This window comes from Adiantum capillus-veneris, chromosome 3, assembly GCF_014529385.1.
Source record: "Adiantum capillus-veneris isolate H3 chromosome 3, ASM1452938v2, whole genome shotgun sequence".
NCBI lineage: Eukaryota > Viridiplantae > Streptophyta > Polypodiopsida > Polypodiales > Pteridaceae > Adiantum > Adiantum capillus-veneris.
This window is the reverse complement of record NC_140933.1, coordinates 145,128,698-145,272,876: the sequence shown is the minus strand read 5'-3', so window position 1 is coordinate 145,272,876 and position 144,179 is coordinate 145,128,698. Positions and strand designations below refer to the sequence as shown.

The 144,179-nt window shown below is 44.0% G+C and overlaps 1 protein-coding gene across 1 annotated transcript; it reads left to right on the top strand.

Annotated features, from left to right (window-relative positions):
• The first annotated feature begins 45,842 nt into the window (after positions 1-45,842).
• On the top strand, positions 45,843-114,594 carry LOC147461861 (uncharacterized). The gene is made up of 11 exons (XM_086509330.1): positions 45,843-46,149; positions 46,449-46,668; positions 108,435-108,682; positions 108,811-108,960; positions 109,045-109,406; positions 109,485-109,674; positions 109,803-109,916; positions 110,193-110,405; positions 111,146-111,379; positions 111,536-111,753; positions 114,077-114,594. Exons 1-11 carry the CDS (start codon positions 45,934-45,936, stop codon positions 114,306-114,308), a joined length of 2,397 nt encoding a protein of 798 aa, XP_086365456.1. The 5' UTR covers positions 45,843-45,933; the 3' UTR covers positions 114,309-114,594.
• The last annotated feature ends 29,585 nt before the right edge of the window (positions 114,595-144,179 follow it).

Below are 144,179 nucleotides of genomic sequence, written 5' to 3'. Positions count from 1 at the left end.
GTTTCACTCATTTATCTTTTACTTACTTAGAAAGCCAAGTTATGAGTATAAGTTGCACCTCCCATTCTACTAGCTATTTAGAATGGCCGAATGGTGAATCTTGGATGCACATTGCTTTGGAAAACGTGTTTCAAATCATTACAAGAAGCACCTTGCCTTCCAAAACTTTTTAAGAATGGCCAACCGGTGGATCTAGGATGCACAAAGGCTTTTGGAATATATTGTTTGGAATGGATTTCTCTACTAGTATTCCTAATGGGTTCAAAAAAAATAAAAGGTGCTTGTAATTCAAAGATTCCTTTCAAAAACAAGAAAAACAATGCGTAAATCTATAGCACATAATGACACGCATGACAAAGCAAATAGATTTGCAACAATATTACCTAAGAAAGATGAATACAACAATGTGTGTGTGTGTGTATGTGAGAGAGAGGGAGAGAGAGAAAGAGAGGAAAATGCTAAAGAGAACTTAGAAGAAAACGCTAAAGGAAAAATGAAAGAGCAGAGCAACACCTATTTATATGGACACAAAAGATCTTTTGACTTTCCATTTTCATTTTTCTCTTAACTTTCCACCTTCATCTATCTTTTCATTTCCTAAACTCACCCCTCACTTATGCACTTAATATGTTTTGAAAGATTTATTTTTTTTCTAAAATTGGGGAGACTTAATAGTATGGATACATTTCCTTGGCCTATCTTTATACCACGACAAGTGAAATCTTCATTGGTTTTACACACACAACCAACAAAAACAATTTCATTGTGCACTTTCTCCCCAAACTGAAAGTCCATGTTAAAAATGAAAGAAGGTTAGAAAAGTTAAAGCTTAAAACCACAATTTATAAGTGGTAGAGATTGAGACCAAAGAATCCATGGTACTTCAGGTTGGACAAATGGTGGAAAAGTGGTGGATCTCGAGACCAAATAGTCCATGATACCTGTGGTTGGGCATATAGTGGAGCTTGGGAGCAATGAATCATTGATATTAGAGATGATATGTTGGAGATAAGATGGAAGCTTGTGGCCATGCAACGTGTCTATCTCTATTTATATGCTTCAGTGGAGCTTAACTTAGACAAGATATTGGAGATATGATGGAAGCTTTTGTCCATGCAATGTGTCTATCTCTATTTCTATGTTTCAATGGAGCTTAACTTTGACAAGTGGTGGATGTTATGACCCTCTATGCTTCAATGGACCTTATGGCTCTCTATGCTCCAATGAATTATAGCTTGTACAAGTAGTGGATGTTATGAAACCCTATGCTTCAATGGACCTTAGCTTAGACAAGTGGTGAACCTTGTGGCTCTCTATATTTGAATGGATCTTAGCTTGGATAAGTGTGGACCTTGTGGCTCTTTATACTTGAATGGGACATAGCATGGACAAGTGGTGGACCTTATGGATATCTATGCTTCAATAGATCATAGATCATAGTCCCCTATTCTTGAATGGAGTATAGCTTGGAGAATTGGTGGACCTTATGGCTATCTATGCTTCAATAGACCATAGATTGGACAAGTGGTGGACCCTAAGCTTCAATAGAGCATAGATTGGACAAGTGGTGAACCATATGAATGGAGCATAGCTTGGACACATGGTGGAAATTATGGCTCTCTATGTTTTAATAGAGATTATATTTGTGGATCTTGTGGCTCTCTATGCTTGAATAGAGCATATCTTGGACAAGTGGTGGATCTCATGACTCCCTATGCTTCAATAAATCATAGATTGGACAAGTAGTGGGGATGTTATGGTGCTCTATGCTTGATCATAGCTTGGAAAAGTGATAGAACTTATTATTGAATGGTCCTCTATGCTTGAATGGAGCATAGCTTGGACAAGTGGTAAACCTTATGGCTCTCTATGTTTTAATAGAGCATAGATTGGACATTTACCTTGTGGATCCCTACGCTAGAATGGCATTTAGCTTAGACCTTGTGGCTATCTATGGTGGAATGCAACATAGCATGGACAAGTATTGGACTTAATGGATCTTTATGCTTCAATAGAGTAAAAATTGAATAAGTGGTGGACCTTATTATTCTCTATACTTTAATGGAGCATAGCTTAGACAAATGGTGGAACTTATGGTCCTCTATACTTTAATGGAGCATAGATTAGACAAGTGGTGGACCTTATGGCTCTCTATCCTTCAAAACAACATAGATTGGTGGTGGAACTTGTGTCTATCTACGATTGAATGGATCTTAGCTTGGAAAAATGGTGGATCTTGTGGCTCTCTATGCTTGAATGGAGCATAGCCTCAACAAATGGTGGACCTCATGGCTCTCTATGCTTGAATAGAGCATATATTTGACAAGTGGTGGATCTTACAATTCTCTAATGGAACATAGCTTGGACAAATGGTGAACCTTATGGATCTCTATGTTTCAATATGGCATAGATTGGACAAGTGGTGTCTATAATTCAATAGAGCCTAGCTTGAACAAGTGGAATCGAGAGGTATTGAATCTAGGATGCATCTTTCCTTTTACACCACCATGTTTAGAATGGTCTCGTGGTAGATCTTGGATGCACCAAACCTTCCTAAATTTGTTTCAAAATTGCAAGTACTAAATACAATATGCACTTTTTCTTCCCACATCTTGCTTAAAGTGGCTTGGTGGTGGATTGAAAATTCCCTTACTCTTCAATAAGAACTTGAACTTAAAATCTCCAAGTGATGCATTTAAGCAGCAATGTGTGATCCAAAACTTGTTAGAATGATCAAGTGATGGATCTAAAATGCATCAAAGCTTCTACACGTTGTTTAAAATGGCCATTTATGGTGGATCAAGGATGTGATAATTGGTCAAAAACGTTTTTGGTGGATCTAGAATGCACTCACTCTAAGAGAAACCATTTAGATTGGCCAAGTGGTGGACCTTGGATGGATGCACACGTCTACAACTATGACTAAATCTTTGATTGAGGTAGAATCCACTCTTCTATGATTCTAAATTGGCCAATTGGTGGATCTAAGATGTATACTAGTCTTCCAATTTGTTTTAATTTGAAATGTAAGATGCACACCACTCAAAACTTCATTAGAATGACTTTGATTCTATTTAGGATGCATTCTTCCTTGAAATAACTATATAGAATGGGAAGGCGGTGGATTTAGGATACATTCTCCCTTCTCCACTATGTTTAGAATGGCGGCTGCACCAAGCCTTCTTTAATATTCTTAGAAAACACAAGCGCAAAGTATAGGATGATATACTTTACCTTCCAAACCTTGCTTAAGGTGGCTTGGATGTGGATTAAAAATTCTCTTGCTCTCCTCCAAGAATTTGTTTAGATTGGCCAAGTGGTGAATCTAGATGCACCCATCCTTACAAAACTTACTTAATATTATCAATTTAATGGATAGTGTCACAAATATCTAGGACTATGAGGTTCTAGCTATAGTCTTTCATGTCCTTGATATGTAAGTGAAAAAGTTAAATACTCAGGTTCTGGATAGAGTTACTCTCTTAAATATTTTTTCTTGCCATATAGACATGGAGAAGTAATGTTTGAGAAATTATGGTTATGTGGATGCCAATAATCATGTCAAAAAATCTTGCTTAATAATATGTTATCCTGTAGGACGCTATGTGTAATATTTCATAGTTTTTTGCTTAGATATAGGGTTTGAGGGTGTGATAGATAAGGAATGCTTCAATCCAACAACAACTAATGAGAGCCTCCCACCTGTATCCACAAAGGTCTCACTTGAAGAATTGAATAAATGCAAATACATGAGGCCTCTTTGCCGTATCTTCCACCAAAATAAGCCCATGAATGAAAGATTTTAACATGTAGAGGATGTGAAAAATAGTGGTGTTGATGCAACTAGTTTGATTTCATCAAATCCCAACAAATCCATATATTGGACTTGAATAGTCCACTATTGAAACAAAGTCCACAACCATCATCAATTCATGAATCTATTCAATATGTATGATTCATGAATGTATATTGTGTTAAGGCCATGGTGCATCCACTTTTTAAAGACCATATTGAAGAGATTCAATGTTGGGATTTGGTCAGCAGTTAGAGAATCCAGATGTTGAAAATGCTCCAAATCATTGCAGAGGAGATATTGCCATTTTTAGTAGTTTGGTCTCAAGAATCGTGTTACGTTCCCAAAGGCATGAAGTTATTTAGGCCAAAAAATCATCAAGTTCCTGCTCTATTTAAGCCAATGGCAAAAATATATGCATTGCTTTGAATGTGATCCACGAAGAATAATTTTTGTTGATGACTCTCCATACAAATGTTGTGTTTCACCTACAAATAATTGCATATTTCCTTTTGAATTTGATGAAGAAAATATGGTTGACAATGTGCTCATAGAAGAGTTGCTCCCATACTTGTTGACACTTGATGAGAACAAATATGTGTATGAGTTCATTGGCTCTAATTGTTATTGATAGCCCCCAATTTCCAGCGATAATGAATACAAATGTGTCATGGACTATTGGAAAGATCGAAAGCCAAGATGGTCTTAAAAGGAGATAACCACAAATAAACTACAAATTTTTGAGAAGCTAAGAGACCTTTTGACAAGTAGGAGGAGTCAACTAATCTAAGCAGGGAAAAGGATAAGAAGGAATCTAGAAATAGTGGCAAAAGAAAAACCCAAGGTTGATATGACAGTGAAGGAAGCACAACTAATCTCCTTAGCAAGGAAATTGGGTTGTGCCACACCATCATTGAAGTCTGTAATGGCCAAGGCGTTTGTGAAGAATATTCTCAAGCACTAAGGTACTACTCACTAGAAATCATATTGACTTTTCAATACATAATTTTGTAAATTATCTTTATATTTTGATTCAAAACACTTAGTCCATCATGGTTGCTTGCAGATTTAATCCAGATTATTTTTTGGAGGAGGATTTCATAGGGGGTTTGGACCATTTCATTCAGATGAAAGAAGAAGCCTCTAAGAACACCCATGAGTTACTTTACAAGTTTTTGTGCAATAAAAAACAAATCACACAAAGATTATTCTCTATGTTTGAGATTTTTTATATAATTCACCATTGGTTGTTAGGCCAATTGGACTAATTGTACTTCACCATTGGTTTTTAAACCAATTGTATCAATTGATTTGGAGATCTTCAAAATTTACGTTTGTATTGATAAATTTTCCTTCTCTCATAATCACAAGGCTTTTTTAGTATTGTGATGCCAGTTTAAGAATATTTTTGATGTCTATAGTGATCAAATGTTGAATGCTAAAATCATCAAAAAAAATTAAGGTTTAAGATTGAATATCAACTAAACTTCTCGTGTTTCTTTTCAGAGCTAAAATAAAGAAATATGTTGTTTTTAGAGTGAAATTATTCATTTGACAAAGAAAATTCTTCTATTCATCCTTTTCTAGGGCCTCATCAAAGCCATCAACCACCCCCTACTCAGTTATTACTTACCTTGAAATAACAAAGGAGGGTTCTTATCTTAGCTATAGAGGGTTTACTACTTCATTCAATTGTAATGCGACACGGTGATATTGTTCCATCATGGGCCAAGCACATGCAAATTGTCAATAACAAAGATGAAGTTTATCATGTGGTGCACCGTGATGCAAAAGCTTTCATAGACTTTTGTTTTGATTATTTTGAACCTTGGAGATGGAGTTTCTATAACCTAAACACAACTCAATATATAGTTGAGATGTGCGTTCCTAAGCATTATTCAAAGTTCAAGATATTTATGAGAAATAAGAACTATCAAAATACAATTATTATGATTGGCTATAAAAGAGTGTATCATAAGAATTTGACTTTGGTTTGGAGGATGTTTGAGGATCTACATGCTAGCAACACATTATTTGTTTATGATACTCCATATAGAGTGATGTGGAATATGTTAAATACTTCTCATATTTTTGAGACAAACTCCTGAATAGCTTCAAAGCTTCTTGGAAGGCACAATAAATCCATGATTAGTGGTATGGTTGTGTGCAAGAAACAAGAGGAGTTATACTTCCAATATGATTGTGAACAAAGTAGAGAATCCTGAGACAACTTGTCATGAATTTCTACTTGTCAAGAAGATAGTGGTGAGAGTCACATGTTGAAGTTTCTTGGCAAAGATATTAATTGTATACAAAGCCACATATCAATCACATTCAGACTTTGAACTTGTTCTTTGTAAGTTGTTATACAAGATGGAATAAAAACCGTACATTTCAACCATTTATCACTTTACTTTTTTCTACTTGAAGTGTACCCTATTGTAAGGGGATTTTTGTATCAATCTAATGTGTTTCACGTGGAGTGCACCTTATCATTTGGGGGATTCTTTATTAATGGAGTGCATCCTTCTTATGGGTGCTCTTTTTCTTGTTATTATGAGTAGGCGGTTATCCATATTGTGTTCATATCTTGTGTAAGTGAATTCACTATAAATATTTAGGCCTCGTTGCGTACCTTGGATTTTTCCATGAAGTGCACCCTCTCCCACTGCATATGCAATGTCTAGACGTGTGCTAACCATGGAAAACATAAGACTACCAATTGTTGAAGAATACGACACCTTTGTCATCTCTGCCTTTTCAGCATCCAATTTGGGACAATCATGCTTGCTAAGTTTTTCGCATGCAACCATAGGGGTACTCAATGCTTTTCCCCCTTGCATATGAAAACGTTGCAAGACCTTGTGAATATACTCTTCCCACCAAAGTTTAAGTATACCACATTTGAGATCTCGCTTGATACGCATACCACGAAAATGATGTGCATCACCCAAATCTTTCATAGAAAACTGCTTGCTTAAGGCATCCTTGAGAAGTGCAATCTCATCTCTTGACTTCCCGGCTATGAGCATATCATCCAGGTATAAAATTTAGAATGATGAAGGAACCATCGTTCAACCTCTTTGTGTACAAGCAATGATCCTCTTGGCTCCGTACGTAACCCTGGGACTGAATGTACTTATCAAACTTGATGTACCATTGCCTTGAGCCTTGCTTTAACCCATACAAAGCTTTCTTGGGTCTACACACCAGTTCCACCCGTGTTGGCTTCTTAGGCTTTATCGCAAAACCCTCTGGATGTTTCATGTAAATATCTTCTTCAAGATCCCCTTGAGAAATGTTGCCTTCACATCCATTTGGCCCAATTCCAAGACCTCGATGGCTACTAGACCAAGCACAAGATGCAATGTAGTCATCCTGACCACTGGAGAAAAGATTTCATTGAAATCCACGTCTTTCATTTGCTTAAACCCTACAACAACCAATCTTGCCTTATACTTAGGCTCGGGATCATATGTGATATACTTCTTCTTGTACACCCATTTTCATGGCAATGCCTGTTTATCCGCAAGTAACTCTATCAAATCCCAAGTTTCATTGGCTAAAATCGAGTTATACTCAGATTGCATAGCCTCCTCTCACTTCACACTATCATCCATTTTAATGGCCTCTTTGTAGCAAGTGGGTTCACCGCAATCAGTGACTAGTAAGTAGTCTAATCTTGGTTCAAACCGCTCAGGTGCACGAGATGTACGGGTAGATCTTGAAAGTGCCAAAATGCTGGATTCCACTCTCTCTCGAGCAACGTTTGTGTGTGTACTAGTGGAAGGTACATCACTAGCACGTCCAACATTCTGTGTAATTGGTGGTGAGGAAACATCCTCCAACCGTGCTCTCAATACTCAATGTATTTCACTGCCTTTTTATGCATCTTGGACTCGTTAAATATCACATGTGAGCTGCGTATAACATTCTTAGATTCTGGGTGTCAGAGACGATATCCCATCTCTCCGTCTACACGATATCCAATGAAGATGCACTTGTGTGATTTGGGATCCAACTTTTGTCTAAGTGGTTTTGGCACATGTGAGAATGCCTCACACCCAAATACACATAATCTGTCATAATTGGGCCCTTTTCTCGTCCACATCTCCTATAGAACTTTGCACTTTAGTGGTGTACTAGGTGACCAATTGATCAAGTAAGTAGCCATCATAACAGCTTCTCACCAAAATTCTTGAGGTAAGTTGGTCGTAAAACATAGAAGTGACCCATTCCTGAATGGTTCTAGTAATCCTCTCAGCCACACCGTTTTGGGTGGGGTGGGTGTGTAAGGCGTGGTAAACTGTCTTCTAATTCCTCTTTTACTACAAAACTCCTTGAACTTTGAGGAGATGTACTCACCTCCATTGTCACTATGCAAATCTTTAAGCTTTCTACACAATTGGTTCTCGGCCAATGCTAAGAACTTCTGAAAGACACTAAAGACGTCGCTCTTGTGCTTCAAGACATAACCCACACCTTTCTGCTAGAGTTGTCTATGAATTTTAGGAAGTATAACGCTCCCCCTAAAGACTTGACTGGCTAACTCCCTAACTTGAGATCTACAGGACTCCCTAACTCCTTGTCAAAGGTGATGATGTCAACCTAGTCTGTTTGCCATAGATACAATGTTCACATAAAGAGAAGTTTCTAACACAGGGATATAACCAGAATGCTACAAGACTTTTATTCCCTTTTGACTCATATTTCCTAGCCGGCTATGCCACAATTCTGTAGACGACAGCTCGACTACACAAATAGAATTCTCTTTCATAGAAGAGACATAAAGTGAGTATAATGACCCAAACTTCTGGCCTTTAAGCATGACCAGATTTTCCTTCTTCATAATCCAAGAACCATGAGCAAATATGATAGTGTAACCCAAATCATCTAGCTGTCCAATTGACATCAAACTCTTTGTCAATTTGGGTACATGCCTGACATTATGTAGCATAAATTCATCACTCCTTCTGAGGAGTCACATGAAAGCTAGCACCCGAGTCCACAATCCAATTCTGTGCATAACACTCATCATGAGCTAACAATGCATCACGACTCAAATCTAATGTGAAAATCAACACATCATTTGACACTTCAAAAAAATTTCAATGGCTAGAGACTCAACCACATTAAGCTCTTCAATTTTTGTACAACTTTTAGGTTTGTGAGACTTTGCTTTCTCTTTGCCCTTATCACACTGCATTGTGCGGCAATCTTTCTTCAAGTCTCCCTTTTTATGGTAGTAGTAACACTCTACATTTAGCAAGTCTTTGCCACGACTCTTGCTATGACCTTGCCTGCGATCCTGTGAATGACCGTAGCTATGACCACACTTCTTTTGCTTGTCACGATTGCCACTAGCCACATATGCATCGCCATGCCCACTCGCATAAAGAGATTGACGTCAGATCTGCTCAGTGAGCAATGCACCAACAACACTACTGAAATCTACCCTACCATTGGGTGCAGAATTGCTTATGGTTGTGTTGAAAGTATCCCATGACGATGGTAGCAAACATAACAAGAAAATAGCCTTCATTTCATCATCAAAATTGAGAGTTTTTGAAGTAAGTTGTGAAAACACGTTGCTGAAACATTACTTCCTTCATGCGCATCAATTTCTTCATCAAGAAAACCTTGTTCGAGGCTGTTGCCATTCCAAGCCTGACATAGAGCATCCCACAAATCTTTGACATTGGTCTCATTGATTATGGTAAAGTAAATGGATTCACCAAGGTGTAGGCGAATGGTAGCCATAGTACGCTCATTCAAGTCATCCCATTCATCATTAGTGTATGCATTCTCTCTTCTTGCACGCAAGGCTGCTATCAAGCCTTTGCTGATCAAAACATCTTGCATATGCTATCACCAAATGACAAAGTTTGAACCATCAAACTTTTTGATGTAGTACTCTTCTCTTTCAGAAGCACTACTCGAAGCCATGATTAATAGAATGTAGCCAAAAAACTTTATGACAAATTGCCTAGGACAATTTTAGCAAAGTTTCCCCCTAGAATAGGAGCAAAAACTCAAACAAAATATAGTACAATCATCTTGTAAGAACAACTAGAATCACCAAGAGCGCATAAAACGGACTCGCAAGAAAAATCCGGTAGAGTCTCCTTTGTATGAAGAGTCAAAACTAAACTAAAAAACGCATAAACTACTCATAAGAACAATCAGTGGGCATATATTGTGCAAAACCACTATTGTGTGACCGCCAACTCGACGTCAAAAGCACAAAAAACCACTACTTTTGACCGCCAACTTGGCATCAAAAGTACAAAAAATTATCTACATACATGTCCTATGGCGAGGGTACCATAAAGGGGGACTCTAGCTAGCGAAGGTATCTCAACATTTGAGAATACCCCAACTCAAAGAAAACCTCACTCTATCGACCCTCCAAAGGCTAATGCAGACACAAAAGGACTAGCCACAGTCTCAAAAAGGGCTCTTCCGGTGCAAGTCTCAAAAACGATCGAGAAAACTGCCAAAATAGCCAGAAAATGGCTCCACACGTAGTACAATGGACAATGTTCGCAGCTCAATATACATGAGTGACTGCACTCAAACAGGCGCCAAGAACTATGCCATGCAGTAAAAGTGATCCCTGTGGTGATATTTGCTCTCAAAAGAGCTCAGTAGAACTAGGTGTGCTCACACAAAAATGCATCATCTGTCCGCAAGGAAATTGCTATCAAAAAGACTGCTAAATTGCATGTGAAAGCGCTGTGTCTGGAAACCTTGAGATTCTGTGTGTAAACGGGCTGAAAAGCCCCCTATAACCTGCGTGTTGGTGTCGGTATGTGCCAATTTCCACTGCTGACCAAAAATGCACTAGTCGAATAGCCGCCAAAGGTGTCAGAGTCAAAAACCATACCATAGAGCACGATCGGTGTGCTCGATGCCGATGCCCGGTGTTACTCCTATCTTGTATAGGCACCTCACCTGTGCATGTGGCAAGCATGATCGTCCACGAAAAACACTCGATCACGGGAACGCTCAATGTCAAGGTCGGATGTTGAAAATCTACCTGTGTAAAGAGTGTTGCCAAAATCGGTGTCAAACGTAGTCGAATTGGTACAAGACTCTGAATTTGGTGTTGAAAATGGCAAATCTCCGATGTCGAAAGCCGCTTTTGCCAATGTCGAATGCCAATGCGGAGCGACGAGTCATCGATGTCGAAGAATCGATGTAGATGTCACCTTGCTAGATGGAAGCCTGTGCATGTGGCAAGCATGATCGTCCACGAAAAACACTCGATCACGGGAACGCTCAATGTCAAGGTCGGATGTTGAAAATCTACCTGTGTAAAGAGTGTTGCCAAAATCGGTGTCAAACGTAGTCGAATTGGTACAAGACTCTGAATTTGGTGTTGAAAATGGCAAATCTCCGATGTCGAAAGCCGCTTTTGCCAATATCGAATGCCAATGCGGAGCGACGAGTCATCGATGTCGAAGAATCGATGTAGATGTCACCTTGCTAGATGGAAGCCTCCATTACTGAGGTGATGAGGCCAAAAAATCCCTTCTCTCAATCTCTCTCTCTCTCTCTCTCTCTCTCTGTCTCTCTCTCTCTCTCTCTCTCTCTCTCTCTCTCTCATTCACTCGCTGTCTCTCGAGAAAAATCTCTCTGTCACTCACTCACTTTCAAATCTCTCTCTTTCACTCTCACTCTCAAGCTCTTTCAGATAAGCTCTCTATCTCTCAAGCTCGGGGTGTATGAGAGCAAGGTCAGAGAGTCATTACGATGTTGTTGAGGGATTTTGGCAGGATCAGGGCTTTACACACACTAAGTGTGTGATTGAAAATTAAGAAAAAACCTTTTTGTTTTACTGCATTCGGCCTGTAGTAGACTGACAAGTTCTGTCGTATGCCTTTTGACGAGCTTGGGTGTGTGAGCCATCGACTGCTCATCCATGAGCTGCTTCGGATTTGAAGCCTTTGCTGCCCGGCCACGAACACTACCAAGGCAACCCTCGATTTTCTCTGCTTGCTTCGGCTCCAATGCTTCAATTTGATTACTATTCGATTCTTGCTATGCCCGCTCCTACCTTGCTTGGATTCCAAGCTTGCCTTGTTTTGATTTGCTCAATTCCCAGGCCCTCGATTCACTTGCTAAATGAATGCATTTCAAGCCTTTGATTTGCTTTGGCCCTTGCTCTCCTGCTCAACTTTGAGCTCTTCTCTTTGTCGAGATGCTCTCATGCCCGAGCTTCTGCTCGATGTGCTCTCGAGAGGCTTTTAGGCCTTTGTATGCTTGATTCTCCGTATTTCTCACTACCTTGCAAGGTCTTCAAGGTCCTCTGTCTGTACAACGCTCTGCTCAATTCTGCAAAATCTTGCCAAGCTCCCCTTGCCTGATGTCCGTACACACGCAAATAGCGTAGAGGAGATGTCCGGGCTGCCTGTGCTCCGATACCAATTTGATGGGCACAGATGGAGAGTGCAAGAGAGGGAAGGAGATGCAGGAGACCTATTTGGTGGAGCTTGTGAGAGAATACCTTACACTCTCCTTATTTGCTATTATGCACAAATATTGACATGTGTGGTAGTGTATGTAGAAAACCACTCCTTGTGAGGAGTCACATGAAAGCTAGCACCTGAGTCCACAATTTAATTATGCGCATAACACTCGTCAGTAGCTAACAATACATCATGACTCAAATTCGATGTGAAAATCAACATACCATTTGGCACACCACAAACTGTTACAATGGCTTGATACTCAACCACATTAAGCTCTTCAATTTTCACGTTGCTTTTAGATTTGTCGGATTTTTCTTTCTCTTTGCCCTTATCACACTGCATTGTGCGGCAATCTTTTTTTAAGTGTCCCTTTTTATGGCAGTAGTAACACTCAACCTTTCCCATGTCTTTGTCACGACTCTTGCTACAACCTTGCTTGCAATCCTCTGAACAATCACGGCTACGACCATGTTGCCTTTGCTTGTCACGATTGCTACTAGCACATATGCATCACCATGTCCACTCGCATCAAGAGATTGAAGTTGAATCTCTTCAGTGAGCAATGCACCCAACAACACTGCTGAAATCTAGCTTGGCATTGGATGTAGAATTGCTTATGGCTATGTTGAAGGTATCCCATGATGATGGTAGCGAACATAGCATGAAAATGGCCTTCATTTCATCATCGAAATTGAGAACTTTTAAAATAAGCTGTGAATACAAGTTGTTGAACTTGTTCAAGTGAGAACTAACATTATTGCCTTCTTTCATGTTCAATTTCTTGATCAAGAAAACCTTGTTCAAGGCGTTGTTGCCATCCCAATCTTGACATAGATCATCCCACAAATCTTTGACATTGGTCTTATCCATTATGGTGAAGTAAATGGATTCACCAAGGTGTAGTCGAATGGTCACCATAACACGCTCATTCAAGTCATCCCACTCATCATTAGTGTATCCATTCTCTCTTCTTGCATGCAAGGGTACTATCAAGCCTTTGTTGATTAAAACATCTTGCATACACTGCCACCAAATGACAAAGTTTGAGCCATAATTTTTTTTTATGTAGTACTCTTCTCTTTTGGAAGTGCTACTCGCAGCCTTGATTAAGAGAATGTAGCAAAAAACTTTATGGCAAATTGCCTGGGATAATTTTGGTAGAGGTTCCCCTAGAATAGGAGCAAAAACTCAAACCAAAAGTAGTACAATCACTGTGTAAGAATAGCTAGAAGCGCCAAGAACACATAAAACGGACTCACGGGAAAAACTGATAGAGTCTTTTTTGTATGAGGAGTCAAAACTCAACTCAAAAAATGCATAAACTTCTCAAAAGAACCACTGGGCATCAACTATTCAAAACCACCATCGTGTGACCGCCAACTCGACGTCAAAAGCACAAAAAACCATCCAGATGCATGTCCTATGGCAAGGGTACCATAAGAGCGAAACTTCAGCTACCTTTATCACAGAAGGTATTTCAACATTTGAGAATACCCCAGCTCAAAAAAAACCTCACGCTATCAACCCTCCAAAGGCTAATGCAGACACAAAAGGACTAGCCACAGTCTCAAAACAGGAGTATGAGTTTCAAAACGTCCGAGAAGACTACCAAATAGCCAAAAAATGGCTCCACACGTAGTATAATAGGCATTGTCTGTAACTCAACATACATGAATGACTGCACTCAAACAGACACCAAGAACCGGTGCATGCAGTAAAAGTGATCCTTGCGGGGATATCTGCTCTCAAAAGAGCTCAATAGCACTATGGTGTGCTAAAACAAACATACATCTATCAATGCATCTATCCGTAGAGAAATTGCTATCAAAATAACTACCAAAATTGCCTATGAAAGCGTTGTGTCTGTATATGTCTTGAAACCTGTAGAATCTCTGTGTAAACGAGCTCAAAAGCCCCCTGTAACCTGCGTGTCCGTGTAGATATGTGCCGATTTCTGCCATCGAGAAAAAATGTGCTAGTCGAATAGTCGTCAAAGGTGCTTAGAGTCAAAAAAGTATCATAGAGCGCGATCGGTGCCCTTGGTTCCAATGGCGGGGTCACTTTTCTGTGGTAGAGGCACCTCACATGTGCATGTTGCAAGCAAGATCGTCCATGGGAAAGAGCTTGTCCATAGGAACAGTCGATGTTGGAGTTGGATGTCGGAAATCCGCACGTGTAAAGAGTGTCACTGAAATCGGTGTTGAACCGAGTCAAATTGGCACAAGACTATGAAGTCGGTGTCAAAATGGCTCTAATTCCCGATGTTGATGTCATCTCCCGCCGTCAGACGGGAGTGGGCAATGCCAAGAGGAGGTGTCGAAGTCACAAATCTTGCTCGCTCTCTCTCACTCGCTCGCTCTCTCACAGCTTTGCTTTCTCGTGCTCTCTCTCTCTCTCTCTCTCTCTCTCTCTCTCTCTCTCTCTCTCTCTCTCTCTCTCTCTCTCTCTCTCTCTCTCTCTCTCTCTCTCTCTCTTTTTCTCAAGCACATTCTCGCTCACACTCTCTCTCAGCTGTCTTTCAAGCTCAGGGGATGTGTTTGAGCGGGGAATCAAAGAGGCGGGGGGGGGGGGGAAATCGAGGGCCCCATGGGAGTGATCCTTGCACACAAAAGTGTATAAAGTTAATTTAAAGAGAGAGAAAAAAGATCCTACAAAAACTGACAAAAGCCGATGTTGCACTCTGACTTTTGACGAGCGTGCAGAAAAAGGACGAGCTCTAAGTGTGTGTGTGTGTGTGCAACTACTGCTCTCGATAATTTCATTCCTTGCTCTAGTCTAGTTCTCTCCTGCTAATCGAAGTCCATTTGTTGCCTTTTGCTTGGCCTTGCATGTTTGCAATTGTTGCAGCCTGACCTGCTCTCGATGCCAAGCTACTGTTCGATTCTCTATATTCAGAAATTCTAATTTCCTGCCACAAGAGCGCTGCCCGAACTTGCTCAAGGCCTCACTGCCAATTTTGATTATGCTCCTACACACACAGTGAGCTTCAAGTCCTTCACCTTGCTTCAAGGCTTCAAGGCTTCAAGCCTCTGATTGCTTTTGATTTGGTTTGTTTCTGCTCTTGATCGCCTTCAACTGCAAGCTCTCTAGGCCGTAGTCACTTGCTCGATTTGCTGCAAATTTGCAAAGATTGCCCTTGTTTGCCCCGATTCATTTGATCAAGCCTCGACTCTGCATAGCTACCAAGCTCGCATGCGCTTGCTCGAGGTCGCTTCATGCATCAGGTAGCCAAAGATGTCATGGCTGCCTCCTGGACTCTAGTACCACCTGATGGATACAGAAGTGGAGAGTGCAAGAGAGGTAAGGAGAGAAGGGGAAGGGGATGAGAGCAATCTGTGTTTTGGTGGAGCTATAGAGAGTAGAACCTCTATCTCCTTGTTCTTCATTATAAGCAAGAATACAAGTAAAGTGGGTGGGCACCCGCCCGCGGCTATATCCGGCCATAAAGCGTGAAACCCAAGAAGAGCAATGCAAATTACAGTTAGGGTTATGCCAAGGGCAAAAGCATTAGAGAGAGAGTATAGATACAATTGATAGAAATCAAAAGTGCAATGATTCATTAGAAAATAGCCTCTAATATAGGCTTAGTGATTTACAATCATTGGCTAGAGAAGTTACACAGTGAATCATGTCATCATATATCCTTTCCTATGTGGCTAGAGAGCATTCCCATATGGTGCCACAATTTGGGCTTACCCTTACAATTGCCCCCTTAACCCAAACTTGGGGTTTTACAATTATTTCATGTGTTTTGGTTGATGTGTTCATGTCATAGCGTACTCTTAGGCTAACATGATTCGTCTACTTGATACATCATGGTGGTTCTCAATGGATTCAACGACCATGGTTCGATGTCCCATGATACATCATAGCGGTTCTCTACCGGATTCATCGCTATGGTTCACAAGTGAGAATTAGGAGGTTCATTCGTGACCTAGGTAGTACAAAATTTGTTCATTTATTCATTTATGTGCAAAGAGGTGTCCTCTTCAAAGAATTTTTCATCTTCTTGTCGTTTGTTGTTGTCATTTTCGTCTTCTTCATTTTCATTTCATTGGCTTCATGTGTTGTTGTCATTTGTTACTTCATTTTCATTTGTATGTTGTATTGCTTGATTTTGATTGTGTTGTTGGTCTGTAATTGCAAGGATGTAGTCTTCATGGCTAATGGTGTAAAACACATGTGCATTGCAATTTGTGTGGGTATGTGATGGGGCAGTCTTACTAGGAAGGACTCCTTCGGGCAGTGTCTAGAACCCATGCTCGTATGTGCAATGACTTTATGCATAATCTTGCATACATTCTTGGAACACATGTGAGAAAGCTCTCTTGGACTTTTGAAGCTCTTTGAATGCTTTTAGCTTGCCTCAAACTTATTGGATGAAAACCCAAATGCAAAGCCTTTGAAGACTTTACATGGCATTGATTATTACGAAAAGGCTTTTGGTTATTGCTACAAAGAACTTTGTGTAGGGCTAGGAGGCTTGAGGCACTATTTGTGGACAATGGCAAAACTCGCTTGTAATAGGCTATGTGTCACTTAAAAGAGCTTAATGGGAACAGCCTTGTGCAGTGGCAGGCTGTTGTGGGAACAAAGCTTTTTGAAATAAGTGAATTCCACAAATTATACCCAAAACAAAAGTCAAAAAAACTTGCACGATGATAGAATCTGGGGCTGGTGGCAATTGACAACAAGGAAAGCAGTTAAAACTTGCAACAACGAGCACAAGGCTAATAATACACAGTCAGCCCATTGTTGACGAGGATGGTAGGTGCGAGCGAGCAACTTGAGGATGTGAGCAAGAACACTTCGCTTGCTTCCATCAAAATTCAACAAAATTCTTTGGATAAGAAAAGGTAGCTTTGAAGTAGTCGAGTGGGGCGATTGTGTCTGGGTTTTGGAGTTTGACCAGCTTCCTTTGAAAATTCCAAAACAAGGCCAGACTCACAAAGAAAAGGTAACAACAACAAAAGGACAATACAGAAAAATCTTCCAATAGTGATGAGAGTTGTGATGACGATGACGATGAAAATGACAATGATCTGCCTCCCTTAGAATCCAACCAGAATAGGCGTGCAATGCACTTCGACTTGGTCATCTTCAAGTGATGAAGAGGATTGATGTTCAAGAGCACATTGTTGCACAAATTGGAGAAAAGCTTTGCTTTGAGTGCCAACACAATAGAAAACTAGTGCCCAAAACATCCGCAATAAGCTCAAGCAAAGTAAGGCAAGTACATGGACAATAGGGACAGGCCCTTGCGACAACCTGTGGTGGTGAGCACCGATTGCCTAGCAATATATGGACAAGGTTGGCAGGGTCGACAAATGAAGAAATCCTCCAAACAAAACCTCAAAAAATACTTTTGTTTATTTTGGGGTGGGCTCCCACTAGCTAATGATGCACTAATTTAATCGACCAATTAGTTTCTCGATTAAAATCCAATTAGAGCAAATAAATAGTCATTGGAAAGCTCTTGATGAGGCCTTTCCCACACACACAAAGGATGCAATAATTTAAAGTCAAAAGAAAATAATTGAGGGTGGTAATAATGCAAAATACACACTAATTGCAAATGCTAATTGATGATGAAAAATTGTGCAAGAAATTAACGCTAGATGCCAAACTTGCCTCTCCTAATCACAAGAGGGTAGTGGAGCATGTTCATGCCCAAATGGTGATTAGGGAGTGGGATTACTAGAAGCGCTAATGCAAGAGAAATTAATTGGTCTAGGTGTAGAATGGCTAGCTCTTATACCACAAGTTAGGATGCATGTGCTAACCCTAAGCGTCACTAGTGACCTAGGCTATGGTTAATGAAGCTTGAAGCTCACCATGATGCTATGGTTAGGGTTATAGCAATGCAAATTAGGGTTAGGGTTATGCTCAGGGCAAGAGCATAAAGAGAGAGAAAGAGAGTATATATACAATTGATAGACCTCAAAAGTGAAATGATTCATTAGAAAATAGCCTCTAATATAGACTTAGTGCTTTACAGTCATTGGTTACGAGGGTGGGATCTACAGTGAGGGGATCATGGGCCATAGATCTGGGATGCATGCACCCAAGATTACTTTCTGTAATCTAGGGTACCAGAGATTACAAAAAAAAATCTCGAGTACCTGCATTTGGAAAGTAATATAGGGTACTCCATTTTGCATCCGTGGGATTTGAACACGAGCTCTCACCCTTGTGAGGCACACGATTTAATCACTTCGTTTGTGTGCCCTTCTGAAGAATGTGGGCCCTAATTTACTTAAAACACGTGTGCAAAGCGGCAATGTCAAAATAATCTAGGATACCTGTGCTCGTTTCAGCAATGCCTTTACACATAATCTTGCATACATTCTTGAAACACATGTGAGAAAGCTCTCTTGGACTGTTGAAGCTCTTTGAATGCTTTTAGCTTGCCTCAAAATTTAATGGATGAAAACCCAAATGCAAAGCCTTTGAAGACTTTTTATGGCTTTGATTATTACAGAAAGGCTTTTGGTCATTGCTACATAGGCCTTGTGAAGGGCTCGAAGGCTTGAGACGCTATTTGTGGATAATGGGAATACTCGCTTGTAATGGGTTATGTGGCATTGTGGATATTACCAACGGTTCATCTACATGTACGCTATAATTGCAAAACCCATGTATATTTTGATTACACACTTTGAGTGGACCGAGGCATGTAAAGAATCCTTCATGAAGCTTAAGCAAGCTCTCACCTCAGCTCCCATATTGAAAACACCATATTGGAATAAGATATTCCATATACATGTAGATGCTTCCAATTTTTCTATTGGTTGTATACTAGCTCAACCAAGAGACGAGAAAATTGACTTTTCTATTTCTTATGCTAGCCGACAATTGAACATGGTGGAAAAGAATTACACCACCACCAAAATGGAAGGATTAGGAATGATCTATGTCATTAAAAAGTATAGACATTATCTATTAGCCAACGAGTTTGTGCTCTTTGTAGACCACCAAGCTTTGTTGTATTTGGTCAACAAGCCATGCAGCACATGAAGAATAGTGAGATGGTTCATCATTCTTCTAGAATTTGATTTCACTGTGGTTGTAAAAAAGGGTACTACACATCAACAAGCAGATGATCTACCAGATGCCTATTTGTTCTCCATGGAAATGATACCTAGATGGTCGAAAAACATTGTGTCATTGATGACAATAGCTTAAGTGGATTCACAAATACCACTTCCTATTGTGATCGGATTAATCAAGCAATCGGCTATGTATCAATTACTAGCTGGTAGGCTATACAAAAGAAATCGAGATGGAATATTGCTCTTATGCATTAATCCTGAAGAAAAAAAACAGTACCTAAGTCAAGCACATGTTACCATAGTAGGACTTCACTTTGCGGAAGACCAAACTATGCAACGAATCTTGAGACTTGGAGTATTTTGACCGACTATGAGGAGTGATATTCGATCTTCTGTAAAGGATTGTACTCAATGTCAAAAACAAACACCCGTACCTCATGTAACATTGTTTCAAATGTCACTTGTTCCTAAGTGGAGTAACTATCTGTTTACTTACTTATCAAGGCGAACATTTCATGAGGATATGAGATAAACGCCGTCAAAGAGCAATTGAAAGTGAAGCAAGGGACTATGCTCTTATTGGGAACCAATTATATCAGAGAGGTATAGATCAACATTTGCATCTTTGTGCAAATGAAGACGAGTATATTCCGATTATAGAACAAGCACATGCTAAATTAGCTAGAGGTCACTTTTCTAGTGAGACCACCACAAGAGCAATCTTGATGGCAGACATATGGTGGCCAACACTTTTTGCAGATGCCAAAGAATATGTTCGAAGGTGTGATGCTTGTCAACGAGCAAAAATGCCAACACGTGTAGATAGCATGCCCTTAACACCAATGATGGGGGCTAGAGCTTTCGCAAAATGGGGTATAGATTTTGTTGGGCCAATACAGCCACCTGCTTATAGAACTCAAGCTCAATATATCATTGTACCTACGGACTATTTGACCAAGTGGGCCGAGGCTAAAGCAACTTAAAAGAATGATGCCAAAACCACTGCTGCATTCTTATATGAGTATGTATTCACAAGATATGGACTGCCAATAGCAATTGTCAGTGATCGAGGAACTCATTTCCTCAATGACGGAATCAAGTATTTGCTTAATGAGTTTATGGTCATCCATAACAAATTAGCTCCCTATCACCCACAAGCAAACGGACAAGTTGAGCATACGAACAAAATTCTTAGCTCGGTGCTGACTAAAGTGGTTAGTTCAGGAAGGACAGAGTGGGAAATGAATCTCCAGGCTACTCTATGGGCTTATCGAGTTTCATTCAAAATAGCTTTAAATTCTACACCCTTTAATCTTGCTTATGGTCTTGATGCCACACTGCTAATAGAATTTCTATTGCCGACATTAAGGGTAGCAAGGAATCTTGAGTGGACTGGACATGAATTGTCAGAAAGACTTGAAGATTTGGAAAAGCTAGATGAGCAAAGGCTAACTGCTGTAGCTCACATCTATGCACAAAAGCGAAAACAAAAACAGGTTTTTGATTCCACTTAATCACAAAAATCTTCAAGAAAGGGCACTTAGTTATAGTCTATTCCCTTAAGCAACACATTCCCAAGTTTAAGAAAAAGGAAAACGGACCGTTTATCATTGAAGATGTATCTCCAAGTGGACTCGTAAATTGTCCACCCTAGATGGTGAACCAATGGCGAATTGGATTAGTGGATGTCGTTTAAAGAAATACAATTTGCCGCTAACCAATGAATTGCTAGAAAGAATGCATGGAGCCACGCAAAGGAGGATTAAACGATAGAAAGTTATTGATGAAGCCCAAGAGGAAGTTCGGCTTTGGGTACTCAAACAGAAAGCTGCTCTCAGGAATCAATAGATACCGATTTCCATCAACACTCTAGAAATAGATGACCAACAATGGGAATTACCTAAAGATGCAGTTTCAACATATGATGACTGGTTAGACGGAATGGACTTACGCATCAAAGTACAACTCAACAATCATAGCACCAATGCTTTGGTCGACACAGGAGCTAGAGTAAATATAGTCAGTTATTCCACGTACAAGAAGGCAACCAGTCAAGCATTGACAACAGGAATAGCAACAATCAAGGGATGTAACAAGAACCCAACCCCAACATTGGGACTAGTCCACTTGAATGTGATAGTACGTGGATGTTCACGTCCTCATCAGTTTGTATGCTTACCAGATGAACACATGAATGAGATGATGATTCTTGGAATTCCCTGGATACGACATACAAAGCAATACCAGATTGGGATACAAATCAGCTAAAGCTATCACCTAAAGGCGGGCAACTCATTGTTCCAATTGCACCAAGCAAGGAGGAATGGAAAGGAAGCAATCAGCAGACCAAACCACGAAGTAATCAATCTTCTCCATTCCCTCGACAAGCAAATGCTACAAGTAGCATGCAAGGAGTCGGGCAAATTTGGGTGCCAAAAGCACAGCTTAAGGATAAGCGGATTCAAATATGGGTGCCCAAAACATCACCGACAAAACAAAAGAAGATTCCAAGGGTAAAGACACAGAGACGAGCATCTCTAAGCAAGGAACCTAACTTGAAATGGATTTGGAAGAAAAAGGGGCACTTATCTTCTCCACGAACCATAAAACCAATCAAGCAATGGCGATTTAAGTCTCAAAAGACTCCACCACACCATACAGCAACAAGCAAACCAAGCTACCAATGGCAAGAAAAAGCTCAAAAACAGTCAAAAGTTCTACCAATAGCTCAAGCAATCAGCGTGCTGAAGCATCCTGATGGTACAATCAACAGAGAGCACACAAGCTACAAGATTTACTCTTTGGAAGATATCAGCAACAAACCTCGACATCAGAAACGCTTGAGTTAATTACTCAAGACCCACCTCTTGCACAACATAGTGTTTTTTGAATTGCATTGATCTTCAAAGCATGATAGAGCCAACCATGGCTATGCATAGACACGATTGTTCAACCCATGCACGTAGTCGTCCTGGAGTACGCCATCTAGGAGGGGTGGAAGTGCACTAAGTAATTAAGGGCAATGTTTGAAGAGGGAGGAAAAAGTTCGATGTTAACGTGTGATTTTTACAAAAGTACCTAATAATGCCTTTATAATTCATCGTCAAGGGAAAGTTCACTGATAATATCTTCCCGACAGTGTAAATAGTGTATATACTATCAGAAAATCATCAAAAAATAGTCCTTTTTGGTTATTTTTTTATCATTTTTATTGATAATGAAACTTTAAAAATAGAGAAATCCAACAAAAAACAATAAAGCTGTGTTTTTCAATGGATTCTCTTAATTATTGGATTTTCACTTTACTTTTTTAGAGCATTTTGCTATTTTCTTTGATTTTTTCAATAAACAAGTCAAAAATTAATAATAAATAGCAAGGAAGCTCAAATGGAAAAATGGAATACACGATGGTGATCAGAAAGACAAGGCGGACAAGCACAAAAATTTTCAATGAAATCAGAAGATGGAAGCGGGAACCTAAATTAGGCGGCCATACCTACTTTTGCAAAATTCTTGCAGAATGAGCTACAGGAATCCGATCAACAAATTTTTTGAGTCTAACATAGATTTCACGGCTTAGTAGGACTAAGGGGGGAATCTGGGGAAAATTGGTTTGGGAAGTCCAGGTATAGATATCCAAGGTAGGCTAAAACCACCTCATTTCCCCTTGTGGCCTTCGTAGAGAGAGCTTTTCGACCTCTTTCGCGCGTCTTTTCCGAAGTCTACAGTTGCCCGTTTCAGCACCGTTCACACGAGACATGAGGGGTAAGTTCTTTACTCGTCAACGATCCATTTTGTACAGCCAGTAGCTAGTCTAAACTCCTAGAAAAAAACCCTAGAAACTGAGCAGTGTACGAAGACCTACTCGTCAATTTGAGGGCTTTGTAGCCTTCGAGCCTTTTTCAGCCTTTTTGAGCGGCCTGTCAGCTCGACCAAATTAGATGGGATTTGAGTTGTAGCATGCCTTAACATAATAGAACCTTTCTATATCATCAGTTGACCATTCAGCAGGGGTCGAGGGGGTCCCCAGTAGAAAAGCTAGGTTTTTTGCAGATGCCAAAATTCCAATCTGACTCCACAGACAGCTTGCCTACGACGTTCATATACAATGAATATGATTGGTTTAGTGAAATCAATCCAGCAAAGCCCTCAAAAAGCAGAAAAAGGCTCGAAGGCTACAAAGCGTCAAATTCGACATACGGGGTCAAACTGACTCCAAATGAGCCAAAGTGGATGAGTTGCTTCACGGCTATGTTGCAGACAAGTCCAAAGCCTCAAAATTGACTGACCAACTCAACAAGCAGTGTAGTCACAGAAATCGGTGATTTCAGAGTCGACAAAGCACAAAGTGATGCCGGCAAGACCATACTTGACCAAGTTCAATTTAGGACTTGTTTTAGGTGTATAGAATGTGTTTAGGTCAAAATTTGTAAGTTTTGCAAAAAAATTATGACTGCTGTAAACAATCGCAATTATTTACTTTTGCACTATTTTTGCTTATAAATTGAATCATCACCTTACCTCTCATGTGTACACACCTATTACATGCCATAAATCAAGTGAGCCAAAATGAGCACCTATAACTTGGAAAATTGCCAGAAAACGCAAAGAAGTCTTTGCAAGCCAATTTTTGGGTTATGGACCACATTTCTTGATCCAAATCACCTCATATCACATACACAGGGTCTATATAATGCCTAGAACCAATTTGTATCAAAAAAAAATGTTGATTTTAGTAGAAATATTAATAGTCATGATTGTTTACTTTCTAGCTAAAATGGGTGAATTTTGATATTTTGCCATCATACATCCAAAGTACATGATGTGTTAAGCCCATTAGCAAAGTTTGAACCAATTTGGAGCTCAAAATCTCAAATTTCCATTTTATCTACTGTATCAGAGACCTAAAGCCAAAATCTGCTACCATTTTCACCCTATGCATCCAAATGAGCCCATATTTCGCTCAGAGCATGTATTTGGTATATACTTCAAGCCTCTGATACCAAGTTTGCAAAATGTTGAAAAAAATACTCAACTGTAAATAATCGCAATTATTTACTTTGGTTGCAAAATTTTGTTTGGACTTTACAATTTTGTTCCTTGCATGTTTTTATGCATCTATGCTTGTTCAAAAATTGATTTGAAGCAAATTAGACCAAAATTGTCAGCATTTCAGACTCAAGGAAATTTCAGAGACAAATCTGCTAAGTTTGACACTCTATTCATTGCACAAGCAGCAGAGAGGGCCAAGAAGAAGCTCAACCAGAAAGAAAAGTTGCAGGAGCTACCCACATACCAATTGGATCCAGATTCAGTCAAAACCGCCAAGGCAGCCTATCTTTCAAAAGAGCAGCTAGAAGAGCATCACACCATAGTGTTCACCGGCAGATTCAACAGTGAGGAGGGACATTAGGTAGAGTTTCAACTCCTACCGAAAGAAGTGTATGATGTCGTCGTGAAGCCTGAGACCAAAGAAGCCAACCAGGACTCAAAGATTTCTATGAACATGAGCCATGCGGTCTGGATTTTCAAAAGGCTTACGAGCTTTTATCCATGATCAAAGAAGATGGAACTGCCCAGATTTTTGACCCTCAGGGGAATAAAGTTGAAGTGGTAATAACCAAGGAAATAGTGGCAAAAGCACTCAGACTGCCCACAGAAGGAATGATGGAAATGGCAAGGGATAGGAAAACGGCAGGTACTTTCACCAAAGAAACTACCGCATCCACCTTTGCCCTAATTCACAAGCAGGTGGAAGAGCCAGCCAGGTTATACCACCAACACTTCCACTTCCTGGCTAAAAGTCCACCAAGGTATACCACACCAAATCATGCGGTTGCCACCACTTCACGCAAGTCCGCAAGTCAATAACTAGGCAGCATGTGGACCACACACAATATGTCTTGACCACTCTGAAAGGCACAAGGAAAGAAGGAAAGATTACTTACCTGGGTGCACCAGAGGTATTGACAAGAATTGCATACGATGCCATCGGCATGACCGACAACCTACCACCTACCCCAGACCAAAACACTTGGATACTGGCAGCTCAACCATCTCCTCGAGCTACAAGATTGGTTAAGAGATCCTACAAATCTAATGAAGAGTCGGCTGAAAGCTTACCGGAGAGGCACAATAGTGAAAGCTCAGATAATGAAGAAAAGAGAGCACGAAGAGAGGAAATGAAGAGAAAAGTGATGGCAGCACACCAAGAAGGGCCCGTGCAAAAGCAAGCCCGGTTTGAAACAGACAAACATGCATATCAACGCAGCCGACAAGCACAAGGAAGGACCTGGAAAAATTGGTGCCTGTGGACTTAAGGGACAAAGGACCAAGCATCACACCAGGAAAAAGGCTGAAGAACCCGCTAAAGCACTAGAACGTATGTACAAAGAAGCAGAAGCTTTAAAGCTAAAGGAAGCCGAAGAAGTGTCAAGGAAGGCAAAAGAGGAAGAAGAACAAAAGAGAGCAGAGGAGACCACTGCACAAGGAGAAGCACAACATGCCCAAGGTGATGTGTCTCCCCACATCTCTTATCCTGTCTCTGAACACCAAGATCAACCCATGCCGAGCCCACCACCATCATTGACAGTTAAAGACACCACAAATGAGCCAACTAAAGAAGTTGATCCTGAACAAGAGAAAGCAGTCAAAGCTACACAAGATCTTGAAGAGCAAAAGGCTGACGAATTTGCACAACAGGCAGCCACTACACAAGAGCAACACAAAGAACAAGAACCAGAGCCGGAAAGGCCATCAAGTCCTCAACCAGGAGAGACCACAAAGTTTGAGCAAACACAGGAACATGGAATAGAGGAAACACCTTCCAGCTCCACAAACAGCACAAAACGATCGAGGCATCCACAAAGCCTCAGGATGACAAAGCAGAAGAAGGCAGCCACAGCCTCAAGGGAAAGAACAACTAGCCGCCACAACGTAGCCTAGAGAGACACAAGAGGCTGTCAAGACATCTACGCAACTAGCAAGAAATGAAGATTGGCAATCAAATGATGAGGTAATCTTGCAAGTCAAGAAATATGCAAGGAAAATGCAGGATATGACAAAAAGACTCCGATCAGCAGCTAGCCGCAACACAAAGGCTAAAGAACTAGAGATGGTGATTGACGCTCTCCAAGGAGAGCTAGAAGACAGATTGAATGTCATCATCGATCTACAAAAGCAAGTGTAGGAAATGAAAGCTGAAGCTGAACAACAACAGCTAGCAAGAGATAAACAACAGAAGGAGATTGAGGAGTTAGGTGACCTACTTACGAAGTTGTCAAATGCTTGCAAAGCCAAAGACGAACAACTGACAGAAGTTACCAACGAACTTCTAACTACAACCCTGTCAGTTCAGAAGATTCAAGTGCAATTGGATGTCGCGAATGCTTCTCTACATACTCAAAGCAAAGAATAAATGATCAGGCAATTTTCTTGCGGCAAATACGAGAGAATCCAGTCATAGCCTCGATCAAAGGAACACACGAGGTCTACAAAGCATTGGAGAAAAAGAACAAGGACCTCGAGTTGGAGCTAAAGTTAGAGCAATCTCAGCGCAAAGACCTGGCCTTGATGCGGGTCCAAAGAGAAGATGAACTGTTAAAGGAGATAGCTGAACTCAAAAGAGTCAACCAGCTACTGAGAGAGGGAAAGCCGGAAACGTAAGAAGAGGCAGGAAATTCTGAGCAGCCTCGAATAGAAATACCCTCAGTAACATTGTTGAGCTGGAGACACAGTCCACAATAGAGCTGAGTGGTGAGGAAGAGTTTCGGGTAACCATTACAGAAGAAGACATAGTGCCCATGGTCCAACTCTCAAAGGTTGAAGAAGATGCACTGAAAGAAAAGATTACACAAGAGGTAGATGAGCAGTGGAAGGCATTGATGGATTGGGAGTTGAGAGTTCTTCACTCCGTCAACGTTACACAACTCATTTCCAATCAAATCAATGCGTAATGGCACCAACAACCCCTGCCCTACCCACTGGTAAAAGTTAAGTTGTTACAGGTAAAAGAAAGGCTTCACGCAGACCTTCAAGTCAAAGGCGCAGATAAAGACCACCCGAAGTGAAGGTTGAGCTGGCTGAACAAAAACCCAAGGTGCTTGATTTTGTTCACGAGAGAACCTACGGCCCTACAAAAAGATCCGAATTTCTGTCCTCTACCAAGAGTAAGGACCTGGATAGCACATGAGGCACTACTCAAGAAGTGGCCAACTTGGCTAAACTACCCTAGATTGCCTGCTCCAGAAAAGGGATCAGCGAACTGAAGAATACATCGAGAAAACCCTAAAGGGCACCATGTCATTCTTTAAAAGTCTACCTGATTTGTCATGTGCTATGCTATATAAGATCTGCTGAATGTTGCTCACATGCATCGAAGTGTTCAATGAGCCAAAGCAAGCAAACGCCCCTTGGATATCATTTCTCGAGGGTAATAAAGGTTTGTGCTATGATCTTAGTGGTCAACCTTCCGAAGAAGTCCTCTATGGCTTTTACGCCATATGCATGTTTCTACCTTCACACAATATGCTGGTGTTCGAGGAAGCGTTCTACATGGGATTCTTCACTTGGAAGACGAAGATATTTGTGCCAGTGATCGGCAACCTCACATCAAGGTTTGTAAGCTACTCAGTAGTGGAGCTGAAAAACAAAGTAACTATGTAATTTTTGCAAGTGTCAGATAAAGAAAGAAAAATCAGATACCAAAAGGCACTGAATGCGCTTAAAGACCGCCTCGCCAAACGCCATCCCAAAGACTACTTCAGCCCATAAAGCTGTGTCAAGGGACGACACAGGCGAGGAGGAGGGAGATGTTAGTAGCAAGCTAACACGGATACAATTTTTCAGAGTTCTCATTGTAAAACACTTATTATTTTGATAAATTGTGAATATTATAACTCCTATATTTCTTGAATAAACTCTGTAATTAATGAGCCTGGGCTACAAGATTCCAGATTTTATAAACCTATCATTACCCATCTTTGGTAGAACTCCCAGATTATTAGTTTTGACCACCAAAAACCTTGGCTAAGGTATAAAAGCCAATTTTTTGTATTTTGGATAATGAAATAGACAGCGTGAGCTAACGGGGCTCACTCCTCTCCTTCTCGCGCTTCCTACTCCCTCCCCTGTTGTCACATTGCAGTCACGTTTGTTGCATTGCAACCGCAGGTAAGAACTCTACGCATTGACGTAAACACATCACAGTATTTCGTAGCTTTTGGCGTCGCCGACGACCCGCGGCCTAATTTCATCATAACTAGGAATTTACACTTTCAAATAAAAAACTAAGCATAGGCGGGGTATTGGGGCATCATTGCTAAGCATTTAGATGCATTCTAAGTCGAAAACGACTAGGTCAAAAATCCACTGCTGTTAATAATCGCGATTTTGGAACTTGACCTAAAGTGGGGTTTGAGACCATAAGCATGTGTACTTAGGTCTCATAAACATGTCCTAGAAGTTTCGTTACATTTGGATGTCATTTGATGATGTAACGGATGTGATTTGTTTGTCGATGAGCAATTGGCTTTTGGTGATTTCAGTCACTTGAGTGTAGCTTGAGTTAGATGCAAGTTGTTAGTTGTTTCCGAGAGATTGACAACCTCTTGTATCCTCTATGCACTAGTCGAGTCAGCTTCATCCCATGGACTAACAATTTAATCGTGGTTCTCACTAATATTGCAATAAGATAGGATAGTGAGGTTAGACATGCGTCCCATAGAGGAACGAATTCTTCAACATCCGAAACATGGCCCCACCCCCTCTCCTTGGTCTCAGGAGAATCTGGGGATTCCAAGTCGGGGGATTTGTTTTCTTGTAGTGTTGCAAATGGATTGTGAAGTGCGATAGTGTACCCCCCGCCTTTCAAAGGGGTGGAGGATGGAGCAAATCCTTTGACCTCAAGTGTTCTCAAGACTTCGAGAAGTTTGGAGTTTCTTGCCACTGCCTTCACCCTTTTGGCTCTTTTCAAACCAGGGACTTGAATAGCCATTACCGTTGTCATCGTCATAAATTTCGAGATAGCAATGGGAGTATTGATCACATTATCATTGCATGAGCATTCGGGGATTCGTTGTATGGGAATCAATTTATCCACAATCTTTTCTTGCATATTTATATCCATTTTGTCGCGTATTATATCTTCTTTATCCTTCCCTGCATTTGCCCCTTTGTTACTGCCTCCTTGCTTCTCCAACCCTTCCATCGGGGTTTCCTTTTCACAGGGGACCTATGCTACTGGAGCTGCAGTACCATTAGCCTTCATGGGGCAATCCTTGATGAAGTGTCCAAAGTTGTTGCATTCAAAATATTCTCCAAAGTATGTTCTAAAGTTTAGTAGAATAGTAACAAGCCCAACTCCAACATTGATACTTAGGTGGCATTTTAGAAACATTCCAACCTATACAAACCTTGTTTGAGGTTCTACCAAACCCTCTCTTGCTAGGTATAAATAAGGGGGTGCCCAGTTGACTGGCAAGCATCTTGAGATTTTCCCACAGCCAGCTAGGAAGTCCCACAAACTCAACCCAGACAGGATGAAACCCTTGTAGAGATTCAGTTGAGTCGAACACTGGCTCCCAAGGCACCACACAATGGCATAGTCCTATTAAATACTCAGGGCCCTTTGTCAAGGATCTTTTCCACATTAGAGGCCTCTTTGAATCTCACTGAACAAAAACCTTTAGCTAGGTAAAAAGTACTTTCAATTGGTCCTCCATATCCAAGAATTTGCGGGCCCTGAAGCCATTGAATCATCTCAAACCTGTTCGAGATTCTTCCGTTGAACCCAAATACAAACGTTAGCTTAGCTTGCCTGGCTAACTATTTTTTAATAAGTATTGGTGGAATCGCTATAGTAATAGCCTCGGCAACCTCCGCCTGCTATGGCAAAGACTTTTGAAAGCAGAAAAGGCCCAATCTGCCAACCCGAGCCCGCTACAATCTTCTTGGGAGCAATTTCTTTTGTTGTTGTTAGGGCTGGACTCAATCATTTTGTTGACTTCCTTGAGCTCTTGCTCGAGTCTAGCTCTTGCATTCTACAGTTTTTCAATATCTCCTTCACTCAACAACCCTTTTGATGAACCTTTTCCATAGTCCTTAGAGTTTTCCCCCTTGAGTATGCTAGCAAATGAAATGCCTGGCCCGCGAGCTACAGATACACTTGTCGCTTTATTTGCGTTCCTACAGATAGGACCCTGAGGAACCCCGACTTTGATGGTTTTTACCTTGAATTTAAACCCTTGAACTCAGCCCATTTTTTATCTTGTTTCCCAGAGGAAACTTTTTAAGTCGAAATAGTTTTGTCCTTTTTTGTGGTTGGAGCCCTTGGCGAATTGGGGCTTGACATTTCCACATCATACAATGGTCGCAAGACTGAGCCATCTCCTTCTTCCATTGACACGACTAACTCCTTTTTGGGTATTTTTTTCGCCGCTAACATATGTGAGAATTTGACAATATCTTCATGTACGGGGCCAGAGTGTCGAGTTTCATTACCAAGTAGCGCAAGACAACTAGGTGCCAAGAGGACAATTTTTGTTCTTGATTGTTTGTTTGTTTTTGGTTTTTGTTTTTCTAAAGCTTTTATGCTTGGTGCTTCCTTCCTTTCGTGCTTCGTGCTTCCTTCCTTTCTTTATTAAATTCTTCTCTACCGCATGGCAGTTGATCACGATTGATGAACATCCAAAGGATCGCGATCCTTGACCACAAGCTAGAAGAGCGCACTGCCATGACTTGTAGCACACCCACCAGAGCTCAGACCTCAAGTAATGAGCAGCATAGGACGTTCCAACTTCCCCTCCAAATAACATGGAATGCGATCCACTAGATGGATCGCAATCGGTGAGTGAGCTTCAAACTTTTCAGTGTATACCACCAGGAGAAAGCGCTTAAGAGGACAACCAGTGAGGAAAGGGGAAAACAAAGCACTAGGAGAACACAACTGTCTTAGGAGGCTGCTTACACCACAAGCCGAGGCCTCCACTCTCAGCACCTTCCGTTCCAAACTTGGGCAAGGACCCTTTGGACTTGCAAAAGCAAAATCGGTGCACCCTTAGATTTGAAAGAAAGACTATTGGTAACTTTGGTAATGCCACTTGAATCGGAAGGGGTGATGGCCTTCTGATCCATATAAACAGTTTTGACATTTTTGGATTTTTGTTGGAAGATATGGTTTAAACTTGGTGCTTATGAGTGATCCACTGGCATCATAAGGGGTGATGGTCTTCTAATGGTTTATAATACCACACACACAAATCATCATAGCACATGAAGCAGTAGGTGATGTCAATTTCTTTGCAATGGGATTAGAGGTGCACAAACTTTGAGATTTTGTGATGTTCACGTGCAGAATGTAGAGGTACATCAGGGAGCTCTCTCTGTCTCTCTCTCTCTCTCTCTCTCTCTCTCTCTCTCTCTCTCTCTCTCTCTCTCTCTCTCTCTCTCTCTCTCTCTCTCTCTCTCTCTCTCTCTTTGGTGCATCAAGGAGGTCCTATCACTACAACTATGTGTGTGTGTCGGGGGGGGGGGGGGGGTGCAAATCTCTTGCAACAAGGAGGTCCTGTTGTTGCATTAAAGAAAGCTCCAAATTCCACAATGTTGCAGGCTTGTGGGCTCTACATATTCCAATTCGAGAAACAAAGAGGAGCTAAAGGCAGAAGAATTTTTCGATTCTAAAAATAGCACTCACATTAAAGGAAAGGTCTCTTTTTCCTTCAAGGCCAAACGTGCTGACACTTGGTAGCCCTTTTAGTTCTCTCTCTCTCTCTCTCTCTCTCTCTCTCTCTCTCTCTCTCTCTCTCTCTCTCTCTCCCCCCAACCTCCCCAAAAGGTAGATATCATGACATGGGGCATAAGAGTCTCACTTTGCCATTATATTGTGGAGGTTCTCTCCTTCCTTGAAATTTTTAATCTAATATATAATATGTGTGTGTATACGAAGTTTATGTACAATTATGATGAGATACAAGAATGACTATCTCTTTCCTACAGTGACCTTAGGCAAAATGCTCTCTCTCTCTCTCTCTCTCTCTCTCTCTCTCTCTCTCTCTCTCTCTCTCTCTCTCTCTCTCTCTCTCTCTCCCCCCACACCCACACATCATTTGAGCAATAAAATCTATTTTATAGTCTTTTTCTATAATTTTATACATTACCTTTACATAATTAAAGAGCTTGTGAAATTGTGGAATTTTTGTGTGTAATATTGCGATTGAAAATGAAAATTCTCGATTGTGATTTATTTGGACATCAATTTTCAACGTCATATTTTGGTTATTCTAGTAATTTATCCTATCTATACCTTAGATTTTGGCATAAATGCTGGTTGTCTTATATTACTTTGCCATTAAAAGTCAAGGATGAAAATATATTTGCTTTTTCGGACTTTAATTCAATTCTCGCTCACACTTTGTGAGTTTTGCTAAGAAAAAAGATGGTTTCTTTTTTAAAGAACCCTACTTTCCAGGTCCTTGAACCCATTTGCATATCTTGCCTTCTAGGCCACTAACTGCCTAACTTCTCGGAGATCATCCAAGATAAGAGGGAAGTGATTTCAGCTATTGGAAAAAGGAAGGACTCAGATGAGTGGAATCGTGTCATTCTCGCTATCATGTATCCTAGTAATATGTAAGGGAATATGGGTTATGGCTTGCCTTTGGCAGGCGCCTTAGAGTTTCTTGACGTGTTGCGCCCCTCAAGTCTCGATGCGAGCTTGCAGTAGTGATGTATTCTTTATGGAGATTTAAATACATTCACTCACAATTGTGAGTTTGGCCAAAAAAAAAAAACGGTTTTAAAAAAATAATCTAATTCTCTAGAGTTTGGAAGGGGTCCTCGTGCGTAGGGTGCGGGTCACCTGCGAGCGTGTGACGTAGCAAGGGCATTGGTGTGACAGGGCTCGCCTAGGCTAGAGGCTTGTTCTAGTAATGTTGTGATGTGCTAGCATGCTGATGAGCTGAAGGCTTCTCAAGAGGGAGGGCATTGCAATGCTTGCTTTAGGTTGTCTCCTCTGTAGTACCTTTTGCCCCATTTTTTATTCTTGAAAGTGGTTTGCCCTCCCGCCCCTCCCACGGGGGAAAGATAGGTGACTATGTTTACTTTTCTCCTTGTGGCGGTTCAGCAAGTTGATTGTGCATGGTAGGCCCACCACCTTGGTGGCAACGAATCTACATAGGGAATGGGGAGTGGCTCCTCGGATGGTCCGTTCCTTCTCGGTTGGATTGGGGACTCACTACTGGAGCATGGCTCACCTCGAATAGCCTGGGCTCTGATGGCTTCTCGAATGTGATGGTGTGCTACATTCTGACCTTTCTCTCTGTCTCCGTTTTAGTGGTGATCAGCTCCTTGGTAGATGGTGATAGAGCGGTCCGGCTTCTCCCCTACGAAAAGCTTGACTCTCGGTTTGCTTCTTTGGCTCTGTGAGGGAGGGGACCTACCCTATGGTAGGGGGTTTGTATTAGGAATTGGATCGTGCTAGCTATGGTGGATGAAAGAGAAACATAGCGTCAATGTGTGAGTGCGTGTGTAAGCAAGGTTATCACTCAAGTGAATTAGGTTCCAAGATAGAATTAGCTTGGACTCATAAACACAATCTTGAGTATTGACTTAGCTTAGCACAAGCTCACCATAGACAAGCATGTAGTGCAAAATGAAGTTGTTGTTTATTAATTCATGAAATGAGATTTAAGTAGCTCTACAACCTTGCTCCACAGTATGTGGGATAAATCCACTCTCTTTTCCTTGACTCACAACTTAGGACAAAGCTCACACTTAACAATCCTCCCCTTGAGGTTTGGACTAAGACAAGATGCTGAAGATGCATGATCCACACAGGCTAACAAAATCCACATAGGATGGTGATATCCACACAGGAAAATAAAGTCCATAAAGGATGGTGATATCCACACAGGATGGTAAAATCCACAAAGGATGGTGATATCCACACAGGATGGTAAAATCCACACAAGAAAAATCCACAAAGGATGGTGATGTCCACACGGGATGATAAGCTGGTATCCACACAGGAAAAAGTCCTCTCCTACAAGTAGAGAGTCTGCATCTTCAAAATGGGTCTTCATAAAAGACAATGTTGCTCTCATCTTCATCCTTTTTGTCTTCTACTATGTGAGTTGATCCTCTGTCAGGTCTCTTGCCTTCGTTGCTTCTGCTATTGCTACTTTCTCCACTGCTACTACCTCCATTTGAGTAGCACCGAGAAGGAGGATGTCCCTTCCTACCACATTTGTTGCAAGGTTTGTTTGTGTAGAAATATTTCGCTACGTGTCCCATCCTTCCACATTCATAACACTTTCGTCCGTTTGTCGATGTTGATAGCGAATGCCTTCCCCTTGAAGATGTTGCGATAAAAACTCCTCCTGATGGGGTGAGTGAACCTCTTTGCTTTCTTTCTTCTGCTTCGACTGAGTTGATGACATCTTGGAATGGTGGTGCTGGTTCTTTTTCTTCAAGAACTGTGACTAAGTGGTCATAAGAAGGTGGAAGTGCACTTAATAGTATGGCCACTTTGTCATATTCTGGTACTTCAACTTGGATGTAAGTGAGCTGCGTGACAATGCTCTTAAGCCTGTTCACTAGGCTAGCAATGTCCTCCCCTTCAATCATAGTAACTTTGTAAAGCTGTCTTTTAAGACTAACTTTGCTTCTTTTGGCCCTAGCTCCAAAATTACTTTCTAGGACATGCCAGGCTTCATGTGCATGCTTACATTCATCTACGAAATGCACGTAGTTGTCATGCAAGGAGGTGATGATGATTCCTAATGCTTGTTCGTCTTTGGCCAAATTCTGTGCACTTGCTATGAGTGTAGATGCCCTAGTGTGCACTCCATCAGGTTTGGCTTGTTGCTCTAAGGCAGTGCTGATGACAGACCACAAACATTTTTTCATAAGGTAGCCTCTTAACTTCGTTTGCCAAGTGTGAAATCCCTCCCGATTGAATTTCTCTATTCCCTTGTCCCCCATTTGTGCCAATAGAGGGGTCTTAGCTTAGGAGACTCTCCTAGCCAGTGTCTGCCTCTTTACACGGAGCACACATAAAGAAAGATGATTATTTATTTGCAAGTTATTGTGCTTGGCTGCAAGATTTGAAATTTTAATGTCTTCTTAATGAATTGTGAAGTACCTCTTCACTCGAGGTGAAGTCACCCTTCACATACACCTTTGAGTTCTTGATGACTGGAATGAGCCTTCGAAGTTGGCTTTGGATACCTTTGGAGCTCCCTTTTAAAAGCTTTGTATGCTCGAAGAAGCTGTTGATGAAGGTCTTCTACCTTTCTTCTTTAGTGCTTGAGGCCGCCTTTGAATGTCAAAGAGAATGGTTGCCTTTGTGGGGCACCAATTAATTTGAGGCTTGGGAGAGTCGGCCACACAGTGGGAACAATGCCTTGTAACAAGCTTGGGGCTTTGAGCCTCTGGGGATTGCTACTCCGTGGGAGCAGGGGCTTAAAAGGCCTTGAAAATTTACTTGCCTTAGAGCTTTGAGGCCGGGAGCAACATGGGAAGCTGGTCCTGTGAAGGGGCCAAGGTGAGGTTGATTGGAGCTTTTGAGCGCGTGGGAAGGGGGGCCCAAAAGGAGCGGGGGGGTTGAAGCCAATGAGGTAGTGCGGGAAGGGGGGCCCAACAAGGGCGGACCTGAAACCTTTTAAAAAAACAGTTGAGCGCGCGGGATTTAGTCCGTGACCGGACGGATTGGGCAAGCGATGGCGGCCAATCGGGCAGGCGCGGGCGCCGACGCAGGCAGGAGCGAACGGCGCCGATGCAGGCAAGAGCGAACGGTGCGATCGGCCGGCCGGGGTCCGTTCGGACCCAAAAAAAGGAATTCAAAGTAGCTCACCACCTGGCTGAAGTTCGCCGTGCGCCCCAAGTGTGGGTGTGGCCTTTCTCCTTTAAAATGGACAAAGGCCCTAAAAATAGGAGGTTCCCACACAGCGAGATTTTTTTAGGCTTGTTTTTCCACAAGGGTGTGGTGAGCAGTGAATGCTCTTCTAGGCGCACACACACACACAATTTGAGCCTTGATTCTGCAAGGAAAACCAAAGAATGAGGGCAAAATTTGAGCAATCTTTAGAATAGGCAAAAGAGATGCGATTTTAGCATAGGTGGGTTTGACGGAAAGCACTTGAATGGGGCTACACACACATACCAATGGTGAATGCCAATTTTTCTAAAATGAGGAGAATATTTTGAATGCAAAATGCAAGTTTCTAATGACAAATTAATGAAACCTTATGCTAATTAATCTTCCAATTAGCTAGTGAGTAGTGGCTCAAGAGTCTTTAGCTCAAGAACATGCTCATGCTAGCCAATGGAATACTAATTAGGTATGCATTATGCAATAGAAGAGCAAACCTAATGGATCTATCTAATGATGATCAATGAATGCTGATTGTGCAAACATGCCAATGCACAATAGCAAGCCTAGCTAGCATACTCAAGCTCTGATACCAAATGTTAGGAATTGGATCGTGCTAGCTATGGTGGATGAAAGAGAAACATAGCGTCAATGTGTGAGTGCGTGTGTAAGCAAGGTTATCACTCAAGTGAATTAGGTTCCAAGATAGAATTAGCTTGGACTCATAAACACAATCTTGAGTATTGACTTAGCTTAGCACAAGCTCACCATAGACAAGCATGTAGTGCAAAAGGAAGTTGTTGTTTATTCATTCATGAAATGAGCTTTAAGTAGCTCTACAGCCTTGCTCCACAGTATGTGGGATAAATCCACTCTCTTCTCCTTGAATCACACCTTAGGACAAAGCTCACACTTTACAGTTTGTTCCCTATGGCAACCTTGTAGTTTAGCTTAAGATATAGTTTAGATTATATTTTTTGTATCTCGGGTTTGAGAGCTCCATGTAAAAGCCCTTGGGACGATGGTTGATATCTGCTTTAGTGTGGGTGGCTCTCTTATTAGCCCTTGAACCCTTATATATATGTTTGGTCATGGCTCTTGTTGAGCATGGCGTTGTTGACATAATGGTGGTTTTGTGGCCATGGCTCTTGTTGAGCATGGCGTTGTTGTTGTAGTGGTTGTCAATTGTAATAGAACTCTCTCGATTTGAGAGAGTACTGAAAAAAAGATGCTTTTTTAAATTTAGGGGTGACTCGCAGTGTTCAAGAAAGGTTTGCCTCAACTTAGCCTTGAACTTGTTAAAAATCAAGAGTAGCTGGTTGCAAACCATGGTAAAGGGAAAAAAAAAATATAAGAAAACAGTTCAAAAATCCTACATGATTCCGGTTTGCATCTTGACAAGAAGGAGACCTAGCCCCGTTTGTGAAAAAGGACATTCAATCATGTGGTATGAGTCTCTTTGTGAGTGTTTTGACAACACAAGTGGCTTCACTATGATTTTTTTATTTTATTTTTTTGCAAAACTCACAATTGTGAGTGATTTATATTAAGCAACCCATAGAATTACAATGACTTGGCATGCTCGTGTTGAGCCATGACATCATCCAGGGACCATAATTACAACCATCCCAACTCGCCCCCTTATCCTTGATTCATAAGGTCCATTATCATGTTCTTGAACTTTTAATTACTGATAGCCAAGATTTCCCCCATCCTAGGCATACCCTCTGCTGACAACAAGGCACAAATAGTCCTAGACCAATCCCCCGAGTGTTGCTTGCGCCCGAGCGTCCAAATTAGCACTTTGCTTTCTTGTATAATTTCTACGAAGCTTGCCACCTCAAGACCTCCCTCAAACACACGGCGGTTCCTTGTCTACCATACATTATGCAAGAAGAAGTACCTGACGATTTGAGTGCTGATGAGGATGACAGGAGCCCCTGAATTCTTCCCTCCAAGGAATAGATCAGTCTTGTAAAAACCAATTCTCCATGTTCTTTGGATCCACTTACATATTTTCCCTGCGAGGCCTTTGATAGTTGGACAATCCATGAAGAGGTGGGCTAGATCTTCACTAGCCAACCTACATCCTAAGCATTGATCTGACCCAATCCCTCTTTCCTGAATCTTCACCCCTGTCGGTAGAGCACCCCAAATTACCTTCCATAAAAATACCTTCATGTACTGCGGAACCTTTGGTTTCCAGATGTTCTCCATTACTTGCTCCCACCTTTCCTCCGACCATTGTTTTTTCCATATCTTGTTAAGGGGGCTAGACCAATTCTTCTTTTGCATCATTGTATGGTAGATGTCTTTAGGATGGGGTTTCCCTAAGAGACTGCTTCCGGGCCATTTCCAGGCATTCCAGTCGAACTCCGACTCACAGATAGGCATCACTAAATTGTCAAGCTCTTTCCTCACTTTGTGGACCAACAAGACCTCCAAGCTATTCAGTTGAAACTAGGTAACAGGAAGATCAATGGTTTTCCAACTCTTGTTGTCACTGTCCCCAGAAGTGCCCTAGTCGATTCAGACCCTTATTATTCAGCTTCCTGGCTGTCTCTATCCAATAGGAAATTTGTGCCGGATCTGCAACTTTGGAGAGCCAAGGGGACCAATGCAAAATGGAGTTCTTGAAGTACCTGGTTTTTTCCCCCCACTTTAAGACTCCTGCTACTCTGCTGCATTTTCTTATCAATTCTCCTGAACTGTCCCTCAGTCTTAGGGTGGTCCACGTTGGGGCTAACAGCTTGTCATGAACCTCCACCCCTCTCCACACTTCGAGCCAAGTTGAGTTGCTTCTATCATATCTTTGATCATGACAGCCCAAACTTGATCCTGTTTAGCCAAGGACACAACAAATTTGGCGCAGCAAGCTTCTGCATAGGCCACGGGGTTCAGGATTCCGAGGCCTCCTTGATTTCTCGGCGGAGCAATAGATTCCCAACGGGCCCATTGCCATGGCCTGGAGGATTTCGTGTTGTTTTTCCATAAAAACCTTTTCATTGGTTTTAAGAACTCTTTCCAGTGACACTTAGCCATCTTGAGAAGCGGACTAGTGAAGGCAATATAAGGAAGCATAAAAGCATTTATCACTTTTATCCGACTTGGGAATGGCTTCACTATGATTGTATGGGACCACAACTCGTTTGTATATTTTTTACCGTAGGAAAATTCTTCCTTTTCCTCAAAATCCTACGTATCTTGATTTTGTGCGTGATGATGCAATGATATGTGTTGTGTGCTTAGGACTGGAGCCACTTACATTTTCAAATGCCTTGCAAAAGACCTCATCTTGTCCGTTACTTTGCTCAAAGTTTAAGAGATTCTCACAGCTCCATAGGAAACCATAAGAACTCAAACTATAGGAACTGCTTCGTGCATGTCTGAGCGAAGGCTCCCCAAACCCTAGCTTGCTCTACTCATGTGACGGCCTCAGCATTCGCACGCTCGGTTGGTGGCCTCGTAGGTGATTAGTGTGAGGGTTGCGTGGTCATGGCGGGCTCGGTTCTGCTCAAATTGCAGGGGCAAAAGTCGGTGGGTGAGGCAATGGGTAGTGGACTGTTGGTAGGGGTTTCTCCAAGGAAGGGGCTCACAACTGTTGGCTCCCCACTTTGACGGTGTTTGCGGTTCAGCTGAAGGCGTATTTTTGTAGATCGAGCTTGGCGGCAACCCCCCTTCTCTTGGTTGGGACGAGTTCGCCATGGTTTCTTCAAGTACGGTGGTTGGATGGTGTCTCAGGATGCTTGCTATGTCTCGAGGGTTTTATTTGGATGTGCTATGTATGGGTGATGGCTGGTCATGCTGCGTCTCCTACGCGGGGCCGTTCTGTGGTAGAGGAGATGGTTGGAGGTGATTTTCACTTCGAGTGCATGTTTTTAATAAGCTTTTATTTTCGTGCTTTTTAAACATTGCACAATTTTTTGAGCTTTTTAGAGTTGTTTTCTAGAGAAACATGTTCAAAGCAATTTCCAAAACCACCCGGCAAGTTTATACACAAAAGAACAAATGGATTATTAGCACAATAAGTTCCACAAACAAAAAATACATACATATATATATATATATATATATATTGTTGCATCGTAAAACATAAAAAGAATTACCATGCCATCATTGTGTGATCAAAAAATTGAGAGCATACTACTTCACTAAATAGAGGGAAGGGAAAAATGGGGTTGCCTATTTTTTATGTACAAACTTAAGGGCTCACAGAATGCGGATTGCAATACGAGGTTGACTACGTATGAAGGCAACATCCATCGCAGTCAGTATAGGTTGATGTATTACCATGTGCTCCTTAGGTTGCAGGCCCAAGACATGCACATATACATAATACTTGTGCTTACAAGCAATGAATGACTTTTGAGGTATCACCCTTTTTTGAAAATCTGGACATGTACAGTTTGGCTTGGCTCGCCTTTGATATGAACATCCTAACAACTTTCAGTGAGTATACAAAACACAACATGTTCCTTCTCAATCATAGAGACTTCCTCTAAGAAGGTTGCAGGCATCACTGCAGCTGCCTAAATCCTTTTTTGTACTTCTTTTAAAATACCATGCCTCTACTTTCGTCGCCTACTACTTGAACCTCCATCTCCACATAGCGAGGAAACCCTCTTCACCGACCACTTGAAAACCTCTCATTGTAAGACTAGCGAGCTCTTCTTTTGAAACTTTTGTCCCCCTTGCGATGGGCTAGATCATTGGGGCTATCGGTGATTCCTTCACCTGGTTTTTAACTGCCTTTGTGTGCTCCACATCATGATTGCAAAACCACAGCCATTGCTCTATGGTTTTGTCTTTATAGCATCTTTTTGACCAAAAGCATGGTGCAACCAAACTTGTATTGTGACTTTTAAGAGTGTTATCACAATTTTTCATACCCACAACACCAAAACACTTCCTATTACAATGAAATGGACAAGTGAACTTGTTCTCATTCATGTGAAATGGACAAGACAATCGGTGACATTGTAGATTCCCAAGGCAATAACTTAGCCTCGCTATACAAGCTATTGTCATGTTTGTTTGGGATGGTCATGTCTAGAGATGACTATCATGCTTTTGCTCCCTCCCTTCCATTCTCTTGATTTTCCCAAAAGTTGCAGGAAACTCGAAACACAAACAACCATCATAGGTGGGAAGAAGTTCAGTTACCTGCTGAGGATTTCCGCACATCTTTATCAACTTCTTAAGTCGAGCTGCCCCTTCTCCATTTTGTATCCATTTAACAATGGACATAGATGGCCTATCTTCTATGTCTTCAGATTCACCATCAAGCTCTAATACTTCCAAACACGCCTCACCATCAATGGGTCTCATATCATCGAACATTTTTGTTGTGTCCTTGTCACAATTTATCTCCATGCTCTCGCTTTCAGATACATAAACACACTCTATGGTGTGCAATGATAGATATTTGGTTGACAAAGAACCATCAATCAGGTAGTGTTCGTTGCCTTCATGGTCACAATGCGTAGTCATAGAAAGCTCAAATGACTGGTCTTCTTCTTGAATAATTGCATGTAGTCCGTGAAAAACACATGAAGGAGGTAGCAAACTTTGAAGATAGTGAGAATAGTAATAAGCAATATCTCTAACTAATTAGTCTAATTTTTTTTAAAAATAACCTACTTCTTGTATTTTTTAATAGTAGACATATGTTCCTTTGGTATCTGTTTGAAAGAAAGGCTCGTCCATAGGGTAGACTATAAACTAATTAAGCAAGCGTGACCTGGATAACAACTGGACCCAGTTCAGGACCTGTAATACGCAAGAGCATAGCCAGTTCTCACTGAATGCTTTTGTATTGATGCAAGTAATAGCTGGATACTTCTCCTCATAGGATTAGTGGAGGTTTGTCTCTAGGGACTGGATATCTTCAAAGTGGATCTCAACAATAACAATAACTGGAGAAAGGAAGCTCTACATCAAACATTTTCTCATTCATTAGTATTTTAGGCTAATGTAAACTAATAAAATAAGCGATTTACATGATGTTATATACATGTAACTTATCTTTCGATATAAGGTCATTGTCCTTGTCCATATATCTTTGCCCTTGTCCATATGTCAGGTATGGTCTACTCCATTGTATGTTTAAATAGTTTGTATAAGCAAACTATTGTTAGGTTTTCCATTTTCAAACACACACTCTTTTTACTTGCTAGCTTTTGGTCGGGCTATCACCCATACAATGGCAATAGATCAATTACATTAATATTAACTTGACTCACCCAATCCAAAGGGATGGGTTGGGGCTCTTTAGCTCCTGAATTGGTCAAGCACCTATAGGCTTACTTATAATTGATGTATTGTATTCAATGTCTACATACGAATCGGGGCGGGGGGGGGGGATTTCAAGTGATCTTTGTCTTGCAGGATTGCAAAATATTCCAGTGACCAATAGAATGACATAGTTCACAAATTGGGATGATATATCGACCAAAAACATGAGATTTCACGTACGTAGATGTCATATTACCATATCGTCCTCCTTGGAGGACCCCTTTATCATACAATATAATATGATATTCTCATATCAAACCACTTTCAACACATCACAAATGATTGATTTATAAACATTATGTTAAGAAGCATTTACTGCAATTGGTGGGGAATAGTTCCACTCGATGGACTATCCTCCACCAAGTGGATCTCTCCTCTAGGATGAGGGAGGGCCACACACACACACACATACACACACACATTTAACATGGACAACATCTTGTTACATGGACAAAACGAGGGCCGATTGTAACCAAGCCTTGCATACATTTCCTTTATAACCTAGTGTATGCATATATGGTTCAATACATATAGCAACATAGACTTGAAAAATGACGCCAACATTCACGTCCTGCTAACCTAAATTATGAAACTAAGTGCTTTTTTTAGCAAAGTAAGTTTATAACCCCCTTTTTCTCGGATCTAACAACTTGGAACTTCAACACCCATAACACACTGGCATAACACAATAGCCTAAAACTATCTTGAATTATGTTTTGCGAGGGACAGGTCGCTCCACACCCTTAGCCTTGAAGGCACCGAATGCGCAACTCCTATTTTTGGCATAATGGGATCTGTTGTTAGCTTCTATAATCTGCCTTGCTCAATTGTATTCCTTCTCTGATATCCCATTTTCCCAGTGTTATATAGTTTGCCTTGCTCGCCATATCGTACGCTGTGATCACGTCATCATATTCACACACACACACACACACACACACACACACACACACACACACACACACACACACACACACACACACACACATTATTTTGCCGAAATAGTGGTTGAGACATCGAGGCCTTCTCGATCACAATCTTGCCCAGCTTGGCACCCATCTGTGCAGTCCTCTTGGTGCGACTACAGCTGTTTGCTACGCGGTAGTATGCAGACTCTCAAGCATTGGGATACCCACTATCGCAACACACACATTGGCTAGCCTAGAAAATGACATGGTCGACAACTAACCAGGTAGGCTACAATGCCTACAGAGAAAATTGGGTACACTATTTGACATATCTACTATATCCTTGGCATACAATTTCATTTGGAATCTGCATAATGCTCTTTCTTGGTTATGAAATTAATCTTGTAGTTACTATAGGACTATCTGGGTGCTTAATTAAAGAAAGAATGATCTCTATTATGTACACTATGTTGATAGATTCTACGCAAAAGATGTTTTTTGAAAAACAGGGGGTAAGATAATGCAGGATGCTATTCATGGTTGACTGAACATTTTACATCTCCCACCCTCCTAGCGTAGGATTGGTATAAATATTGTTGGTCTGGATTTCAAGCTGACAAATGGTTTACATGTGATCTCACTTATGGCTAGACTAATCGAGAATCAGATGCGAATATGTTTGACATAAACTTACTAATTCTTTTTTTTTAATGATTTCTTTTACAAACAAAATGTTGTCAAAATTTACACTTAAACTAGTCCTAAGCTATGGGAAATAATAATTGTTGGAATGAGATTTCATTTCTGCTCTACCACAAATGGTAATTTCACAATTTGAGTATGTGGTTTGTAATCTACAATGGTTTTTTGAAATTATACTCCACATACAAAGGATATGCTGTCAAAATTTCTAAAAATTTATAGATCTTTCTATCTTGTACATGGTGATACTCAGTACATCAGACTAGATCTGTCACCAATCGGTTCACAAATTTAAGTTACAGTTGGTAAGTTGGCACCCTGGTCTTTCACAGACCTCTCGACAAAAATCTAGCTAGATGACGATGAAATTTACCGTGGAATTAAATCTCATGACTACATGGAATTAATATTTAATTTCTATGATTCCAATAGACTTGGGGTAGAAAGTGTATGTTATGCATAGTAATAACCAATATCTCTAATTACTTAGTCCATTTAAGAAAAAAAGTAAGCTACTTCTTCGTTTTTTATTAGTAGACATATGTTTACTTCGGTATAGGGTAGACTCCAAACTAATTCTACAGGTGTGACCTAGATAACAAGTGGACCCAGTTCGGACATTGTAATACGCAAAAGCATAGCCAGTTTCTCACTGAATGCTTTTGTATGATGCAAGTAAGAGCTGGATCCTTCTCCTCGTAGGATTAATGGAGGTTTGTCTCTAGGGACTGGATATCTTCAAAATGGATCACAACAATAACAATACCTAGAGAAAGGAAGCTCTACATCATACATTTTTTCATTCATTAGTATTTCAAGCTAATGTAAACTAATAAAATAAGTGATCGACATGATGTTATATACATGTAACTTACCTTTCGATATAAGGTCATTGTCCTTGTCCATATATCTTTGCCCTTGTCCATATGTCAGGTTTCGTGTACTCCACTGTATGGTTTAATAGTTTGCATAAGCAAACTATTGTTAGATTTTTCATTTCAAACACACACACACACACACACACACACACACACACACACACACACACAGAGAGAGAGAGAGAGAGAGAGAGAGAGAGAGAGAGAGAGAGAGAGAGAGAGAGAGAGAGAACCTACAAAGATTTCCCCTCCAATGCTTTTGCAAAATCGTGGTCGCATACTAGCTCCTTACCTACTTCCTTATCTAATGGTCCGTGTAAAAAAAATTAAATACATCCCCCCCACCACCACCCCCACCCCAAACGCCAAACTCTTTTCGCTCACGTGCGTGGCTCCTTACCCCGTTACCTCCGCTTGGTCATATCCTCCTACCTCTCACACCCTATTGGCACTTTACAGCTATGGAGTCCGTCAACAATAAGCAGGCTTACAGAAGAACACCATTGTTGTAGATGCGAGAGAGAAGTGATGGGCTAGCGGACAAAGAAGAGAGAAAGATAGGCTAGTTGTCTGTGCTTGATAGTGGGTACATTGTTTCATCAATGGGCTTCCTCTCTCTCTCTCTCTCTCTAGGCTCTCATGCCATTTGCATGCTGGCACATGAGCACCTTTCCAAAACTAAAGCGTAGAGTCCATTTGGATATTGTGAGTCTACAAATGAGGGGTCTTGCATGCATGCGTTCCTCATGAACAGTTCAGTTCTAAAAGAAGCTGCCCCAACTTTTATTTGTACCTATTGGAATCTCTCTTGCTTCCATTTTTTCAAAAACTGGTATCCCTATTTAGCTTACAATAAATTTCCCAGATTTAAAGTAACGCATACACAGACACGCGCGCGCACACAATCAACACACTGGAATGTTCCCGTTATAACAACGCATTTCGGAGGTCGTGAGGTTCTACAAATGGGGCGTGCTGGGACACCTACTCCTTCCCAGCCTGCGCGCGCAAGCACGCCTACACGCATCATGACACCCTTATCAGCAGCTGCCCGTCATTCTGTCGCAGGTTGCAAAGAACGTGTGCAAGTTGTTGTCCGTTGTCGCCCCCTGTCCGGCAAGGAAATCTTTGCAGGGCACAAATCTTGCATCCGCCTCGATACCGAGCGCCACACGGTCCAGGTTCTCTCTCTCTCTCTCTCTGTGTGTGTCTGTGTGTGTGTGTGTGTGTGTGTGTGTGTGTGTGTGTGTGTGCACGCGTGGGTGTGAGTGTGTGTGTCTTTGAGAGCGATCAATGATTATGCATGACAAGCGCATGGCGTCGAAATGCTACATTAGTGTGTGATGAGTATGAAGAAGTTAGAACAAGCTTGAATATGTAGAAGTAGGACACTGATGACATCGTTTTCAGGTAAAAAATTGATGCGGCGTTTGAGCATGCAAATCAAGAAGCTAATTGATCTCGTGTAACTGGACATCAGGTGCAGAATGTTGCTGGAAGATTTTCTTCTGAATTTTCTCCAAAGACATTCACCTTTGACAAGGTTTATGATGAAAGCTGCACACAAAAACAGATCTATAGAGATGTGGCACATTCTATTGTACACAGTGTCATGTGTGGCTATAATGGTACCGTGCTTGCTTACGGTCAAACTGCTTCTGGAAAGACATATACCATGGAAGGATGTGATCACCCTTCTGGTAAACATACTCACGGTTTCTAGGTACCTCATTATGGTTTGTTTGAAGATTTCGTTGAGATTGTTGCATGTTTATAGCAACAAGGTGCATGGAGACAGATGCAATTACTGCACACACACACACACACACAGAGAGAGAGAGAGAGAGAGAGAGAGAGAGAGAGAGAGAGAGAGAGAGAGAGAGAGAGAGAGAGAGAGAGAGAGAGAGAGAGAGATGAATGAAATGAAATGATATATTAACGTTTTCAAAAGGCCAAAATTGAAAATGACCTATGATACGAAAGCGATATAAACTAGTGAATTTGATATTGGGGTACAAGAAAGAGATGCTAAAAATGAAACTAGGAGTGCTACTAGCTGATACTATGTGGGGTATGTGTGATCACTGATACAATGGTGCGTAGTACAAGACGGTGATATAATGGGTCATAGCCTATCCTCATCTGCACCGTGGATGTCAAGATAGTATGGCTCAAATCTTCAGTTGCAGTCTCCGTCGATGATGTGAGGCTCCTCTCCTTTAGTTGCGGGCGTCTTTATCTCCCTAGCTTAAATGCTCGGTCAATGAGAGTATCGCGAGTGAGTATGAGGTGAGCTTTGCAACGGTGGTTGCTCCTCTGTCAATCCAATGTTTGGTGTGAAGAAATCGGTAATTTGTTTCTGGGATTGTCTCTCTTTAGATTTCCTTAGTAAGCTCTCTGTGTCTGTGTGACTCAAGTAGATACAATCTACTGCATCTCTGGTCTTGATAGCTCATGACTCTAGAGAGGGAAGACAGTGGAAGCGACCTCGTACCTCGTAGTATAGAGTACATTGACATATATAATACATCTCCATCTCTGCCTCTGTATGGACGGCATATCCTGCTGGCTGTTGGTATCCTTCTGAATCTACTAGTCTCAATCTCAAGCTGGTGGGAAGATGTCCGTATTTGACCAATGACACACCGTAACCCATGAGAAAGATGTGTATCCATATAGCTTGGTCGAATCACAAATCCATCCCCTGTGAGTTGGAGAAGATGCTCTTTATAGAAACTTAGAAAGTCATCTTTGTATTCATCTCCTGTGTCGGTTGTCACAAAGCGGTGACGTGGCATGGCTCTGGACACACAGTCCCAAGTGGGGCAGCAGACCGGACACCCTCGCATTGGCTGGCAGTGGCGTGAAACACGGAACAGTGCTAACGTGACTGTCCCGAATTTTCCGGCGGAAAACGTGGAGACAGTGCTGACATGGCAATCCGTACGGAAACTTTCTTTTGCGCTGCTGATGACGTGGCAAAGCGTACAGATAGGCTGCTTTAGCGCTGGCTGAATTTTATGGCAGCTTTTGGGATAAAACTACTTTATTCTTAGAAGCTTTTGGATTACTGCTTTTGGGAAATTTGGGCATCCCTTGTAACTTATAAATAAGTGGGCAAGGCCATCACTTCTCAGAGCATCTGGACGCAGAGTCTGAGAGTGAGAAGCCTCCCACTCTCTTGTACTTTGAACACAGATTAATACAAAAAAGAAATACCGAAAGGGGCACCAGTCTTTGGGGCCAATATCTCTAGGCACGAAACTCCGCCGGGCCGTGTCGAATCAAGTGTGAATTGTGAACTGTTTTGAAGTGAATCTCTGCTGTGTCGTGGTAGAATCTTGACTTGGAGTGTAAGTTTGTTACAGTGGTATCAGAGCGCGGCCGATTTCTCTTCTACCGGGAAATCCGATCCTTTTCTCACGACACTTATGGATTCCAACAAAGAACAATTGACTTCCTTTGCATCTTGGGATGTAGGAAGAGATCACAAAGAAGATCCTCATGAAGAGTACGGCCCACCTCGGCCTACTCAGGCGGAGATTGAAGAGATGGAATGCCGACAATTGGTTGACGACGCGACAAAGATGATGATCAACCTTGCGAAGGATCCGAAATTTGCATAATTTTTGACTCAGATATCCTTCGACGAGGTGCACACTCAGTGGCAGAAGGCCACAGAGCCACCCCTGAAACTGGCACTCGAGAAACCTCCTACTCCGAGGATGTTTACAGAGCAAGAATTGGAAGAGGTGGTTGATACATGGATTACTCAACTTTTTGACGCGAACAACAAAGCCAAACAGCACGACAAAAAGAAGAAGAAAGGAACTGACTTCCTGGGTTATTTGGGTAGTCAATCTACTTTTGCCTCGGCAAGAAAGCAGAAGAAGCGTGTGCGATTTGAAGGAGTATCCAGTTCTTCTTCGTCTTCTTCTTCTGACAATTGTTCTAGCTCTTCTTACTCGAGCAAAGAAGATAGGAAAGGGAAAAAGCGAAGCAAAAAGCAAAGCTTCGGAAAGGGCAAGAAAAAGGCAACGAAGCCTAAGTTTCGCCTAGTTTCTGACAATTCTACAGAGGACTCGTCTTCAGGTAGTTCGGACTCCAACGATCACAGATTTTACGTAAAGAAGAAGCATTTCTATAAAGCCAACCAGTATGACTTCCTCGAGGATAAAAACAAGAAAGTTAGAGAATTTAAAGAAGGTGGAGAGTCAATTAAGTTTGACACTTGAGCATACACGAGCTCGCTGCTGCTGCACGCCCCCCCCCCCCCCCCCCCCTTGCGCCATCGCCTCCTCTCACCCCCCTTCTCTCTCTCTCGCCCTCGCGTTGCCCTCAGCCCCCCTCGCGCTGCATCCCCCACCCCCTCCCGCCTTGCGCTTTCTCCCCCTCCTAGCCGTGCCCGCCACCTGCTGCCCGCCGCCCTCCCCCCCTAGCTGCCCCCTAGCCCGCCCGTTGCCCCCCCCACTCCTTGGCTGTTTGCTGTTTTAACTTTTCTCCCCCCCCCCCCCCGAAGCCCTCTGGTCCCGTGCTCCCCTTTTTTTTTCCTTCCCTCCATCCCCCCCCCTTGTCCGCAGTATCCCCGAAGGGTTTTTTGCGCCTGGCTCTGTAACATTTGTTCTTCGGACAAGTGTTCGGCGTCCTCGGTTGCAGATTGTTCTTCTCCGTCCGCTTCTTCGACTTAGCAGTAGACACAGATGGAGGCTCTTGCTCCGCCACAGAGGGACTCGCCTGAAGCCCCCTCGCCCGACCTCGCTGAGCCCACCATTCGACTTGCTCTTTCGCCGACAGAGCAAGCGAACCTTGGCGCAGAGGTAGAGCACTTGCAGGCGACTTCTGTGATCTGCAAGGTTCTCGGCACCCGTCCTAGCAGAGGAGAGCTGCGAGACCTTCTCCAGGCCCACCTTCTCGCAGAGGTGGGCAAGATTTTGGATGTTCAGATCCTCGGACGGGGGTACTACCAAATCGAGTTCGAGACTTCTGAGATGGCCTCCAAGGTCATAGCTATGAGTCCACTGGCTATCCGAGCATCACGCGCCCACTTTCGACAGTGGCGACATGGTTTTGACCCGACTTCGGATGTGCTGGTAGAGGAGGCAGACATCCCCATCTCAGTCTGCTTTCCGGGTTTACGGAGGGAGTACCTTCCACTTCTCTCCAGGATTGGCTTCGCCATCGGGACTGTTCTGAAGACACCTCGTACGGTAGCATCGGTAGCTGCCAAGGCGGCTGGCATCCCTTCTATTCGAGTTTTGGTCAGAGATACCCACACGCTCCCGAAGGTCATCCTCTTGCCTCGGGTGAGTGGGGGTTGGTTTCGACAGAGTGTGGAGTACTCGGGTCTCCCGAACCAGTGCTTCATTTGCAGACAGATGGGCCACCTAGCGTAGGCCTGTCCACGGAGGATGCCACGACCTGCACCTGAGCCTCAGCCCCAGCCTACCAAGGCTGGGCCGCAGCCTCAGCCAGCGACAGCGCACAGATTCTGAGCCACCCTCCGAGCCTGGGGCTCAAGCGGAGGAGGGGTTGCAGCAGGCTCGTGGCCGTCGACGCCAGGGGCCACAACGACAGTGTGGCGCGCAGAGTGGCCCTCAAGTGCCTACTCAGCAGCAGTGGGTTCCCACGGGGAACCGCTTTGGTCCTCTTGAGCAGGAGTCGTCCCCTACGCCAGCCTCCACTTCCGCTTCACCCTCGCCAACCTTCCCACCTCCAGATCTCCCCTCTTCCTCCTCATCCCCTCCCCCGCCCTTTGCTCCCGCCCACTCCCCACCTCGCCCCCCTGTCTCTGTCGCCCCACCCCGCTTCTCTTCTCCTCTGCCCTCCCTTGCTCCTGCTCCCCCTCCTCCTGCTCCAGTACCTCAGTCGACTCAGGAGACTGGTCCCTCGCCGGCGGCTAGGAGATCTCTTGGCAGCGCTTTTGCCACGAGTCGCCTAGCGAGAGAGGGTCACCCCTTCTTGCGGCCCCCTCTGCAGATTCAGACATCTTCCCTTGCAGCTATCCCTCGTGGTCTGACGAGCATTGATCTCCGACGCCGCTTGGACTTCTTCGATTACGGATTCACTCGCTTTCTCGGCGATTCCGCAGCAGACCACGAGGCAGCCTGCTTCAGGGTCCACGCTCTTTTCCTCGCCGCTAGGGGGATAGAGGCCTTGGACTCGGCAGTTGGTTTCTCCTTTCCCCTCTGTGGTAGGACCGAGACAGAGTGGTCCCTCGATTCAGTGGAGGGATGGTTGCATACACAGGTTCTCGAGTTCTCTCACCACATGGGAGAAATTGGAGTTACAGATTTGCTGCAGACTTTGTGGCCACTGGCCAAGTTTGCGGTGACACCCCTAGACTCAGCAGGATGTAGGCACATTGTGGTGTACTTTTTTGCTAATACGCAGTGTTTGTCTTGCTATGTATACATACATGAGGACTCCTGGACAGAGGAGGTTGCTTTATGCATGGCTCGCTCTGCTTGGGCTTGGGCCAGACACTCACTACAGGCTCGCCTATCTAGAGGACGCTCGGATGCGGATTACTCCCCATCCAAGCATGCCTCCAAGATAGCCCGTCTTGCTGCTGCGGCAGCATCTGTTCTCTCTCGCTCCCCATGAGGATCGTCTCGTGGAATGTGCAGGGATTAGGTGGGCCCCAGTTTCAGCGACAGCGGGGCCGATTGCGTCAGGAGCTGCAGCGTTGCCTTGTGGGAGGAGAGATTGATCTCCTTATGCTTCAGGAGCACCATTTGTCTGAGAGCCACTTTTGGACCTGGAGGCATCCAGGGTGGGGTATGTATGACTATTGCGGACTCATTGCAGCAGGCCATTGTGGGCAGAGGGATTATTGTGCCAGGCAGGGCTCAGTGGATCACTCTGCAGGTGCAGGGTGACCTTGTGGGCTTCCTGAACATTTATGTGCCCAATGTGGCGAGTGCTCGTGCAGAGTTTTGGTCAAAGATTGTTGAGTCTTTGCTACAGGTTGACCATTGGTGTGTAGGAGGGGACTTCAACATGTTGGAGGACCCCTCTGACAGGATCGGAGGCAGCCATGCTACTGTGCATGGAGTCGAGTTAGCAGCTTGGGAGAGGTTGTGTATGACTTTGAGGGTCTCGGATACATGGCAGCATTCTGGCTTTGTGAGGCCTCCAGAGAGTCTTGCCTTCTCTAGATCGGACCGCAGAGTGGGAGGAGTGAATCTATCGCGGATAGATTGCTTCTACACTAGTGACCACTTCAGTGACATGGGGGGATCAGTGGGCATTCTGGCTTGGACATCCTTCTCGGACCATGCACCAGTGATCCTCACAGTGGCAGACAGGGAGAGGAGTGGGAGCACGATGCTTCACATCCCAGAGCGGGTCTTGTTGGACTCAACACTCAGAGAGAGGGTCGAGGCTCTTTGGATAGAGGGAATGGACAGCCAGGCTCTACCGGCAGACAGAGTGGCCTCAGGCCTAGCTCAACTTAGCCACTTCTTTCTCCAGGAGTCTTTGGCTCGACGGGCTGCAGCGAGAGAGGAGGAGCAGCGTCTTAGACGAGGCATTGCTTCACTACAGAGGATGCAGGAGCAGCATCCAGACAGTCCATGGTTGGAGGAGCAGTTACAACAGGCTAGACAGGAGCTTGCTTGCACAGAGGAGAGGCGCCATGAGTTTGCCTTTCACCGACAGGCATCTCAGTGGACTCAGGTAGGTGACAGAGTGACAGGTGCTTTTTTTGAGACAGTGGGACCTCGGCACTCGCATGCCAAGGTCAATCAGCTGAGTAGACCCGATGGGTCAGTTGTTTGTGAGCCTGAGGATATCCGTGCAGTTGCTACTGACTTTTACCGTGAGCTACTGTCGGCTGAGCCTCAGTCAGAGAGACAGGATGCATGCAAGGAGCAGGTTTGGGCGCAGATTTGGGCGCAGATGCCTTGTCTTGTGACTGAGGAGATGCGCCAAAGGCTAGAGATACCTCTTCAGCTTGAGGAGCTGCACACGGCTCTTAGGGCCCTTCCTCGTGGTAGCTGTCCAGGTGAGGATGGGCTGACTCCCAGCTTCTTCTTGGAGTACTGGGACTTGCTTGGCCCAGATCTTTGTAGTGCCTTTCAGTACATTCTGCACACAGGAGTGATGCCGGATAGCATGAGTGAGGGCCTGATTTACCTCATTCCAAAGGAGGGTGGCTCCTTGGATGAGATTCGACAGTGGCGCCCTATCACCATCCTTAACTCAGCCTACAAAATTCTTGCCAAGGCTCTGAGTTTGAGGATTCAGCCACTTTTGGAGAGCCTTATTCATGGGACTCAGACAGGTTTTGTCAAGGAACGTAGAATCCTTGACAACATCTTCACTTTCTGGGAGGCTTCTGTCCTGGCACGTCTCTGTGGGGAGGACCTTGTGATTCTTCTTCTCGATTTTGAGAAGGCATACGACAGAGTTGACTGGGACTTTCTAGAGGGCACGCTTCGCAGGATGGGCTTTTCAGATGCTTGGATCAGAGGGGTGTCAGCTTTGCACAGACAGGCTCACAGTCAGGTGCTTTTGGCATGAGGTAGAGGTGAGCGCTTCATGCTCACATGATCGGTCAGACAGGGTTGTCCTCTTGCCCCCTTTCTCTTTCTGTTCTATGCGGAGGCGATGAGCAGAGTTTTGGTGTCATAGCAGGTTGGTTTGAGGGGCTTAGCACTCCCTATACGGGGAGATGAGCTTCTGGATGCTGAGTTTGCCGACGACTCAGCCTTGTACTTAGAGGGCCAGGAGGGCAATCTACACAGGTGTGGGCAGGCTCTGGAGACCTTCTGCTGTGCATCGGGCGCACTGATCAACTGGAGAAAGATAGTGGCTTTCTCGGTTGGCAGTGCTCCTGTGCCAGAGTGGATGCCAGGAGAGGGTTTCAGGTGGATTCCTCCAGGGACTGCAGTTCGATACTTGGGTTGTCAGGTTGGTTTGGATTTGTCCCCCGAGCAGTAGATTGCTCCTCTTATCCTGTCCATCAGGAGAAAGCTGTTACATTGGAGCTCAACACGACTTTCGCTGGCTGGTAGAGTAGTAGTTGCCAACGAGGTGTTGTTGGCAACTATGTGGTACATCACTTCTTGCTGGATCTTCTCGAGTTCTTGTATCAGCCAGGTAGAGAGGCTGATCAGGAACTTCCTTTGGTCAGGACGCGACACTCAGATTGCCCGAGCCAAGGTGGCTTGGTCGGTCATCGCACTTCCTTGCTCTCAGGGAGGGCTTGGGATCATTGATCCAGCACAGCAGAGCAGAGCCCTTCTTGGGAAGTTCGTCGTCAGAGGACTTCTTCCAGGCGAGGAGCCCTGGAAGGAGTTCTTGCTGCAGAGGCTTCGTGCCAGGGTGCCTCAGTCAGGAGGACCTTGGCAACTTTCGACCAGATGGATCTTCACAGAGTTGCGCCGAGTTGGTTTGAGCAGGAGACTGGAGGACCGATTCGCTGTGAGTTTGCTTCGTTCTTGGGAGCTCTTACGGCGTGGCCTAGCGCAGAGACAGCCGACATGCACGGAGGAGCGCCTACGACAGCCCCTCGTCTGGAACCCCATGGTTAGCACTCAGAGAGGCCACTTGGTTGGGAGTAGGCCTCATGTTTCTTGGGGTCCCATGGCAGCAGGTCCAGCGCGCTCTCTAGGTGACTGGCTAGAGTTCACAGGTCTGTCAGAGGAGGTGCAGGCTGTCCAGCTACAGGGCATGAGAGGGGTTCAGAGCATGTGTCAGGACATCTCAGAGTCAGTTCCAGCTGAGTGGCTCACGCCTCTCGAGCCAGTAGCACCCCGATGGATGGGAGCCTTCACACGACTGGAGGTTCTCATCTCAGTCAGGGCCTGTTCAGAGACTGTCCCAGCCCTGTTCTTCGAGCTTCAGGGTGGGGGACGATTACAACGAGTTGCAGTAGAGGCCCCGCAGGTAGCAGAGTGCTGTTTCCAGAGGATCCGTGTTGTGGGCATCTGTGGGAGGACTTGCGTCATAGACCCTGACCCAGCAGCTCTTGAGACAGGACACTGGAGGCTATGGGCTTGGGAGTGCTGTCCATTGGCACGAGTACAGTGAGATCCTGGTGAGTGGCTATGGAGGGACCCCTTCCCTTCTGCAGACCGCCCAGGAGTCCCTTTCTTTCAATACACTGTTCGGCTAGGACGTCATATACTTGCAGCGCAGAGAGGCCCGCCCCGCTGCAGCACGTCATTGGCAGGAGGAGGGCCTCACAGTTGAGTTCTTGGCAGCTTTTTGGCTTAGGCTATGGGACTCCAGACAGCCGAGGCGCGTCACTTTGTTCCAATGGTTGGTTGCACACAGAGCCACAGCAGTTGGGAGCTGGCTTGTGCATAGTGGTCTCTCGGCCGCATGTACAGCCTGTGACCAGTTGGTGGAGAGTCAGCGTCACTGTCTTTGGGACTGTCCCTCGGCCCAGCGGGTGTGTCTACGAGTTCTTCGGCTGATGCCTGCCCTCTCCACGGCTCGACAGTACACTTGGGGGGCAGCGGCTTGGTCCACCCTCACGGGCCCGGCACTTCAGTTTGAGCTATCTTCCACCAGCAGGATGATAGTGATACAGGGGGGGCGACCTACACTCCAGCCTGCTATAGATCTTACTCCACAGGAGTGGAGCAGTGAGCGGGAGGAGTGTTGGGAGCTCATCAGCGGCTTAGTTCTCTGGTTCATCTGGTGGGCTCGCTGTTTCCGCATCTTTGAGGCTCGCCCTGTGCCACCAACAGAGACTGTTCGTGACTTTTGGCTAGAGCTGATCCATACTCTCAGAGGACAGCTTGAGGGACTACAGGGCAGCTCCGACCGCATGCGGGAGCGTCGAGAGGCTTTCCTTCGACTCTGGCGCCCTGGGCCTTTTTACACCATGGTCCAGGGGGTGCTCAGATGGCACTACTGTCCACCTGTGTGGCTTTTCCCTCCTCCCTTCTCTTGATTTAGCCCCATTGTATATATGTTGTTTTTTCATTGGGAGAGTCTCCCCATCATGCTTGTTGTAGCCCTCTCCTGCAGAGATGGATGTAGCCCCATGGGCAGTTTTCATTAACTAATAGAAGGATCTTTTTCTCGGAAAAAAAAATAATTAAGTTTGACAGTTTTTCTGGATTCCGAGATGCTTCGAGGGCTTTGGCCTTTATACAGCAGTTTGATATAGCTTTCTCTGGAGGGCATTACTCAGAACACTCCAAGATTCGGAGGGCCTCTTTCTTCAAGGAAAATGCTCGAACATGGTGGTCCACCCTTCTATTGAACAAGAAAGCGCCAGTTAAATGGCTGAAATTTAAAAGGCTTTTTATTTCTTCTTGATAGACTTGGGAGTAGGAACGAGATATACAAACTGCTTGGAATCATCTTCAGATGACGAAGAGAGATTCTTTGGACGCATATTGCGAGAGATTTTGGAGCTCTTTTCTACCAGCCTCTTCATCTAAGAAGATCTCGTTTAAAGAACAGATTGAGCGGTTTTGTTGCGGACTTCCTATGGAGATCCGAGATCACTGCTTAGAACAAAAGTCATATTCTATTCAAGAATTGATGGGTCATGCGAAACGGGGTTTTGCCATACATTCAGGCAATCTAACTTACCTCACAATGACTTAGAGAACCGAACAGACTTCTAATAATGAAAGTAGAAAGAAAAAAGATAAGGATTCACGACCCCGGCTCACTCTTCGAGAGAGAGCCAACTACATCAGAGGGGGGAAGTGTTTTGGATGCGGGTAACATGAGCACATCTCCGCGAAGTGCCCTAAAAAGGCACATAAAGAACAAGATGAAGAAAGGCTAGAGAGTTCGAAAGCAGTCGAGGAACGTGGAAGAAAAGGCAAGATGAAAGCAGGACTGGTTCCAGATTGCATGGGTACTGACCCAAGCACGATTGATGAAAGTACAGAACTTTGCCGAGCTTGGGGCAAAGTGAAAGATCAAGAAGCCTTGAATTGGCGGTGCGGCTCGAGATTACACCCGATCGGATGGGACCACAAGCAGAGGCAGTTCTAGCAGCAACCGGCAGGGAGGTGGCCATTACACCTGTCATTGGCAAACTTCTGTTGCATTGTTAGGGTATTTGGGGCACGAAGACTTCTACATAATGCCCTTGGAAGGTTGTGATATTCTCCTGGGAGTCCCTTGGTACCATAAGAACAACGCCGTGGTCGATTATCGTGCGAAGAAAGCGACATTGACCACTAAAAAGGGCAGAACCATTGTACTTGATGTGAAATTTAAGGGCGAGTCTGTCCCTATTGTATCGGCTTCGGCCGTTTCAAAATTATTTGGGGCACGAGGACTTCTGCATAATGCCCTTGGAAGGTTGTGATGTTCTCCTGGGAGTCCCTTGGTACCATAAGAACAACGTCGTGGTCGATTATCGGGCGAAGAAGGCGACATTGTGTAAGGTGCAGCGGAAGTGAATGTTGAACTTTGCTCAAGATGAGTGCTCCGAACTGTACTCAAGGGTTCCTTTTACTTACGGAAGGGAGAGCCTTTCGTTCCTTTAGTGAGAGAGTGAATGGACACAAACAAAGTGAATGGACACTGTGAGTGAAGGTGCCGAGACTGAGAGATAGAGAGAGACAAGAGATGTTGTCAAACCCTCCTCCAAGGGCCCCACTCTCTATGGTGAGAGCGGTCTACTAATGATTGCTCAAATCTCTACAATAATTAGACTTGCCGACGATGTCGACAACGATGAGGACGACGACGAGACGGGCTGAAATCTGAAATTGCTAAGGGCTGAAATCTGCAAATCGTTATCTGCTGAATTCTGACTCTATGTCGGTGATGATGTCGATGGCGACGATGCGACGACGACGTGCTGAAAACGCAGATGCTGAAATCTGCGTTTTCCGGGCTGAATCTGCAAACTACGCGGGATCTACTGCAGGCAGGTGAGATCTGCGAGGTTCGGGGGTTCTTCTGCCAGTGCTAAAGGCTGAAAACTGAAAACGCTGGTCCTATGGCTCATTCTGTCGTGGTGATCTGCAAAAATGCTAGGGTTGTTCTGCAAACCAAAAACGCTAGGGCTGAGAAAGGTCCTGCTGCTGTCGGTGTCCTGCGATTGCAAAACGCTAGGCTTCTTGTTGGGTCTTGCTGTTGCCGGGGCTGATCTGCTATGCACAAAACGCCAGGCTGCGTGTGGATGAAAACGCTAGGTCCTTGCAGATGCAAAACCGCTAGCCTTGCTGAGATGGGGGTGTCTTGCTAAGAAGTTGCCTGTTGAGCAAGGTGTTCCTGCCGCCTCTTTTGCCGGAAAGTGCTAACTCTAGTTTGCTTATATATTAACTTAGCAAACTTGCCCTACTGTTATGTCCCGCTCACAAGAGAGGGGACTGTAACCGGCCTGTTCAATCCAAAAAGGGCGGTAGACTTTACTTCAAACCTTGATTTAGCTTTCACCCATTATTAGTCGTCTATTTTACCTGTACTTTCAAGACACAACAAAGGGGAGAGGGATACAGGCTGCTAGATTGCACCTGTATGAGTAGACGGACACCAGATTGGCCCCTAACTTAGGCGCCCCTTTCTGTATTTCTTTATTGTTCAAAAGAGGGAATAAACGCTGAGGTTCCCTACAAGCTGCCCCGCACAAACTCCGCTGAATTTCCACTGTTCCAGCCCGATTTCGGCAGCATAACTGTACTAGAACCCTTCACAGTCAGTATTCCCACGCATTAAATGACTTTCCCGACGCATACGGGCACTTTGCAAAACCTGGCGAGAATCAGCAGCACGCTGAATTCTCTGTTTTCAGCCCCGAAAATGCGCCAGATCACCTGTACAGCGGTCCCCTCGCGTCCCCGAACCTCCTATGGGTATTAGGGTCCGTTTAGGGCCAAAACCCTAAACCTGCAAAAATACACAGCAGGCTGTAATTCCCTGTTTCGGGCTCCGTTTCGCTTGCTGGTCGCATCCGTAGCAAGTCCTCGAGCTCCCGCACGTGTAGGGCTACTTGCCCTTTGAATCGGACGAGATTTCTGGCGTGAAACCTCTCCGAATTCACCTGTACCTGTGGGGGGATTAGCCGCTAGCTAATCTAGTACCTGTGCAAGAGGCTCTTGCCTCGGCAATCGCGCATGAACCCACACAACTGTACATTGGTCAAATGAAAAGCCCACTAGAGGGGCATAACATACTGCCAAAGGGGAGAGAGAGGGCAGTGCGTAGCGTGCAGGGCATCACTCCTGGCACCGCACTGTGCATAAGAGGGAAAGCAAGCACTCCATAGCTCTTAACCTGTGAGAGGAACTTGCAGAATGCGCCTCCCAGCTATAAATCACGTTTTTGCCTTCTCTATAAGTAGTAAACTGGCCTCAGAGTGCCAAGTGTCACTCATTTGTGCATTTTCCCGCTTTAGACCCTCCGGTCTAAAAATATCTCACCTGCAGCCTCTGTTGACTTGGCCAGAGAGTAACAAAATGATCCCCATGTCAAACTGCACGTAATGACGCGAAGACATTTTCAGGTCCCAAAATAGCAGTTCCCTAAATTTTAGGAGATGCTGCCATTGTATCTCTCTAGGTCATCCGACCCTCTTTGTACACTGCGGCCACATCCAGAACTGAAATGTAGCCTCTGTAGCAAAGGATTCCACTTTGGCTAGTCAATGGTCCCACTTGGCTAACCATAGTCCTTGTCCAGCCTTAGTGCTCTCTTGCCCGCAGGCCTGGACTCCCTCTGGACAGTTCCACACTAGCTATGCAATGCAGGGCAGTTAGATATCCCGAGGGGTGTTTCCAAAAAGTGAAAGTAAATAGATACTAAGAAAGAAATCAACAAAAAGGATAGATAGTAGTCACACGCTGGTGACATACCCCCCTCTTGAAATCTCAAACGTCCTCGTTTGCATCTATGTCGTACATGCTTATTGTCAACACTGATGTATTCAACACCTGTCGACACATATACGAAACATACATGCTCATTGTCAACCCTGGTGTATTCAACACCTCGTCGACTCATGTATTGCCTGCGTGTGAACCCTGTCCCAATGACATAGTGGTAGCTGCGCACTCTGCCATTGCTTTGAGTCACTAACTTTCCAATGACAAAATGGTAGCTGCACATTTTGCCACTGTCTTATAGTGCACGTTGGATCCCGTAACACTTTGGAGCATACCCAAACCGACAGTTTAAGAATGCAGTTACACATGTACTCTTCAATAGAAGCAATCACTGTATCCTTGACAAACTGACAAGAAATACTCACTTCTATAGCACTAACCAAACTTTTGGACATTTCATAAGAGCAATTGCCAAACTGACAATCTGTACAGCTCTAACATTCATGTAACAGGTATTTCATTTGAGCTCACTTTAAATACCATGTACATCATTTGTTTCAGAAGCCATTGTCACACTGACAATCCATGTAGCTCTGAAACTCATGGGGTCAAGGTAGGTTGCAAACCGAAGGCTTCAAGGTAAAGTGATAACATAGTTGGTGATTGTGCAAGTTCACCTTCTTCCATCCACTTAGCATCCATTGGTGGATAGTTTTTGAACTTAACCAAGTAACGCCTAGCAACCTTGCCTTTCACTTTCCTTTCTTTGTGTGCCAAAATCTGTTCAGGGACCAAGATCTCGTCAAGTTCCTCGACTTCCGGCTGATCTTCAGCTGGCATATCTTCTAGCACATCACCCACAGAGGGTCTGAGAAGACTCACATGAAACGCATTGTGAATCTTCCAACTGTCGGGCAATTTCAGCCTATATGCAACATCACTGATTATGTCGCACACTTGAAAAGGCCCATAGTAACGCATGCTAAGCTTTGGAAACAGTCTTTCCTTGCCCTTCATCTTCTTTAACCTTGCCTTTTCAAAGCGTAAAAGCACCCAATCACCAAGTGAATATACCACTTCACGACGGTGACGATCAACTGCTTTCTTTTGCTTTGCCTGAGTCCTTTCTAAGGCTACTTTGACCTTCTTGTACATTTCATCCATGTCCTGAACATACTTATTTGCGTCAAATATCTTGTCCTTTGTATGTAGTATGGGAGGAACTTTCTTGCCACCTTCAACTATCTCAAAAGGTGCCTTGCCAGTTAATGAATGCACTGCATTATTGTATGCATACTCTACCAATGGCAAATACTGCTCCCACTTTCCTTTATGCTCTGACACATAGCACTTCAGCAGATCTAGGACAGTAGAATTTTCCTCTTCTGACTGCCCATCTGTTTGAGGATGAAATGACGAAGAGAATTTGAGCGTGGTGCCCATATTCTCAAACAAGCCTCTCCAGAACAAACTTGTCATACGTGGATCACGGTCGCTAACAATCGACTGTGGCATGCCATGATACTTGAAAATATTGCTCATAAACAAGCGTGCCATCTGATCTGGCTTTATCTTCTTCCTGACAGGAATAAAATGAGCCTGTTTGTTGAATCTGCAAATAATGGTCCAAATACCATCGTTTCCTGTCTGTGTTCTCGGAAGATCGAAGATAAAATCCATAGCAATACTTTCCCATGGTTTATCTGGAATAGGTAGTGGTTGCAATAACCCTGGTGCCTTTTGCCTGTCAAACTTGACCTTTTGGCATATTAGGCATTCTCGCACAAAGGTATCCACATCCCTTCTCAATGTAGGCCAATAGAAGAATGTCTCAACCGCTTTAACTGTAGCATCAATACCACGATGCCCTGCATACGGTGGGACATGACTCTCTTCCATAACTCTGCGTCGCAATGGCTTTGTGACACAATCTGCCATGCATCATCATGAACCCGTCTTTAAGAAGATAGTGTTTATGACGTTGTCCATCCATTAGTTGCTCGAAGACCCTTGCAAAATCTTCATCATTTGCATACTGTTCTCTCATATCATCAAGTTCATGATGATAAGGAATCGACACAGCTGAAATTTGTGGCTTCCTGGACAAGGCATCAGCCACAACGTTCTTCTTGCCTTCCACATGCACAATCTGAAAATGGAACATGGACAAGATATTTGCCCATCGCATATGCTTCTCAGATAACTTTGTTTGTGTCAAGAAGTATCGCAAGGTCTGATGATCCGTTTGGACAACGAAATCTGCACCTAGCAGGTAGTGTTTCCAACTTAAGAGGGCATGAATCACAGCCAGTAACTCTTTCTCATAGACCTGCATGGTCATCTCTGGCCCTTGCAAAATTCTGCTCTCATAGGCTACTACCTTGCCATCTTGCATTAGCACTGCACCAATGCTACTACCGCAGGCGTCACACTGGACCACAAATGACTTCCTAAGATCTGGCAACACAATGACTGGATCCGAAGTCATCTTTTCCTTTAAGAGATTAAAAGCTGAAATCTCTTTCTGTGTCCATCTAAAGGTGATTGCCTTCTTTTGCAGAGCATGTAAAGGTGAAGCAATCTCAGCGAAATTTCGGATAAACCTTCTGTAATAGGAGCATAGTCCCAAAAAGCTTCGGACATCATGCACCGTCTTCAAATTTGGCCATGACTTGATCGCTTCAACTTTTGCAGGATCCATTCTGACACCATCCTTTGAGACAATGTGTCCCAGAAAGTGAATCACTTCCAGAAAGAACTCACTTTTCTTTGCATTGATGAGCAACCTATGACTGCGTAGCTCTTTGAACACAATGGCCAAGTGATGCCTATGCTCCTCTTCATTCTTTGAGTAGACTATCATGTCATCAAAGAATGTACCAACAAACTGCTGGTGTGGACGGAAAATTCTGTCCATCATCCTATTGAACGTAGCAGGAGCATTTGTGAGACCAAAGGGCATCACTAAAAATTCGTAAAGGCCAAACGTCGTTCTAAAAGCAGTCTTGTGCACATCCTCTGATCTAATGCGGATCCGATGGTACCCACTCTTTAGATCTATCCTGCTAAACATAGCTGCTCCTTCTAATTTGTCCATAATATCATCAATTCTAGGTATAGGGAACCTATTCTTGATGGTATTCTTGTTCAGTGTACGGTAGTCGATGCACATACGCCATGAGCCATCCTTTTTCTGCACCAACAACACTGGAGAACAGAATGGAGATGAACTGGGCTGAATCAGCCCCTTTTCTAACAGCTCCTGTACTTGGCCCATTATCTCTTTCTGCTGAGCGGCACTAACCCTGAGTAATTGAGACGGTAATGAATCGGAAAAACAGTCACTATACTGTTGTAAAAACATTGAGCTTTCTTTATCTAGCACAGATAAATTTGATTCATCACAATCTGACACTTCACGTGCAAAAACCAAGTACGCAGAAAGATGCTTTTTCATTACAGAAGTAATAGCAGAAGCTGATACAGTAGGAATAGACTCCCCTTTAAGCTTTACATCCAGAATGTGAGTCTTTCCCCTGCTCTGTACAGTGATCTTTTTGTTGTAGGCATCCATGATTCCCTGTACACGAAACAACCAAGGAATACCTAACAACACATCACATCCGTCCAGTGGCATGATGTAAAATTCTTCAGCATCTACATAGGACTGGATATGTAGACGCAACTTTCCAATGATGGGCGTCACAGCCTCTGTATGGCCAGGACATGCCAAACCTGCCTCTGCTGTATATCCCATCTCTTCAGGTCTGATTCCCAACTTTGAAGCCAATTCTGGGGAAATGAAGTTGGCTTTGGCACCTGGATCAAAGAAGATAAGCATTGTTTGATCCCTGACCTTTCCCCATGCTCTGCAAAGCTCACTTGCATCTGAATTTGGCTTGTCGCCCACCATATCTGGCACTAGACCAGCCATGGGCTTCTTTCCTTTCTTGTCTTCCTTGTCATCAGAATCAGCTGGCCTTTTCTTTGTAGGACAGTTGTAAGCAATGTGGCCAGGCTGCTCACATATAAAGCATTTGTTTTCTGTCCTCAGGACCTTCTTTTGCTCTTCTGACTTGCGAGGAAAACGTCTTTTCCATTTCTTTGCTGGTCCTTTTTCTGATTCAGCCGTAGCTTTGTCTTTCCCTGCGTTGGCTGACTCCTGAGTCCCTTTAGGAGCCTCATTGGGAACGTGCTTCTTGGCTGAATTTTTCTTGCCTGATCCTGCCTTGACGCCAGTGTTAAATTCACAATCTTCTCCCTTGAGCAAACCATTGCCGGTGTTTGCTACCTCGATGAGCTGTGTCAAAGTAGTGACTTTTGTCTTCGTGCAGTACTTTCTCAATCCTTTGGGTAGGCCACAGCAGTATTTTTCAATCTGTTCTGTCAATGGCACAAACCTATAGGAAGTTACTGGAGGTAGAGCTTTCCAAAACTTCCGATTGTAATCATCCAGATTTCTACAAGTGGCAGCATTTAGCTGGTGCCATTCTGTCATGACATCTGCTTCAAAGTCATCAGATAACCATGCTGCTGCAAAAATCTGCTTGAAGTAAATCCATGTGGACGGAGCTTGCCCTTGAAGCAATAAAGTTGTCCACCATTGTCCTGCATTCCCTGTCAAGAAAGTGGCTTCCTTGCGGACCTTTGAAGCCTCTGTAAAGTTTCCCCCTGCATAGGCCTTGTCAAACTGCTGGAGGAATGAAAGAGCCTTCTTCCTGTCATCAAACCCTGTAAAAGTCGTGAATGACACACCTTTGCCACCTTCTTTGTACGGAGTTGGCCTCTCCAGCGGCGTTAAATTGTCATATGGAAGTGACTGAAACATGGGAACAGTGTTAGGGTTCATCTGTGTTCCTTGGCCGCTATTAACTTGACCTGGAAATGCCATATTTGGTTGCTGATTTGTAATTCCAGCCATACCAAAATTTGCCTGTGGCATCCCAAATTGGCCCTGAGTGCTCTGAAACCCTGGTTGCATACCCATGACACTGTACATGGGGTTAGGCATCATCGTTTGAGCACCCCCAAACACTGTTCCTGGCGTGTAAAACTGATTTCCAGGTGCATGACCAGCCATGCTCTGGAATACGGAGCCACCTCCAAAATAGCCAGGGTGTACTGAAGGTGGTGGGAAGACTTGTTGCATAGCCTGTAGGTTGCTTCCCTGCCCATTAGAACCAGTTATAGACTGCCGAAAGGTGGCGGGCTGAACTGGTACAGCTTGAAAGATTGGCATCTCAGCCACCTGTTCTTGCACCTTAGGCACAGGTTGTGGAGACTGCATGTTCTCCGTCAAGTGTACAGGTGTTTCCATTGACTGTGTGGTATGAATCACCTGTGCTCGAGCCTTAACAGGCTTTTGAATATGATCCAGTGACCCAACTTGCTGAGACGGAACAGGACGTTGCAGAAAGGCTAAAAACCTCGGGTTCTGCATTACTTGTGTGAACATAGCCACAGCAGTAGCCAACTGGGTCCTGAATATATCGTCATTAGTCTGTGGTGGTCTTGAGGACTCACCCACTTCATGTGTCTGTTGACCCTGTGAAGAGGAAACCTCTTCAGTCACATCATCTGGTCTGTCAGCCATAATTGCAATTCCTTGTGTCTGGTCTATGATCCCCTCTGTTTTCAAGCCCAAAACTGACCAAGGCTCACTTCTATGGGAAAAAGTGATTTAATCCCATCGATGGAACCATGTAACCGGCCTGTTCAATCCAAAAAGGGCGGTATACTTTACTTCAAACCTTGATTTAGCTTTCACCCATTATTAGTCGTCTATTTTACCTGTACTTTCAAGACACAACAAAGGGGAGAGGGATACAGGCTGCTAGATTGCACCTGTATGAGTAGACGGACACCAGATTGGCCCCTAACTTAGGCGCCCCTTTCGGTATTTCTTTATTGTTCAAAAGAGGGAATAAACGCTGAGGTTCCCTACAAGCTGCCCCACACAAACTCGGCTGAATTTCCACTGTTCCAGCCCGATTTCGGCAGCATAACTGTACTAGAACCCTTCACAGTCAGTATTCCCACGCATTAAATGACTTTCCCGACGCATACGGGCACTTTGCAAAACCTGGCGAGAATCTGCAGCACGCTGAATTCTCTGTTTTCAGCCCTGAAAATGCGCCAGATCATCTGTACAGCGGTCCCCTTGCGTCCCCGAACCTCCTGGGGGTATTAGGGTCCGTTTAGGGCCAAAACCCTAAACCTGCAAAAATACACAGCAGGCTGTAATTCCCTGTTTCGGGCTCCGTTTCGCTTGCCGGTCGCATCCGTAGCAAGTCCTCGAGCTCCCGCACGTGTAGGGCTACTTGCCCTTTGAATCGGACGAGATTTCTGGCGTGAAACCTCTCCGAATTCACCTGTACCTGCGGGGGGATTAGCCGCTAGCTAATCTAGTATCTGTGCAAGAGGCTCGTGCCTCGGCAATCGTGCATGAACCCACACAACTGTACATTGGTCAAATGAAAAGCCCACTAGAGGGGCATAACATACTGCCAAAGGGGGGAGAGAGGGCAGTGCGTAGCGTGCAGGGCATCACTCCTGGCACGGCACTGTGCATAAGAGGGAAAGCAAGCACTCCATAGCTCTTAACCTGTGACAGGAACTTGCAGAATGAGCCTCCCAGCTATAAATCACGTTTTTGCCTTCTCTATAAGTAGTAAACTGGCCTCAGAGTGCCAAGTGTCACTCATTTGTGCATTTTCTCGCTTTAGACCCTCCGGTCTAAAAATATCTCACCTGTAGCCTTTGTTGACTTGGCCAGAGAGTAACAAAATGATCCCCATGTCAAACTGCACGTAATGACGCGAAGACATTTTCAGGTCCCAAAATAGCAGTTTCCTAAATTTTAGGAGATGCTGCCATTGTATCTTTCTAGGTCATCCGACCCTCTTTGTACACTGCGGCCACATCCAGAACTGAAATGTAGCCTCTGTAGAAAAGGATTCCACTTTGGCTAGTCAATGGCCCCACTTGGCTAACCATAGTCCTTGTCCAACCTTAGTGCTCTCTTGCCCTCAGGCCTGGACTCCCTCTGGACAGTTCCACACTAGCTATGCAATGCAGGGCAGTTAGATATCCCGAGGGGTGTTTCCAAAAAGTGAAAGTAAATAGATAATAAGAAAGAAATCAACACGCTGGTGACAGGGACCTAGCCCAGATGCCGTCGGGATGGGCGTCCAGTGTGCGGGCGGACGTAGTGTGAACACGGCCAATGTGGCTGGCCATTATTATAAAAAGGAGGCCAAGGCCTCATTTGCAGTTATCGACCTGGCAGAGTGCCAGTGGTTAGTCCGCGAGGCTAGGAGTGTGTGAGGTCACCTCGAGGAGGTGAGGCCGGGTGGTATGGGACGCTCGGTCTTATAGGTGCACGCCTACGTCCTCGGACGCTGGCCCCGGCATGGGGGAGCTGCTGGATGGTGGCTATGGTCGGGTGGTTTGTCCGACGCGTATCTGTAGGCGGTCTGTGTGGCCGGGAGATCCTTCTCCTTGTTTGTTTCATGGTATACTACCGCCTTCAAGGAAGCCCTCTGCGTTACTAATCTGGACTACGAACATGCTGTCAACATGTATATCCTCTGCTTACATGAGGAGTACCATTGGGCATTACTCAGAGGTAAACCTCCGACAGATGTCGAAGATGCTGTGGCTAAGGCCACGATGTTCTACAAGATAAGAGAAGAAAGTAATATTGTACCCACCCATTCACTGGCAACCTTTCCAACAATTAATATCCAAATTTTTGGTAAGCTTATTTCAATTTGAAATTCATCATTTAGCGCACAGTTCATGCACTAATTGTACTTTTAGCACCAAAGTGTTTGATAAGCACGATCTTCTCCGTTTCCCCGGGAAGATCAATGGTCACGACGTGACCGTACTCCTTGATAATGGAAGCTCACACAATTTTGTGGATGCAAAATTGGTGCACAAACCGAGTCTGTGGACGCGGGACAGTGACCATGAGTATCGCGTGAAGATGGCTCGTGGCGTGGATACGGATATATGGAATCGGATGGTTCCAGACTTGTCGCTCGAGTTGGCTGATTACAAAGAGAACATGGATTTCCACATCATGCGCTTGGACAGAGCAAATGTTATTTTAGGAATTCTATGGTTTTATGATAAACAAGACTCATTGTACATAGACTATGTACATCACTCTCTTGTTTTTGTTAAGCAGAACATGCGTATGTATCTGTGTCGCTTTGTAATCAGAAGTCTGTAAATAATGGTTTTGCAATACCAGTTGTTACTGCTTTGGAAATGTATAAAGAAATAAAGTCTTTTGATGTTGACTTTTATCAATGTGTACCATCTGCTTGGTTTGATTCATTAGTGCTTGGTACTTCTGTCACTGAATTTTGTAAAAATGTTTCATCTCTTCTATTGAACTTGGGGATTCCGATGAATCCAACCTTATCCGAGAAATCATGACTGATTTCGAGGATGTTTTTCCTGATGATCTACCTCCTGGCTTGCCGTCTTCGAGAGGAGTAGATCATGGCATTGAGTTGGTGGCTGGTAGCCAACCCTTCTCAAAGCAACCCTATCGGTTTAGTAAAACCGAAGAGGACGAGATTCAGCGGCAGCTGAAAGATTACCTCGACAGGGGTTTTGTTCGACCAAGTAAGTCCCCGTGGGGAGCGCCAGTGTTACTTTCTCGGAAGAAGGATAACACTATGCGCTTCTGCGTGGATTACAAGGGGTTGAATAAGCTCACTGTCAAGAACAAGTATCCGCTCCCGCGCATGGACAATCTGATAGATCGGCTCCATGGAGCGCTGTATTTTACGAAGATAGACCTGCGATCAGGTTATCATCAGATACAGATAAAACTGGAAGATATTCCTAAGACAGGCTTCCATACGCGTTATGGTCACTACGAGTTTTTGGTCTTGCCTTTCGGTTTGACCAATGCTCCAGCTACGTTTCAGCAGATGATGAATGATCTGCTGAGACCATTTTTAGGCAACTTTGTTGTTGTATTTCTCGATGATATCTTGATCTAGAGCCGAAGTTTGCCTGAGCACCTAGCGCATATACGTGGTGTTCTCGAAGTACTGAGGACTGAGAAGCTTTAGGCTAAGGCTTCTAAGTGTGAATTCTTTAAGAAAGAGCTTCTGTACTTGGGGTCACATCATTACTCGCGATGGAATTTGCGTCGACCTTGAAAAATTGGATAAAGTGCGAAATTGGCCCATTCTGAAGAATGCACGCCAAGTAAAGTCCTTTTTAGGCTTTATTGGATTCTTTCGCAAGTTTATCAAGGATTACTCAAAAGTTGCTGCTCCGCTTATGCAGCTTTTAAAAAGAGGGGTGAAAGGGCTGAAGACTTTGGGTCCTCATCGTAAAGGTAATCCCCCTGTTGTCTGGAATGAGCGTCTTGACGAGAGCTTTCGGACACTAAAGCACTTGGTGACTACTGCGCCAATATTACACATTGTGGATCCTAGCAAACCATTTGTGGTTGAAACGGATGCTAGTGATTATGCTATTGGTGCGGCATTATACCAGGATGGACGTCCTGTCGCGTTTGAAAGTAAGAAGCTTTCTGACATTGAGATGCGTTATCCAACGTATGAAAAGGAGCTTTACGCCGTAGTCCATGCTCTGAGGAAATGGCGGCACTACTTGTATGGCTCTACGTTTGTTGCATGGACAGATCATCATTCCTTGCGCTATATCTGTGATCAGGGTGATCTCAGAGGCCGGAAGGCTAGATGGGTTGAGCTTATGCAAGAGTTTGACTTTGAGATCCGTTATAGAAAAGGATCCAGCAATCGAGTTGCCGATGCGCTCAGCAGGATTCCTGAGGTTAATGCCTTGTCTATGGTTGAAATCTCGACGGATTTCTCTCTCTCTCTCTCTCTCTCTCAGGGCTATGTCGTTCTGATGGCTATTTTGGCAAGATATGGAACGAGGTCGAAGCGGGGCATGACTCGCATACAGGCTTTGGTGGTCCGGAGACCCAAGTGAGTCGTGCTGGAGAGACGAGACAATTAGAGGTGGACTATTGTTTAGAAATGGTAAAGTTTGCGTGCCGGAAATTGATGAGATTCGACAAAGGATTTTGTGACCACGATGTTCCTAGCGTTGGGCACCCAGACATCCAGAGAACTTTGGCTTTGGTCAAGCGATACTTCTATTGGCCAAGGATGCGCTCTTACATAGAGAGCTATGTGAAGAGATGCGCTCAGTGTCAGGTCAATAAGGCAGAGCGCCTTAGGAAAGCTGGCTTGCTACACCCATTGGAAATCCCAGATGACAAGTGGCAAAGTATTTCCATGGACTTCATCGTTGGTTTGCCAAATACTAGTCGGGGCAATGATGCTATTTGGGTTGTAGTCGATAGACTCACAAAAATGGCGAAGTTTATACCAACGAAGTCCACAGGAAAAAGCCATCTGTTGGCGGTTTTATTTGTCGATCAACTTTATAAGCTGTAAGGTCTCCCAGAAGATATAGTCAGTGATCGAGATACTAAGTTCTTTGGCCGATTTTGGCGAGATGTCTTTACTCATCTTAGACGAAGTTGAGTATGTCGTCTTCTGACCATCCTGAGTCCGACGGACAAACTGAGAGGATGAATCAGACGTTAGAGGACATGTTGAGAGCCTATGTCTCTCATAGGCAGTCTGATTGGGGAAGGTATCTTCCACAATTAGAGTTTGCCTATAATAGTAGCAAGCATTCTGCTACTGGATTTAGCCCATTCATGCTGATGTATGGATTTGAGCCTAAATCCCTAATTGCTATTGGCTTAGAGAAAGTCGAGGAATGCCAAGCTCGTGATTTCCTGTATGACATGCAAGAAATGCTCGAATTGGCTAAGGATAGTATAAGAACGACTCGTGACCGAGTTACTACCTTTGCTAATCAAAAGAGGTCTCCAAGGACTCTAGATGTGGGACAATGGGTCTATCTAAAGATACCCAAGGATTCCAAGACTATGCGAACGGGAAAGCATTATAAGCTTTCAGCTAGATATTGTGATCCATTCTTGATCACAAAGAAGATTGGCCAAGTTGCCTACAAACTGGCTCTTCCTTCGGATGTTAGTGTACATCCAGTGTTTCATGTCAGCCGCTTTAGAGTGAAATTGGGCGAAGCCGACGTTGTGTCTATCGAGGAAAATGTATGGCAAGATATGCAAACTGAGTACATTACTCGGGAACCAGAAGTAGTTTTAGATCATTGTACCCGTCATTCGCGCCAAAAGGCTTATGACGAGTACTTAATTAAATGGAAGGGTCAATCTGAAAGGTTTTCTACTTGAGAACCCGTTAGAGCTTTGAAGGCTCAATATCCCCACTTCATTGATGAGGACATCAATGGTTCTTAAGGGGGGAAGTATGTTATGTCTCGCTCGCAGGAGAGGGGATCTAGCCCAGATGCCGTCGGGATGGGCGTCCAGTGTCCGGGCGGACTTAGTGTGAACATGGCCAGTGTGGCCGGCCATTATTATAAAAAGGAGGCCAAGGCCTCATTTGCAGTTATCGATCCCCACTGGCAGAGTGCCAGTGGTTAGCCCCGCGAGGCTAGGAGTGCGCGAGGTCACCTCGAGGAGGTGAGGCCGGGTGGTATGGGACGTTCGGTCTTACAGGTGCATGCCTACGCCCTCGGACGCTGGCCCCAGCACGGGGGAGCTGTCGGATGGTGGCTATAGTCGGGTGGTTTGTCTGACGCGTATCTGTAGGCGGTCTGTGTAGCCGGGAGATCCTTCTCCTTGTTCGTTTCACCTACCTACTTTCCAACAAAAGTCACTTTAAATTAATAAGCGAAAAATGTCAAAAATAGGGAAAATAGGTCTATGCACTATAAAAATGCTACTTATGGGATCTGACTGGAATTTGATGGTCATGCTATGTGCAACCAGAGGATATTCATCTAATCTAAGTGACTGGTCATGCACGGTCTGCGAATAGACTCACAAAAGTGCTAGATCACTTCCTATTCTAGACTGACTTGATTGAACTGAACCTCGGTCATGCTGTAGCTTGTCCACGAACACATAGGCAGAGTTACTCAGAACGCGGAACGGGAACGGCGATGGGCTTCCCTGCGGAACGGGGGAACGAGAATGGGTTTGGAACGGGAATGGCGCGGAACGGGAGGCTAAAAAAACACCCAAATATTGTTTTTTTTAGCGTTATGTGTTTGAATACAAGTAGTACTAGAGTCCTTTGAATCTAATACCCACAAAAAACACGATTTGAAGAGCATTCAACCTTAATATGACTTGATTGGGATGTGTGGCGCCCAGAGTACGTAGCACAAGGCGCTACAAAAAACCCAAAGGTGACATACCATAATGAGAGTCGAGACTACAAGGGGGCCAAACCAATGGCCACAATACCAAAAGACTGAAGGTGACAAATACCATAAAGATGCTAGTAGCTACAAATATCAAAGAGTGCAAGGCTCAAGCAGCCATACAAAAAGATAAGGATAATGAAAGTCCTAAAGTTGCAACTCTCGAGTCTCAAGACTCAAGACTCGAGCCACTAGCCTGAGAGGCCTCCCAATTCGTAGTAGCCGGCTGTAAATCATGCACATCCTCCCATTCCTCATCATCGAGCTCTAGGCCCGGCTTGATCTTAGCCACGGATGAAGTACCTGGTGTTGGTGGATGTGCATCTCCACCTACCTGAGGAGCCTCGTGCTCCATCTCCCACTGTGTAAAAGGATCGGTTTGTTTGTCTGTACTCTTGCAAAGCATCTTCGAATTTGCGCTGACAAAGACAAGATCATTAGCCTTCTCCACTCCAAGCCGATTCCTCTTCTTGGAAGCAATGTGGCTAAAGGTACTCCACAAACTGACTGACTGGCTGAGAATACGGATTGCCAATCTGTGAAGCTCACGGCCATCATAGCCATAGTCCTCCCACCATAGCACTGAACCTATCTTCCTGCGATCAATGTGAGCATCTGGACTGCCAAATGACCCCCGGTTCTCTATGTAATTTCTCAACTGATCTCTGACAATGCGTCGCCCATCTCTGTCTAGAACCATCTTGTTTAAGATCTCTGTAAATTGGTTCATGACTTCTCTATTTGTCTCTTGCCCTGCACCTTGGAACTCTGGATCCACCATGTAGGTTGCCCCATGTAAAGGAGAGGCACATGAATTCCACCTCGAGCTGCAAAGCGCATGGATCTCCTCATATCGCTCTACTTTCGGCTCAAGCTGTGCAAGCTGCTCGATCATGCGGTCCATTGCCTCATAAATCTTGCCAATGCAGGGATCCATGCCATCCAGAACTCGAAGCAAATGAACCACCTGTTTTACCTGTGCGTCTAGACTCTTGAGCTCCTTCCAGAACTCAAGATCCTCTGCCTTATCCTTGCACAAAATCCCTGCAACTGTCTTTGCATAGGGGGAGGTGGTGAACTCATCACTAATGAAGACATGTCGAACCGCATTTTGACATTCAGACAACCTGCGCACAAGAAGAAAGTTGAATGCTAAGCGGGGGTCTGAATACTTTAGAAGCACTTTGCCGCCCGACCTCTTGAGATACTCACTCCGAACCAAGTTGTGATCGTTGATGAAAGTAGCAATCTTCACTGCATCAGCAATGACTGGAGCGATCCAGTCTAGCTTGCTGATGTCTTTTAGAAGGTTGTTCAAGCAGTGTGCCATGCAAAAGCACACTGTCACATGTGGATAGTGGCCCTCTATAATAGCTGCTGCCCTGTTTGATGCCTCCCCATCTGTGACAAAGGCCACCACGTGTTGCTCACCGTTCATTTCTATGGCTGTTGTCCACTCTGCAGAGAGGACATCGGTGGACTTGCCACTCTCGGTGGCATCATGAGAGTGCACAAAGTACATCTCTCCACTCGAGTATGCGACGAGACCATGAATAGATCTCTTCCTTGTATCGCTCCACCCGTTGGCAATGAGGGAAACGCCATGTTTTGCCCAAAGACGCTGAATATTTAGGGTTGCTTGCTCCACGATAGCCTTCTCTCGATCGAGCAAAGTAGTTCGGAGAGCCTCTGAAGATGACAGCACATAGCCGGTGCCATACTCTCCTATCCGTTGCACCATGACTTTCCAATACTCCGACCTATTTCGATCAAACATAGAAGAGGTTTAGTATCAAAAGGGCGGAAACGACGATAACAAAAGAAATGAGAGAGAAGATTGATAAATCATAAAACATACCTCGCCTCGACAAATGGGATATGGTCGTGATAGAAGAGTCGGGCCACGGCCGCATTCACCTCTTCCTTCTTCTTGGGTCCCAAGAGGTGGCAAGGGTCCTTTGGCGACAAAGCGACAAATCGGACCCGATGAAGATCCACCGGCACCTAAACCGGGTAGAGAGGAAGAAGGGAAAATGAGGGTCTTTGGGTCGATACCTTTGCATACGGGCTTGGCTTTATGGTTGAATTGCCGATCCTTTTCCTCGAGCTCCTTCCTCTTCTCGATGGTTACGTTGGTGCAAAATCTGACCTCATGTCCCGACACTCGAAGAAAGTGTGCCCTCACTTTGTCATGCCCCCCTTTCCGCATGTAAGAGCATAGCTTGCATGCCCATGCACGAGAACCTCCCGCCGTTGACAAGGTGCCCTCCGACGTCACTTCATCCCACCACGACCATTCCTTTGCCTTTTGAGTGTTGCCCGCATGAACGGAGGGGGTTGAACGAGAAGAAGCAGCCATGGATTATCCGTGAAAGAGAGAGAGAGCTTGATCTTTGAGGGTTTGAGAGAGAGAGATAGCTTGAGAGAGGGCTTGAGAGAGAGAGGCTTGATTCCGTGAGAGCTTGAGCAATGAGAAGTTGAGATAGAGAGCTTGAGAGAGAGGCTTCTCCTCTTGAAATTTGAGACCGAGAGAAAGAGAGCTTGAGCCTTGAGCCTTGAGCCTTGAGCCTTGAGGGTTAGCTCAAGAGAGAGAGAGGTTGAAACTTGAGAGCTTGAGCCTTGACTCTTTGAGGCCCTAGGTACCTATGGCTTGAGAGTTGAGAGCAAGGGAGAGAGGCCCTAGGTACCTATGGCTTGAGAGTTGAGAGCAAGGGAGAGAGGGCCTTCAAAGTTCAAAGCTCAACCTTGAACTTGATGCTTTTGTGAAGAATGGGGGAAGAGGGGGGGAATTATATAAGGCTTTCTGGCTGTAAATGGCCGTCGGTTGCCCAAACAACCATTTTTTTAAACTTCAAATCTGCCCGTTTCTGGCCGTTGGGAACGTTCCGGCCGTTTCGGCCCGTTCCAGTCGGTCCGTTCCGGTCATTGCCTGCCTGCCGGAACGCCTGTCCGTTCCGGGGAGTTCCAAGAAAAGTTGACCGGCCCGAACGCAGTTTCGGCGTTCCAAGCCCCCAAACTAGTGTTCCCCGGTAACTCTGCACATAGGGTTGGATGCGTCACGTGACATCCCCTCCTTTTCAAAGTGAGGTAGTGGAACCGAACTGTATGGCGTCAAGGGAGATAGCCAATAGCATCCGTAATCCTGGAAGGGTCTCTTCGCTAGCCCACTCTGATGTGTGGGTTGTGCGGTACTTGAACTTCATAAAGGTCTGCAACGCTTGCTTCTTTGGGCCGCGCCGAAAGTAACAAAGTCTTCTGTGGCTCCTTCGATGCTTCAACTTCATCTAGAGTCATGCTTCTTCCGTCTTCAAGAATCTCCATGGCTGAAAATTCCTGAAATCACTTCCAACACAAAAACATGAACATACCCATTCCATGTAAAGTGAGTGGAAAAAACCTTGTCTTCCTCAAAGATTGTGCATGCAATGTAGATAAACAAAGAGACGGAGTGCTAACCCGTTCACCACACACACTCAAACAATGAGATCAAATCTTGGTGTGCTGATCTAAATCAATCAACTGTGGCAAAACACAATGGAAATGCCCACGCTTGGTGCTCATACTTTCATGTGCTCTTTCTATAACTGTGTCGTGCCAAGGAAGAGACATGAAATGTGACTTCCTTGAATGTTTACTTTTCAGCTTTTCATGAATAATCCGCATACATCCGTGCTCATCCATGAGTGAAACGTGCTCAACGTGCTCATACTTTCATGTGCTCTTTCTATAACTGTGTCGTGCCAAGGAAGAGACATGAAATGTGACTTCCTTGAATGTTTACTTTTCAGCTTTTCATGAATAATCCGCATACATCCGTGCTCATTCATGAGTGAAACGTGCTCAACGTACAATATGTCATGCCTAGGAAAAGGGATCACATAAAAACCGTGATTAAAATACAAGAAACGATCACGAATGAAACACTTGAACAATGCGTGCTGACGAATCATACGAACACATAGGTACTTCGTGTGAGGGTTCGTTGGACCTAAGCTCGAGAGCCAAGATCAGTTCTTCCTAAAGGGGTTCTTTGGACCTAGGCTTGAGAGCCAAGATTGATCCTTCGTGATTGATCGAATTTGCAACGAGGTTAGCTTCGCTAGAAAAAGCATCAACTAACTCATCATCCTTGTGAACAATCATGTCATCTTCATGCAAATCATCATGTTTGTGAGAAATCACATCTTGATCATCATGCAAATCATCATGCTTGTCATTGTCATTCAAATCATCATGTCATCATTATCATGCCTATCATCATGCAAATCCTGTGTGTCAATCTTGGGAGAAGAAGAGACTAAGAGAGTCTCCTTTTCTTGATTCTGTGCAAACTGAGCCTGCACAATAGAAAAAGTCGCCACTACTCTTTCATGTGTTGGTTGCCCTTCTCTTGTCTTGCTTTGTTCTCGCGATCAAATTCTGCTTGTCTTACTTTGGCTTCCAAGCGTGCTTGCTCGCGCTCATGCTCTATGGCTGCCATTCTGTCTTGGTACTGACGATCAATTTCTGCCATTCTTTGTGCTGTTCTTACTTCGCGTTCTAACTCCTTGTCCCTCATCATCTTGTCGGAAGCCTCCATAGGAGTTAGTGCAATCCTTGGCGTAGATGGGGAAGGGGGAGGGTTGGAGAAACCTTCTGGTGGGGAAAATTCTTTGTCTCCTTGCACATGCTCATTACCTCCATGCGAAGTATCCATTCTGCTTCGGGTGATGACCATGCACTGTGATCTTTGGTTCTTAAGTTCACGAGGAACTTGGGTTCTTGTGGGTTCTTGGGATCTTGGGAGTCTTGAGTTCTTGAGGGTCTTGAGGTTCTTCTTTCGCTTGTAATCTGTGTTCGAGAAGAATCTTCTCTTCACCCTAGTTCTGCTCTTTTCTGCGGGCGCACCCCTTGGCGGCCTTGCGCTCACACCAAGGTTGCTTTTTCCCACCTCACGTCGAGTGGCCGGCCACTAAGTGCACGGTTCGCTCTCAATGAGTGAAAAGAGGCACAAGGGGAGGCTTGACAAGCCCTTCTTTCTTGGGTTCTTGGGAGTCTTGAGTTCTTGAGGTTCTTGAGGGTCTTGAGGTTCTTCTTTCGCTTGCAATCTGTGTTCGAGAAGAATCTTCTCTTCACCCGAGTTTTGCTCTTTTCCACGGGCGCACCCCTTGGCGGCCTTGCGCTCACACCAAGGTTGCTTTTTCCCACCTCGCGTCGAGTGGCCGGCCACTAAGTGCATGGTCCGCTCTCAATGAGTGAAAAGAGGCACAAGGGGAGGCTTGACAAGCCCTTCTTTCTTGGGTTTCCTGTCACTCTTCAAAAACACGATTAGGAATCGACACGCCCAAGAGGACTTGGGTTATGTGCGACCGCAACAAGCAAAAAAAATTATGTGGTTCTTTCCTTGAGTGATACAGAACACTGCCAAAGCTCTGATACCAATGTAATGTGCAGCGGAAGTGAATGTTGAACTTTGCTCAAGATGAGTGCTCCGAACTGTGCTCAAGGGTTCCTTTTACTTACGGAAGGGAGAGCCTTCCGTTCCTTTAGTGAGAGAGTGAATGGACACTGTGAGTGAAGGTGCTGAGACTGAGAGATAGAGAGAAAAGAGATTACGACACCAGAGATGTTGTAAAACTGTAACAGACTTGGACACTCCAAGTCAAGAATCAATCGCGACAGCACCAAATAACCACTTCAAAACAATTCACAGATCACAATAGATTGCGGCCTTGCGCTCACACCAAGGTTGCTTTTTCCCACCTCACGTTGAGTGGCCGGCCACTAAGTGCACGGTTCGCTCTCAATGAGTGAAAAGAGGCACAAGGGGAGGCTTGACAAGCCCTTCTTTCTTGGGTTCTTGGGAGTCTTGAGTTCTTGAGGTTCTTGAGGGTCTTGAGGTTCTTCTTTCGCTTGCAATCTGTGTTCGAGAAGAATCTTCTCTTCACCCGAGTTCTGCTCTTTTCCACTTGCGCACCCCTTGGCGGCCTTGCGCTCACACCAAGGTTGCTTTTTCCCACCTCGCGTCGAGTGGTCGGCCGCTAAGTGCATGGTCCGCTCTCAATGAGTGAAAAGAGGCACAAGGGGAGGCTTGACAAGCCCTTCTTTCTTGGGTTTCCTGTCACTCTTCAAAAACACGATTAGGAATCGACACGCCCAAGAGGACTTGGGTTATGTGCGACCGCAACAAGCAAAAAAAATTATGTGGTTCTTTCCTTGAGTGATACAGAACACTGCCAAAGCTCTGATACCAATGTAAGGTGCAGCAGAAGTGAATGTTGAACTTTGCTCAAGATGAGTGCTCCGAACTGTGCTCAAGGGTTCCTTTTACTTACGGAAGGGAGAGCCTTCCGTTCCTTTAGTGAGAGAGTGAATGGACACTGTGAGTGAAGGTGCTGAGACTGAGAGATAGAGAGAAAAGAGATTACGACACCAGAGATGTTGTAAAACTGTAACAGACTTGGACACCCAAGTCAAGAATCAATCGCGACAGCACCAAATAACCACTTCAAAACAATTCACAGATCACAATAGATTTGCACTCGCCCGGCGCAGTTCCGTGCCTAGAGATATTGGCCCCAAAGACTGGCGTCCCTTTCGGTATTTCTTTTTATATTAATCAATCATCAAAGTACAAGAGAGCGGTTAGGGTTTCACTCTCAAACTATGCGTCCAGATGCTCTGAGAAGTGAAGCCCTCACCACTTATTTAAAGATACAAGGGATGCCCAAAAGCAGAGCCCCAAAAGCTTTTAAAATAAAAAGCATCAGTTCTCTCTCTCTCTCTCTCTCTCTCTCTCTCTCTCTCTTAGAGAGTCTTTTCTCTTTTTTAAAATAAAAAAAAGCAAAATTCGCGTCGCTCATCATTTCAAATTTTTTTCTTTTTTTTTTAGCCTCTGCGATTTCCAGAAATTAGGGTTTCTGGCAGGAATTAGGGTTTGCAGGAATTTTAGGGTTTCTGGCAGAAATTAGGTTTTGCACGAATTTTAGGGTTTCTGTTGTCCGCCACGTCATCACTTTGTGACATACCCCCCTCTTGAAAGCATCGTAATCGACCGCGATTACGCATGCAAAACCGACAAAAGTCATAAACCGTCTTAGCAGACACTGACTGTTAGTACCTACGTACTAGGAAGGCACATCTAGCACATGTACAAAATCGACAGTCACATCACACGACATCACAGGACATCACCAGACATCACAGGACATCACATGACATTCAACATTCATTCGGATCTTAGACCATGATTTATCGGCAATGTAGCTAGCAATCACATCTAGGTCCAATCGGGACCTCATCGATGTCCGATTGACTAACCCCTATTGCAACCATGTCTATTCGAGATCAATCAGACCAAAATGCTGCAGTCATTTCGGCTATCAGTTCTTGCACTCACAAGAAATCAAGAACAAATCAGTATCATTATCAGGAATTCCATTTCATAAAGTCATCGAGCAGAATACTGTCAGCTCTCAGTATCCCTGAAGCTCAAAGAGACATCAGTGACTTTGGTATGAAAATCAAGGCATCTGTTGACAAGGGAGCGGAGTGACTCCCCTCTTGTGCATCCCACTGCACCAGATCTCCGGCCAAGCTGAATTCTGGGTTCCGTTTGGAGTAGACTATGCTAAACCAAAACATCGAGGTAAAGTTTCACAATCCGAGGAGTATTTGCTAGGTCCTCCTCCTCCATCCACTTCGCATCAAATGCAGGAAAGTTCTTGAACTAAACCAAGAACCGCCTTCGGACTTTACCTTTCTTCGTATCGTTATGTGTCAAAATCTGTTCAGGAACAAGGATCTCCTCGTTTTCTTCCACTTCGGGTTGCTCATCAGGCTCCCCATCATCAGGCACATCACCCTTAATAGGGTTCAAGAGACTCACATGCAATGCATTATGAATCCTCCAAGTATCTGGCAGTTTCAATCAGAAGGAGACATCATTTATCTTGTCAGTGACTTGGAAAGGTCCGTAGTATCGCATACTAAGCTTTGGAAAAAGCCTCTCCTTTCCCTTTTTCTTTCGTAGGCGTGCCTTCTCAAAAGTAAGAGCACCCAATCATCCTCCTTCAATTTCAAGTCGTGAAGATGGCGATCCGCTGCCTTTTTCTGTCGTTCTTGAGACTCCTGCAAAGTCTCGCGAACCTTGGCAAAAGCCGTATCCAAATCTCGCGAATATTCATCCGCTTCAAATATCTAATCTTTCGTGCTCAGGAATGTCTGAAAGACTTGAAGCAGATGATCTCTGTGTTCTGCCTCATTCTTGGAGAAAACAATGATGTCGTCAAAGAAAGTGCCAACAAATAGCCTGTACTCTCGAAAAATCCTGTCCATCATCCCTTTAAATGTCGCAGGAGCATTGGTTAAGCCAAAAGGCATCACCAAAAACTCAAATAACCCAAAAGTCGTCCGAAAAGCTGTCTTGTAGACATCTCCTGGCGCTATCCTGATCTGATGATATCCACTCTTCAAGTCAATCTTGCTAAAGCACGAGGATCCCTGTAACCTGTCAAGTATATCATCGATCCTAGGAATCGAAAATCTGTTCTTGATGGTGATTTTGTTGAGAGCGCTATAATCGATGCACATTCTCCAAGATCCGTCTTTCTTCAAAACCAACAACACTGGAGAGCAATACGGTGAAGTACTAGGCTGGACAAGACCCTTTTCCAAGAGGTCTTTCACTGGGTTCATAATCTTTTCATTCTGTACTCGGCTCACACAATAAGGTGGCCGATTCGGTGGCGTGCTTCCAGGTATCTTATCAATGGTTTGATCTTCAGGCCCTCTGAAAAGCAATCGGCATGAGTGTGGAGAAAAATCTTGGCGTTCTTTTGATCAGGTCAAAACATATTTAACCTTTATCCAGCGTTCAATTCTCTCCCAAAAGAATGAGTAAGAAACTAAAGTTCATCAGGTACAATCTCTAAGCCCTTCATTTATCAAAGTCGTTTCTCGGCCCGGTAGTCAACCACGGCGTAGTTCTTGTGGTACCAAGGGATCTTGAGTAGAACGTCACTCGCGTGCCCTGAACACCGCTGTCATTGCAAACAAAGTTTGCCAATGCTCGGTGTAATGGCAACATCCCATCTGGGTGCCAGTCGAACTACCTCTGCCTGTGGCGTCAGTCTGTCGGGCGTAATTCCAAATCGAGCCGCCAATTCCAAGTGAAAAGAAGTTGGCCTTGGCTCCTTCAAAAGAGCTTCCTGATCCTTCACTTTGCCCCAAAAGCGGCAAAGTTTGTACTTTCATTCATTAGATTCGATGCAGGTCCCACGCCATGTGGTACCAGTTCTGCTTTTCTATCTGCCTTTTTTGCCACATTCCTCAGCTGCTCTCGAACTCTCAGACCTGTCGTCGTCTTTATCATTCTGTTCTCTCTGTGCCTTATTAGGGCACTTCATGGAGATATGTCCCTGTTCGTCGCATCCAAAGCACTTCCCCTCTCTAATGAAGCGAGCTCTCTCCTCAGGAGTAAGCTTGGGTCGTGCATCATTTTTTTCTGGGTTGCTCTTTTTCTTGCTACTTTCATTCCCAGAAGTCTGTTCGGCTCGTTGTGTCATGGCCTCATCTGCGGGGTAGGTCAGACTGCCAGAGTGAATGGCAAAGCCCCACTTCGCATGACTCATCAACTCCTGAATAGAAGCTGACTTCTGTTCCAAGCAGTGATCTCGGATCTCTGTAGGTAGACCCAAGGTAAACCTCTCAATCTGTTCTCTGAACGAGATCTTCTTGAATGAAGAGGCGGGTAGAAAAGAGCTCCATAATCTTCCACAATAAGCATTGATTGTATCTTTCTTGGTCATCTGAAGATGGTTCCAAGCAGCTCGTACATCTCGTTCATATTCTTGCGTCAACCAAGAAGAAATAAAAAGCTTCTTAAATTTCAACCATTTAACTGGCGCACTCTTGTTAAAAGAAGCGTGGACCACCAAGTACGAGCATTCCCCTTAAGGTAAGAGGTAGCTCTCCGAATCTTGGAGTGCTCTGAATAGCGTCCTCCCGCGAAAGCGATGTCAAACTGCTGTATAAAAGACAAAGTCTTCGAAGCATCTGAGTATCCTGAAAAGTATCAAACTTGATCGAGTGGCCACCTTCCTTAAACTCTCGAACTTTCTTGCTTTTATCTTCGAGAAAGTCATACTGGTTGGCTTTGAAAAAATTCTTCTTGTTCGCATAAAACTTTCCGTCATCGGAATCTGAGCTGTCTGTAGACGAATCCTCAGTAGAACTGTCAGTCTCTGGGCGAGATGTAGCCTTCTTTGCCTTTTTCTTGCCCTTTCCGAAGCTTTGTTTCTTGCTTCGCTTTTTACCTTTTCTGTCTTCTTCGCTCGAATCCGAGGAGCTAGAAGAACTATCAGAAGAAGAAGAAGAAGAAGAACTGGGTACTCCTTCAAATCGAACACACTTCTTCTATTTCTTTGCCTTGTCAAAAGTCGACTGACGACCCAAATAACCTGGAAAGTCTGTGCTTTTCTTCTGCTTTTTGCTGTGCTTTTTGGCTTTCTTTTGCGCGTCAAAAAGCTGAGCAATCCGTGCATCAACCACGTTCCCCAGTTCCTTCTCCGTATATTTTCTTGGAGACAGAAGGTTTCTTGAGAGCGGGTTTCGGGAGTGGTGTTGTGGTTCTCTGGCACTCCATCTGTACCTCTTCCAAAGAGGTCTGGTTCATATATTGCCATCTTCGGGTCCTTGGCAAAATTGAGCACTATCTTTGTTGCATCGCCGATCAACTGGCGACGCTCCATCTCTCGCCGCTCCGCCCAAGTAGGCCAAGGCGAGCCATACTCTTTGCCGGAATCTTCGTTGTGATCCCTGCCCGCATCTCCATATGCAGAGGGAGTCGATTGATCATTGCTTGAAGCCATAGGTGCCATGGAAAAAAAATTCAGGGATCGGATTTCCCGTAGAAGAGAAATCGGCAGTGCTCTGATACCTCTGTAACAGACTTGGACACTCCAAGTCAAGAATCAATCGCGACAGCACCAAATAACCACTTTAAAACAATTCACAGATCACAATAGATTTGCACTGGCCCGGCAGAGTTCCGTGCCTACAGATATTGGCCCCAAAGACTGGCGCCCCTTTCGGTATTTCTTTTTATATTAATCAATCATCAAAGTACAAGAGAGCGGTTAGGGTTTCACTCTCAAACAATGCGTCCAGATGCTCTGAGAAGTGAAGCCCTCACCACTTATTGAAAGATACAAGGGATGCCCAAAAGCAGAGCCCCAAAAGCTTTTAAAATAAAAAGCATGAGTTCTCTCTCTCTTAGAGAGTCTTTTCTGTTTTTTTTAAATAAAAAAAAGCAAAATTCGCGTCGCTCATCATTTCAAATTTTTTTTTATAGCCTCCGCGATTCCCGGAAATTAGGGTTTTTGGCAGAAATTAGGGTTTGCACAAATTTTAGGGTTTTTGCTGTCCGCCACGTCATCACTTTGTGACACAGACCCTCCTCCAAGGGCCCCACTCTCTATGGCTAGAGTGGTCTACTTATGATTGCACAAATCTCTACAATGCTTGGACTTCCCGACGATGTCGACGGAGATGAGGACGACGAGAAATTGCTAAGGGCTGAAATCTGCAAATCTTTATCTTTTGAATTCTGACTTTATGTCGGTGATGATGTCGATGGTGACGATGCGACGACGACGCGCTGAAAACGCAGATGCTGAAATTTGTGTTTTCCAAGCTGAATTTGCAAACTTCGCGGGATCTAACCGTGCGGCAAGGATCTGCTGTAGGAAGGTGAGATCTGCTAGGTTCGGGGGTTCTTCTGCGAGCGCTAAAGGCTGAAAACTGAAAACGCTGATCCTATGGCTCATTGTGTCGCGGTGATTTGCAAAAACGCTAGGGTTGTTCTGCAAACCAAAAACGCTAGGTTTGAAAAAGGTCCTGCTGCTGCCGATGTCCTGCAACTGCAAAACGCTAGGCTTCTTGTTGGGTCTTGCTGCTCCTGGGGCTGATCTGCTGTGCACAAAACTCCAGGCTGCCTGTGGATGAAAACTCTTAAGTCCTTGCAGATGCAAAAACGCTAGCCTTGCTGAGATGGGGTGTCTTGCTGAGAAGTTGCCCGTTGAGCAAGGTGCTCCTGTTGCCTCTTCTGCCAGAAAGTGCTAACTCTGGTTTGCTTATGTATTAACTTAGCAAAATTGCCCTATCTACTTTCCAACAAAAGTCACTTAAAAATAATAAGTGAAAAATGTCAAAAATAGGGAAAATAGGTCTATGCACTGTAAAAATGCTACTGATGGGATCTGACTGGAATCTGATGGTCATGCTGTGAGCAACTAGAGGATATGCATCTAATCTAAGTGACTGGTCATGCACGGTCTGTGAACAGACTCACAAAAGTGCCAGATCACTTAGATCACTTCCTATTCTAGACTGACTTGATTGAACTGAACCCTGGTCATGCTGTAGCTTGTCCATGGACACATAGGGTTGGATGTGTCACGTGACACATTGACTACTGAAAAGGGCCGAACCATTGTACTTGATGTGAAACTCAAGGGCGAGTGTCCCTATTGTATCGACTTCGGCCGTTTCAAAATTAATGAAATCCAGTCTGTTTGTTTACTCGATCTTTTTGAAAGAGTCCAATGATGATCATAGGACAAATATGTCTGAACTTGATAAAGAACGCCAAGATTTTCTCCACACTCATGCCGATTGCTTTTCTTAGGGCCTGCCAGGCGAGTTGCCACCAGCTCGTCTTGAGGATCATACCATTGATCTGATACTTGGAAGCACACCACCGAACCGCCCACCTTACCGTGTGAGCCGAGTCCAGAATGAAGAGATTATGAACCAAGTGAAAGGACCTCTTGTAAAAGGGTCTCATCCAATCGAGTACTTCACCTTACTGCTCTCCGGTGTTCTTGGTTTTGAAGAAGGACGGATCTTGGAGAATGTGCATTGATTATAGAGCTCTTAATAAAATCACCATCAAGAACAGATTTCTGATTCCTAGGATCAATGATATTCTAGACCGACTACAGGGATCCTCTTGTTTCAACAGGATCGATTTGAAGAGCGGATATCATCAGATCCGAATCGCGTCGGGAGATGTCTACAAGATAGCTTTCCGGACGACCTTTGGCTTATTTGAATTTTTGGTGATGCCTTTTGGCCTTACTAATGCTCCAACGACCTTTAATCGAATGATAGATAGGACTTTCAGATAGTAAGTTAGCACTTTCTTTGATGACATTATTGTCTTCTCCAAGGGTGAGGCAGAACATAGAGAACATCTTCTACAGGTCTTTCAGGCATTACGAGATCACAAGTTGGTGATTAATGCGAAGAAAAGTAAATTTTTCCTTCCCGAGATACACTTTTTGAGACACATCGTCTCAGCAGCAGGAGTGCAGATGGACCTGGCCAAGATAGAGACTATTCGTGATTGGCCCAATTTGAAGAATGTCCATGAAGCTAGAAGCTTCTTGGGCTTATGTTCTTACTACCGGTGGTTCATTTGAAAGTTTGCAGAGGTTGCTTCCATAGCAGCTAAAATATGCGTATTTTATTTAGAATACACGACGTCCGGTATTAAAATGTACAATATGTCTCATAATGTTTTCTATTCTAACGTTTTTTGGCTCAAAACGTATGTCTTATTTAGTTGATCAATTGTGTTTTAGAGCTTCATGGTGCTTGCTTATGTATACTATGGTTAAATATTGAAGAGTCATTGAGGAGATCCATGAACCGCTTCATTTGTTCTTGTTAAAAAGTATCATATCTAAAAAAGTTGACGTATTTTACTTTTGATTCTCAAAAATACGTCTAGTACGTGTATTGTACACCGTGTATTAAACGTCCCGTCCCGTTCCCGTACCGTAGTTGCTATGGTTTCTTTCCCTTTGCGTATCTTGACACAAAAAGGAGTCCAATTCTCGTGGGGACCCACAGAGGTGACTGCCTTTCAGACATTGAAAGAGAAATTGACTACAGGACCAATTTTGACTTTGCTAGATTTGCAGAAGTCATTTGAAGTGCATTGTGATGCTTGTGGTCGTAGTCTGGGTGCAGTCTTAATGCAAGAAGCCATGTCATTGCCTACGAGAGCCAATTGTTCTCAAGGCCGGAATTGACGACACAGATATATGGAAAGAGCTTTTGGCGGTTATCCATGCTCTTACTCAGTGGCGACATTACCTACTCGGAGCCGATTTTACAGTCTTCACAGATCACCAGAGTTTACGCTACTTCTTGTCACAAAAGCAGCTATCGGAAAAGCAGATGCGGTGTGTGAACATCTTGTCACAGTTTCACTTCCAGATTGTCCATGTGCAGGGACAGAAGAATTTGGTGGCAGATGATTTGTCTCGGAAGCCGTTGGTTCTGGCTATTTTCGCAATACATCATAGGAGCTTTGAGGATATGGTCGATCAGTACGCCATAGATCGAGATTTTGTAGATGTATTTGGTCAAATACATAATGGGGAGGTAGTAGCGGGATATTCCATTCAGGATGGCTACTTGCTGAAGAAAACGATGTTGTGCGATACAAAGCCATTGAGGGAAAAGGTTTTAACCGAATGCCACTGTCCACCATTTTACGGGCCATCGCGGCATTGCTACCACCTTGAAAGGTGTGGAGAGATACTTTTGCTGGTCGAGACTCAAGAAAGACGTGGACGATTTTGTACGCAGTTGCTTGGTATGCCAGAAGGTCAAGTTTGACAGGCATAAAGCACAGGGATTGTTATAGCCTTTCGAAAGAAATAGAGTGGGCACGATGGTATCTGGACTGTTATTGACAAATTTAGCAAGCAAGCTCATTTCATTCCAATGAAGAAAATAGTCAAGCCGGATCATTTAGCGAGACAGTTTGTGGCCCAGATCTTCAGATTACATGGCATGCCTGAGACAATTGTCTCTGACAAAGATCCCCGATTCACGAGTTTGTTTTGGAAGGCTATTTGGGAGAACATTGGCACACGGTTGCAATTCTCGTCATCTTTCCACCCGCAGACAGATGGACAATCAGAAATTGCAAATTCAGTCGTACTGGATTTATTGAAGTCTTACATCTCGGATCAAAAGACTCAATGGGAAAAGTAATTTGCCTTTGGTGGAATTTGCCTACAATAACACGACTCACTCTACGACCCGAAGTGGAGGAAAACGAGGAGGTACTCGTTTGAGGACAGATTTTGGTATATAAAGATAGAAAGGTAAAAGGTAAAATGATAAGGCGGTTCTTGGTTAAATTCAAGAACTATCCCGCATTGGATGCGAAGTTGATGGAGGGGGAGGACTTGGTAGATACTCCTCAATGAACCTTTACCTTGAAGCATTTGGTTTAGCATAGTCTATTTCAAATAGAATCCCGAACTCAGCTGGGTGGAATTTGGTGCAGCCGGGTATGCACAAGAGGGGAGTCGCTCCACTTCTTTGTCAATAGATTGCCCCAATTTTTGATACTAAAGTCACTGATGTCTCTTTTGAGTTTCAGGGATACTGTGAGTTGACAGTATTCTGCTTTATGACTTTATGAACTGGAATTCCCGATAATATGATCCTGATTTGTTCTCGACTTGTCTAAGTGCAGGGACTGCTAGACAAAATGGCTGCAACATTTCGGTGTGAAAGACGTGATTGCAATAAGGATTAATTAATTGAGCATCTATGAGGTCTTGAGATGCGATTGCTAAATACGTTGCTGGTTAATCATGATCTGAGATTCGAGTGAATTTTGGATGTGATTTGTCATGTGATGTCTTGTGATGTTGGTACATGTGCTAGATGTGTTTTCCTAGTGCGTCGGTACTAACAGTCAGTGTCTGCTAAGACAATTTATGGCTTCTGTCTGTTTTGCAGGCGTAATCGAGGGCGATTACAATAATTTCAAGAGGGGGGTATGCCACAAACCAGTGACGTGGCAAACTTTCGGATTTCACACTTGAGTGCTGATGTGGCATGCTGTGCAGAATTCCGCGTTTTAATTTGCGGCGCAAATTGCGGTAGCTGTACGGACAATTTTTCTCCACGCAAAAGCTGGGCAGATTCTATGCAATGCTGATTTTGGCAGTTTTGAAGCTTTTGGGGCTATTTGCATTATTTAAAAAAAGGCTTTTAAAATATGGTAGCTTTTGGGGCTTTGCTTTTAGCATCCCTTGTAAACTTATAAATAAGTGGGCAGGGCTCCCACTCTAAAGAGCATTTGGACGTAGAGTCTGAGAGTGAGACCCCTCCCACTCCCTTGTACTTTGATCTCAGATTAATACAAAAAGAAATACCAAAAGGGGCGCCAGTCTTTGGGGCCAATATCTCTAGGCACGAAACTCCGCTGGGCCGTGTTGAATCAATTGTGAACCGTGAATTGTTTTGAAGTGAATCTCTGTTGTGTCGTGGTAGAATCTTGACTTGGAGTGTCCAAGTTTGTTACAGAACTCCGCCGGGCGCGTCGAATCAAGTGTGAATTGTGAACTGTTTTGAAGTGAATCTTTGCTATGTCGCGGTAGAATCTTGACTTGGAGTGCCCAAGTTTGTTACACCGGTTCTATGCATGTCCTCTTGGTGTCCAACTGGGTGAGGTCATGGTGAATGAGTCTAGTAATCTCCACTTGTGTAAGAGACAACGGTTGTGCATCAAGGGAGTACTGGAAGGGGGGTAAGTTGTCCATGCTAAAGCCACATATCTGGAACCATGATGACATCTGTGCATACCAACATGATGTGTCCCCTTGTAAAGCTAAGTGTCTGGAGGATTCAAGGGCCAATTGGACATTTCTTTCTCTGGTAGTATCCCATAAGCTGTGCTTAAAGGAGATTGATCTGGTAAGCGCCTCTCTCTCCATGGGAGGGACGGGGGGTTGCTAAAACCAGAGTTACTTGGAACGGGAACGGCGAGGGTCCCCGAACGAGAACGACGCGGATCGGGAGGCATAAAAACACCCTAATAATGCAATTTCTGTAACAAACTTGGACACCCCAAGTCAAGATTCTACCGCGACAGCATAGATTCACTCTAAAACAGTTCACAAAAGACGACATGGCCCGGCGTAGTTCCGTGCCAAGAGGTATTGGCCCCAAAGACTGGCGCCCCTTTCGGTATTTCTTTTTATATTAATCTTTGAGCAAAGTACAACTCCCGCGGGTGCTCGCTCTCAGACTCTGCGTCCAGATGCTCTATAGAGTAAGCCCCCCTTGGGTTTATTATAAAGGTTACAAGGGATGCTAAAAGCAGAGCCCCAAAAGCTTCAGACTCAAAAGCAATAGTTGCCAAAAGCAACTGTTTCAAAATTTGCTAGTAAAACTGTCAGCGTTGAAAAAGCAGATTTCTATACAATTGCCACGTCAGCGTGTCAACATAAATTCAGGAAAATCCGTACATGTCAGCTGATTTTAGGGGACGTTCGTACGGTACTGCCACGTTAGCCTGTCGGCGCGTTTTGCGGGTCTGTACATTGTTGCGACGTGGCATTTCTGCCGCCAGAGTGTGTGAGTGTGTCCAAGGTTAGCCACGTCACTAGTTTGTGACATACCCCCCTCTTGAAAGCATTGTAATGGCCCTCAATTAAGCCTACAAAATAGATAGAGGCCATAAACTGTCTTAGCACTGACTGTTAGTACCGACGCACTAGACACAACACATCGAGCACATGCACCAATCCACAATCACATCAATGGTCATCACAGGACATCACTTGACATCACAGGACATCACATGACAAATCACATTCAATATCATTCCAAATCTCAGACCATGATTATACTAATCGCATCTAGATCCAGTCAGGACCTCACAGATGCTCGATTAACAATCATGTCTATAGAGATTTATGAGACCGAAATGATGTAGTCATTGCGTCTTTCAGTTCCTGCACTCAAACAAGTCAAGTACAAATCAATCAGTATCATTTTTGGGAATTCCACTTCGTAAAGTCATACAGTAGAATACTGTCAGCCCAGCAGTAGCCCTGAAACCCAAAGGGACATCAGTGACTCTATATCAAAATCGGGGTAATCCGTTGACAAAGGAGCGGAGTGACTCCCCTCTTGTGCAAGCCCGTTGCACTAGATTCACCCACGCTGAAATCGGGGTTCTATCGGAGTAGACTATGCGAAACCGAATGCTTCAAGGCAAAGTTCCAAAATCTGAGGAGTATCTGCTAGGTCCTCCTCCTCCATCCACTTCGCATCCAATGCAAGATAGTTCTTGAATTGAACCAAGAACCGCCTAATTACTTTATCTTTAATCTTTCTATCTTTATGTGCCAATATCTGTTCTGGAACGAGTATCTCCTCGCTTTCCTTCGGGTTGCTCATTTAACTCCCCATCATCGGGTACATCGCCTTTAAAAGGCTTCAAGAGACACATGAAAAGCATTGTGAATTCTCCAAGTATCAGGCAGCTTCAGTCTAAAGGAGACATCATTTATCTTTTCTTTTATTTGGAAAGGTCCATAGTATCTCATGCTTAACTTTGGAAAAAGCGGCGCCTTTCCCTTTCTCTTTCTCAGGCGTGCCTTCTCAAAACGTAAGAGCATCCAATCGTCTTCCTTCAAAAATCTTATCTTTTGTGCTTAGGAAGGGTGGAACCTTCGTAGCACCTTAAATAATCTTAAATGGCACCTTCCCCATCGAAGAGTGGATTGTGTTATTGTAGGCAAATTCCATCAAGGGCAAAATTTTTTTCCATTGAGTCTTCTGATTCGAAATGTAAGACTTCAATAAATCCAGTACCACTGAATTTGCAATCTCAGATTGCCCATCTCTCTGCGGGTGGAAAGATGACAAGAACTGCAACCGTGTGCCAATGTTCTCCCAAATAGCCTTCCAAAACAAACTCGTGAATCGGGGATGAAACCGGCCTGTACTTTCAATAAGGGTGGTAGACCTTAGACTTACCTTATTTGCTTTCACCCATTTAATTTGTCGCCCACTTTACCTGTACTTTCAAGACACAACAAAGGGGAGAGGGATACAGGCTGCTAGATTGCACCTGTATGAGAAGACCGACACCAGATTGGCCCCTAACTTAGGCGCCCCTTTCGGTATTTCTTTATTGTTTAAAAGAGGGAATAAACGCTGTGGTTCCCTACAAGCTGCCCCGCACAAGCTTGGCTGAATTTCAACTGTTCCCGCCCGATTTCGGCAGCATAACTGTACTAGGACCCTTCACAATCAATATTCCCACGCATTGAATGACTTTCCCGATGCATACGGGCACTTTGCAAAACCTGGCGAGAATCTGCAGCACGCTGAATTCTCTGTTTTCAGCCCCGAAAATGCGCCAGATCACTTGTACAGCGGTCCCCTCGCGTCCCCGAACCTCCTGGGGGTATTAGGGACCGTTTAGGGCCAAAACCCTAAACCTGCAAAAATACACAGCAGGCTGTAATTTACTGTTTCGTGCTCCGTTTCGCGTGCCGGTCGCATCCGTAGCAAGTCCTCCAGCTCCCGCACCTGTAGGGCTACTTGCCCTATGAATCGGACGAGATTTCAGGCGTGAAACCTCTCCGAATCACCTGTACCTACGAGGGATTAGCCGCTAGCTAATCCAGTACCTGTGCAAGAGGCTCTTGCCTCGGTAATTGTACATTGGTCAATTGAAAAGCCCACTAGAGGGGCATACCATACTGCCATAGGGGAGAGAGAGGGCAGCGCGTAGCGTGCAGGGCATCACTCCTGGCACTGCACTGTACATAAGAGGGAAAGGAAGCACTCCATAGCTCTTAACCTGTGACAGAAGCTGCAAATGAGCCCTCTTCCCTTCAAATTCAGCGCCACTTCTTCGTTGAGGAGGCAAGTGCACAAAAATGTGCCACTTGGCGCGTTTACAAGCATTTTCCCGTTTCGGGTTTGCCGCTTAAAAATATCATGATCGGTTGCCCAGTTAACTTCGCGGCAGAGTAATAAAATGTTCCCCTTGTCATTCCGGAGGTAATGACGCGAATACATTTTCAGGTCCGAAAATAGGAGTTCCCTAAATTTTAGGAGATGCTGCCATTGTACCTTTTTAGGTCATCTGACCCCCTTTGTACACTGTAGCCACACCCAAAACTGAAATGTAGCCTCTGTAGCAAAGGATTCCACTTTGGCTAGTGAATGACCCCACTTTGGCTAACCATAGTCCTTGTCCAACCTTAGTGCTCTCTTGCCCTCATGCCTGGACTCCCTCTGGACAGTTCCACACTAGCTATGCAATGCAGGGCAGTTAGATTTCCCGAGAGGTGTTTCCAAAAAGTGAAAGTAAATTAATAATAAGAAAGAAATCAACAAAAAGGATAGATAGTAGTCACACGTTGGTGACATACCCCCCTCTTGAAATCTCAAACGTCCTCGTTTGCATCTATGTCGTACATGCTCACAGTCAACACTGATGTATTCAACACCTGTCGACATATGTACGACACATACATGCTCATTGTCAACCCTGGTGTATTCAACACCTCGTTGACACATATATTGCCTGCGTGTGAACCCTGTCCCAATGACATAGTGGTAGCTTCGCACTCTGCCATTGCTTTGAGTCACTAACTTTCCAATGACAAAATGGTAGGCACACATTTTGCCACTGTCTTATAGTACACGTTGGGCCCAGTAACACTTTCGAGCATACCCAAACCGACAGTTTAAGAATGCAGCTACACATGTACCCTTTAATAGAAGCAATTACTGTATCCTTGACAAACTGACAAGAAATACTCACTTCTATAGCACTAACCAAACTTTTGGACATTCCATAAGAGCAATTGCCAAACTGACAATCTGTATAGCTCTAACATTCATGTAACATGTACTTGATTTGAGCTCACTTTAAATACCATGTACATCATTTGTTTCAAAAGCCATTGTCACACTGACAATCCATCTAGCTTTGAAACTCAAGGGGTCAAGGTAGGTTGGAAATCGAAGGCTTCAAGGTAAAGTGATAACACAGTTGGTGACTCTACAAGTTCACCTTCTTCCATCCACTTAGCATCCATTGGTGGATAGTTTCTGAACTTTACTAAGTAACGCCTAGCAACCTTGCCTTTCACATTTCTTTCTTTATGTGCCAAAATCTGTTCCGGGACCAAGATCTCGTCAAGTTCCTCGACTTCCGGCTGATCTTCAGCTGGCATATCCTCTGGCACATCACCCACATAGGGTCTGAGAAGACTCACATGAAACGCATTGTGAATCTTCCAACTCTCAGGCAATTTCAGCCTATATGCAACATCATTGATTATGTCGCATACTTGAAAAGGCCCATAGTAACGCATGCTGAGCTTTGGAAACAGTCTTTCCTTGCCCTTCATCTTCTTTAACCTTGCTTTTTCAAAGCGTAGAAGCAGCCAATCAGCAAGTGAAAATACCACTTCACGACGGTGACGATCAGCTTTCTTTTGCTTTGCCTGAGTCTTTTCCAAGGCCACTTTGACCCTCTTGTACATTTCATCCATGTCCTGAACATACTTATCTGCTTCAAATATCTTGTCCTTTGTATGCAGTATGGGAGGAACTTTCTTGCCACCTTCAACTATCTCAAAAGGTGCCTTGCCAGTTGATGAATGCACTGTATTATTGTATGCATACTCCACCAATGGCAAATACTGCTCCCACTTTCCTTTATGCTCTGACACGTAGCACTTTAGCAGATCTAGGACTGTAGAATTTGCCTCTTCGGACTGCCCATCTGTTTGAGGATGAAATGACGAAGAGAATTTGAGCGTTGTGTCCATATTCTCAAACAAGCCTCTCCAGAATAAACTTGTCATGCGTGGATCACGGTTTTATGCGTTCTCTAAAGTGTCTGCTAGAAGCACTACATCATACGCATACAACAAAAGCATGATTACCACATTGCAAATAGTGACCTCTTCAATGCCTTCTTCCTGCATAAAGTCAAGTACCATTTGTTCTAATTGATTGATGCATAGACCAAAGGAAGTTGGTGACAACAGATATCCTTGTTTAGTCCCAATAGTGCTTGCCAAATTTTTGAAATGCCTCTTTCCATGTGCAATTGACACATCACCTGCTCATGGATTCAAGAAATCGCAAGCATAAACCAACAATACAATCGCTTTTCTTTCAATCGACTTCCCTCCATGAAAACACGAAGAGTGATCATGGCATAAAATCTAATATTTCCAACCCAAATGATTTTCTCATATTAAATGGATCATTTAATGTGGGAGAATAAACGGGAACAAGAATTAAAATAGACACGTGCTTCTAGACCTATCTCAGCAGGGGACCAAGAGGAGAGATGGTTGCATCTCAATAGGGGTCCAAAAGGAGACGGTCTGCCAAAGAGCAATGTGCAATAAGTTCTTCTAGACTTATCTCAAGGGGACCAAGAGGAGAGATGGTTACATCTCAATACGGGTCCATAGGGAGGTAGTCTATCAAAGAGCAACATGCATCTAATGGAGCTTAAAAGACCTTAGGGTTAGCTTCATTAAAGACCTCCAATGGTTAGTGTTAAGAGTCCTTTGACCTTAGGCAAGCTAGGAGCTTGAGGTGGGAACCCGACCTAAGCTTGAGGTGCTTGTCGGCGACTGTGGCATGCCATGATACTTGAAAATATTGCTCATAAACAATCGTGCCATCTGATCTGGCTTTATCTTCTTCCTAACAAGAATAAAATGAGCGTGCTTGCTGAATCTGCAAATGATGGTCCAAATATCATTGTTTCCTGTCTGCGTTCTCGGAAGATCAAAGATAAAATCCATAGCAATACTTTCCCATGGTTTATCTGGAATAGGTAGTGGTTGCAATAACCTTGGTGCCTTTTGCCTGTCAAACTTGACCTTTTGGCATATTAGGCATTGTCGCACAAAGGCATCCAAATCTCTTCTCAATGTAGGCCAGTAGAAGAATGTCTCAACCGCTTTAACTGTAGCATCGATACCACGATGCCCTGCATACGGTGGGACATGACTCTCTTCCATAACTTTGCGTCGCAATGGCTTTGTGACACAATCTCTGCCATGCATCATCATGAACCCGTCTTTAAGAAGATAGTGTTTATGACGTTGTCCATCCATTAGTTGCTCGAAGACCCTTGCAAAATCTTCATCATTTGCATACTGTTCTCTCATATCATCAAGTTCATGATGATAAGGAATCAACACAGCTGAAATTTGTGGCTTCCTTGACAAGGCATCAGCCACAACGTTCTTCTTGCCTTCCACATGCACAATCTGAAAGTGGAACATGGACAAGATATTTGCCCATCGCATATGCTTCTCAGATAACTTTGTCTGTGTCGAGAAGTATCGCAAGGTCTGATGGTCCGTTTGGACAACAAAGTCTGCACCTAGCAGGTAGTGTTTCCAACTTAAGAGCGCATGAATCATGGCCTGCAGTTCTTTTTCATAGACTTGCATAGTCTTTTCTGGCCCTTGCAAGATTCTACTCTCATAGGCTAACACCTTGCCATCTTGCATTAGCACTGCACCAATGCTACTACCGCAGGCATCACACTGGACCACAAATGACTTCCTAAGTACTGGCAACACAATGACTGGATCTGAAGTCATCTTTTCCTTTAAGAGATTAAAAGCTGAAATCTCTTTCTGTGTCCATCTGAAGGTGCTTGCCTTCTTTTGAAGAGCATGTAAAGGTGAAGCAATCTCAATGAAATTTCGGATAAACCTTCTGTAATAGAAGCATAGTCCCAAGAAACTTCGGACATCGTGCACCGTCTTCAAATCTGGCCATGACTTGATCCCTTCAACTTTTGCAGGATCCATTCTGACACCATCTTTTGAGACAATGTGTCCCAGAAAGTGAATCGCTTCCAGAAAAAAATCACTTTTCTTTGCATTGATGAGCAACCTATGTCTGTGTAGCTCTTTGAATACAATGGCCAAGTGATGCCTATGCTCCTCTTCATTCTTTGAGTAGACTATCATGTCATCAAAGAATGTACCAACAAACTGTTGGTGTGGACGGAAAATTCTGTCCATCATCCTATTGAACGTAGCAGGAGCATTTGTGAGACCAAAGGGCATCACTGAAAATTCGTAAAGGCCAAACGTCGTTCTAAAAGCAGTCTTGTGCACATCCTCTAATCTAATGCGGATCCGATGGTACCCACTCTTTAGATCTATCCTGCTAAACATAGTTGCTCCTTCTAATTTGTCCAGAATATCATCAATTCTAGGTATAGGGAACCTATTCTTGATGGTATTCTTGTTCAGTGCACGGTAGTCGATGCACATACGCCATGAGCCATCCTTTTTTTGCACCAACACTGGAGAACAGAATGGAGATGAACTGGGCTGAATCAGCCTCTTTTCTAACAGCTCCTGTACTTGGCCCATTATCTCTTTCTGCTGAGCCGTACTAACCCTGTATGGAGGCTTATTTGGTGGGCTACTGCCTGGCACCAAATCTATCGCATGGTCCTTGGGTCTCTCTGGCGGTAATTGAGACGGTAATGAATCGGAAAAACAGTCACTATACTGTTGTAAAAACATTGACCTTTCTTTATCTAGCACATATAAATTTGATTCATCACAATCTGACACTTCACGTGCAAAAACCAAGTACGCAGAAAGATGCTTTTTCATTACGGAAGTAATAGCAGAAGCTGATACAGTGGGAATAGACTCCCCTTTAAGCTTTACATCCAGAATGTGAGTCTTTCCCCTGCTCTGTACAGTGAGCTTTTTGTTGTAGGCATCCATGATTCCCTGTACACGAAATAAGCAAGGAATACCTAACAACACATCACATCCGTCTAGTGGCATGATGTAAAATTCTTCAGCATCTACATAGGACTGGATATGTAGGCGCAACTTTCCAATGATGGGTGTCACAGCCTCTGTATGGCCAGAACATGCCAAACCTGCCTCTGCTGTATACTCCATCTCTTCAGGTCTGATTTCCAACTTTGAAGCCAATTCTGGGGAAATGAAGTTGGCTTTGGCACCTTGATCAAAGAAGATAAGCATTGTTTGATCCCTGACCTTTCCCCATGCTTTGCAAAGCTCACTTGTATCTGAATTTGGCTTGTCGCCCACCATATCTGGCACTAGACCAGCCATGGGCTTCTTTCCTTTCTTGTCCTCCTTGTCTTCAGAATTAGCTGGCCTTTTCTTTGTAGGACAATTGTAAGCAATGTGGCCAGGCTACTCACAGATGAAGCATTTGTTCTTTGACGTCAGGACCTTCTTTTGCTCTTTCGACTTTCTAGGAAAACGTCTTTTCCATTTCTTTGCTGGTCCCTTTTCTGATTCAGCCGTAGCTTTGCCTTTCCCTGCATTGGTTGGCTCCTAAGTCCCTTTTGGAACCTCTTTGGGAACGTGCTTCTGCGCGAAATTTTTCTTGGCTGATCCTTCCTTGACGCCAGTATTGAATTCACAATCTTCTCCCTTGAGCAAACCATTGCCAGTGTTTGCTACCTCGATGAGTTGCGTCAAAGTAGTGACTTTGGTCTTCGTACAATACTTTCTCAATCCTTCGGGTAGGCCACAACAGTATTTTTCAATGTGTTCTGTCAATGGCACAAACCTATAGGAAGTTACTGGAGGTAGAGCTTTCCAAAACTTCCGATTGTAGTCATCCAGATTCTTGCAAGTGGCAGCATTAAGCTGGTGCCATTCTGTCATGACATCTGCTTCAAAGTCATCAGATAACCATGCTGTTGCAAAAATCTGCTTGAAGTAAATCCATGTGGACAGAGCTTTCCCTTGAAGCAATAAAGTTGTCCACCATTGTCCCGCATTCCCTGTCAAGAGAGTGGCTGCCTTACGGACCTTTGAAGCCTCTATAAAGTTTCCCCCTGCATAGGGCTTGTCAAACTGCTGGAGGAATGAGAGCGCCTTCTTCCTGTCATCAAACCCTGTAAAGGTCGTGAATGTCACACCTTTGCCACCTTCTTTGTACGGAGTTGGCCTCTCCAGCGGCGTTAAGTTGTCATATGGAAGTGATTGAAACATGGGAACACTGTTAGGGTTCATTTGTGTTCCCTGACCGCAATTAAGTTAACCTGGAAATGCCATATTTTGCTGCTGATTTGTAATTCCAGCCATACCAAAATTTGCCGGTGGCATCCCAAATTGGCCTTGAGTGCTTTGAAACCCTGGTAGCATGCCCATGACACCATACATGGGGTTAGGCATCATCGTTTGAGCACCCCCGAACACTGTTCCTGGCGTGTAAAACTGATTTCCAGGTGCATGACCAGCCATGCTCTGGAATACCGATCCACCTCCACAATAGCCAGGGTGTACTGAAGGTGGTGGGAAGACTTGTTGCATAGCCTGTAGGTTGCTTCCCTGCCCATTAGAACCAGCTATAGGCTGCTGAAAAGTGCTGGCTGAACTAGCATCTCAGCCACCTGTTCTTGCACCTTAGGCACAAGTTGTGGAGACTGCATGTTCTCTGTCAAGTGTACAGGTGTTTCCATTGACCCTGCAGTATGAATTACCTGTGCTCGAGCCTTAACAGGCTTTTGAATATGATCTAGTGACCCAACTTGCTGAGACGGAAGAGAAGGTTGCAGAAAGGCTAAAAACCTTGGGTTCTGCATCACTTGTGTGAAGATAGCCACAACAGTAGCCAACTGGGTCCTGAATATATCATCATCTGTTTGTGGTGGTCTTAAAGACTCACCCACTTCATGTGTCTGTTGACCCTGTGAAGAGGAAACCTCTTCAGTCACATCATCTGGTCTGTTAGCCATAATTGCAATTCCCTGTGTTTGGTCTATGATCCCCTGTGTCTTCAAGCCCAACCTGACCAAGGCTCACTTCTATGGGAAAAAGTGATTTAATCCCGGCGATGGAACCATGAAACCGGCCTGTACTTTCAAAAAGGGCGGTAGACCATAGACTTAAACCTTATTTGCTTTCACCCATTTAATTTGTCGCCCACTTTACCTGTACTTTCAAGACACAACAAAGGGGAGAGGGATACAGGCTGCTAGATTGCACTTGTATGAGAAGACCGACACCAGATTGGCCCCTAACTTAGGCGCCCCTTTCGGTATTTCTTTATTGTTTAAAAGAGGGAATAAACGCTGTGGTTCCCTACAAGCTGCCCCGCACAAGCTTGGCTGAATTTCAACTGTTCCTGCCCGATTTCGGCAGCATAACTGTACTAGGACCCTTCACAGTCAGTATTCCCACGCATTGAATGACTTTACTTCAAACCTTGATTTAGCTTTCACCCATTATTAGTCGTCTATTTTACCTGTACTTTCAAGACACAACAAAGGGGAGAGGGATACAGGCTGCTAGATTGCACCTGTATGAGTAGACGGACACCAGATTGGCCCCTAACTTAGGCGCCCCTTTCGGTATTTCTTTATTGTTCAAAAGAGGGAATAAACGCTGAGGTTCTCTACAAGCTGGCCCACACAAACTAGGCTGAATTTCCACTGTTCCAGCCCGATTTCGGCATCATAACTGTACTAGAACCCCTTCACAGTCAGTATTCCCACGCATTAAATGACTTTCCCGACGCATACGGGCACTTTGCAAAACCTGGCGAGAATCTGCAGCACGCTGAATTCTCTGTTTTCAGCCCCGAAAATGCGCCAGATCACCTGTACAGCGGTCCCCTCGCGTCCCCGATCCTCGTGGGGGTATTAGGGACCGTTTAGGGCCAAAACCCTAAACCTGCAAAAATACACAGCAGGCTGTAATTTACTGTTTCGGGCTCTGTTTCGCGTGCCGGTCGCATGCGTAGCAAGTCCTCGAGCTCCCGCATCTGTAGGGCTACGTGCCCTTTGAATCGGACGAGATTTCGGGCGTGAAACCTCTCCGAATCACCTGTACCTGCGAGGGATTAGCCGCTAGCTAATCCAGTACCTGTGCAAGAGGCTCTTGCCTCGGTAACTGTACATTGGTCAATTGAAAAGCCCACTAGAGGGGCATACCATACTGCCATAGGGGAGAGAGAGGGCAGCGCGTAGCGTGCAGGGCATCACTCCTGGCACCGCACTGTACATAAGAGGGAAAGGAAGCACTCCATAGCTCTTAACCTGTGACAGAAGCTGCAAATGAGCCCTCTTCCCTTCAAATTCAGCGCCACTTCTTCGTTGAGGAGGCAAGTGCACAAAAATGTGCCACTTGGCGCGTTTACAAGCATTTTCCCGTTTCGGGTTTGCCGCTTAAAAATATCATGATCGGTTGCCCAGTTAACTTCGCGGCAGAGTAATAAAATGTTCCCCTTGTCATTCCGGAGGTAATGACGCGAATACATTTTCAGGTCCGAAAATAGGAGTTCCCTAAATTTTAGGAGATGCTGCCATTGTACCTTTTTAGGTCATCTGACCCCCTTTGTACACTGTAGCCACACCCAAAACTGAAATGTAGCCTCTGTAGCAAAGGATTCCACTTTGGCTAGTGAATGACCCCACTTTGGCTAACCATAGTCCTTGTCCAACCTTAGTGCTCTCCTGCCCTCAGGCCTAGACTCCCTCTGGACAGTTCCACACTAGCTATGCAATGCAGGGCAGTTAGATTTCCCGAGGGGTGTTTCCAAAAAGTTAAAGTAAATAAATAATAAGAAAGAAATCAACAAAAAAGATAGATAGTAGTCACACGCTGGTGACAAGGGATCTTTGTCAGAGACTATTGTCTCAGGCATGCCATGTAATTTGAATATCTGGGCAATGAACAATCCCGCCAAGTGATCCGACTTGACTGTTTTCTTCACTGGAATGAAATGAACTTGCTTGCTAAATCTGTCAATAACAGTCTAGATACCATCGTGCCCACTCTGTGTCTTTGGAAGATAAAATGAAATCCATAGCAATACTTTCCCAGGGGTGGGTGGGAATGGGTAAAGGCTGTAACAATCGCTGTGCTTTATGCATGTCAAACTTGACCTTTTGGCATACCAAGCAACTGCGTACAAAATCGTCCATATCCTTCTTGAGTCTTGGCCAAAAGAAGTATTGCTCCACACCTTTCAAGGTTGTATCAATACTGCCGTGACCCGTAAATGGTGGACAGTGGCATTCGGTTAGAACCTTTTCCCTCAACGGCTGTGTAACGCACAACATCGTTTTCTTCATCAAGTAGCCATCCCGAATGGAATATCCCGCCACTACCTCCTGTCACAAGGCGGGCACCACGTGCCAATAGAAAAGAACAGACTGAACACACTTTTAACACTTCAATAACAACTGAACTGACAGAGAGAGAGAGATGACACGCGACACGGAGTGGCGGAATTCCACCCCAGAGAGTATTGGCCCCAAACCTTGGCGCCCCTTTCGGTATTTCTTTATATTGCATCATCAAAGTACAAGCCGGTACTCCAGACTCTGCACCTTCTCCAGGAAGCATGCCAGAGAATTGAGTCCTAACCTCATATTTAAAGGCCCTTGGCCTGAAAAACAGTTACAGAAAAAAAGCCTCCAAAACTCAAAAGCTTCTGGTTCAAAAGCAAAGCCAAAAAGCTGCCAGAGCAATTTACGGAAATCCTTACAGCCTGCCACGTCATCAGTCGACGCAAAACACGGAAATCAGTACAGCATGCCACGTCATCATGTCAGCACAATTTTCGGAATTTGTTTGCTGTCCTTAGGGTTAGGGTTAGGGTTAGGGTTTCTGCAGTTTTAGGGTTAGGGTTTCTAGAATTAGGGTTTGTAGGTTTTAGGGTTAGGGTTTCTTGAATTAGGGTTTCAACAGTTAGGGTTTCTGGCTCGGGATGTGCAAGTCGGCTCCGTTCTTCAGTGGCTTGACACGTCAACAATTTGTGATATCCCTCCTCCTTGAAAGAAAGTAATCGTCCACGATTACAGCATAGCTGCAAAACAACTCAAATCGGCTCAAAAATTTCCGAGGGACAATCCGAGGGACAATCAATTTTCTCATTCCAAATTGGAGCTCTTGATTTCCTGGGTAGTTGGCTTCCCAGAAGAATTTCATCCAATAAGGAGTCTCATTCCAAATCGGAACCCTTGATATCCTGGGTCGTTGACTTCCCAGAAGTATCTCATCCAATAAGGAATATTCAGTGGTTGGCACATCACAATGCAACACAAATGCTCACATATGCATGTTACAAGGCATAGAAACATAAAGCCGCCGATGAACACTCCTCCCGCATAACCTAACAAGGTCCGGGCCGAGATATTCAACGTGTCACAAGACGGGCACCACGTGCCAATAGATTAGAACAGACTGAACAGACTTTTAGCACTTCAATAACAATTGAACTGAAAGAGAGACGACACGCGATACGGAGTGGCGGAATTCCACTCCAGAGAGTATTGGCCTTAAACCTTGGCGCCCCTTCTTCAGGGCTTTGACACGTCAGCAGTTTGTGACATCTCCCCTTCTTCAAAGAGAGTAATCGTCCGCGATTACAACATATCTGCAAAAACAACTCAAGTTAGCTCATAAATTTCCGAGGGACATTCCGAGGGACAATCAATTTGCTCTTTTTGTTAAGGAGTTAGCTTCTCCTCTCGGCTCTTTTGATCAAGGAGTTAGCTTCTCCTTTCGTCCAGATCGGAACTCTTGATATTTCGGCGTAGTAAAATTAGCCATCACACCCAGACCGTACTGATCTTCCACGGGTGTCTTGATGCACTAAAATTACATACCCAGGCAATCTTATCCACTTAGGAATATTCAGTGGTTGGCACATCACAATGCAACACAAATGCTCACATATGCATGTTACAAGACATAGAAACATAAAGGCGCCGATGAACACTCCTCTCGCATAACCTAACAAGGTCCGGGCCGGGAGATATTCGACGGCTCCCTCATCACTCCTCCCGCATAACCTAAAAAGGTTCGGGCCGGGAGTCACAACAACAATACTCCCCCCGCAAAATAACCACAAGGGTTCGGGCCATGAGTAAAAACAACACTTTTCAATCATTCAATACTCCCCCCGCAAATAACCACAAGGGTCTGGACCATGAGTATGAACAAGCATTCTCAAACATCATTTCTCACTTCTCCACCCGGGAGTAAAATCACCAATCAATGAAACCAGTATTAAAACCAGAGTCAAAACATTTCAAATCGGCACCAAGACAGGTTCAAAACAGATACCATCCATTTTAAACAGATTCCAAACAAGATCACCAATCAAGATCAAACAAGAATTCTCACACTTAAAAAGCAATCTCGACATCAATCGAGCTCGAAAAGTCGACTGACTTTCCATCCTGAAACCGAATAAAAAATTCCTTCCATAAGGTCGTAGATAACCACAACATGGTCCATCAACTCTTGGACAGACAATGTTCCTCTGGCGGCGATGGTAGTCCCAAGACATAGCAATCGCATCGAACCTCCAAGCTTATCAATTCAAGAAGAGACATCTACTGAGAGATGTCGAGAAATTTCAAGATATAATCTGCTAGGGTTTCCATGGCAAGTATTTGAAGATACCCCACTTTGCCAGAAGTTGCACTCCGAAGGAAGATGTCAGAAACCATATAACTTCGGGCAAATTTTTTCTTGAAAGCTTGCCAAGTACTTGGAGTATGCTGCTTGGTAGCTATCAATATCTGCATGGCACTGCCTCTGAGAAAAACAGTGACTCGAAACAAATCTTGGATCCTTCTTTTGCAAGTGATCTTAATGGCTTATGCCCTGTAAGACATGAGCGGTGAAGACGGGAGCGTGCCCGATGCGCAATGTAGTAAGGGTGGGAGTGGCTAATGAGTTCGGGATCTGAGCACGAGCCTAAAATTTCCAATACGAGCCTAAAATTTCTAATGAACTTTTGAAAGTGCTATCTTGCTCTATCTGCTCCTTGGTAGGACCTGTATGCTTTCAGAAAAGCACACCCCTGATGCTCTGATACCACTGTCACAAGACGGGCACCACGTGCCAATAGAAAAGAACAGACTGAACAGAAATTTAGCACTTCAATAACAACTGAACTGAAAGAGAGAGACGACACGCGACACGGAGTGGGGGAATTCCACCCCAAAGAGTATTGGCCCCAAACCTTGGCGCCCCTTCTTCAAGGCTTTGACATGTTAGCAGTTTGTGACACGACGACTCCCTCATCACTCCTCCCGCATAACCTAAAAAGGTCTAGGCCGACCAAACGTCCCCCCAGACCGCAGCTTGCGTCGTTTGGAGGTCCAGAGAGTAACCACTGCTCTGACTTCTTAATACTCCTCCCACACAACCATCCAAGTCCAGGTCGGGAGTAACAACAACAATATCTTTTTCAAGCATTCAATACTGCCCGCAAATAACCACAAGGGTCCGGGCCATGAGTATGTTCAAACACCATTTCTCACTACTTCACCCTGGAGTAAATCACCAAGCATTGAAACCTGTATTGAAACCAGAGTCAAACAGGTCAAATTGGCACCAAGACAGGTTCAAAACAGATACCATCCATTTCAAACAAATTCCAAACAAGATCACCAAACAAGTTCTTAAACATACTCTCAAACAAAATTCAAAAGTCGACTGCTTTCCATCTTGAAACCTGCACAAAAAGTTAGGGTTAGAGGTCGTAGCCGACCAGAGCATGGTCCATCAGCTCTTGGACAAATAGTGTTCCTCTGGCGGCAATGGTAGTCCCAAGACATAGCAATCACAGTGGACCTCCAAGGTTATCAGCTTGAGAAGAGATACCTGGTGAGAGATGTCCAAAAATTTCAAGTCGTAATCTGCTAGGGTTTTCGTGGCAATCATTTCAGGATACCCCACTCTGCCAGAAGTTGCACTCCAAAGGAAGATGTTCGAAATTATATAACTTTGGGCAAAAGTTTTCTTGAAAGCTTGCGAAGTCCTTGGAGCATGCGGCTTGGTAGCTATAGACATCCACCACTGCATGACACTATCTTTGAGAAAAAGGACAGCTCGAAAAAAAAAGTTTTGATCCTTCTCTACAAGTGATCTTTATGGATTATACCTTGTAACATGAGCTATGAAGACGGGAGCGCGCCTGGGGCACGACGATTCTTCAAACTCAATTCCAATAGACTTTGGAAGCGTCGGTTTGCTCTGTTTGCTCTTTGGTGGGACCGATATGCTTTCAAAAAAGCACACGCTTGAAGCTCTGATACCACTGTCACAGGATGGGTACCACGTGCCAATGGAAAAGAAAAGACTAAACAACTTTAAGCACTTCAATAACAACTGGATTGAAAGAGAGAGACGACAAGGGAGTGATGAAGTATCTTGGCATCTCTTTCGCTATTTCTTTATATTACTTGAACTCAATACAATGCCGGTACTCCACCCTTTGCACCTTCGTACTGAAGCATGCCAGAGAATGAGCCCTTGGCTCATATTTAAAGGCCCTTGGCCATAAAGAAGCAGTTACGTGAAAATCTTTCAAACTCAAAAGCAACTGGCCCAAAAGCAGGTGCTCAAAAGCTGCCTGTGCAAAAGCAGGAATCTGTACAACTGTGCCACGTCAGCAGCCAGCGTAAAATGCGAAAATCCGTGCAATCTGTCATGTCAGTAGCTAGCGTAAAATCCGGAAATCCGTACAATTTGCCACGTCAACAAGCCATGTAAAATCCAAAAATTCCGTATAGGATGCCATGTCATCAACTTCTACGCTTGTGTGTGTGTGTGTGTGTGTGGGCTGCTTTACTCTAGGCCCCATCGGACGGGAACCTTAAGTTGGTTTGATCTTCTTCTGTTGCTTCTGATGCTCCTCTTAGGGTTTACGCCCCTCGGTCGGGATCTACAAGTCGGCTCCGTTCTTCAGTGGCTTGACACGTTAGCAATGTGTGAAGTTGCTTAGGCCATTAAATATGGATGGGATGTGAGGCTCCCATTTCCATCACACACACACACACACACACACACACACACACACACACACACACAGAGAGAGAGAGAGAGAGAGAGAGAGAGAGAGAGAGAGAGAGAGAGAGAGAGAGAGAGAGAGAGAGAGAGAGAGAGAGAGAGAGAGAGAGAGAGAGAGAGATGAAATGAAATGTTATATTAACGTCTTCAAAAGTCCAAAATGACCTATGAGACCAGAAAGTTACAATTGGTGGATCTGATACAAAGTTTGAGTACAGAAAGTACAAAGAACTTAAACTAAAACACTAAGGAAATGAATCTGAAGTTGATCCGGAATTGAAAATGAGATAGAGGGAGGGGGGTGGTGGGTTCAAACGAAATCTCTCATCGGTCGCTATCGAATCTCATCCATATCCTCCATGGTCAGTACTCCGACTCGGCGTCTTGCATGTCCAGCTAGAGTGATCTGGATCTTCTGTTGCAGCCTTCGTCGATGGTGGGAGACTCCCCGAGGTCGTGGGCATCTGGATCTGCCTAGCTGAATGGCTCGATCAATCAACGTACCTCTAGTGTGGGTGGGCTCTGAGATCTGCTGTGATGATTGCTCCTCTGGCTCTCCCCTGGCTGGTGTAAAGAAATCTGTGATCTGTCTCTGATACTCTCTCTCGCGGTATCATAGAATACTGTCTAGTGATGGGGAGTTTTAGCATTGAAGTTCCCTAGTATGGTAATGTCACTATCCCTGGAAAACTCCCATATGTCAATATCCAAAATAGCAAAGGGGACTGCAGGCTAAGGTGATGCATATACTGACGTACTAGGAGGAAAATAACAAATAGCAATGTAGAGGTATGTGCCATTCTCTGCCCTTAGCCTCACCCACATGTACCTAGCCTGCTCATCCTTGCGCGCTATATTTATATCAATGGTTGCAACTCCTCCCTGAATAAAACTGCCACCCCCCCTGAGCCCGGTCCTTGGTGCTCTGATCTGGTCTCCTGTCTGCAAGCTGTCTCCCATCTATATTCGCTCACCTGTGGCATGGACTGCCTTGGGGCTTGATGGGTTTCAAAATGGAAAATGATGGCTCTCCTAGTGAAACTATCCTCAAAGGCACCTACATCAAGACAGAGTGACCCATTACAATTCCAGGCTGCCATCTTTAGTGTGGTCCCATAGTCTAGCTCCTTCATACTGAGCGTCGCTCCAATATCACCACCCTTCCATCCTGGAAAAAGCAATCTTCCCTTTTTCCCTTGCCGCTCTAATTTCCGGCATTACCTCTTGCATATGAGCAATCTACGAGAGGGTGAGGTCTCCAAGAAAGATGCCTGTCTTCTTTAGAGTCGATCTCTTCTTCAAGAAGTCCTTCTTCACTTCCATGGAGGGGAAACGGAGGATGTGTGCCCTTTCCTTTGAGGTTTCCCCCTTGCTCCCACTTTTCTTATTGCCCACTCTCCAAGCCCTCGTATGTGTCTGCTCATTAACCCCCACCATAATCATGAGTCTTTCACCTCTTCATCTACATTATCTTGGTCTCTGAGGCCACATATCCTTACGTGTAAGGCCCGCACATGTCTCCTTTGCTCCTCTTCTAGTGTCAGGTTAATGATGGTTGGTGTGGGGGTTATTTCCTTGCGCTTTCCTTTCTTGACAATCTCGATCTATTTCTTGGCCTAGTGTGTTTTTTGTTGGGTCTTTGTGATGACATCTACCCGTCATTTCTTTTTGTTGCTCCACCTTCTTTGATGGCCTGCACTTGTTCTTTAATCGTGTTGAGCTCTTCAACTACTGAGGGTTGAAGCTCTCCCTCTTCGAGTACATTTTGCGATCGCACCTCTGCAAGCTCTTTCTTGAGTAGTGTGATCTCATCTTGGGCCTTCACACGATCCTCAAGTGTATGTATCGTGCTTTCCTGGGCCGACACGCGCTTGTGTATAGTGCCTAGAAGGTGGCGATTAATCTTGTTGATGGACTGGCTCATTTCTTCCTTGCATTTTTGAATGGCGTCCTCCATAGGATCAACCTTGCCATTTTGTTTCCTCATGTTTGAAGGCCGCAAAAGGAGAGGGAGAGGAAGAGAATTTTGAAGAGAGAAAATCGGCTATCAAGCCATGACAACGAGCAGCAAGGGATCACTGTGCGTGCACTTCTTCACTGCCTTCTCTCTCTCTCTCTCTCTCTCTCTCTCTCTCTCTCTCTCTCTCTCTCTACGCGTGCAGGCTTTCTCACTCTACTCTTTCTCTCTCTACGTGTGCAAGCATTCTCTCTATGCTTTCTCTCTCTACGCGAGAAAGAGATGCTGTGAGGGGGGTGGGGCAGGGGGGGGGGAGAGCGAGGGGGCAGGGCTGCATGGGGAGCGATAGAGGGGGGGGCTGCAGATACTCTTTCTCTCTCTACGTGTGCAAGCATTCTCTCTATGCTTTCTCTCTCTACGCGAGAAAGAGATGCTGTGAGGGGGGTGGGGCAGCGGGGGGGGGGGGGAGAGCGAGGGGGCAGGGCTGCATGGGGAGCGATAGAGGGGGGGGCTGCAGAGAGAGAGAGAGAGAGAGAGAGAGAGAGAGAGAGAGAGAGAGAGAGAGAGGGAGGGAGGAAAAAAAAAACGTACCTTTAAAATTTTGAACGGTACTCCTCTGTACACAGGCTGAAACTTCCTCAGCAGACACACCCCTCTTTGCCGAAAGGCAGCGACGACAAATTTTCAATGTTTCTTAACATATTCTAATTTCAAAAAACAGCTGTTTGCAGATTTATGGGGCATCATACCCAATGCGTTTGAGCATATATTCAACCATATACGCCAGAGTCAGAGCTCAGACAGTTTCTTAGTACGAATATCGTATCTGGAGATTTACAATGAGGAAATTCGTGACTTGCTCTCACCTGACACCAAAAAGAAGCTGGAACTAAAGGAAAGCCCAGAGACTGGAGTGTACGTGAAGAAGCTCACTTCTTTGACTGTCAATAGCTTTGCTGATATCAGCCATCTTCTTATGGTTCTGATCATTCTTGATCTCTGTGTTGTCAGTCCACTACATGATTGTTTGTATTACATTTTTAGCACCTTGTATTGGGAACGATCTAGGAAGACACTTTGTTTATGCCCCTTTTTGTTTTGGTCTAGGTAGGTAAGAAGAACAGGGCTGTTGGAGCAACTGCGATGAACCAGGATTCTTCACGTTCTCATTCCATCTTTACAGTTACTATTGAATCCAGCTCTATAGTCTCACAAGAAAATGGGAAAACGCATGTTCGAGTTGGAAAACTCAATTTGGTGATTAGGCAAACCACTCTATTGTCTTTGGATAGGCTAGATTTGCAAGTTGAGCATGATTTTCTCATAAAGATTTTGCAACAGGTAGACCTTGCTGGAAGTGAGAGGCTTAGCAAGTCCGGGGCCACTGGAGAAAGGTTTAAAGAAATGACAAAGATCAATTGGTCCTTGTCTTCCCTTGGTAATGTCATATCCGCACTGGTGGATGGAAAGAGCTCCCATATCCCATATCGAGATTCCAAGCTTACACGCTTGCTTCAGGATTCTTTAGGTGGAAATACAAGAACTGTAATGGTTGCCAACATTGGGCCAGCTGATTTTAACTATGAGGAGTCCATTAGCACATTACGATATGCTAATCGTGCAAAGAGTATACGGAATAAGCCTCATATCAATGAGGACCCAAAAGACGCCATCATTTCAGAGTTCCAGTCTGAAATTCAAAGGTATTATAATAATTATCTCACTTTTGAACGACGCGTTTTTTGCGTCAACCTTATGTAAATGGAAGACCTGAATTGCAGATTGAAAGCTCAAATTCATGCTAGTCGCTCAGACTTTGATGTTATGCGGAGAATAGAATCCTTGGAGCAAGAAAAGTTAATGGTCACTGAACAATTACAACAATATAAAGAAAAAGTTCTTGAAGCGACTACCAGTCAACGGATGAGTGAGCAAGCTATTGATTGTTTAAAGGCCGATCTGGAAGGCAAGGCAAGTCTGTTTGATCAGCTGGCTAGCTTTAACTCGGTCAAGTCTAATTTCAACAGTATCAGGAAAATTAAGTTTCTTTAATGAAGAATGTGAAATCATTTGTGTCTCTCTTCTCCTTTTACATGCAGGCGCAACTACAGTTGGAGTCCTTGAAGGCAGAGAAGGAACGCAGTGAGGAAGAGAAGGAGAAGGTCATAACTCAGTTACTGAAGCAGCTTAGAGAAATGGAGCATCAAAATCAGGTTTGCACTGTCACTTTGGCATATCCAATTAGTTAATTACATTCCAAAAGTGGAAATGGACAGGGTCACAGTAAGACTTTAAGTACATAATTTGTGCCTTCCCATATCCAGTAAAGATTGCTTCTGCCTGTGTTTGGGGCTCTTGTTGTGTTAACGAGTTGTTTTGATGCTTAGGGATCCGATATTTTTGGGGCAAGAAAAAGACAGCATGGTTTTTTTTTTAATGTGGGTCTCAAGATCTTCAGCATGCTAAATAGAGCTTTCAGTCTTAAGCAGGAACTCTCAAGAGGTAGAGATGATCGTGTACTACTTGAAAGTAAACTTAAGGTTCTTGAAGAGAAGCTCCTACGAGGCATGAATGTTGGTAATGCAAATATGATGGACCAAGGAAAATATCAACCACAAGACAAGGATGATAACACTGAGCATTCTTTTCAAGATCCAAAAATCGTCAATGAGGATCGGCAGCCGAAGATAGCTGAGTTGGAGGTATCTAATCTGTTCCCGTGCACTTCAACCCATAACACATCTACGCTCCTACATACATTATGCATGACACATGCACACAAAGAAGGCTCATGAATCTTTTGCTTGAATATCTTGCACATTTTCCAACATGCATACCCACATGAATTTTATGAAAGGAAGATAGGATACAAAAATGAAGATGGAACTGACTAACAGCTTTTACGACAATGTGCAAATCATGATTCACCACTTTTTTGGCAAAGTCCAAATCTTGCTTCAACACGAATTCTCCCAAAGTGGTACACTGCCATTTTGGCTCATTGTGCCTATGGATGACCATGGAGACTCTTCTCTTTCTCAGAGCACCAGGATACTAGGCCCAGGGAGTACATCACAAGGCCATCCCGACTACGACATGAGCAGACCAGATAGAGGGAGATAGAGCGGGCCTTCTCAGAACCTGCTGCTCTGCTGCAGGAACTTCATTCTCTCTACCCACCTTTGCATGCCATACCACACCCCGAGTGGTACGAGATGCAGCAAGCAGCCCTTGCATATCATGGGTGTACTCCTCTATGCATATAGTTCCACATCACTTAGAGTTGGAGCTCCGTCCCCTTCATCCCTCATATACACATTCACACACCCCATGTCAGTCTAGTATGTTTTGTAGCACATTTCTTTGCAACACTTTTGTCTTTTCTTCCAGAGTTGTCAAATGATGCTAAAATCTGTCTTTACTGGAACAAGCTATTTTATAGGAGGCACAAATTATGGCTGAAGAGAAATGCAGCACCATGGAAGAAGAGCTCGAGATGAAAACAAAAAAGCTGCGAAAGCTGATGGCACGGTACCAGCAAAGTAAACTTGAGATAGCTGCTCTTAAGACAGAAATTCAAGACACAATTCACGAGTTTCAGCAGGAGAGGGCAGATCTTTTATGGTCGATCAAATCGGTTGAACAACAGCATCAACTGAAGAATCTCATGATTGAGGTTTTACACCGACTTTCTGGAGAATACTCTTTAAGATATAATTTTTCTGTGGCCTTATTTGCCTACCTCTTGTCAACTAAGCTGTTTGCCACATGATAAAAGATAACAAGTCTGGAGTCATTTCCATCTAAATCAAAGTCTGCTTGATATCAACAGAGATTCATTCCACCAGAGGAAGTAGCAAAAATCATGCAGCGAATGCACTGGGATGATGACAATGAAGTATGGATATTCAAAAGCAACCATAGCTATTCGACAAACAGTACAGATAGTGTGCTAGTGCAACGCCCCGCATCAGCTGTGGGCCGAAGGAGGCCCACTTGTCAGAAGGCTTTACAATGCTTAACTCAAGGCGCAACCAATCCAAGATACTTGTAAGACACATTGTGTCTCTCTCACTTCCTTTGACTCTGGTAGATTAAGATGCAACAATTGTCAAAATTGTAGCAAGACATATTACTTCTTTCTCACTTTCTTTGACTCTGATGATTAAGATGCAACAATTGTGAACATTGTAGCATAGCAGAAACATCAGTGCTCCTGGTCCCACATTATAGTCAGGCTAGGCTTTTTCCCATACATTGAAAGGTGTAAGCAGCTGGGTCAGACGGGAATAAGGGTCATATGAGTGCAAGGTACTTCAGCTATTCAAGAGTTTCTCAGGTACAACCATCGATAACACCCTAAAGGAAATAGCAGCACTTCCTCTGGAATGACCATTTTGTCTGGACCTTGTTCGAGACCAGGAGTGTAGCATCTCATGTATGGTCAAGGGGGATAAAGTTTTGGAGGTTACTGGTCCTATTTTCAATGGAATCAATCTTTCTGTGGACACCTTATGTATGGTGGTCAAGCTCTGAAGATTACAGGTGCGACTTTGTTTGGCATCAGCTTTTCTTTAGATCCATCCAGTAGGTAACTTATGCTTGGAGCAAAGTTCACTTGTTCGCGCTAAATGACATCGATATACTATTAGAGAGGGTGATCGTCACCTTCTCTTCCGCAAAAGGCAGGTCTTCGGCTAGAGAAATTACTGTCTAAAGAGTACTGTTGTTTCAGAAAGGACAGGCAATCAAGCAGGAGCCAGCTTGAAAATAGCCAAAGGCTCGATGAACTAGATGAATTCAAAGTAAGCCAAAGATCATTCATGAAACTTCAGTGATTACAGAGGATGGCATAGTCCCAAACGAATGAGAATGAAGTGGACAACTCTTTGGAATGGGAATGACAAGCTCAAATAGATCGTGAGTGACCACATCATTCCGTAAATGTGTCTAGGGTAAAAGAACAGCCTCAGAAGTAAGATCATCTCTAAGGACAAATGTGTCTCAGTATGACAAAGTTGCTTGACTTCTTGGATAGATCTTATAACTTGCTTTGTGAGGGCTAGTTGGGACATGGATTCAAACCCAGTGCTTTTGCTTTTAGTGCACTCTTTGGTTGGGGCATATATTTTTCAACGGCGGAATAGAAATGGCCATTGTGAATCCGCTGTACTAAACTGCTTACGTTGTGGTGGGTTAAATCTCGTGCTTGCATATATCTCTTTTGGTGTGCTTGAGTTTTCCTCTGTTGGGACACTCTTTTTTCAACAGCCAAGTAGAAATGGCCATCGCGAATCTTGTGAACATACCTCACCAAGTGCATTTCCAGCTTTGCGTTCACTTTTCAGCACTCAGATTTGAAGCATAGTCCAATACTGAGGCGTGTTTCCATTACTGTGTTCTTATTCTGGCTTGTCCACCAAATACATTTTTTCTTTATATATATCTCCAAGTAATTGTGAAGGGCTATAGTGAACTAGAACCTCAAACCATCTTGCTTTTGGGCATGATGATGCATATGTGTGTTCTACATGAACCTAGTTTTCAGATACTTGTTATACAATCTTTTGTGTCATCTTGAAACTGAATGGGAAGGGCCCTCTCTATGGAACATGTTTCACCTTTCCAAGATCTTGGAACAACACTCCCTAGTGCCATGGAGGGTGGTCGTCAGTTGTCTTTATTGCGATTACTTTTCTTGAAATGGACTCCTGCTTCAATTTTTTCAGAAGCTATCACCCATTTATTGGCTCTAGGATTGAACTGGTGACTAGCACCAGTCTGAAGGAATGTGTTCCATGTACACGTCCGCTTTCTACTATTTATTAACTGCAATTGTGGTACCATTGAGTTTGCCTTCAGCAAGAAAGCGAAGAAAACGTACGATCAGTCAAGTGTTAAGAGGTCTGGTTTCTCTTATTGTGCGTATGTAAGACCATGCGCTTAAAGCTTTCTTAGGCAGGATCGTGCCCTTGGGCCTTATGCAGGGCCTAATATCAAGAGCCAGCAAAACGAAAAACGTAGCTATGGTAAGGATCTGATGGCGACATGTTTAATCCAGGGGCTCTTGGAACCCATGTAGGCTTTGTGCTTACTAGGTGTTTGTGCTAAGCACAACATTTCCTAAGCATGTTTCAGTAAAGAGAAAATAAAATGCATTTGGAATCTGTGGAAAATAAATAAATTGCATTTGGGGTTGGAAGGTAGCAGATGACTTCGTTTTAAGCTGTACTAATGCAATCTCCTCTGGTTCTGTGCAGGTGATTTCGTTGTTCTTTATATCCTTATTCTTGTGTTCTTTGTTTGTCTATTTGTGAATGTTTTAGCCTCCCTTATGATTCTTAAGCTCAGACTTTTCTGACTTTCTATGCAGGGATGACAATGTTCTGAATTTGAAGCTTGATCCTCCTGAGCGTGTGACTTTTGACTACTTCAACACTGCAGACAGGATGAGGGCAGAGTCTCAAATTCATCAATGCTTGAAAGATTTCGACAAAGAAAGCCCCTATTTCTCATATGATTGTCAATCACCGCCCTTTCATCAGCATCAGTCTTCATCATTAAGACCAAAATCTGCTCTCGTCTCTCAATATGCTCGAATTTAGATGTCATTACAAGGGACTGATGTTTTTAGACGAGATAATCTGCTCTTGCTCATCGGTGGTCAAACTTGCCTTGAAGGAGTCAAAACATGCCCGATTTTCTTCCCTTATTATCTATTGTAATATATTATGTATATATATAAATATCCTAATATACTCTTGGTAGAAAACTGACAATTCCTTTGCTTTCTTTCTTCTTCTCGTACGATCTTCCTATGTGCTGTTTATTTGCAAAATTCTTGTGATTTGATTTATGATTATTTATTATGAAAATCCTTCTCTTGTTGAATTGGGTTCTCTTTTGTTGTCGTTAAATTCGTTAAATGCTTCCATTTCATTGAAGCGATCGCTCCTTTTGTGAGAACCAAGCGATTGCTCCAAGTGCTTAGCTTTGGCCAAGTTAAGTAACACTACATGTGATTTCGAAGGGCTGGTAGCCATTTCAGAGAAATCTACAAATTCACCCGGTACTGAATGATCCATTATCATTTGAGTTGGCACCTGGTACCAAGTAATGTCAGCATATCTCGAGTCTTTGTAACATTACCTCTTGCAAGATGTGGCCTAAAATTGTGAAATCTCTGCACGATGCAGCAACAAAGGCATACCCACACTCTCAGCCGGAGTATAGACAACAGTCTTGGAGCATGCCCCAAAATAGTTGGTATGATGAGGAGTGTAGTTGCGAGAGAGGCTTTAGAGAAAGGTACTTCTGGGGGTCACCACTTTTAGATAGTTACGAACTACCTTCTTGCGCTTAGTGCAATGGAAGAAGAGCGTCAACCTTGCTTAGCTAGAGCAGGACCTGTACCAGCTACTTTTAAGTCAAGACTCAGGTGAGGCATGGAGACTTTTGCACGAGCACTCCCCACTCCCAGCCATAGCCATTACCTCCACTGAGACTTGTTGTGAGTATGCAGCATCTCTCTACATAATCGCGGGACAGCCAGCTTTATCAAATCCTCTAGAGCCATGCTCACAGAAACACACTTTCTTTTTTGCCGAGATTGTAGAGAAAGCTATTGACAAAATGATGACTGAAAGGGCATTTGACAAGATGGCCTGGTAGTAGAGCACTTTATACATGTCACGAGATACGCTTGTAGATGTTGCCAAGAGAGATGGTTGCAAATTTTGAGTAATGATGTTCAACCGAGCCATGTGTGAAGGTCTCTTGATACTTGGAGTTGGTCCACTATTGTGCCCATCTTCAAGGTAGGAGATCCTATGGAGCTTACAAACTATCGCACTGTTATGATTGCATGCACATTGGCTAGGTTGTATGCATCCATTCTTGAGTAGCAATTGAGTAGATGGGCGGATGAAGGGGCATATGAGCACCAGGACAAGCAGGTTTTAGAAGGGGATTTTCTACTTTGGACCATATATTGAGCTATTATTGAGGAGGGTAGATCATATGAGAGGAGGATTTATTGTAGCTTTGTCGATTTTCACAAAGCTTTCGGTACAATTCCCAGAGCTAGATTTGATGTGCATAATACAGGAGATCGGGTGCCGACAAAGTTGATTTGGGCCTTGGGGGATTATGGCTTTCTACAGGATAGTAGTGGGGCAAGTCTGCCTCGAGGGGACAGATGAGTCTAGCAATTGGGGTGAAAGAAGGTTGCCCTCTCTTTTTGATATATATGTGGATAAGGTTTCAAATTACATAGAGACGGAGGGTGATGGAGGAGCACAATTGGCAAAGACATGGATTCCATTGTTGCTAATGATATTGTGTTGATTTTTGACTCCCGAGAGGGAAAGCAACATCACTTGGATGACTTGCACATTTTTGCTCAAGATAATGATTTGTCTGTGAAACTTGGCAAGACCAAGATTATGGTGTTTAACACCACACCACAATGGATTAGGAGGCCATCACCCACCTTTATCTATGGTCAAGAGACGGAATTAAACACCACACCACAATGGATTAAGCCTCTCCTTCTCTCTCGATGTTAAGGAAATCTCCCTAAGCAAAGAAGCAAAGAGCTAGGTATCTAGAGAGCTCATTTGAGGGATTCCACCAACATAGGAGACAATGATTAGTAGAGTAAGGACACTTCATTGCAAGGATGAAACAGGGTGCTCAATTTCTTTCGCAACTTTGATGCGTAAATCGATGAGATTGCCAAGTAAATTGATAGGGGAGACAAAGAGGCTCAGTTAGGCAAAGTATGGATCTCATGAGGATGCCCAATTTTCCCCACATGTTTGATTTGTATGTTGATGGGTTGCGAAGCAAATTGATAAACAAGGAGACGTATGACTACTGCACACGAAGATATACACATGCTTTGAGTCATCTAGATAGAAAGCTAGTGAGATGTCAACATGGTTTGAGTTCCATTGCTTCATTAGTGACAAATCGGCATCATTTCAACATTGCTCGCTTGAGCTACACACATAATAGCAAGCTCAAAAGACAAGATACATAGTAGACAAAAAGAGGGCTTGCACCAACGTAGGAGCTAGAGACGAGGACGATTTTCTACGGGATGCTTGCTGCGAAAGGATGGGTTATTGGTTGTCCAACATATCTGGATGCGCATTTGTCACTTGAGGTGTGTAGTTGGCATAAGCTAGATACACCATTCCTCTCACTAGGTAGAGATTTGGGCCATACGATGGAGTGCCACCTGAGTTGCACATATGGCATACATGCTAGTGAGCACCAGAGAAAGAGGAGCAACAAGATTAGGGAGCTTCCAATGTGTTTGCCAGAGGAGATTGGACCCCTCTCTAGAGTTATGTATTCCATGGTTTAGCGAACATTTTCATTTTGTGACCCCAACAAAATAATTACCATACATGGCCATAGTCTCCCATAGTATAGGTTGCCAACAGCCTCTTGTCGGTGCCCACACTCTCTACACACAACCACAACCTCATTGCCCACAGTCTCTTCTCGCGACCTGTAGCGGCTTCAAGCCATGCCTTTTGATGGTGTAGGGAAAGTAGGACACTTAGTGTCCTTTCCTTGAACTCAAGGAGACCCCATGTGGCGATCAGCGGAGGCCGGGAGCCATGGGGGAGCACTGGTTTCAAAGAAAAGACACGAAGTGTCCTTTCCCGACCGTCAAACGTCCAGGGCGAGGGGTCCAGACAACGATGTGCGAGGACATTCCGAGAATGGAAAGCGAAGAAGGGACAGATTCTACGCAACAAGAGGGACCTTATGATTACGTACGCTGACATGCATGCCAATGATTGGCTTTAAAAAAAAAAAGAGGTTGCAATTCCGCCAGCTCATGTGTCAGTTATCCAACGGCTTGGAAAGACGTGTAAGCTCTCTCTCTCTCTCTCTCTCTCTCTCTCTCTCCCCGCTAGCAATGGGTTCTTTTATGTGGACAATACATCTATCTAATTTCCAAGTTTGTTATTTGCATGCAACTAGATGGAATATGTTTTCCCTCCTTCTATTCTTAAGAGGGTTTGCTTTTAGTTGATGCTTTATGGTATCGGATGGGCCATATTCTCCGGCAATTTCTTTCGGCATGGTTTTCTAGACTTGACTTGTCGAAGATGGTATCGTGTTTTTGGCCACTAATTTGCACATATCGGTCACATCCAAGAAAGACATGGTACAACACTTTTGGATAAAACCTCCTACTCACAGTTGTGATCTTCTTGTTTTAGGAACCATTGGTTGTTGTTTGGTGCAAAGCCCCTTCACTTGCCCAAAGGAAGTACTATTTACTCTACTTTGACTGATTACATGTCACGAGTCCGTTTGAGTGCCTTGAGGATATGCACATGTCAGAATCTTAATACCTATGTAGCACATTGTTTTCTTCTACATGTCCTCAAGAAACTAACCAGTTTTCTACCATGATTTTGTTATAGTGGCCTTCAGATCCTTGCTCAAGTGCTGCATGGTGCAGACCTTCAATGTGCCTTGGTCGATGAGTCGCAACTTGAGCTCAATTTTGTGGATGCACCGCAACAACCAAATAGCCCGGATTGTGGATTTTATGTCATGAAATACATTAGGTGTCTAGCTAGTCGAGACACACATCGTGGATTTTACATGTATATCTCTTGTAAAGTTTATAAACCAATGCGTTGTTTTGCAAGGAGATTATTGCGGGAGGATTGGAAGAGAGGACGTGAAGGACTTGGCTGACAAGGGACTTATTTGTGCATGATGAAGTATGGATCAATCCTTGTCTGTCAATGTGGCTTCTTCGCTGTATTGAATTGAACTCATGAGCTCATGTCCTCTTTGAAAGTTTGTCCCCCATAGAGGTAGGTTGAAGAAGCTATCTAGCTGAAGGCATCTTGCATTGTCCAAGACTTTTGGCAGCTCAAGATCTTACAATAGGCTGATACAGTTGTTACTACTACCCCCTTTCCATGTTGAGTCGTTAGGAACAAAGGTACGTCCAATGTGCATGGCCACGAACATCGTGTCTATGCAAGGTCATGTAATGTGGCCCTATTAGGCCAATGGAAGAGATGCATGGGGTAAGAATATGTTGTGTAAGATGTGGGTACTGAACGGATTATTCAGTGGCTTTTACTGTCGAGGCTCCACCTATACTACGTGTTTCAAACAAAAGCATTTTTAGATGGTGTGCTCTTTCTTTGATGGTTGGTTTGTTGAGTACTCTTGGTTTTAATTACACTGTTGGTGTCTCCTTAGGTACCCACTTGTAATTTGGTTTTGGAGATGGTTGAGCGGATTGTTAGTTGATGGCTTTGGTCTCCATTGCAAGGTTGTCATGGTTAGTTGAGATCGATTTGATTGTTGTTTATGTTGTGGTATCGATTGATTGCTTTAGGTTTTGATACCATTTCCAAGTATAATTGTGTCGAGGTTGTTGAGATTTTGTTGGTTGCTATTGTTGGACTGTTTTGCTAACCATTGTGGGGATGTTGGCTTTGGTAACCAGATTTGCGTTGGCTTGCTTACCATGATGGATTTCTTCACTTATACTTGTTTGGTGGCTCGTTTATTGAATTGTTGTACAAATTTAGGCTTCATTATTGACATTGATTTTGTATTAATGGTTTGTACTTTCCAAATATGATCACTTTGTGCCAAAGGATGACATAAGAGGTTTGGTTAATTTTGAACTTTAAAGTTTCCTTTTGCCAATCTGAAACTGCTTTGTAAGTGCGCATCCACAGTACACCTAGAATGATTTCTTTGTTAAGATCTATGTCCACCATTACATGAAATTGATGTGGGCATTGATGGTCACCGATGTTGATTAGCAGATTTTCTTGACCTAAATTGATCTTGGAGTGTTGCTTTAAGGTGTAGACTAATACGTAGTCACCCTTTTTAAACTCCTTGTTGATCACATATTGATCATAAACTCCTTTATGCATTGTTTTTGCATGTAGATGCCTGTTATAGCTTGTAAGCATATTTTATCTAGCTTTTCTAGCTTGTTTACCCTCTCAGACAGCTCGTGGCCTGTCCACTCTAGGTTCTTGGCTACTCAAAGTGTAGGAATCAAGAATTCCATGGGCAGTATGGCATTAATTCCAAACACTATATTGAAAGGTGTCATTCCAATTGTTGTTTCGTAAGCAACTCAATATGCCCAAAGAACTGAATGCAACTTTTGGTCCGAGTTTGCTCTTGATTCACTCACTATCTTTGTGAGTACCGTACATAAAATCTTGTTTGTGCTCTGTGCTTGTCCATTAGCTTGAGGATGATATGGTGTTGATTTACAATAAATTATCATAAATTCATCCAACAAGAATTCAATCACTTCATTAAGGAAGTCCCTATATTGCTCACTATTTTGATCTGTAGCCCATATCTTGTACAATCTACTGGACTCTCTGGTAGGATTATTTTGATCAGGTAATCCACAATGTATGAGCTCCACTTAGGTGCAACTGCTACTTTGAACAATGTTGCATGTTCCACAGGTGCCTGAGCTACACAAATGCTACATAACCCAATGTAGTCATGAAAACTTCTCTGCATTTTAGGCCAGTATACACCAAGTCTCATTAATCTATGAAATGTTTACACTTTTCCATTGTGTATTTTTGTGATTTGTACATTAGCTTGACTCAAGTACATGTTTCTCTCCGTTGACTATACATAGCCATAATATTCCATCATTTTCTTGCTTATATAGCCTTCTAGCTATTCGCATTAATGTTTGTGTTTGCTCAATGATTGATGGTTGCCTTTCAATTTTTAGTGAACCAATGGTGAGAAAAGGTATGACATGTTCGCTCCACCTTGGCATCATTTAAATATTGAAAAGATAAGAATCTGGTAGGTCATCATTAACTCCCTTAGGTGCTTCCCCATGAGTCAATCTAGAAAAATGGGTAGCACTTTGGTGTGTGGTTCCCTTTTTGACTACTACAGTGAAATCAAACTAAAAAAATATGATAAACCATCAAACAAAATGTCATGTATTGAAAGGTTTGTTCACCAAGTATAATAGTGATTGATGATCCATAAAGAATACAAAGTTGTTTGCGAGAAGGTGGTGTCTAAATATTTTTACAGCCATAGACCATTCCTAATCCGTCTCTCTTCGTGTTCACGTAATTCTTTTTTGCACTATTAGCTATCTACTAGAGTAACATATGAAAAAATCCATATTGTTCTCTCTAGGTTGTGACAAAGTGCATCCTATGGACTAAGTTGAAGCATCGACGTGGACATAAAAGATCTTTGTCCAATCAAGAGCTTTCAAAATTGGAGAAAAATTCAATCTCTACTTCATTATCTGGAATGATTTCTCACACTCATCGTTCCACTCGAACTTTGTGATAAGAGCATAGAGAGGTTTGACAATGATTGTGTACATATAGATGAATCTTCTATAGTACCCACAATGGCCCATGAAGGCTTGTGCCATCCTAACTTTTGTTGGTCTTGGCATAGAAAGAATCACTTGAATCTTCTCAAGATCAATGGGAATGCCATTCTTGGACACAATGTGCCCTAATTTTTTTCATTGTCTTACCATGAAGACACATTTCTCTGGGTTCAAGCAGATGTGATAGGTTCTACACTTCTCAAAGATCTTGTTTAGGTTCTCTATGTGCTCGTTTCTCAAGAGAGTGTGCAAGCATAATTCATCAACGTATATTTCTAAGGATTGTTGTAGGTATTCTGTGAATGTATGACTCATCACCCTTTGGAATGTGACAAGTGCATTGGTCAAGCCAAATGGAATTACCCTATAAGGGAATATGTTCCATTCTATGACAAAGGTTGTTTGTCTTATGCTAATCCTTGGGCTTTATAGCAAGCCGATTTTAGCTTGAAAAGACATCAAGAAAGCTATAAGATTCCTTGCCTACAACTCTCTCAATCACATGATCAGTAATGAAGAGGGGATAGTTATCTTTGATGGTAGTAGCATTTACCTACTTGAGATTCACAGACACTTATAATTTTCCAATTTTCTTGGGTACCACCACAATTGGTGATACCCAATCTATGTGCTCAATCTTATAGATAAACTTGGTTTCTTTAAGCTTATTTATCTCCTCTTTTATCTTTTTAACAGAAGTTTTATTGTATGTATAGGGATGTCTACGATACTTTGCATCAATTTTAGGGGGTATTGTATGTTGACAAATGCTTGGATCTCTTCCCTTAAGATCCTTGTACGACCATGCAAACATATCTCTATATTGATAGCTACTCCTTCTCCTTAGTGAGTTCACTAGCAATATAAGGTGGCTTTGGTTCCTCCCCAGGCTCAACCAGGTCAATGCGCTTTGCATTTTCAGGTCCATCATAGGAAGTCCCCAATTCTTTTAAGTTCTCTCATTGGTTGTTGAACCACAATCTTTTGATCCTGAATCATATATCTTTTTTTTTACTGAGAGGGTGCATTAAAGTTTTTCGTGTTTGGTCCCTCTTCACTCTCCATTTCTGTCATCCAAACCTGTTAACCACCGGCGTCCACTTCTAGTAGTCATGGGCTGGGCTTGTCGATCCAATAGGAAAAGGGTAAGAGTGATCGCCGATGAGAGGCGCACTCTAACTGGAACATTCAAGGGTTAGTTGGCTAAGCATGGGCGCCCAAGTGTGAATGGGAGAGCTCATATAAAAGTCACCTAAACCTAAAAATCACTCATTCTCTTATTTGTGCAATTGAAGAGTGCTCTTGCTCCATCTCCATCTTCTTCTTCATCTCCTTGTGTGTGTGTGTGTGTGTGTGTGTGTGTGTGTGTGTATGCGAGAGAGAGAGAGAGAGAGAGAGAGAGAGAGAGAGAGAGAGAGAGAGAGAGAGAGAGAGAGAGAGAGAGAGAGAGAGAGAGAGAGAGCATTACGACGGCACAACGGCGGCGGCGAACCGGTTGAGCGCGGCACAACAATAGCTCCCTGTTCTTCGCGACGAGGAATCCTCCACGAACGTGAGCGTAGGGCGGTGAGTGACACACCCTTGCTCTCTTAAGCTTGCTAGACTAATCTGGTTGTGTGCTTGCAGCCATTTGTGGCTCGCACACAGTGTACAGTAAGTCGCTTGCCAAGCACACAACCAGATTAATCTAGCAACCTTAAGAGAGCAAGGATGTGTCACTCACCGCCCTATGCGTGCCTTCGTGGAGTATTTCTCGCCGCGAAGAAGAGGGAGCTACCGTCGTGCCGCGCTCAACTGTCTTGACACCGTTGTGCCATCGTGATGCTTGATCACTCTCTCTCTCTCTCTCTCTCTCTCTCTCTCTCATACACACACACACACACACACACACACGCAAGGAGATGAAGAAGAAGATGGAAATGGAGCAAAAGCACTCTTCAATTGCACAAATGAGAGAATGCGAGATTTTTAGGTTTAGGTGGTTTCTATATGAGCTTGCCCATTTACACTTGGACATCCATGCTTAGCCAATTAATCCTTGAATGTTCCAATTAGAGTGCGCCTCTCATCGGAGATTACTCTTACCCTTTTCCAATTGGACCGATAGCCCGACCATGACTACTAGAAGTGGACGCCGTGGTTAACATGCCCCCCTTCCTGATGTAGATTCCGTTCTCGGAAGCTATTGAGTTGAAGCTCGCTCGTCGAGGTGGAAGAGCATTTGAGATGAATGTCCTTAGCCTTCTTCAGTCACTGCAAAATCAAATAAAATTGGCACAGTAATTGCATTCTTATATACAATTAAAAAGCAAATGCCATTGTAGGCAGACAAATTGATTGGTAACATAATATTAGACAGTTTGTCAACAATAAACATTAAATTATAATATAATCAAACGTATAAACAGTTGTAAAGGTCAAAAACTAAACAAAGTCTGGGTCGCTAATTTAATGGTCGAAAGGCACTAGAGATCAACTATTAATACAATGGACAAGCTTCTTAATTTTCTCTGGTCAATTAAGTTGTTTAATCGCGAGACAAGTATTTCATGTCCGAGGGTTGACTAGAGGCTATACCTAAAAGACCTTGTAGTTAAGCTACGGTAAAAGGAGTTGCTAATGAAATCATCGCTTGACTTATTTCCTTTTCTTTGACCCCTCAAAGTCTTTTCACATTGATTCAATTTTGACGTGTGTGCTTATTTTGTATGCCTTGGGTTTTTTGCTTTTCAAGGAAAAGCGTTCACACTAGGAACCTCTAGCACTCTAGTTCCATAGGCGGTACATGTGAATGAAGTATCAAATCAACCTGAGATTTCTCTTCACGCTTAAGATTTTTCATTGCGACACTTTGATTTTTTTGTTTGTTCGTTTTTAGCATTTTAATTTTATAACTTTGGGGGGTCATATAACACTGTTACCCTCCCCAGGCTCATCACACGAGTAAAATCCCTTTATAATACTTAAGCTAAAGGTCAATAGGGACTAGGCCCATTAGAAAGCCCTAGTACATTGCATACAATGCTGCCTAAATTGGATTAAGAACATAAAGTAACCATTGATTATTAGGAAGGCATTCCCCATGGTATTAAGAGAAGATCTCTAACGCCTAACTTGGTCAAACTAGCTTAGTCGGACTGCTTGATTTTTAAACATAGACAAGTGATTATGACAAAAAACTACATTGAATTTAATGTTTGATACTAAGCAAATGCGCTCAATATTATGCTACCAATCACAATTAAAGTAGACAAACATGGATGCAAAAAAGATAAGGGGCAATGCTAATGGACAAGAAACACCTGTTTGTGTTGATGATCGTACTTGAATTGAAGAGTGAACGAGAGAAAGATTTCATGAAGGTTCAAATCCTAACAACAATAACACGTTCCCTGTACACACTAAGAAACACAAAGAATACCTCTAGGAGGCACATCAGTGGGAAGAGGTACCAACCCTTATTGAACACAGTTAAACAACATAAGTAACCCTAACCTAATTATTTGCACCCCCCCTAGAGAGTCAAGGGAATAGGATATTGTAGAGATTGGGGGGAACCCTAAGGCTAAACCCCTATCCTCGTCGTCGAGAAAAACAAAGTCATCATCCCTGAGACCATATGTGCCATCCGTGTAATCATGTAAATCGTCTTCATCATTAGAGGCACCAATGTTTACTAAGAAGGTCACTAGATGCCTATAGTCATCTTGGTCAAGAGGGTAGTCTTGTGCAATTGGGGTAACGTTCTCTACTAAGTATGGATCAATTGTGGTCAAGAGACGCATCAACCATTCTGATTACTCAAAATTCCTCTCACATGCTAGCGTACCTACCAAATCCCATTCACACGCAAGCACCGGGTAGACTATGTGAAACACTTGTGCAAAGTAAAGAGGGTACCTCTCACCCAAGGCAGGAGTAAATGTTTAGCGTACAAGCCATATCTGTACACACAGATAGATGATGGTTAGAGTGAAAATATTACAAGGATCATGTCAAAAGGTCGTGTTCTTGTGCATAATGTGTTTTTATGATTTTGTGTTATGTATAGAACTGGAAGGTTTCTAGATTTTTGTTTGGTGGCTCTTGCTCTTTTACTTTCTTATTTTTGTTTTAAACTAGGGTGGTTAGTTACTATATATATATATATATACAATCCCTAAAATCGAAAAGCTCAAGGGTCAGGGAAAGAAGGGTAAGAGGGAAATAATTCATCAATAGGCGTATGTGAATGAAGACTCCCCCCTTCCTCAAGGGTCAGGGAAAGAAGGGTAAGCGGGAAATATTCAATAGGCTGACGTGAATGAAGACTCTCCCCTTCCTTGGGTAGATAATATTTTAAAAGGATGTCATCACCTTTTGGAACCAGTTATTCCAATTGGTAATGGGTGAGGATTTTAGCCAATAGTTCTCTATTACCTTAGGTGCCTCATCAAGTTGCAAGGGTGGTAAGGTACTCTCCCATGAACGAACTTGAAGTAGTGCATCAGGTAGTAATTGAACAATGGGAGGTGTCGAATCTTTTGTAGCTTCATGGAGGCTGCCTATGGTAGGTAGAGGTTGTGTAGAAGTTTTAACTCTATAGATGCGTTACATCAGGAGCTAGAAGATTCATGGAACTCTCCCTTTCCTTAGCTAAGCCAAATAGATTGGTTTTGCCTTGGAACCCAAACTAGCTCTGGAATAGGTGTGTAGCATTCTGTGATCTTTCCCTTCTCACGGTCTTCCATCGGCTTTGGAATCACAAGGTTTGACTCACATGGTTTTGTAGTGGATAGGGAAGGACACGACTTACGTTTAGGTACTCAAATTCGATCATTTCCATCATAGTAGCCTTGGGCTTCTAATAGTTGTTTGGGAATCCAACATGATTTGGTTTTCACCTTCTTAACCTGAGTGGATGCCTCCCTTTGAGGTTTCCTTTGTGAATTAACTTGAACCATAGGGGGGTCCGATAATGATACCTTGGGGACCCATTGATATGTACCCTTGGTCAGATCACGTGGAGCCTTTGATATAGCACTATCTCTTGTAGCCATGGAAATTGAAGCTTTAGAGGGATGTGCTACTGGCAAGGATGTTGTGACTTTTTGGATTGGCAATAATTTGTTGTTTTTTGTGTTATGAAGTGAAGGGGATCGGGGAGCACCACAGACGAAGAGTGAGCGAGAGAGAAGGAGACACACACAGGATGTGGGTGGGGAGACTCAAAGAGTGAGCAGCCCCCTATACACTTATGCTATGTATAAGGTATACAAGTCAGTGGGCGCCCAGACTCTGGGCGGCTGGGCAAGGCACAGGCGCCTATACCCCAACAACCTCCCACTTAAAGGCGACTGTGCCTTTAAGCAAGAGAACCTAGTCTAAAGACTACAATAGGCGAGAGAAAACCGCTCTCAACCGATGCCCACTGGCTGGCTGTGATCGTGTGCATCCGGCTGTCCTGCTCCCGTGTAAGTCCATACACCACCAGACGTACCACACATGTACTGCAAGTATGTACGCAATACCTGCATATCTCCCTCGTGCACTATGCCATCATTAGTCAACAAACGACTGACAACCCCAACTGCAAATGCTCCCACTGCAGCTGCGATATCCGGTCTCAAGATCAACATCTCATACATGAGACCACCGAATGCCGATGCAATGCTAGCGGGCCCTGCTAGCTCTACGGAGCATGCATCAACATATATATCCCTGGAAATAGGCATCTCTGACTGACAAGGCGTGTCAGCCACATGCATCTCCTGACTGTCCGCAAAAGACGCATCAACCTGTCGTGCAACCTCAGAGCAAACTAGCTGCTCTAGGTGTCTGCTGGAAGACATATCCTGCACAACTATATCCCCATGCTCACTGTCAAGCATAGAAAGGAATGATTGCATAATCGCTGACATCTCAGTCTCCTCTGCAATCATCCACTGCAAACATGACCACTCAATCTGCTGTGACTCACTAGAGCTCTCATGCTCTAACTCCGTATGCATAGACTCTTGCACAACGTCCTCCTGTCGTGACTCAGTAGAGCAAGACCGCTCTACTTGTCTATCCTGCATAGAAGTATCTCGCACAACTGACTCTCTGCTTTGCTCAGTCACTAGCAAAGCATGCATGTCTAACTCTGTCACCTCTGTGTGTGACTGCTCAAGTCATGCCCCAACTGTGTGCACAACGAGCTCACTACTCTGCACTCCATGCAAAGTACCCTGCAACCCATGAGCAAAAGAGACTCGCCTGCTCTCTCGCTCTCTACCTGGCTGCGTGATCACAGAGACAACACCGTCTCTCGTGTGATCCACATGCAATGGGTAACCTGTACCACTCCTGGCACCTCTCGCAATCACTAGCGAACCCAAATGCATCACAAAATCTCGCTCTTGTAGCGAAATCTGACATCCACTATCTCGTAACTGTCTCACTGAGATCAAATCCCATCTCAGATCTGGCACATAACGCACATGACGCAGGGTAAATCTCATACCACTGGGCAAGGACAAACATACGTCTCCTGCACCCTCAATGTCATACAAAAAACCATCAGCCATGTGCACACAATCAAGTCTCCCACTAGAAAACGTGCTAAACCACTCACGATGCGACGTGACATGGAAAGTAGCATCTGAATCTAGTAACCAATGTGAAGACAATGTGCAATCCGATTTGCAATCCGTAGACATAAGATCGTCTGAAGACAAGCTAGATGTAAATGTGACATCGCCATCACAAGCATACTCAGTAACCATCGTACTGATCTCACTAGCATCTGTCATGCCCAAATCTGCATCACACATCTGTCGCCTCCGTTGTCTCAAACGCCTGAAACATCGACGCCTAATGTGCCCTCTATGTCCACAATGCCAACATGTCAAGTCTCTATGCCGTCGAGACTTGCGTGTGGGATCAATCTCTCCCATGGACATAGAAGTGGGACTAGACTTCCCTGTAGACATGGATGTCGCGTACATAGCATGTAAACTCTGCCATAAAGCATTAGTTGTAGTCTTCCTCGAGACCTGCCAGTAAACAGACTCAACCAGATGTAAACAAATCGTAGACATGGCTAACTCATCAAGATCCTGCCAATCATCATCACGCATAGACTTGGGCTTCGCCGATAAACCACGCAAGGGTTTATCTTGTCCCAAATCCGCCAATGCAACAAGCATATGCTCCTTCCAAGCAACAAAATATGCACCATCAAACTGTGTCAGACCATAACGCTGGAAGTCAAATGAAAAATCAGCCATAATGCTCGCAAAAGAGCAACCAACGATGAGTAGCAAATGTCAACCAAATCAGCCCTAAACTGGCTCGAATCGCATCAACAAAAGTCTGCAAATATGGCTCAAAACCTGATGCAAAGTTGCACCAATAACCGTGCAAAACCTTGCACAAAATCACAAGTCAATATGACTCAATCGCGCATAAATATTTGACAAAATTTTGGCAGAGTCTCCTTTGTAACTGGAGCAAAATCTCAACAGTAAGCCTCAAAGAGACAATAATATATGCCACAATGGCCAATCCGGGAATAAACTCGACCGGAATCACCTCACAAAGTCATACATATGAGCATACCCGCTCTTGCCGGAGTACCACTCAACAGCACCTCAAATGACATACATGTGAGTGATGATTGCTGCCAAAATACCTTTCAATCGATGACCAAATGTCTGCCAGATAACTATAGCAACATTTCGCAAAACCTTGCAAGATCTGTCGCTATGCGCAATGCGAAATACGGCACACAAGGGCATACACAAGTGACTCCAAACTCCAACCAAATGATGACTGAAAATCACCTGTCAAAGTGGGAGTAAACTCAACCACTAAACTGTCAAAGAGCAACCTACGGATACGTAGAAGCTATGGCGAGAACCTGGATAGAATCCAACAGAGTTTCTTCTATAAATTGAGCCAAATCTTAAATAATCTCAGCCATAAACAAATACACAAATCCATATATGGCATACATAAACTGCCAAGACCATGGCAACATAGCTCACTCTCGCATGAGTGGCTCTTTGGACAAATGCATATCCAAAAACCTGTGTACACCTATGAATTTGCTGGTTGCTGCAGAAAATACTCCGTGTGTGTGAGATATACCAAAAACAGTGTTTTTGGGACTCGAAAGTGCACAAATAAACCTGCTGCTGTACCTTTTGTAATTCAAAGCATAATTTCAGCAAATAGACATCACCATCGCGTCCGGAGCGTGCCAAAACCCTGACTTAGACTCCTGGATCATGTAGATCTGACTCTGTATGACAAAGCTACGCAAAAAACTGCGTTTTAGAGCCCGAAAATGGCAAAAACGAGCTGCACACAGTCTTGAACCTGCTCCTGCTCCACTCTGTGTGATGCAATGTCCTCTCAATGCAAGCTCCAACACAAGAGCTTTGCCACAACAGCATCCAAGCACTCGAATGTCAAGCTCTCCTCCGCCGAGCACTTCTCTAATGAGCTCCACTGAGCTCAAAAGCTCCTCTCACCAAGGAAGCCGCAACCGCCTCCTCGACCAAGCTTGACCACACCAAGCTTATAAGCTCCAAAGACAATGCTCCTCAAGCTAAAATTGCTCTCCGTGAAATTCCGCGATCGAACTCCACCGTCGAGAACGAGCGAACTATCGCCTCGAAGCTCTCAAAGCCGTCGTGCTCTCCGCGGTCACCATAGCTCTGATACCAATTGAAGGGGATCGGGGAGCACCACAGATGAAGAGTGAGCGAGAGAGAAGGAGACACACACACGATGTGGGTGGGGAGACTCAAAGAGTGAGCAGCCCCCTATACACTTATGCTATGTATAAGGTATACAAGTCATTGGGCGCCCAGACTCTGGGCGGCCGGGCAAGGCACATGCGCCTATACCCCAACATGAAGAGGTGAGATTTCAGGTGTTATTCCTTGAGCCGTAAGGCAATGAGTTGGTTTCTGCATCGTGATACTCCCGGTCTCCCAATCGATATTATATTTGATTGCAGACATCCATTTGCACCCCAGGTTTATATTACCCTCCATAGTACCAACATGCATGACCAAAAAGCTTTGAACCACGGTTCCATTGTCATAAATAACAGGAGTGTGTAGGATTCCAAAAACAGTGGTCTTCTTCTTATTAACACCCTTGACTTGGATGGTGCTTGTGGATAGGGGTGGTTTTCCTAGCTGACACCAAACTCTATAGGATAACAAATTATGTTGAGCTCTTGTATCCAATAACGCGTTATATAGTACTCTCCCATAGAGGGTATTTAGTTCAATTGGATATCGTAGAGGTGGCTCAGATTCCAATGAATCATTATCAGTGTCTTCAAAAAACGCTTCTGTGATTCCCAGATTAACCTCTAGTTGGCATCTAAGAAGTTTTCTTTCTCGAGCCTCAACTCTTACTTTGATCCTTTTAAGCTCTGCCTGTTCTTTGGCTACTTTCTTTTGATGGATGGCTTGTAACTCTTCCTGGCTTAGAGGATCATAGTACCTTTTGAATTTCCTCTCATTGAGGAATCCAATGGTTTCAACTCCATCTGGAGTCTCCACACAAATGGTACCTATATAATTAAGCCATTCTGCGGTAGATTTCTTTTCATTTATTCTAGCACGCACATTTGCTCAAAATCGTCGCCTCTTATATCTCTTACTCTTCTTGTCTAATTTTTTATTACGACAGATCTCTAGTGAAGAGTCACTAGATGAATCGCTACTTGTGTCTTCTGCTCCCTTGGATAGATTGTCATGTAGGGTACCACTGGGCCCTGAATGTTTTTTCCCCACATTTGCACTAAGATTTAACTCAGATTCTTCGTCCTCATTGTCAATTTCAATTGACGATTCTGACCCCAAATCGTGTGGGCTATAGTCTTGTGAGACGCTACTGGTTCCAATGTCAGTCAAGCCTTCATCTTGTAGGCCGATAGAAGCTATATGCATTGCTTCTATCATATTTAAAGGCACAAGTGGTGGCATTTCTAGGTATTACCCAGGTCGTCCCCCTATTTTCCCAAGTGTCTATGGTTGCTGCTAAGTGGACCAAATCCACATTGTCCGACTCAGTCATCCCAGGTAGTACATCCATATAAGGAGGATCTTTCCCAACATCAGTGTCCACTTTACATGTGTAACAATACTGCAATGGGGCCGAGTGAACTGTGATGTCATATATATGATCAATTATAAACCTATTTCCTAGAGGATGTGCTCGACCAGTTACAAGATCCACTCGAATGACAAAATCTTGGAACTGCAAGTAGACATGGTGTTTAGACCAGTCATGCACCATTTTTTCTTCCCTCATGAAAGGACATCCTAAGATCATCTCATATGCCATAGTGTGCTTGGAGGAATCCATAACAATGATTATTTATGTCCAAAGACCTTGATCTTGAGATCTTCTAGCATCCCAATACGTTTAACAATAGACCCATTGGTCATCTTTACTACTATGGTTGTGGTCCCAAGGTGAGGTCTTCCCATAGTTTCCCAACAATTTTTAGTCACAATGCTAACCCCAACGCCACCATCAAGGATTCTCTTCACATTTAATCCCTTGGTAGTGATTGGTATGGTTGCATTGGATTCATCGCCCTCAAAGTATTGTCCCTTGTTAACATGTATTTCTACAACATGGTTCTCATCTAGGTTGGGTTGTGGATCTAAGTGTTCCTCCTCGATTGGCATCTCCCTAGCTCCATCCATCTGTGTAAAGTGGTAGCCCGACCTTCAGTTCTCCATTGAGGAAAGCTCGAAGAGTTAAGAATAGCTCAGGGTCTCCATATAGTTTGGACATGATGGTGGTTCTAACTTCTGAAGCCATGAAATCCATCAATTTGGCAATGTTTAACGGCACCTTTTGGGCTTCAGTCCCTCGACATGGGAAAGATGGGATCTCCATTTCTTCAATAGGGTCAGGTAGTTCCTCTGTAAATATTCTTTCCAACAAGAAGTGAGTACGCCCACTCTCCCATGACTTTGTCACTTTCTTCTTGGATGACATTAGGTATGGCTAGGGGCTATGGACTTTTGTGAGATTGTTGTTGCATAGGGAACAATGTGTCTGTAATCTGGATCTGCCTAGGTGTTGGTTCTAGATCCCTTTGGGTATCTTCTACCAAACTCCTTGATTGCTTGACTCGCTCGATCTCCTCTGTAGGGTTTGGATAAGTTCCTATCTTCTTCTTGGATCCTGGCCATTGTGGCTCATGACGATGTTCCTTGTTGGTTTCTTTTTTATTAGTGGTTGTTTTGGTCTCCATGGTTTCACCTGACTCTCAGAATCCTCTTCAACGTCGTTCATATATACGTGGTCATCACCAGTCCCTATGTTGGTCTTTGAACTGGGGTCTGACTTCGTTGCCTTTTGCGATCTTTTCCTTCATGTTTTCTTCTTTTTTTGAGATTCGGCAATTGATTCCGTGTCTCTTTCCTCAAGAATATAATTTTGTTTTTGGAGCACCGATCGTGTGAGTACATTTATTGGTATCATAGGTGTACTTTGTGATGGCTTCTCAGTAACCTCAATCAAGTTTAATGGCGTGATCTTTGGCACATTTGGATTATTTGGACATTGGGCAATCAAATGATCTATGCCACATTGATTACACATGAGTATTGGCATTGTAGAAGTGCTCGCTTGATTGGTTTGCATTAGTGTGGCGTTCTTTTGTAGCCTAATAGGACGCTCAGCCACACGATGTGGACCCCCACACTCATAACATTGAAGAGGTGGTCTCTTGGCAGTGTAATTGATATTTTAGCCTTTTGCAGCAAGAGCAGCTACTTGATAGACATGTTTGATTTGTCCCAATAGTCCTCCATGTAGTATTGTGGACTTTCTTCAAGTGCATCAATCCCATAGGTAATTTTAGGGTCTATATCTTCCTCACGGCCTTCCAAACAAGCAATAGATGACTCACAACCCACTTGATTCACAGAAATGATTCTCGGATGTGGTGGTTGCGGTCCCAGCACTGGAGATGGTAAGGGTGTTGTTTGAACAACATTTTGGGCCCTAGGGACCATGTGTTGTGACGTTTGTTCAAGAGGTGGGGCCGGCATCAATGCAGGCACTCGAGGTGTGTCTGTCCATACTAAGGTTGTTCTATTGGCCATCGCGCGCTTAAATACTATGGAATTCTTATCTTGATAACCATACCTCCCATGGGCATTGCAATTCCCATTGAATTTTACTCTAAAAGTAGGGCATTCATTGGTACTATGCGGACCATAGCATACTGAGCACCATTGTTGCTCCCTTCTTGGATACATATGATCGTTTTTCAGAGCATGATTGTTTCTAAGACTCTCTTGAATGGACATGGTGAGATCTGCTAAATTCATCTCAGATATCTTTGGCTCCTTAGCAATAGGCTTTAGGATCATTAGCTGATGCCCCGATGCTTGCGAGCTAGTAGATTTAGGCTCAACATACACTCTTTCTCCTTGAATCATTAAATTATCCTCCAATTGGATCGCATTGGTGGTGACTGCTTGCCAAGTGGTGATACCTCTAATAACTAGGCCATTGTAGATATCCTTATGTCGTAATCCCCTAATGAATCGATCAAGCAATTGGTTATTATTGAAGTGCTCATTTGGATTACAACGAGAATTTAATGCTTCAAGCGACTAATAAAGTCTCTCACGGATTCTCCTTCCTCTCGTTGGGATTTCTGGAGCTGAGAGGCTACACCCCAAAGCACTCCCTCTCGTATGTATTCTTTCAAGAACAGTCTCCTAAGAGTAGGGTAAATTGTTTTCTCTTCTACCCTTAGGGTTCTATACCAATCCCCAGCCTTCCCACTTAAGCTTAGGCTTAAAGCATTACTCTTATACAGGTCATTGTGTTCTCCTAGAGAATCACATATTTGTTCAAACACTTCGATATGCTTTTCTCACATCCCCATCTCCACTAAATTTTTGCGTGAGCTTGGCTATTTGTACATCCTTACTTCTAGGCTCTCTATCAGGCGTGCTACGCATATTCTCAGCAATAGATCGACCGATGGTTTGAGCAAATGCTGCCAAATCTCCTAAATAAGCAAGTATAGTGGCCGCAGGCGCAGGCGTTCCTGGAACTACATGTGGGACGGGAGTTGGCCTTGGCCTTGGCATACATGCAGCCTTGGTATGGTGGTGTACAGAGAGAGAGAGAGAGAGAGAGAGAGAGAGAGAGAGAGAGAGAGAGAGAGAGAGAGAGAGAGAGAGAGAGAGAGGATTGAAGATGATAACTTGATTAGAAACTAATAACATGCATACACTGGGTTGGATTAGGTTGGAAAGTGTATACAAGAACTTGCTACTTATAGCCCATATGGCTCGATGCACCTCTCAAGGGTCACACACGTATCTTTCCCAACGGTCAAGGGGAAACTCTCAAAGTTCAAGAGTGTCTCCTTAGAATATAAAAAGCTAGGATGACTACGAAATCTTTTTGGACTCTTGTACAACACATGTGTCACATGTGCTAAGCCATGTGCCCTCACATGCTTAGATGATGACTAGACTATTGAATGTACAAGAGATGATTCTCACACTAGTTGTTGGTATAGGCCAAAGGCCACAATCTCAACAAACCTCCCCTTAGACCTCAGTCTAGACTAGTGACCAACTACAAAGAGTATTACTGCCATGGATGCCATACCATGTAGGTTATAATGACTCAATGGACTATGGTGCCATGCAAGCTAAAGACATCTCCCCTTGGACCACAAGTCTCCTTGGACCAATAAATCCAACAAAGACCTATATTTCCTCCAAGATGACTCCAAAAATGAGGTTGGGACTCACCTATATTTTGCTTACAAGTTGCCACTATCACTGCAAAGTCACAAGATATTGGCTTTACATTCATCCCTTCTATAGTGCTATTGTATGGATGCAACTTATGTTTCTATACTTGGAAGAGAGATCCCCCATCTTTCCATAGTGTGTACATGCTTTAATCTTTCAACAATCCTTTGCTAAGTGTCCGGGATTTCTACATTTGTAGCATTCTTGATACCTTTATTAGATGAAAGACTAGATGCGGTGCAAGAAAAACTAAATGCATTGCAGTTTGATGGTTTTGATGCTCCTCCCCTTAAAGAAGGCTTTTTCTTTTCTCTCATGGTGCCCAATGGAGCCATCTTACCACTTAAAGAATCTTTAAGGGCATTGAATATCTCCTTCCATTAACACACAACCAAATCATCTCCATAAATGAGGTTTTGGACATACATTGCAATGTGTTCTAACATAGATGCGGAATTTGAATTTTGAATTACAATAGTTTGGTGAGAGAGAGATTATTTTGAAGCTCAAGAAAATTCACAATTTGAACACCCTATGAAGCTTCTTCTAAGTTCTTGATGCTTTGGAAAACTATTCTTGGAAGCTTGACAATGACTTTCCTATTGTTCTTTGACCTTTTGTAGGTGTGAAGTCCCCTAAATTGCTTTGTGAGTTTTCAAGATGCATACGTAGGTGATTGCATCTGGAGAGAGGCCCTTGCTTTGCATCTGCTGACGTTCCGAACAGAACACCGGACAATTGCAACTAAGAGGGACATTCCAAGAGGATTCCAAGAGGCGACATTCTGGACAGGAAGCTCCTCAAGCACTTTTTGTGCTTTCTTATGCACACCAAGGCTCCTCAAACACTTTTTGTGCTCTCTCATGTGCACCACATTTAGCATACATATCGACTAAGACAATGCCAAGCATAGCATAATTTTTCTTGCATGGAGCCACATGTCTTCTTTAAGGTCTCTTGGGATGGTTTCCTACGATGTTAAAAATCTTTTCTTCTTCTTCTTCTTCTACGCGTCACGTTTAGACTAGTTATGCCACTTTGAATTGTCTGACTTAAGTCAACTTAGTAGGAGGAATCTTCAAAATATTTTTCCACAAGAGCGGCTCTGCCTACTCATGAAAAGTTCACCTTTTATATCTTCAATGACAACATTACGCACTTTTCGCTTTTGGATTTTCATTAGCAAGTGCATCCAATTTCTTTTTCCATCACATTCACCTCTACTCTCAAAGGTTTAATTATGTGTTAATCATCGTGTGTGCTTTCTCACATCTTTTGTTTTAGAAGGCATTCCTGCCCTCATCCTAGTGACAACATGCTCTCGCAATTGAGAGAGAGAGAGAGAGAGCCCAACCACAGCTACCACTCTAACTGGTATTTGGGCAAAGCAAGAAGAGAATAAGAGAAGTTTTAACGTTGTAGGAACAATCCCAAGAGATCAGTTGCAAAAAAAATAATCAAAGCGAGCGAAACTTGTGAGAGAAGATAGAGACCAAGGATGTGGTTGGGGGGGGGGGGGGGGGGGGGGGGGAGGCTGGGTGGGTAGAAACAAAAGCATGTATTACACCAAACGCGTTTCGCTTAATAAGCTCTTAAGTGGTGTAAACAATAGGAGGATATGGAGGGGGTATAAATAGTGAAGTGTGGCTCAAAAAACTGCAATAGGTACTATATTAAAGAGGGGTAGTACCCATTGAAATACAGATAATGACCACTCTTTAAGTGGGTACCTTACAAAAAAGGAGGGAAAGGGAGGGAAAGGAAGAGGGTTGGTAGGGTAATAAAGTTTGTGCATGGGCTGCTAAAAGAAGTGGCCAAAAATGTACAAAAAGGGAAAAAACTCCAAGTATGTTGACTCCGTCTAGGGAATGGGTGTAGTTATTTTGAGGGGTTGCACATAACCAAGAGGTCAAAGATTATAGAAGTAAGCTGAGTTAGGGTTTAGTAAAAAATGGAAGGTGGAATTCCTATTTCCTTGGGGGGGGGGGGGGGGAGAAGGTTTAGAGAGAAAAGTGCCGAGATTGGGCGCATTTGTGCAACATATCAAAGGTTTAGGTAAATGCGCGAGGTCGGTGTTGGATTTAAGAAGCTTAGTGAGGGGTTTGAAAATGGATTGGGACAAATTGAGATGGCGTATTAGAGGAGAAAGGAATCTTTATGATGGTTGGAGCGGGTTTGGTTTTGGACACACATTGGAGGAGAGAGGGTGTCAGGTTGTAGGAAAGGTATAGGAAGCAAGCTTCCAAGAGGGGAGAGGGATAACCTTCGCTCTTAGCCTAGCAAAGAAAAGGTTACGAATGGAGATAAAGCTTGAAAGAGAGCTTTCTCTAAATATGTATCTCCGAAGCTCTGAGAGAATAAAGGCGATCTTTTGGTGCGTAGGGTACCAAGATTGCCAAGGGATGTAGTTGTATGAATTGAGGCTTTTTTGGTAGCAATGGGTATCTAAGAATCCATAAGCGCCAAAAGAGGGTCCCTTGAAGAAGTGAATATCCAGAATAAAAGCTTCTTGCGAGGATGTCGCAACGGAGATTTTGATATGTTCTTGGAGAGGGTGCCCATGCTTTTGGAGGAGCTTGTTTACGCTAGAGAGAGGACTGTCCCATATTCCAAAGGCATCATCTACAAATCTCTTGAAATAAAGAAGGAAGGGAGAAGAAAGGAGATTCAAGCCCTCTTCTAAAAAGCAAAGAAAAAGGAAAGCATATACCACCCCAAAGTCTGACCCCATAGCGGTGCCCTTAATTTGGTGCCAAAACTGTCTATTGAAAGAGAGATAATGGTGGTTGAGGATAAGAGAGGCTAAGGACAATATAAAGTGGATCTTAGGAGAAGGGAAGAACCCCTTGATGGAATGCTTAAGGGCAAAGAGGCCAACTTGTATGGGGATACTGGGATACAGAGACTCCACATCAAAGGTGAAGAGGATAATGTTGGGAGGAAAAGAAATAGAAGCTAGGTCTAAAATAGAAGCTAGGTCTAAAATCAGAGAGTGAGAGTCCTTCAAGTGTTGTCTTTTGGACAAAAGAATGGGGTAAAGCTATGCATGGAGCCATTTAGAGGCATTCTCCAAAATGTAGCCTTTGTACGAACAAATGGGGCGGCCAACGAGGATGGGTTTGTGGATTTTAAGTAAATGAAAGAAGGGGCAAGGTTTTGGGTTTTCATGCAAGGACGATAGGATGAAATCTCTTTCGTTGCTGGGAAGAAGAGAGTAATTGGTGACAATAGAAGAAAGGAGGGAGAGTACAAAAGGTAAGGGGGGTGTGGAGATTTTGGAGTAGGTGAAAGGGTCCATGAGATGACGCAAGGCTTCAAAACAATACCACGACTTAGAGACGATTACGGGACCTAAATTCTTATCTGCAGGTTTGATAATGATGCTACTATCCTTTCTTAATGATGAGATGGAATTCATTAAAAGAGGTTTAGAGTGAAAGGGAGGAAGAGAGGAGAGAAGATTCCTAAGGAGAGAAGAGGTAAGCTCAAAGGTTTGGCTAAGAGAAGTGGAGGGAGAGGGAGGATTCCAAAGAGGATTAGAGATAGAGAAAGGGGAGGGAGGAAAAGAGGGTTCATTTTTAAAGAACATTTTGAGTTGTAAACCTCTTTCTAAATTGGAGTAAGCTTGAAGAAAAGAGGAGAGGGGGGGAGGGAGAGAGGGAGGAATGTAAATGAGACCCAGGCCTACAAGCCTTTGTTCAGAGTGGGAGAGAGGGCGATTGGAGAGATTATGGTAGGAGAAGTTGGTAACCTTGTGCTCAAGGGAAAACGTAGTAATTTTGCTAAGAGACAAAATTCTAAAAAGGTGGGGGAAAGTGAGGGGGAGCCAAAATTTAAACGCTTCCTACCCGAGTAGGGGGAGTGGGAAAGGAGAGGAAATATACACGGAGGAGGGGTCCAAATATGGGGAAAGAGAGGGGCTTATGAGAAGAGCAAATGGACCCAAGTGGTAGGGTGCTCCTTCCCTACTGCACTCTCCTCCATTGCAAGTTTTTTGAAGTTCTAGGCAAACTGTGCTGAGGGTGGAGGGGCTTGGATTGTGGCGTGAGAGAGTTGAGGGGATAATTGGGGATTTTGAGTAGAGAGGGTAGGGGCACGATGTTGGATGAGGATGAAGATGGGAAGGAGTTCTTTGGAGTGTTCAAAATGGGAGGATTGTAAGAGGGGGAAGTAGAGCAGGGGTGGCCTAAAGGAGGCGAGGTTTTAGGGTTTCTAAAAGGTTGATGGGCAAGGTTTTCATGGGGGGTTCCAATCAAAGGGGAGGGTTTCTTGAAGTTTTGGCGAGTGGTATTCCCATGCGAGTTTACCTTTGGAGGAGAGGGTTTGTAGGGTTTTGAGCGGTGGGAGTTGTTAGCGGGCTTCTTTCGGGGGGGTGAAAGAAGCTTTTTCATTTGTGTGGTGACTTCATGAAGCACCAATTCTCCCACCGTTTCCTCCTTAGGTAACGACTCCACCTCTTTCAAGATGGAGGATTGGGTTCTCTTCCTAGCATTGTGTGCGGCCATGGTTAAGGAGGAGGCCAAATGAGCTTGGAGAATTTCATTTTGAAGATGTGCATCAAAATCGTCGAGGGAGGTTTACTTCCAAAGCAAGAGTTGATTCACCCAAGTCGCGGGTTGAACTCTTGGGAAAGAGATGGGTGCCAGCTTTTTGGTGAGGTCCTCTAGCCTCTCTTCCACAAGATCGCGGTACTCATCAAAGGATATTGGAGGTTACTGACAAGCAACTCTTGAGCTTGTATGTAAGCTTTAGTGCAATCTAATTGAAATTGGATATTGACAGTGTTAAGCTTGGCGCTTAAGAGTGCCTGAGCTTGAGAGTCTTCTAAGGTAAGGCGAGGCGGCTTCATACAAAGGCTATGTGGTGCTTTTTGCAAAGAATGAAGGCTTTGCAAATGAGAAAGGTGCGATTTGGCTCTACTAAGCTTGTGGTTGAGTGATTTAAACTACACCAAAGAAAGGGAAACAATCTTATTGAACTCCAAGGGCTTTTTGATTGTGGGTAGAATGGGAGAAAACGGAGAGGGAACTTCCGCAAGGGAAGAAGAGCTTGCGGGAAGAGAGCCAAAAGAGGAAGGGAAGGCAAGGGGAGGATTAGCAAGGAGGCCTCCTTGAGTGTTGTTGGAGAATATGCCGCCTAGTTTGGTGTGAGGAGAGCTAGTGAGGCCGAGGTGACGAGAGAGGGAGGGGTTAGCGATGCCGATGTTTTTGTCACGGGAAGGGAAAGTTGTTCAAGATCCTCAAGAGGTAGGTTGGCAGTGAGGCCGCAGATTTCTTTTGAGCTAAAACGGGTTTTTTTAGAGGAAGTGGAAAAGGTTGCCATTGGAGAAGGTAGATTGATGAGTTTTTTCGCCGTAGTAAAGCCCGAAAACGTAGGATTACTAGCGGGAGGGGTGATGGGTTTCAAAGGAATTACAAGGGCCGGGGAAGCGGATGAGGATGTTAGAGGTTTTGGGGGGTGGACTGCCAAATCGGACATCGGAGATGCCGTAATGGAAGGGGAAGGAACAGAGACCGTGGGAGCACCCTCTAATGCCATAGGGGTGGGAGAAGATCCCACGTTTGTTGACGAAGAGGGTGCAGGAGTTGTCATTGGAAGGAGGTTAGCGGTGAGAGCACCCCTTTGACTAGCAAAGGAAAGGTAAAAACACCTTGCTATTTTAGTCGGTTTTGTAGAGAGTGTGACGCTGCCACTGCTTCAAGACACGCTAGGACTCGCCTAATGAGAAAAATCTTGAACCGAGCAACACTAATGAGGTATCTCCTGAAAACTGCACAGCAGCCATGCTAGTTGTTCCCCGTCTGGAATCTGCAGCTAACTGCCTAATGCTGGGCTAGGACCTCCACCCGAGCTGTCCCACCGCTACACTGATATAACACCGAGGTACGACATTGCAGCTTCCTGCAGCTACGCCTACTAGTTGGCCAATATTCAGCTATCGAATCCACACCGCAAACAGTAGGTGAGGTTGAGAGGTTTGAATATCACTCTTGCTGGAGAGGAGTAAGGGCTTTAAAAGACTGGCGTTTTACGTTCGGCTACCACTGTTGGATGATGCAGACTGCTCCAAGCTTGAAGCCATGTAGAAAATGAAACCGCCTGCTCCAAGTTTGAAGCCATGTAGAAAACGAATAGCCGTAAAGCAGGGCAAGGTGGTATTGCCAACACGCAGCAGTATCAGCGCAGCCGGCTGGGATGATTGCGTGGCAGCGTTTTTTCTGCAGCGTTGTTGCAGTACCACCCAATCATTAGGTTTGTGCAGCCGCTCGAGATAGGAGCATTAGCGCCCTGGAGGAGCGCTGCAGTCGCTGTTGAAGCTGCCGAGAGTATCCGGCACTGGCCTTACAAAGAAGACGGGGAGACGCCGAAGGGTGGATGTTGTCGCCGTGTTGAGAGAAGCCGTTGCTGAAGGCGTCGTGAGAGGCTGTGATAGCCTAATCGAGACGTTGGGGAGGAGCGTACATCCGTGAGCAGTCTGTCAATCACATGACCCCGTAGGGTAGTGCAAGTGATTAGCAAGTAGAGGCAATAGGGGCACTATAGGAGGTGTGGGAGGCAAGTGAGATGTAACAAGCTAAGGGGGGAATGGTGGAGAGAGAGGGGGAGTTGCTAGAGATGGTGTGAGATGGAAGCAGTGTTGAAAAAGGAGAGCAAGGGCGAGCAAGTCTGCAAAGAAGAGTTAAGGCGAGCTAAGGTGAGTAGCTCCTTGAGGTGAGCAAAAATCGGGGTGCGAAAGTCTCTGTTGGGAGCGCAAGACGAAACGGGTTCTTGGCGCAGGAGAGAGCCCGATGCTTTGCTAATCTTTTTTTTTGTTTTCGGTGAAGTGACACGGCTATAAACAGTGAGGCAAAGCTTAAAACCCAAAGGCTTTTAAAAGCCCAACGTCTAAGGCAAGGCTTAAAACCCAAAGACTTTAAAAGCCAAAGTATAAGGCAAAGCTTAAAACCCAAAGACTTTTTAAGGCCAAAGATATAGGGAAAGGCTTTTAAACAAAAGTTAAAGACTTACATTTGAGATGGGTTCCCGCCGGTGAGAGAAAGGGGCGGGGAAAAAGGAAGGGAGGGCGCAGGGCACAGGGGGGGGGGGCACAAACGGGGAGAATAAGAGAAGTGTGGAAAATATAGAATGCAAGTGCTACGCTAGTCATCACAGAGAAATAATTGAGGTTCCTCTGGAACAAACTTTGCAATAAAAAGAAATCAAAACGAGTGAAACTTGCGAGAGAAGATAGAGACCAAGGATGTGCTTGGGGGGGAGGGGGGTGGGTGGGTAGAAACAAAAGCATGTATTACACCAAACGCGTTTCGCTTAATAAGTTCTTCAGTGGTGTAAACAATAGGAGGATATGGAGGAGGTATAAATAGTAAGCTGTGGCTCAAAAAACTGCAATAGGTACTATATTAAAGAGGGGTAGTACCCATTGAAAGACAGATAATGACCACTCTTTAAGTGGGTACCTTACAAAAAAAGAGGGAAATGGAGGGAAAGGAAGAGGGTTGGTAGGGTAATAAAGTTTGTGCATGGGCTGCTAAAAGGAGTGGCCAAAAATGTACAAAATAGGAAAAAATTCCAAGTATGTTGACTCTGTCTAGGAAATGGGTGTAGTTATTTAGAGGGGTTGCACATAACCAAGAGGTCAAAGATTATCAAAGTAAGCTAAGACAGGGTTTAGTCAAAAATGGAGGGTGGAATTCCTATTTCTTTGGAGGGGGGGGGGGGGGGGGGGGGGGGGGAGAAGGTTTAGAGAGCAAAGTGCCGAGATTGGACGCATTTGTCCAACATATCAAAGGTTTAGGTAAATGCACGAGGTCGGTGTTGGATTTAAGAAGCTTAGTGAGGGGTTTGATAATGGAACGGGACAAATTGAGCTGGCGTATTAGAGGTGAGAAAAGAATCTTGATAATGGTTGGAGCGGGTTTGGTTTTGGACACAGATTGGAGGAGAGAGGGTCTCAGGTTGTAGGAAAGGTATACTTAAGGGCAAAGAGGCCGGGATACTGGGATACAGAGACTCCACATCAAAGGTGAAGAGGATAATGTTGGGAGAAAAAGAAATAGAAGCTAGGTCTAAAATCAGAGAGTGAGAGTCCTTTAAGTGTTGTCTTTTGGACAAAAGAATGGGGTAAAGCTGTGCATGGAGCCATTTAGAGACATTCTCCAAAATGTAGCCTTTGTACGAACACATGGGGAGGCCAACGAGGATGGGTTTGTGGATTTTAGGTAAAAGAAAGAAGGGGCAAGGTTTTGGATTTTCATGCCAGGAGGAGAGGATGAAAGCTCTTTCCTTCCCGGGAAGAAGAGGGTAATTGGTGACAATAGAGGAAAGGAGGGAGATTACAAAAGGTAAGGGGGGTGTGGATATTTTGGAGTAAGTGTAAGGGTCCATAAGATGACACAAGGCTTTAAAAACAATACCAAGACCTAGAGAGGATTATGGGACCTAAATTCTTATATGCATGTTTGATAATGATGCTACTATCCTTTCTTAATGATGAGATGGAATTCATTAAAAGAGGTTTAGAGTGAAAAGGAGGAAGAGAGGAGAGAAGATTCATAAGGAGAGAAGAGGTAAGCTCAAAGGTTTGGCTAAGAGAAGTGGAGGGAGAGGGAGGATTCCAAAGAGGATTAGAGATAGAGAAAGGGGAGGGAGGAAGAGAGGGTTCATTTTTAAAGAACATTTTGAGTTGTAAACCTCTTTCTAAATTGGAGTAAGCTTGAAGAAAAGAGGAGGGGGGGGGGGGAGGGGGAGAGGAAGGAATGTAATTGAGACCCAGGCCTACAAGCCTTTGTTTGGAGTGGGAGAGAGGGCGATTGAGAGATTATGGTAGGAGAGGTTGGTAACCTTGTGCTCAAGGGAAAATGTAGTAATTTTGCTAAGAGACAAAATATTAAAAAGGTGGGGGTTAGTGAGGGGGAGCCAAAATTTACAACGCTTCCTACCCGAGTAGGGGGAGTGGGAAAGGAGAGGAAATATACATGGAGGATGGGTCCAAATATGGGGAAAGAGAGGGGCTTGTGAAAAGAGCAAATGGACCCAAGTGATAGGGTGCTCTTTCCCTACTGCACTCTCCTCCATTGCAAGGTTTTTGAAGATCTAGGCAAACTGTGCTTAGGGTGGAGGGGCTTGGATTGTGGCGTGAGAGAGTTGAGGGGATAATTGGGGATTTTGAGTAGAGAGGGTAGGGGCACGATGTTGGATGAGGATGAAGATTGGAAGGAGTTCTTTGGAGTGCTCAAAATGGGAGGATTGTAAGAGGGGAAAGTAGAGCAGGG

What these genes read in the sequence shown, in the direction of transcription:
- LOC147461861 (XM_086509330.1), top strand. Translation starts at nt 45,934, where the DNA reads ATGGGGCGTGCTGGGACACCTACTCCTTCCCAGCCTGCGCGCGCAAGC. An exon ending in ATATCAGCCATCTTCTTATG is followed by an intron (nt 108,683 to 108,810) that starts GTTCTGATCATT and finishes GTTTTGGTCTAG; the next exon opens with GTAGGTAAGAAGAACAGGGC. An exon ending in TGAAGAATCTCATGATTGAG is followed by an intron (nt 111,380 to 111,535) that starts GTTTTACACCGA and finishes TGATATCAACAG; the next exon opens with AGATTCATTCCACCAGAGGA.